Genomic DNA, 130,042 nt, shown 5'->3' on the forward strand with positions numbered 1-130,042 from the left:
GTTCTCCACTCCTCTACGCCTGCAGGTCTCCACTCCTCTACACCTGCGGGCTCCACTCCTCTACACCCGCAGGGCTCCACTTCTCTACACCTGCAGGTCTCCACTCCTCTACACCTGCAGGGCTCCACTTCTCTACACTGTAGGGCTCCACTCCTCTACACCTGCAGGGCTCCACTCCTCTACACCTGCGGGCTCCACTCCTATACGCCTGCAGGGCTCCACTCCTCTACGCTTGCAAGGCTCCACACCTCTACGCATGCGGGCTCCACTCCTCTATGCCTGCAGGGCTCCACTCCTCTACAGCTGCGGACTCCACTCCTCTATGCCTGCGGGCTCCACTCCTCTACGCCTGCAGGGCTCCACTCTACACCTGCGGGCTCCACTCCTCTACACTTGCAAGGCTCCACACCTCTACGCATGCGGGCTCCACTCCTCTACACCTGCAGGGCTCCACTTCTCTACACTGCAGGGCTCCACTCCTATACGCCTGCAGGCTCCACTCCTCCACGCCTGCGGACTCCACTCCTCTACACCTGCAGGGCTCCACTCCTCTACACCTGCGTGCTCCACTTCACTACACCTGTAGGGCTCCACTCCTCTACACCTGCGTGCTCCACTCCACTACAACTGAGGGCTCCACTCCTCTACGCCTGCATTTCTCCACTCCTCTACGCCTGCAGGTCTCCACTCCTCTACATTTGCAAGACTCCAGACCTCTACGCCTGCGGGCTCCACTCCTCTACGCCTGCAGGGCTCCACTCCTCTACACCTGCGGGCTCCACTCCTCTACACCTGCGGGCTCCACTCCTCTACACCTGCGGGCTCCACTCCTCTACACCTGCAGGGCTCCACTTCTCTACACTGCAGGGCTCCACTCCTATACGCCTGCAGGCTCCACTCCTCTATGCCTGCAGGGCTCCACTCCTCTACAACTGCGGACTCCACTCCTCTATGCCTGCGGGCTCCACTCCTCTACGCCTGCAGGGCTCCACTCTACACCTGCGGGCTCCACTCCTCTACACTTGCAAGGCTCCACACCTCTATGCATGCGGGCTCCACTCCTCCACGCCTAGGGACTCCAGTCCTGTACACCTGCGGGCTCCACTCCTCTACGCCTGCAGGGCTCCACTCTACACCTGCGGGCTCCACTCCTCTACACTTGCAAGGCTCCACACCTCTACACATGCGGGCTCCACTCCTCCACGCCTAATGACTCCACTCCTGTACACCTGCAGGGCTCCACTCCTCTACACCTGCGTGCTCCACTGCACTACACCTGTAGGATTCCACTCCTCTACACCTGCGTGCTCCACTCCACTACACCTGCGGGCTCCACTCCTCTATGCCTGCGGGCTCCACTCCTCTACACTTGCAAGGCTCCACACCTCTACGCCTGCGGGCTCCACTCCTCTACGCCTGCAGGGCTCCACTCCTCTACACCTGCAGGTCTACACTCCTCTACACCTGCAGTTCTCCACTCCTCTACGCCTGCAGGTCTCCACTCCTCTACACCTGCGGGCTCCACTCCTCTACACCCGCAGGGCTCCACTTCTCTACACCTGCAGGTCTCCACTCCTCTACACCTGCAGGGCTCCACTTCTCTACACTGTAGGGCTCCACTCCTCTACACCTGCAGGGCTCCACTCCTCTACACCTGCGGGCTCCACTCCTATACGCCTGCAGGGCTCCACTCCTCTACGCTTGCAAGGCTCCACACCTCTACGCATGCGGGCTCCACTCCTCTATGCCTGCAGGGCTCCACTCCTCTACAGCTGCGGACTCCACTCCTCTATGCCTGCGGGCTCCACTCCTCTACGCCTGCAGGGCTCCACTCTACACCTGCGGGCTCCACTCCTCTACACTTGCAAGGCTCCACACCTCTACGCATGCGGGCTCCACTCCTCTATGCCTGTGGGCTCCACTCCTCTACACTTGCAAGGCTCCACGCCTCTACGCCTGCGGGCTCCACTCCTCTACACCTGCGGGCTCCACTCCTCTACACCTGCGGGCTCCACTCCTCTACACCTGCGGGCTCCACTCCTCTACACCTGCGGGCTCCACTCCTCTGCGCCTGCAGGGCTCCACTCCTCTGCACTGCAGGGCTCCACTCCTCTACACCTGCAGGGCTCCACTCCTCTACACCTGCGGGCTCCACTCCTATACGCCTGCAGGGCTCCACTCCTCTACACCAGCGGGCTCCACTCCTCTACACTTGCAAGGCTCCACTCCTCTACACCTGCGGACTCCACTCCTCTATGCCTGCGGGCTCCACTCCTCTACGTCTGCAGGGCTCCACTCTACACCTGCGGGCTCCACTCCTCTACACTTGCAAGGCTCCACACCTCTACGCATGCAGGCTCCACTCCTCCACGCCTAGGGACTCCACTCCTGTACACCTGCAGGGCTCCACTCCTCTACACCTGCGTGCTCCACTCCACTACACCTGTAGGACTCCACTCCTCTACACCTGCGTGCTCCACTCCACTACACCTGCGGGCTCCACTCCTCTATGCCTGCGGGCTCCACTCCTCTACGCCTGCAGGAGTCCACTCCTCTACACCTGCAGGTCTACACTCCTCTACACCTGCAGTTCTCCACTCCTCTACGCCTGCAGGACTCCACTCCTCTACACCTGCAGGGCTCCACTCCTCTACACCTGCGTGCTCCACTGCACTACACCTGTAGGATTCCACTCCTCTACACCTGCGTGCTCCACTCCACTACACCTGCGGGCTCCACTCCTCTATGCCTGCGGGCTCCACTCCTCTACACTTGCAAGGCTCCACACCTCTACGCCTGCGGGCTCCACTCCTCTACGCCTGCAGGGCTCCACTCCTCTACACCTGCAGGTCTACACTCCTCTACACCTGCAGTTCTCCACTCCTCTACGCCTGCAGGTCTCCACTCCTCTACACCTGCGGGCTCCACTCCTCTACACCCGCAGGGCTCCACTTCTCTACACCTGCAGGTCTCCACTCCTCTACACCTGCAGGGCTCCACTTCTCTACACTGTAGGGCTCCACTCCTCTACACCTGCAGGGCTCCACTCCTCTACACCTGCGGGCTCCACTCCTATACGCCTGCAGGGCTCCACTCCTCTACGCTTGCAAGGCTCCACACCTCTACGCATGCGGGCTCCACTCCTCTATGCCTGCAGGGCTCCACTCCTCTACAGCTGCGGACTCCACTCCTCTATGCCTGCGGGCTCCACTCCTCTACGCCTGCAGGGCTCCACTCTACACCTGCGGGCTCCACTCCTCTACACTTGCAAGGCTCCACACCTCTACGCATGCGGGCTCCACTCCTCTATGCCTGTGGGCTCCACTCCTCTACACTTGCAAGGCTCCACGCCTCTACGCCTGCGGGCTCCACTCCTCTACACCTGCGGGCTCCACTCCTCTACACCTGCGGGCTCCACTCCTCTACACCTGCGGGCTCCACTCCTCTACACCTGCGGGCTCCACTCCTATGCGCCTGCAGGGCTCCACTTCTCTACACTGCAGGGCTCCACTCCTCTACACCTGCAGGGCTCCACTCCTCTACACCTGCGGGCTCCACTCCTATACGCCTGCAGGGCTCCACTCCTCTACACCAGCGGGCTCCACTCCTCTACACTTGCAAGGCTCCACTCCTCTACACCTGCGGACTCCACTCCTCTATGCCTGCGGGCTCCACTCCTCTACGTCTGCAGGGCTCCACTCTACACCTGCGGGCTCCACTCCTCTACACTTGCAAGGCTCCACACCTCTACGCATGCAGGCTCCACTCCTCCACGCCTAGGGACTCCACTCCTGTACACCTGCAGGGCTCCACTCCTCTACACCTGCGTGCTCCACTCCACTACACCTGTAGGACTCCACTCCTCTACACCTGCGTGCTCCACTCCACTACACCTGCGGGCTCCACTCCTCTATGCCTGCGGGCTCCACTCCTCTACGCCTGCAGGAGTCCACTCCTCTACACCTGCAGGTCTACACTCCTCTACACCTGCAGTTCTCCACTCCTCTACGCCTGCAGGTCTCCACTCCTCTACATCTGCGGGCTCCACTCCTCTACACCTGCGGGCTCCACTCCTCTACACCTGCAGGGCTCCACTCCTCTACACCTGCGGGCTCCACTCCTCTACGCCTGCAGGGCTCCACTCTACACCAGCGGGCTCCACTCCTCTATGCCTGCGGGCTCCACTCCTCTACGCCTGCAGGGCTCCACTCTACACCTGCGGGCTCCACTCCTCTACACTTGCAAGGCTCCACACCTCTACGCATGCGGGCTCCACTCCTCCACGCCTAGGGACTCCACTCCTGTACACCAGCAGGGCTCCACTCCTCTACACCTGCGTGCTCCACTCCACTACACCTGTAGGACTCCACTCCTCTACACTTGCGGGCTCCACTCCTCTATGCCTGCGGGCTCCACTCCTCTACACCTGCAGTTCTCCACTCCTCTACGCTTGCAGGTCTCCACTCCTCTACATCTGCGGGCTCCACTCCCCTACACCTGCGGGCTCCACTCCTCTACACCTGCAGGGCTCCACTCCTCTACACCTGCGGGCTCCACTCCTATACGCCTGCAGGGCTCCACTCCTCTACGCCTGCCGGGCTCCACTCTAAACCAGCGGGCTCCACTCCTCTACACTTGCAAGGATCCACACCTCTACGCCTGCAGGGCTCCACTCCTCTACACCTGCAGACTCCACTCCTCTATGCCTGCGGGCTCCACTCCTCTACGCCTGCAGGGCTCCACTCTACACCTGCGGGCTCCACTCCTCTACACTTGCAAGGCTCCACACCTCTACGCATGCGGGCTCCACTCCTCCACGCCTAGGGACTCCACTCCTGTACACCAGCAGGGCTCCACTTCTCTACACCTGCGTGCTCCACTCCACTACACCTGTAGGACTCCACTCCTCTACACCTGCGTGCTCCACTCCACTACACCTGCGGGCTCCACTCCTCTATGCCTGCGGGCTCCACTCCTCTACGCCTGCAGGAGTCCACTCCTCTACACCTGCAGGTCTACACTCCTCTACACCTGCAGTTCTCCACTCCTCTACGCCTGCAGGTCTCCACTCCTCTACATCTGCGGGCTCCACTCCTCTACACCTGCGGGCTCCACTCCTCTACACCTGCAGGGCTCCACTCCTCTACACCTGCGGGCTCCACTCCTATACGCCTGCAGGGCTCCACTCCTCTACGCCTGCAGGGCTCCACTCTACACCAGCGGGCTCCACTCCTCTATGCCTGCGGGCTCCACTCCTCTACGCCTGCAGGGCTCCACTCTACACCTGCGGGCTCCACTCCTCTACACTTGCAAGGCTCCACACCTCTACGCATGCGGGCTCCACTCCTCCACGCCTAGGGACTCCACTCCTGTACACCAGCAGGGCTCCACTCCTCTACACCTGCGTGCTCCACTCCACTACACCTGTAGGACTCCACTCCTCTACACCTGCGTGCTCCACTCCACTACACCTGCGGGCTCCACTCCTCTATGCCTGCGGGCTCCACTCCTCTACACCTGCAGTTCTCCACTCCTCTACGCTTGCAGGTCTCCACTCCTCTACATCTGCGGGCTCCACTCCTCTACACCTGCGGGCTCCACTCCTCTACACCTGCAGGGCTCCACTTCTCTACACCTGCGGGCTCCACTCCTATACGCCTGCAGGGCTCCAGTCCTCTACGCCTGCAGGGCTCCACTCTAAACCAGCGGGCTCCACTCCTCTACACTTGCAAGGATCCACACCTCTACGCCTGCGGGCTCCACTCCTCTATGCCTGCAGGGCTCCACTCCTCTACACCTGCAGACTCCACTCCTCTATGCCTGCGGGCTCCACTCCTCTACGCCTGCAGGGCTCCACTCTACACCTGCGGGCTCCACTCCTCTACACTTGCAAGGCTCCACTCCTCTACGCATGCGGGCTCCACTCCTCCACGCCTAGGGACTCCACTCCTGTACACCAGCAGGGCTCCACTTCTCTACACCTGCGTGCTCCACTCCACTACACCTGTAGGACTCCACTCCTCTACACCTGCGTGCTCCACTCCACTACACCTGCGGGCTCCACTCCTCTATGCCTGCGGGCTCCACTCCTCTACACTTGCAAGGCTCCACACCTCTACTCCTGCAGGCTCCACTCCTCTATGCCTGCAGGGCTCCACTCCTCTACGCCTGCAGGTCTACACTCCTCTACACCTGCAGTTCTCCACTCCTCTACGCCTGCAGGTCTCCACTCCTCTACACCTGCAGGGCTCCACTCCTCTACGCCTGCAGGGCTCCACTCCTCTACACCAGCGGGCTCCACTCCTCTACACTTGCAAGGCTCCACTCCTCTACACCTGCGGACTCCACTCCTCTACACCTGCGGGCTCCACTCCTATACGCCTGCAGGGCTCCACTCTACACCAGCGGGCTCCACTCCTCTACACTTGCAAGGCTCCACACCTCTACGCCTGCGGGCTCCACTCCTCTATGCCTGCAGGGCTCCACTCCTCTACACCTGCAGACTCCACTCCTCTATGCCTGCGGGCTCCACTCCTCTACGCCTGCAGGGCTCCACTCTACACCTGCGGGCTCCACTCCTCTACACTTGCAAGGCTCCACACCTCTACGCATGCGGGCTCCACTCCTCTACACCTGCGGGCTCCACTCCTCTACACCTGCGGGCTCCACTCCTATGCGCCTGCAGGGCTCCACTTCTCTACACTGCAGGGCTCCACTCCTCTACACCTGCAGGGCTCCACTCCTCTACACCTGCGGGCTCCACTCCTATACGCCTGCAGGGCTCCACTCCTCTACACCAGCGGGCTCCACTCCTCTACACTTGCAAGGCTCCACTCCTCTACACCTGCGGACTCCACTCCTCTATGCCTGCGGGCTCCACTCCTCTACGTCTGCAGGGCTCCACTCTACACCTGCGGGCTCCACTCCTCTACACTTGCAAGGCTCCACACCTCTACGCATGCAGGCTCCACTCCTCCACGCCTAGGGACTCCACTCCTGTACACCTGCAGGGCTCCACTCCTCTACACCTGCGTGCTCCACTCCACTACACCTGTAGGACTCCACTCCTCTACACCTGCGTGCTCCACTCCACTACACCTGCGGGCTCCACTCCTCTATGCCTGCGGGCTCCACTCCTCTACGCCTGCAGGAGTCCACTCCTCTACACCTGCAGGTCTACACTCCTCTACACCTGCAGTTCTCCACTCCTCTACGCCTGCAGGTCTCCAATCCTCTACATCTGCGGGCTCCACTCCTCTACACCTGCGGGCTCCACTCCTCTACACCTGCAGGGCTCCACTCCTCTACACCTGCGTGCTCCACTCCTATACGCCTGCAGGGCTCCACTCCTCTACGCCTGCAGGGCTCCACTCTACACCAGCGGGCTCCACTCCTCTATGCCTGCGGGCTCCACTCCTCTACGCCTGCAGGGCTCCACTCTACACCTGCGGGCTCCACTCCTCTACACTTGCAAGGCTCCACACCTCTACGCATGCGGGCTCCACTCCTCCACGCCTAGGGACTCCACTCCTGTACACCAGCAGGGCTCCACTCCTCTACACCTGCGTGCTCCACTCCACTACACCTGTAGGACTCCACTCCTCTACACCTGCGTGCTCCACTCCACTACACCTGCGGGCTCCACTCCTCTATGCCTGCGGGCTCCACTCCTCTACACCTGCAGTTCTCCACTCCTCTACGCTTGCAGGTCTCCACTCCTCTACATCTGCGGGCTCCAGTCCTCTACACCTGCGGGCTCCACTCCTCTACACCTGCAGGGCTCCACTCCTCTACACCTGCGGGCTCCACTCCTATACGCCTGCAGGGCTCCACTCCTCTACGCCTGCAGGGCTCCACTCTAAACCAGCGGGCTCCACTCCTCTACACTTGCAAGGATCCACACCTCTACGCCTGCGGGCTCCACTCCTCTATGCCTGCAGGGCTCCACTCCTCTACACCTGCAGACTCCACTCCTCTATGCCTGCGGGCTCCACTCCTCTACGCCTGCAGGGCTCCACTCTACACCTGCGGGCTCCACTCCTCTACACTTGCAAGGCTCCACACCTCTACGCATGCGGGCTCCACTCCTCCACGCCTAGGGACTCCACTCCTGTACACCAGCAGGGCTCCACTTCTCTACACCTGCGTGCTCCACTCCACTACACCTGTAGGACTCCACTCCTCTACACCTGCGTGCTCCACTCCACTACACCTGCGGGCTCCACTCCTCTATGCCTGCGGGCTCCACTCCTCTACACTTGCAAGGCTCCACACCTCTACTCCTGCAGGCTCCACTCCTCTACGCCTGCAGGGCTCCACTCCTCTACGCCTGCAGGTCTACACTCCTCTACACCTGCAGTTCTCCACTCCTCTACGCCTGCAGGTCTCCACTCCTCTACACCTGCAGGGCTCCACTCCTCTACGCCTGCAGGGCTCCACTCCTCTACACCAGCGGGCTCCACTCCTCTACACTTGCAAGGCTCCACTCCTCTACACCTGCGGACTCCACTCCTCTACACCTGCGGGCTCCACTCTTATACGCCTGCAGGGCTCCACTCTACACCAGCGGGCTCCACTCCTCTACACTTGCAAGGCTCCACACCTCTACGCCTGCGGGCTCCACTCCTCTATGCCTGCAGGGCTCCACTCCTCTACACCTGCAGACTCCACTCCTCTATGCCTGCGGGCTCCACTCCTCTACACCTGCAGGGCTCCACTCTACACCTGCGGGCTCCACTCCTCTACACTTGCAAGGCTCCACACCTCTACGCATGCGGGCTCCACTCCTCCACGCCTAGGGACTCCACTCCTGTACACCAGCAGGGCTCCACTCCTCTATACCTGCGTGCTCCACTCCACTACACCTGTAGGACTCCACTCCTCTACACCTGCGTGCTCCACTCCACTACACCTGCGGGCTCCACTCCTCTATGCCTGCGGGCTCCACTCCTCTACACTTGCAAGGCTCCACACCTCTACGCCTGCGGGCTCCACTCCTCTACGCCTGCAGGGCTCCACTCCTCTACGCCTGCAGGTCTACACTCCTCTACACCTGCAGTTCTCCACTCCTCTACGCCTGCAGGTCTCCACTCCTCTACACCTGCAGGGCTCCACTCCTCTACGCCTGCAGGGCTCCACTCCCCTACACTTGCAAGGCTCCACACCTCTACGCCTGCGGGATCCACTCCTCTACGCCTGGCTGGCTCCACTCCTCTACGCCTGCAGGTCTCCACTCCTCTACACCTGCGGGCTCCACTCCTCTACACCTGCGGGCTCCACTCCTCTATGCCTGCAGGGCTCCACTCCTCTACACCTGTGGGCTCCACTCCTCTACACCTGCGGGCTCCATTCCTCTACCCCTGCAGTTCTCCACTCTACACCTGCAGGGCTCCACTCCTCTACGCCTGCAGTTCTTCACTCTACACCTGCAGTTCTCCACTCTACACCTGCAGTTCTCCACTCTACGCCTGCAGTTCTCCACTCTACACCTGCAGTTCTCCACTCTACGCCTGCAGTTCTCCACTCTACACCTGCAGTTCTCCCCTCTACACCTGCAGTTCTCCACTCTACGCCTGCAGTTCTCCACTCTACACCTGCAGTTCTCCCCTCTACGCCTGCAGTTCTCCACTCTACACCTGCAGTTCTCCCCTCTACGTCTGCAGTTCTCCACTCTACACCTGCGGGCTCCACTCCTCTACGCCTGCAGTTCTCCACTCCTCTACCCCTGCAGGGCTCCACTCCTCTACGTATGCAGTTCTCCACTCTACACTTGCAAGGCTCCACTCCTCTACCCCTGCAGGGCTCCACTCCTCTACGCCTGCAGTTCTCCACTCTACACCTGCAGGGCTCCACTCCTCTACACCTGCAGTTCTCCACTCTACACCTGCAGGGCTCCACTCCTCTACACCTGCAGTTCTCCACTCTACACCTGCAGGGCTCCACTCCTCTACACCTGCAGCTCTCCACTCTACACCTGCAGGGCTCCACTCCTCTACACCTGCAGTTCTCCACTCTACACATGCAGGGCTCCACTCCTCTATACCTGCAGCTCTCCACTCTACACCTGCAGTTCTCCACTTCGCAATATAACGGTAGCAGGAGGAAGAAATCCCAAGGTGAACCAGGTACACAGGTAGACTGGATGGGGAAACCTATTCTGACTATGGACAATCGTCTCTCTGTCGAGTAACATAATAGCCTTGCGGTGTTGCCAAGTTGGCCGTCCTTCAAAGGGAGAACTAGATTAACTTTGATTGGAAGTTTCCTCCTCCCTAAGGTATCAGCAATGCAGCATAGAGATGGATGCAGCCATGCTGTAGATTTAATGTCCTTTCAGATTTGGCTCGCTGCAGAGTGTCGTGACAGAGCAGCCATTTTGTTAGTTTGACAAAGCCTTGCTCGCTGGCACACAACGTGGATGTGTTACAGTTGGCAAGGACATGGGGAATGAAATACAGTCAGGCACTGCAAGACTTTCTCCAAATTATTTTCTAAATCTATACAGAACACCACCAGAAAAACACTTATGCAGAGACATTTTAATCTCGGACAGAGATTTGAGCATTCATCAACACAATAAAGTTACAGTAAGAGTCTAAGGTTTGGACACACCTACTAATTCAAGGGGTTTTCTTTATTTTTACTATTTTCTACAGTGTATGAAAAATAACACATACGGAATCATGCAGTAAACAAAAAAGTGTATAATATATAAAAAATATATGATATATTTGACATTCTTCAAAGTAGCCACCCTTTGCCTTGATGACAGCTTAGCACGTATATAACATGTATTTAATATGATAAATAAATAAAAAGTTAAATCACGTTCTTTTGAAATATTAATAATATGATCAAATAGAACACCAATGTTATTCGGAGACTAATTTTACATGGCTTAAAGGTGATGTTACAAACACAGTTAGTCAACCTATGACTAACATACATAATCATTGCTAGACTAAAGTAACTAGGTCCTCATAAAAACATGGAAAATACATTTGACCTCAGATGCCCATGAGTAAATTCTGTAGCCACCTGCCTGACAGTGGTGCTGTTGATGCAGCAAGTACAGTATGACAGGCATATAAGCAACACTACCTAATCTCCAGTGTGTGTGTGTGTGTGTGTGCGTGCGTGCGTGCGTGCGTGCGTGCGTGCGTGCGTGCGTGCGTGCGTGCGTGTGTGTGTGCGTGTGTGCGTCTATACAGAGGTGGGAGTTCTCAGGTACAGTATGGAGGGTGTATGACAGGGAGGTTGGATTGGATGCATGCCCCTGAGGTGTTACTGTGTTTTCTTACTCTACAGGAGCTGGGGTAAGATACCAGTCCCACCGCTCCCTGGTCGCATCAGACACACCGCTGCTGGGGATCTCCTAGGGCTCCCTACCTACCTTAGTATCACAATATCCCACTGACTAAGGATGGGAAAGGGGAGCAGAACACAGTAGGGTGACCCCCCTACATCCACACCACAGTAAGTGTGTGCATGTGTATGTGTGTGTGTGTGTGTGTGTGTGTGTGTGTGTGTGTGTGTGTGTGTGTGTGTGTGTGTGTGTGTGTGTGTGTGTGTGTGTGTGTGTGTGTGTGTGTGTGTGTGTGTGTGTGTGTGTGTGTGTGCGCGTGTGTGCGCGTGCGTGCATGTCTGGGTGTCCGTAATGGACACTCTGGTTTCATAAGGGGTGTAAGATTACCAAATCAGAGGCTTTATTAGAGCCCAAGGCTGTCCGATCTCCTGATTGTGGTGCTGGATGAGCAGAGAGGGAGGGAGAGAGAACAGGGGAGCGCAGTTACCTGGGGAGGAGAGAGAGAGAGCTGTCAGAGGAACTTCTGCAGGCTTAGAACTGCGGACGCTGGTGAGTGCTCCGGACATCTGGACACAGTTATCTTCAAACTTGTTGATGGTGTGTGTGTCTGTTTATATGTGGTGTTGATGGGGAAGGAGTTAATAACTGTGATTTGATATGGTTACACTTTTATTGTGATCTTTAAACTGTGTCCGTTTTACACCTGATGCAGAAATTATTTGAGAAAGTTCAGCTATTTTGCTAGTTTACCATGATTAAATAACTGCATTTGTGGCCTTGAAGCTTGTTGAGAGCAGAAACCTTCAAATTCTCATCAAGGATTGAATGGTGTTTGATTAAACCTTCGAATTTCTGTTCTTTTGGTTCTAGTGAACATTTGGTGTTTTTGGGAAAACTCATTAAACTGCATCCGAGATTAAGGCTGGCTGGACCCCCATAATCCATACAGAAAGACTCGCACACATACTAATGCACAAACACACATGAATGCACACACATAAACACACACATGCACACACGCTCATGTCAATAGGGAATATCTGACATGTCTCCAGTCTGAGCTTTCACATTTTCATTATTTTCTCTAACACAAGCTCTTCACCTCTCTCTCTTACTCTCTGATCCCTCTTCAACAAAGTGAAAACAGCTTGTCTGAACAATAGGAAATGAACTTAAAAATATAGTTAAAACTTTGCCATAGGCAATCCATGTTACAGCACGCAGGTTGATGTTTATAGGGATGAGTTTTGTCCTTGAGGCAGAACTGAGTGTTTCCGCTAGATGGGCCAGCTTTCAAGTCAAATTTGGTAACATTGTAAAAATTACAATATAAAAATGTATGTATTAGCTTTTTGGTCTTAATATATGGTTAGGGTTAGGCATTAGGGTTAGCAGTGTGGTTAAGGTTAGGGTTAAGGTTAAGGTTAGGGTTAGATTTTATGACTGATTTTATGACTGTGGCTGTGCCAGCTAGTGAGCACTCTGCAACATTGCCTCCAGAACAAGATGTATGAAGAAAAACACAAACCTGAGTACAGCACAGACCACACATAAATAGATAGCTTTTTTTAACAATAACATGAACCTTCAAGTTGGTAGATTCACACCAACTTTAGCAAACACTCATGGAGTGTACATTTCAGGCCAACTCTATGACCCCTAAGAATAGTCAATAGATGTATTTTTGTTGCACATATCCACCTTCCTCCTTGGTCCATACACAGTGGAAATGATATGACCTCAAATGTCATTAAGATCAATGTGATATCAAGTGCGGTTTTCACCTGCTGCCAAAGCCTGCAGTGGTATCTGTCAGGGAGCCAGTAGTTTCTCTCTGCGTGTGCATGGCCCTGGATGTCAAGTGGAGACAGCGGTCACAGTTTAAAAGCGTACGTCAGCGTATGGTTGGTTACCGGTCTAACAAAGGGTCTTCACAAGCTGCTTTTCTTCAATGTTTGATATGAAAAATTCCATAATGGAAAAATCTAAACCATGTAACGACATTACAAGATGTACCATCCAGGTGTAACTCTGACCAAGATAAATTTAGTTTGAGTAATTTATTACTGAAGTGCAATGGAGTTCTGGTCCATTATCGCAGACTGAGCTGTCAGGTTATGATACACATCCATACCCACACATGCTGTCAACTGATTTGTGCAGTTAAACTACTTAACCCCCCCACACACACATACCTCGCGGGCAAAAATTTACTGGCCCCTACTTGATTAGCAGAGAGAAAATGCTTAGTTTTAAAGTTAATTTCCTGCAATTCTAAACATTTTGCCATGGGGCACAGATAAAACACTGCACCTTTAAAGCAGGTTTTCTGCAATTCTATACATGTCACAGACGTGAGGAGAGATGGACCAAGGCGCAGCGTGATTGGAGTTCCACATCTTTATTTTAATGAAACTTTAAACAAAACAATAACAAGCAACGAAACGTGACTTATGTGGTGCAATAAGCACAAACAAACAATATCCCACAAATATGATCCCAAATTAGAGACAATGATTACCAGCTGCCTCTAACTGGGAACCATACAAAACACCAACATAGAAATAGGAAAGCTAGAACACCCCCCTATTCACGCTCTGACACAAACACCATAGAGAACCGAGGCTCTGGCTATGGAGCTGGGTTGGACACCGCGCCCGGACTGGGCACCGGCACAGAGGAAGGCTCCTGCCATGGAGCGGGACTGGACACCGTGTCCGGACTGGACACCGACGACAAGGAAGGCTCAGGCCTTGGAGCTGGACTGGACCCCATGCCTGGACTGGGCATCGGTGCAGAGGAAGGCTCCTGCCATGGAGAGGGACTGGACGCCGTGCCTGGACTGGGCATCGGCGCAGAGGAAGGCTCTGGCCTTGGAGCAGGACTGGGGAGTTGCACTGGAGGCCTGATGCGTGGAGCCGGCACAGGTGGCACTGGACTGGTGACACGCACTTCAGGGAGGGTGCGGGGAGCTGGCACAGGACGTACCGGACTGGAGAGGCACACTGGAGGCCAGATGCGCGGAGCCGGCACAGACTTCACCAGATTGCTGACAGGCTCTTCAGGTCGAATTTTGAGCAGATCACACCTGCACAACATCTCTTTCCTCTCTCTCTCCCAACTTCTCCATCACCTCCTTGACGGTCTCTGGCTCTTCAGGGCGAGTGCGAGGACCTGGCACAGATGGCACCGGACTGATGACCCGCTCTTCGGCACGCCTGCGCTGCAGCATACTCCTCGCTAACTCTTCTCTCCGGTATCCCTCATTGCACTCCATCGACTCCCATTTGGGGTCTGGCACTCTCCGCTGCTCACCCGGCCACCCTTCCTTCCCCCCCCAAAAAAAATCTTGGGGTTTCTGTGGCCGCGGCCCCTGGCGTCGTTGCTGTCCTTCCTGAGTCCTCTGCGACTCCCGCCTAGGAAAGGTCTCGCATCCACTTATTATCTCTTCCCAGGTCCAACTCACTTTTCCCTCCGTTGTACGCGGCTTGGTCCTTTCGTGGTGGGATATTCTGTCATAGACGTGAGGAGAGACGGACCAAGGCGCAGCGTGATTGGAGTTCCACATCTTTATTTTAATGAAACTTTAAACAAAACAATAAACACGCAACGAAATGTGACTTACGTGGTGCAATAAACACAAACAATATCCCACAAACACAGGTGGGAAAAATGGCTACCTAAATATGATCCCCAATTAGAGGCAACCAGCTGTCTCTAATTGGGAACCATACAAAACACCAACATAGAAATAGGAAAACTAGAACACCCCCCTAGTCACACTGTGACCTATACACCATAGAGAACTGAGGGCTCTCTATGGTCAGGGCATGACAATACATTTTGCCATGGGGCACAGATAAAATACTGCACCTTTAAAGCAAGTTTTCTGCAATTCTATACATTTTGCCATGAGGCACAGATAAAATACTGTACCTTTAAAGCAAGTTTTCTGCAATTCTTTACATTTTGCCATGGGGCGGAGAGATGCATGCGGCACTCCAGTTGCCCATCCCTGATATAGAGAGATGTCTTGTTTACATTCACAAAGAGGCGGGAGATGGGAACTAACCCTACCTCTTCTTTTATCTTAATTTTCAGATTACGAGGAGCTGACATCTGAATCAGAACATCCTTTTGAATACACCTGTTGAATACACCTGTCTCAATGTTCTACAGGACTAAGAAGACCGTGGCTGGATCTTCAGGCTGGTTGTGGCATCACCCCAGTCCCATCGCACTGAGCCAGGCTGAGGAACACAGGAGTGCCCTGGCAAAGGGACAGTGATGGAGGTGCCACTGGTTAACTTTGAGAACATGGATGATATCGGCATCAACATGGGCGTCCCCGGTGATTCGGGGTACCCCACTTCACCCACTTCAGAGGCAGCGCCTGATCAGAACCCTGTCACCAATCGTGTGATGTCACCAAATCCATCACAGCACCATGTGCACCAGACCAGGCCAGAGGGGTTTTCTCCCTCTACAACGCCTATACTGACTACTAAAGACCCGTCTAGCTGCAACAGTCTGCTGTCCAACTTCAAACTCCTGATGAACAGTGAAGGCTCGCCGACCGACAGTGTCTTCAGTAAGCTGGTTCAGGAGTGCTGTGATAACGAAGAAGACCTGTTTGGGGAGAAACTGGGAGTGGAGGATGGGGATCCGAAAGTGGTCATCAATATTTCAGGCATGATGTTCGAGACACAACTCAAAACTTTATCGCAGTTCCCAGACTCCCTCCTGGGAGACCCCATGAAAAGGATGGAATACTTTGACCCGATGAAGAACGAGTACTTTTTCGACCGGAACCGTCCCAGCTTTGATGGGATCTTGTACTTCTATCAGTCTGGGGGCAAAGTCCGAAGACCAGCCAACGTCCCCTTAGAGATTTTCGCAAGAGAGATAGTTTTCTATGAGTTAGGAAGAGAAGCTATGGAACAGTTCCGGGAAATTGAGGGGTTCATAACAGAACCTGAGCCGCTGTTGCCCACCAACGAGGTCCACAAGCAGTTCTGGCTCCTGTTTGAGTATCCGGAGAGTTCCAGTGCAGCTAGGTCAGTGGCCCTGGTGTCTGTCTTCGTTATTGTCATCTCTATCTTCATTTTCTGCCTGGAGACTCTGCCAGAGTTCCGTGACGACGTAGACTTTATCACCACCTTTTCCCTGGGGGTCAATGGAACCCAGGAGGGTCCTCCTATAGTCCAAAAAGACTTATTCGCCTATTTCACAGACCCCTTTTTCATTGTGGAAACCATCTGCATAATTTGGTTCTGCTTTGAGCTTGGCGTACGCTTTGTGGTCTGCCCCAGCAAAAGTGACTTCTTCCACAACATTATGAACACCATTGACATTGTCTCTATAATACCCTATTTCGTAACCATGGCTACAGAGCTGTACACCACGCCAGATGAAGACATCAACTCCAGCCAAAACATGTCACTGGCCATCTTACGCATCATCCGTCTAGTGCGAGTCTTCCGGATCTTTAAGCTGTCGCGACACTCCAAGGGACTGCAGATCCTGGGCCAGACCCTGAAGGCTAGTATGAGGGAGCTGGGTCTGTTGATCTTCTTCCTCTTTATTGGAGTCATACTGTTCTCCAGTGCCATCTACTTTGCTGAGGTGGACGAGCCCCACACACAGTTTGTCAGTATCCCTGACGGGTTCTGGTGGGCTGTGGTGACAATGACCACTGTGGGATACGGGGACATGTGCCCTACTACTTTGGGAGGCAAAATGGTGGGGACTCTCTGTGCCATTTCCGGCGTGTTGACCATTGCCTTACCCGTCCCTGTTATCGTCTCCAACTTTAACTATTTCTACCACCGGGAGACAGAGCAAGCAGAGAAACAAGTGATTGACGATGCAGCAGAAGCAGCTCAGAAAATAACCGACGCAAATAAGTATGAGTATGGTAGCACACCCTCTCTTAACATTAACACAATCAATGGTAGCTTGCAGAATGACAAGAATGGTATGTAATGGGTTTATCATTTAAGGGATTATAACCAAGGACATGACAAACATGTAACATATACCAAAATGCACTGATATTATTTTTGTCTCAGTATTTTATACTCTAATCATTGCAGTGTTGGTCCACGTAGTAGGCTATACTATACATCTCTTTCACAATATTCAAAATAAGGAAGTAATATTGGTTATCAGCCTGACTGATCAGCATGTGGATGTGTCAAAGTGTAATTAAGATCAAATGAACACAGTTACAGCATATTACATTTACAGTTGGCTCTGGACAGACCTTGTGCACGTAGTGTGATTATAAGCACTTAAATCCTAAGCAGATGTATTTGGCAACTTGTTTCCTTTCAAATCATCTTATAAATAATACAAATATTAATTACACTTTGAACTGCATTACTGTACATTGTCAAAGACTGAAGTATGAAAAACACCCTTGGATCCGAGCTCATGTTAAAACTCATTTTCATGGTGTGCTTTGCGACATTCATCAGCCTGCCATATTCAGCAGTCTCTATATAGATCTTGGCATGATCTCCAAGGACTGTCTGGAAGAGCACTTCTGGAAGGTGACATGGGTACACCATTGAGTGCACAATATGCTGTCAGAAAATCCATCAGTTGTGGACACCGCAGTAGTTTTATCACACCATCTATCTAATAATGCAGTCGTTTTATCACACCATCTATCTAATAATGCAGTCGTTTTATCACACCATCTATCTAATAATGCAGTCGTTTTATCACACAATCTATCTAATAATGCAGTCATTTTATCACGCTTTCTATCTAATAATGCAGTCATTTTATCACACCATCTATCTAATAATGCAGTCATTTTATCACACCATCTATCTAATAATGCAGTAATTTTATCACACCATCTATCTAATAATGCAGTTATTTATCACACCATCTATCTAATAATGCAGTCGTTTTATCACACCATCTATCTAATAATGCAGTCGTTTTATCACACCATCTATCTAATAATGCAGTTATTTATCACACCATCTATCTAATAATGCAGTAATTTTATCACACCATCTATCTAATAATGCAGTCGTTTTATCACATCATCTATCTAATAATGCAGTCGTTTTATCACGCTTTCTATCTAATAATGCAGTCGTTTTATCACACCATCTATCTAATAATGCAGTCGTTTTATCACACCATCTATCTAATAATGCAGTCGTTTTATCCCACCATCTATCTAATAATGCAGTCGTTTTATCACACCATCTATCCAATACTAACTACCTAGTTTAGCAGGTTAGCTACGTTGCTTATGACTTCAATCTGTATGCCTTACAGTACTGTAGTAAAAAAATAACTAAATCATGGCATGTTATGATATCAGGTCAAAATGTCATAATATTTAGACCAAACCCTAACCCTAACCTATATACACCTTCATCTTAACCTTTCTATGTATTTCAGTAAAATAATCCCATCAAACTGTTACTTGTATGCAAAAAAAAAGGAACAGTAGTTGCATGTTAAGCTCACACAACGTATTACATCATATGAACATGTGTTGATTCGCGCAATAGCATCAAGAACACGCTTATTGATAGAAAGCAATCAAAAGAGGTAAGGGCAAAGTGGCACACCTCTTTGTACCGTTATTGATTGAAGCGTTATTCCAACATTTAGCTGTCGGTGGCCTTGCATGGTATACAGTAGTGTGCCGAAACAATGAAACACTGGTATCATGTATCAATACATGTAGGGCAGATACTTCTAGTGACTCTCACATTTCTCTCGTACTGTAGTTCTTTTAATTCCTTTCCATGTATTTGATATGGACATAACTCAATTGGATTTAGGAATTTTTTGATAAACGTTTAGTTAATGCCATCAATGAATTAACAAATGAACTATTACATTAACACACTTTAGGTATAGTTTATACTATGATATGTATTTATAAATAAACCCATATGCATGCTACACTTCAAATATGAACATTTATATTATCAGCGGTTATACAAACAATGACCATGCAGAAATGGCATTGGATATATTGAGTTGCTCAACACTGCAATGAACTGTTTCTTGAAAGAGTTCCCACATATGCTGAGCACTTGTTGGCTGCTTTTCCTTCACTCTGCGGTCCAACTCATCCCAAACCATCTCAACTGGGTTGAGGTCGGGTGATTGTGGAGGCCAGGTCATCTGATGCAGCAATCCATCACTGTTCTTCTTGGTCAAATAGCCCTTACAAAGCCTGGAGGTGTGTTGTGTCATTGTCCTGTTGAAAAACAAATGATAGTCCCACTAAGCGCAAATCAGATGGGATGGCGTATCAATGCAGAATGCTGTGGTAGCAATGCAGGTTAAGTGTGCCTTGCAAAGCACTCCCACACAATCACACCTCCTCCTCTATGCTTCATGTGGGTACCACACATTTGGAGATCATTCAGTCACTTACTCTGTGTCTCACAAAGACACGGTGGTTGGAACCAAAAATCTCAAATTTGGACTCATAGACCAAAGGACAGATTTCCACAGGTCTAATGTCCATTGCTTATGTTTCTTGGCCCAAGCAAGTCTCTTATTATTTTTGGTGTCCATTAGTACTGGTTTATTTCAAGCAATTCGGCCATGAAGGCCTGATGCACACAGTCTCATCTGAAGAGTTGATGTTGAGATGTGAAGAAATACATTTCACAAATTAACTTTAAAGAAGGCACACATGTTTATTTAAATGCATTCCAGGTGACTACCTCATGAAGCTGGTTGAGAGAATGCCAAGAGTGTGCAAAGCTGTCATCAAGGCAAAAGGTGACTACTTTGAAGAATTTGTTTAACACTTTTTTGGTTACTACATGATTCCATATGTGTTATTTCATAGTTTTGATGTCTTCGCTCTTATTCTACAATGTAAAACCATTGAATGAATAGGTGTGTCAAAACTTTGATTACGAAAACAGCAATACTTGCCTTCCTGAAACAAGTTGGCAATAATATTGATGACTCCGAGGAGGCCGGTGGGAGGCGATATAGGAGGCTGGGCTCATTGTAATGGCTGGAATGGAATAAGTGGAACGGTATCAAATATATGGAATCCACATGTTTGATACCGTTTCATATATTCCATTCCAGCTATTACAATGAGTTCTTCCTCCTATAGGTCCTCCCACCAGTCTCCACTGTGATGATTATGATATCAGTCAGTTGATGTGTATTATAAACTGGGTGGTTCGAGCCTTGAATGCTGATTGGCTGGCTGCCGTGGTATATTGGGTTTTATAAACTGGGTGGTCCGAGACCTGAATGCTGATTGGCTGACAGCCGTGGTATATCAGACCGTATACCACAGGTGACAAAACATGTATTTTTACTGCTCTAATTACATTGGTAACCAGTTTATAATAGCATTAAGGTTTCTCGGGGGTTTGTGATATATGGCCAATATAACACGGCTAAGGGCTGTGTCCAGGCAGTCCGCGTAAGAACAGTCCTTAGTCGTGGTATATTGGCCATAGACCACACCCCCTCGGGCCTCATTGGTTAATAAAGCACTTTACAAAAGTATGCACAACACTTATTCTCTAGAGATTGATTATGTACAAGTAATCAAATCAAATCAAATGTTATTGGTCACATACAAATATTTACCAGACGGTATTGCGGGTGTAACGAAATGCTTGTGTTCCTAGTTCCAACAGTGCAGTAATATCTAACAATTCACAGCAATACACACAAATCTAAAAGTAAAATAATGGAATGAGTAGTGTGCAATATACAGTACATTTAATGACATATGTTCTAAGTTGTATTTATGGTTTAATGAGTGCCTTTAATTAAACATCTACCCTACTTCCCTACGTTGAGTGTTTTCCATTTGGATTTGTAGCCATTGACAGAGAAATACAGGTATCTGACAAAATAATGGAAAAACAGGTGCGTCACACAGGTGTGGTTCGTGAATTAATTAAGCAATCAAAATCCCATCAAGCTTAGGGTACCGCATAAAAATGCTGGGCAGGCCATTATTTTGGTCACCATCCACAGCGCACTAGTGGTTACTGAATGGTTTGATGAGCATGAGAACAAGGTAAACCATATGCCGTGGCCGTCTTAGTCACCAGATCTCAATCCAATTGAACACTTATGGGAGATTCTGAAGTGATGCTTGAGACTGCGTTTTCCACCACCATAAACAAACACCAAATGTTAAAGAATGTTGAAGAATGGTGTCGCATCCCTCCAATGGAGATCCAGAAACGTGTTGCATCTATGCCAATGGAGATCCAGAAACGTGTTGCATCTATGCCAATGGAGATCCAGAAACGTGTTGCATCTATGCCAATGGAGATCCAGAAACGTGTTGCATCTATGCCAATGGAGATCCAGAAACGTGTTGCATCTATGCCAATGGAGATCCAGAAACGTGTTGCATCTATGCCAATGGAGATCCAGAAACGTGTTGCATCTATGCCAATGGAGATCCAGAAACGTGTTGCATCTATGCCAATGGAGATCCAGAAACGTGTTGCATCTATGCCAATGGAGATCCAGAAACGTGTTGCATCTATGCCAATGGAGATCCAGAAACGTGTTGCATCTATGCCAGTGCCCATTGAAACTGTACTGGCTCATGGTGGCCACATGCCCTATTCAGACACTTGATGTTGGTGTTTCCATTATTTTGGTAGTTACCTGTACAACCAATTCACATCCACATATAGAATGTTAAATAAAACAAAAATATAAACTGACCGAGTGATGTAGGTAGAGGCATCATGCCTATTGTAACTCAGGGTGGCAACAATATGTAACACATGCACCGAATGAATGCAAATATACTGAATATAACTTGGCCATTAAAAAAGTCTGATGCATGAGGTCACTGGCTGTAGGCCTATACCTCTACAGACCTATACCTCTACAGACCTGTAGGCCTAATCCTCTACTGAACTGTAGGCCTATACCTCTACAGACCTGTAGGCCTAATTCTCTACAGACCTATACCTCTACAGACCTGTAGGCCTAATCCTCTACTGAACTGTAGGCCTATACCTCTACAGACCTGTAGGCCTAATTCTCTACAGACCTATACCTCTACAGACCTGTAGGCCTAATCCTCTACTGACCTGTAGGCCTATACCTCTACAGACCTATACCTCTACAGACCTGTAGGCCTAATCCTCTACTGACCTGTAGGCCTATACCTCTACAGACTAGTAAACGTAATCCTCTACAGACCTGTAGGCCTATACCTCTACAGACCTGTAGGCCTATACCTCTACAGACTAGTAGGGCTATACCTCTGCAGACTAGTAGGCCTATACCTCTACAGACCTGTAGACCTAATCCTCTACAGACCTGTAGGCCTATACCTCTACAGACCTGTAGGCCTATACCTCTACAGACCTGTAGGCCTATACCTCTACAGACCTGTAGGCCTATACCTCTACAGACCAGTAGGGCTATACCTCTACAGACCTGTAGGCCTATACCTCTACAGACCTGTAGACCTAATCCTCTACAGACCTGTAGGCCTATACCTCTGCAGACTAGTAGGCCTATACCTCTACAGACCTGTAGGCCTATACCTCTACAGACCTGAAGACCTATACCTCTTCTGACCTGTAGGCCTATACCTCTACAGACCTGTAGACCTATACCTCTACAGACCTGTAGGCCTATACCTCTACAGACCTGAAGGCCTATACCTCTTCTGACCTGTAGGCCTATACCTCTACAGACCTGTAGGCTTATAGCTCTGCAGACTAGTAGGCCTATACCTCTACAGACCTGTAGACCTATACCTCTACAGACCTGTAGGCCTATACCTCTACAGACCTGTAGGCCTATACCTCTGCAGACTAGTAGGCCTATACCTCTACAGACCTGTAGGCCTATACCTCTGCAGACTAGTAGGCCTATACCTCTACAGATCTGTAGACCTATACCTCTACAGACCTGTAGGCCTATACCTCTACAGACCTGAAGGCTTATACCTCTGCAGACTAGTAGGCCTATACCTCTACAGACCTGTAGGCCTATACCTCTACAGACCTGTAGGCTTATACCTCTGCAGACTAGTAGGCCTATACCTCTACAGATCTGTAGACCTATACCTCTACAGACCTGTAGACCTATACCTCTACAGACCAGCAGAGACCTTAGGTGGTGAGAGGCGGAGTAGTCAGAATGTGACACTGTGCCTGTTTTCTTGTTAACACTTTTGTGTTTAACTGTTATCAACGCCTTCTCACTGCACTGTAGACTCAATGCTGCAGTCAGTCAGCATGATGACGGTCTTTCTCTCACTCTCTAACCCTCTCGCAACAACACAGAGCTCCCTCGTGTGATTGCCTGAGGATGTGTCATGTCACAGGAGGATGGATTCTTTTTATATCTAATAGATGGCAGAAAGAGTGAATGCCAAGTGCTTGTTTCCTCAAACGCTGTGTTTGAAATCAAAAGAGTGAGTGGGATGGGGATTGTTTGAAGATGGGGGTTGTGTATATAAAGGGCCGTATCAATTCATGTAAAAACGTAAATTAGCTTTTAAAAAGATCAGAGATGGTTATTTTTTTAATCCCTGTCGGCTGTGATAAAGTATGAAATACTCCAGAGATATGAAATGGAGGAGAGATTGCCCGCATGTCTTAGAACGGACAGAAATATCAATGGTATTCACCTTATAACAATATTTCTACACGCTAGATGTACAATATGCTGTTATGAGCTTGACAATGCCTTTTGCCACAATAGCTTCAAAAGCACTGCATTAAATATTTAAAACAAATTAATATTTTATAAGATGATCTGATCTCTGCTTCCTAGGCTAAGAGCAGAGTGTTTCAGTTATAAAACACAGGGCACATTATAGATTCTGTAGGTGTGATACACAGCATAAATAACGGATTGATTGCGTGTCTGTGTTTTCTGTGTTGCTGAGATTTGATTATACTGACGGCTGTCAATTTATTACCAGTTCAATTCATGTGACTTGCTGCTTGATTTTGGTCATTGTCATGTTGGTCAGTATGAGTGCGGTCTGTTGGGGTCTGTGATCAGATGTCTGTAGTTTCTGCCTAGCCAAGTGGCCTGCCCTAGCGCCCCACTGATCACTGATGATGGCTAGTGGTATCTCCAACTCACTGAGCAGCCTGAGTGTATTCTGTCATTAAACAGACCGGTTGTAGGCACAAGGTCGAACACAAAGTGAAGCAGCATTTATTATTCATCAGGCAGTCCAAAAAGAGATCAAATGCATCCTGCCTTGATACCGCTCACAACACCAAGAAATCCATTGAAACGTCCAACAAATGGCCGACGCTATGACACCGTACACCATAATGAACCGCGATAATGGTTCTATAATTATCACAGTTTTACTCATTTCTACAAATAGTAAAATGCTGTTGCGATGTTTTATTAATTTCGGTGGACGGTGCTGTGCCAGAGCACAGAGAGTGAATCTCATATCAAAGTGACCGGGTTACTGTTTTGTCAGCAGACACGCAATAAGCCAATTATAGAGCTGCTCAGCTAGCAGCTTGTATCGTCTGGAGGACAGAGTCCCTGGTGTTGAAGGAAAGGCTGGCTGTAAGTCTCCTCTCCTCTCTCTGTCTCAACTACCTTGATTATCTCCTCTGAATGTAACATACTGGAGGACAGAGTCCCTGGTGTTGAAGGAAAGGCTAGGGGAAAGGCTGGCTGTAAGTCTCCTCTCCTCTCCTCTCTCTGTCTCAACTACCTTGATTATCTCCTCTGAATGTAACATACTGGAGGACAGAGTCCCTGGTGTTGAAGGAAAGGCTAGGGGAAAGGCTGGCTGTAAGTCTCCTCTCCTCTCTCTGTCTCAACTACCTTGATTATCTCCTCTGAATGTAACATACTGGAGGACAGAGTCCCTGGTGTTGAAGGAAAGGCTAGGGGAAAGGCTGGCTGTAAGTCTCCTCTCTTCTCTCTCTCTCAACTACCTTGATTATCTCCTCTGAATGTAACATACTGGAGGACAGAGTCCCTGGTGTTGAAGGAAAGGCTAGGGGAAAGGCTGGCTGTAAGTCTCCTCTCCTCTCTCTGTCTCAACTACCTTGATTATCTCCTCTGAATGTAACATACTGGAGGACAGAGTCCCTGGTGTTGAAGGAAAGGCTAGGGGAAAGGCTGGCTGTAAGTCTCCTCTCCTCTCTCTGTCTCAACTACCTTGATTATCTCCTCTGAATGTAACATACTGGAGGGAAAGAGTGGCATCAGCCTTGAGCGTACCCTTCCCGTGACTTTGACAACTGTCTGATAATATGAAGGAGAAACACAGCTTGCCTAATTGTGAGTGACAGGACAATCTTTATGGATTAAGAGTTTGATAAAAATTCAGGCGTCATGATTCGCTATTGTTTGGGCATTGATTGCATGTCTCTGACTTTGCTGACCAAGAACATTCTGACCCGGGTTTAACATTACTTTTATGCCTCCTTTATTGATTGACTGACAATTTATGATGACTTTGCAAAAGACACAACATTACTCCCTTTAGAATATAATTTGGCCATCCGTTTCATCAAGGCAAACCTATTACAGCAGATAAATGTTTGGACTAGGAGCTCTACAGGATAAGATGATCTTTGACCTTGAGGTTAGCTAGCGTAAAGTGCCTTTTTGCCCTTAGCCTGTGCCATTTGATAAGGAGTATGGCATGAACAACCTGACACTTGGATGATGAGACATGTGAAGAGCGAGCAGGAAAAGAGGACAAAAACAAGCTGACATAATACATAAAGACCTTTCTAAAGACCTTGCCCTGTACCCTGTCTCATAGAAATGTCATCTCACGATTTCAGCTTTGCACCATCTGACAAACATGTTGGAAGGGGTAGTAGTTTATGGAGAAGAGGAGAAAGGAGAGAGGAAGGGAGGGAGAGGAGAGAAGAGAGAGGAGGGGAGATGAAATGAGAGAGGGGAGAGAGGAGAGATGAAGAGAGGGCAGAGGAGAGAGAGAGGGGAGAGGAAAGGAGAGAGGGAGGAGAGGGTGGAGAGGAGGAGGGTGGCAAGAAGACATGTATCTGGCTGGTGGCTGGTGTGTCTGGGAGAGGAGAGGAGAAGAGATAAGATGACATGAGATGACATGAGATGAGAGGAGAGGAGAGGAGAGGAGAGGAGAATGGGGTGGCTAGAAGACGAGGTGAAAAGCAGCGTGAATCAGCAGGTAATCCCTTGTTTTCTGGTATGAGGGTTTTTGCGTGGATGGCGGTCATGGAGGCCAGCCCCCAGTCGTGCTGAACCTGCTGGCAGAGCCAACCCCCGTAGGCAGGGGTTGTGCTGGCTCGGTTGAGCACGCCCGCATTTGCCCAGGAAGCCTGGAGGTTGGCTCGATGGGGCATGGCCCGGGGTTGAGCTGGTCTGCCATTGCACAGGACGCCTGGTTGGGTGAGATGATTGGGAAGAGGACGGGGTAGTGACGGGTCAGGGGTAGTGACTGTTGGTCAGGTAAAGATACAAAGGAGGGAAGGTGGATGCAGTTTAAATACTAAAAGGTGAGCTTATGGCTAATGGTCATTGTATTCAGGTGTGCAAGGTGGCTTTGTCCTGGCTCTGCGACCATATATGGAGTACCTTCTAAGAGGATAGGTTACAGTATATATGGGGCGGCAGGTAGCCTAGTGTTTAGAGCATTGAACTAGCAACTGAAACGTTGCAAGATCGGATCCCTGAGCTGACAAGGTAAACATCTGTCATTCTACCCCTGAACAAGGCAGTTAACCCACTGTTCCTAGGCTGTCACTGAAAATAAGAATTTGATTTTTAACTGACATGCCTAGTTAAATAAAGATTAAATATTTTTGCCCTATTACAGGGGCTGAGTCACTGGCCTACTGGTGCTCTTCCATGCTGTCACTTGAGTGGGTTGAGTCACTGACGTGATGTCCCCCCCAGATTGTGCCGTGACGGATATCTTTGTGGGCTATACTCGGCCCTCTCGTGGTGTGGGGAGGGGTTATATCCTGCCTGTTTGGCCTTGTCCGGGGGTATTGTTGGATGGGGCCACAGTGTCTCCCAACCCCTAATGTCTCAGCATCCAGTATATATGCTGCAGTAGTTTATGTGTCGGGGGGCTAGGGTCAGTCTGTTATATCTGCAGTATTTCTCCTGTCTTATCCGGTGTCCTGTGTGAATTTAAGTATGCTCTCTCTAATTCTCACTCTAATTTTCTCTCTTTCTCTCTTTTTCTTTCTTTCTTTCTTTCTTTCTTTCTTTCTTTCTTTCTTTCTTTCTTTCTCTTTCTCTCTCTCGGAGGACCTGAGCTCTAGGACCATGCCTCAGGACTACCTGGCATGATGACTCCTTGCTGTCCCCAGTCCACCTGGCATGATGACTCCTTGCTGTCCCCAGTCCACCTGGCCGCGCTGCTGCTCCAGTTTCAACTGTTCTGACCTGTTCACCGGACGTGCTACCTGTCCCAGACCTGCTATTTTCAACTCTCTAGAGACAGCGGGTACGGCAAAGATACTCTAAATGATCAGCTATGAAAAGCAGACTAACATTTACTCCTGAGGTGCTGACCTGTTGCTCCCTCGACAAACAGTGTGATTATTATTATTTGACCCTGCTGGTCATCAATGAATATTTGAACATATTGGCCTTGTTCTGTTATAATCTTCACCTGGCACAGCCAGAAGAGGACTGGACACCCCTCATAGCCTGGTTCCTCTCTAGGTTTCTTCCTAGGTTCTTAGGTATCTAGGGAGTTTTTCCTAGCCACCATGCTTCTACACCTGCATTGCTTGCTGTTTGGAGTTTTAGGCTGGGTTTCTGTACAGCACTTTGTGACATCAGCTGATGTAAGGAGGGCTTTATAAATAAATTTGATTTGAATTTGATTTAGTACAAATAAAGAAAAACCCTTGAATGAGTAGGTGTGTTCAAACTTTTGACTGGCACTGTATATGTATATATACTGTGTCAATAGGTTTGTGTAAACTGCTGACCTGGACACTTGCATGTAATCAGAGCACAAACAAATGAGCCAGTGAATGTCCTTGGCTGCTATTCTAGCCAGTTAAATTCACCAAACGTTGGGAATTTTGAGAAAACTGACACCCTGCTAATTTATAATACATGCACACACCAGACAGACGCATCACTGTTAGAAAATCCAGAGCAAATTGTAGCTCTTACCTTATGCATTAATTCAGTCTGCTCCCTTCTCCGTCAAATACATTTTCTTCTAATCATTATAATTTTGGACACCGATTTGGCCAATTATTGTTATTTTTTTTTACAGCTTTATTTAACTAGACAAGTCAGTTAAGAACACATTCTTATTTCCAATGACGGCCTAGGAACGGTGGGTCAACTGCCTTGTTCAGGGGCAGAAGTGAATAAACAAAAACATTTTGGAAGGAACGCATGCTGTCATCACGAGACTGTTTAAATAGAGTGTTGGTTCACAGCATGACGGTTAACGTCACTGCCCTGGGATTTGAAAGTCCTGGGTTCGCCTACTGAAGGGGACATTTTGAATATAACACCCCCCTCCCCTTTCCTGACACACACACACACACACACCGGCCCACACACGCACACAAGGTTTGTGCTTATTTTCATCCATTAGGTGTCTCTTAAAGAGCCTTTGGGTTTGTTGGGCATCATTGAATGACAAGGGACAGGGAGTATGACGTGTACTAGTGCACACGTCGTGCTACTACGAAGGAAAGAACGGTGGAGGCCAGCTCTCAAACTCTCAAAGAAGATGTTGTTGCCTGCATCCGTCAGATGCAAGCCATCCCTACGATACAAATGCACACGATAATTTGCACAGGTTGTAAACGTTTCTCTGTCATGTATACATGTGGGAATGTGGGCTCTTTTACTGGAGTTGGACAGCTGTGGACAGCATTACTAAGAACATGTGTAGCTAAAGGATTTAAGAGACTAATCATTGTCAGATTTGTTCTTAAAAGTGTTTTGTACTTGTCTAATGACTTTTGTTTCTCAGCAGTTCGTCATTTGTCACAGTATTTTTTAATGTATCTGTTATTTTACCAGGTAAGTTGACTGAGAACACATTCTCATTTGCAGCAACAACCTGGGGAAGAATGAGCCAATTGTAAACTGGGGATTATTAGGTGACCGTGATGGTTTGAGGGCCAGATTGGGATTTAGCCAGGACACTGGGGTTAACACCACTACTCTTACAATAAGTGTCATTGTATCTTTAATGACCTCAGAGAGTCAGGACAACCGTTTAACATCCCATCTGAAAGACAGCACCCTACACAGTGCAGTGTCCCCAATTACTGCCATGGGGAATTGGGATATTTTTTTAGACCGGAGGAAAGAGTGCCTCCTACTGGCCCTCCAACACCACTTCCAGCAGCATCTGGTCTCCCATCCAGGAACTGACCAGAACCAACCCTGCTTAGCTTCAGAAGCAAGCCAGCAATGGTATGAAGGGTGGTATGCTGCTGTCATTTGTATCAGGAGGTACCTAAATATCTCTTCACGAGTCACAGGGCTATGCAGTTTTTTTTGTTCAAGCCCAGTACTACTGTACCACACCTGATTCTACTACTCAGCTGTTCATCAAGACCTCAGCTGTTCATAAAGACCTCAGCTGTTCATAAAGACCTCAGCTGTTCATCAAGACCTCAGCTGTTCATCAAGACCTCAGCTGTTCATAAAGACCTCAGCTGTTCATAAAGACCTCAGCTGTTCATAAAGACCTCAGCTGTTCATAAAGACCTCAACTGTTCGTAAAGACCTCAGCTGTTCATCAAGACCTCAGCTGTTCATAAAGACCTCAGCTGTTCATCAAGACCTCAGCTTTTCATAAAGACCTCAGCTGTTCATAAAGACCTCAGCTGTTCATCAAGACCTCAGCTGTTCATAAAGACCTCAGCTGTTCATCAAGACCTCAGCTGTTTATCAAGACCTCAGCTTTTCATCAAGACGTCAGCTGTTCATGGATACCTTAAATAGTAGAATCAGGTGATGTAGCATTGGGCTTGAACAAGAAAGCCTGCATAACCCTGTAACTCTTCAATAGCAATTATGGCCATCCCTGAATTGTATGTACAAAGTGTACTACAGTATGTCTGATGAATGTACGCTTGATTGTAAATTGTATATTTTGCACTAACTCACTATTGTTTACAGGTAGTACAACACCTTTCTTCAGTGAACTTTAAGGTACATTTTAATGTAAATAGTTAATGAGTACACATTAATTATTTTGTGCATTTTCTAAGAGCTTTCTCGATTGGCTTAAATGTCTTTCTGTTTTTTTGCTTCCCTCTGGAAAATCAGCTGCTAATAACTACATTATTTATTTTGCAATTCTTCATTGTTGTGTAAGTTTACTTTACTTTTATTGCTGTGTTTTGCTGTGTTATAATGTTGTATAATAATGTTGTATAATCACCTTCCAGTGTAAAAACCATGAAAATGAAAAACAGAAAACTATGTTTTAAGTGAGAAGAAGGCATTGGTCTGAAGCCGAAAAAGAAAGGAAATTCACGAGCACCATAATGCTTACTTCCCCCATGCTCTACCAACGTTTTCCAGCACACTGCTTTATACCTACTACAAAAGCTACGTATGTTGATCTATTGCGCTAACAAATCTAATCTAATCAAATCAAATTTATTTATATAGCCCTTTGTACATCAGCTGATATCTCAAAGTGCTGTACAGAAACCCAGCCTAAAACCCCAAACAGCAAGCAATGCAGGTGTAGAAGCACGGTGGCTAGGAAAAACTCCCTAGAAAGGCCAAAACCTAGGAAGAAACCTAGAGAGGAACCAGGCTATGTGGGGTGGCCAGTCCTCTTCTGGCTGTGCCGGGTGGAGATTATAACAGAACATGGCCAACAATGTGTATGCAGGTTGCTTAGGATTCAAACCTTCTCAAACAGCCTGGACTTTGGACTTTACAGTGTCCTGCTATTAAAATAATGTATATACACCAAGTGTACAAAACATTAGGTATACCTTCGTATTATTGAGTTGTAGGAATCATAGTTTTGAGAGAAATCTTATTCTATGTCACAGAGTGCTACTGCAAAAAACTTGGTAATATTCATTATTTCCAGTTTTTAAACTCCACACTTTTATGGAGAGTTTGAAATTGGGATCCTTTTCTCACTACAAGGGCAAATCTTTTCTCATAAAATTCACCTAAATGTTATTTTGAGCACAAATAATGCAACAAAATGTTAAATAATTACTAGGAAAAGAAAGTTTCCTTGCAGGACAAAGATGAAAAATGATAAAACATGACATTTTATTTATCGGACGGCTTTAAGGACATTTCACATTAACAGTAGGTCTACATGAGAACAAGACATTTCACATGAACAGTAGGTCTACATGAGAACAAGACATTTCACATTAACAGTAGGTCTACATGAGAACAAGACATTTCACATTAACAGTAGGTCTACATGAGAACAAGACATTTCACATTAACAGTAGGTCTACATGAGAACAAGACATTTCACATTAACAGTAGGTCTACATGAGAACAAGACATTTCACATTAACAGTAGGTGTACATGAGAACAAGACATTTCACATTAACAGTAGGTCTACATGAGAACAAGACATTTCACATTAACAGTAGGTCTACATGAGAACAAGACATTTCACATTAACAGTAGGTCTACATGAGAACAAGACATTTCACATTAACAGTAGGTCTACATGAGAACAAGACATTTCACATTAACAGTAGGTCTACATGAGAACAAGACATTTCACATGAACAGTAGGTCTACATGAGAACAAGACATTTCACATGAACAGTAGGTCTACATGAGAACAAGACATTTCACATTAACAGTAGGTCTACATGAGAACAAGACATTTCACATTAACAGTAGGTCTACATGAGAACAAGACATTTCACATTAACAGTAGGTCTACATGAGAACAAGACATTTCACATTAACAGTAGGTCTACATGAGAACAAGACATTTCACATTAACAGTAGGTCTACATGAGAACAAGACATTTCACATTAACAGTAGGTCTACATGAGAACAAGACATTTCACATTAACAGTAGGTCTACATGAGAACAAGACATTTCACATTAACAGTAGGTCTACATGAGAACAAGACATTTCACATTAACAGTAGGTCTACATGAGAACAAGACATTTCACATTAACAGTAGGTCTACATGAGAACAAGACATTTCACATTAACAGTAGGTCTACATGAGAACAAGACATTTCACATTAACAGTAGGTCTACATGAGAACAAGACATTTCACATTAACAGTAGGTCTACATGAGAACAAGTACAGCACATACAATCATAAAATCATTTGAATCAATCAAAGTAATATTTAAATCAAAAGATCAAAAGATCAGGACAGATAAAAGAAGATTGAGGGGTTGAGTAGAGGATACAAACCCGGTCAGGGTAAGGGTTTAGGTTTGGGGGGTATGGTTGGGAATAGGATACAAACCCGTTTTAGGGTAAGGTTTTAGGTTTAGGGTTGTGGTTGGGAATAGGATATGGACCCGGTTTAGAGTAAGGGTTTAGGGGGTATGGTTGGGAATAGGATATGGACTCGGTTTAGGGTAAGGGTTTAGGTTTAGGGGTCATGGTTGGGAATAGGATATGGACCCGGTTTAGGGTAAAGGTTTAGGGGGTATGGTTAGGAATAGGATATGGACCCGGTTTAGGGTAAGGTTTAGGGGTCATGGTTGGGAATAGGATATGGACCCGGTTTAGGGTAAAGGTTTAGGGGGTATGGTTGGGAATAGGATATGGACCCGGTTTAGGGTAAAGGTTTAGGGGGTATGGTTGGGAATAGGATATGGACCCGGTTTAGGGTAAGGGTTTAGGGGTCATGGTTGGGAATCAAATATGGACCCGGTTTAGGGTAAAGGTTTAGGGAGTGGGTTGGGGGGGACACATAGGGATTCATAGGTATACTGAGAATGCTCAGAAGGGGGAGTAGGACAGAGTCAATCATAAAACACAGGTTATAGGCATCCTTGAAGAGGTGTGTTTCATTAATAAATATTTAAATTATTTTTATTTGACCCCCTTTTTCTCTCCATTGCGATCTTGTCCCCAACGGGCTTGGGAGAGGCAAAGGTCGCATCCTCCGAAACATGACCCACCAAACCGAGCTACTTAACACCTGCCCGCTTAACCAAAGTCAGACTGCAGGTGCCCGGCTTGCCACAAGAAGTCACTAGAGCGCAATGAGCCAAGTAAAGCCCTCCCCGGGAAAACACTTCCCTAACCCAGACAACGATGGGACAATTGTGCGCAGTTCTATTGGACTCCCGGTCATGGCCTTGGATTGAACCCGGGACTGTAGGGATGCCTCAAGCACTGCAATGCAGTGCTAAGACCACTGCGCCACTCGGGAGGCCCTAAGAGATGTGTTTTTAGTAGATTTTGTTTGCATGTTGTATGTGTGGGGGGAGTGCATTCCAGAGCCTCGGTACAGAGCAGTTGAAGGCCCGGACACCCATGGTGGAGAAGCGGAATGGGGGGAGACAAGGAGACCTGCAGAGGAGCGTGACCTATGTCTTGTTGCTGTTAAGTTTCAGGGGGTTCATGCTCATCCAGCTCCGGATGTCTTGGAGACAGCTGATGAGGGAGGGGAGTGGTGGGTTTGGTGGAGAGGTATAGCTGGGTGTCATTTGCATAGCAGTGGAAGTGAACTTTGTGATGTAACGTGATCTTTCCCAGGGGTGCAGTGTGAGTGTGGAGTGAGGGTATCCAGGGAGGAGGAAAGTCAGTCATTATAGTGAGAAACAGGGTCAGGAGGGGACTGGGAATCAGGACTGGGGTATGCATTAAATCAGGCTGAGGTCAGGACTGGGGTATGTTTTAATCAGGCTGAGGTCAGGACTGGGGTATGCATTAATCAGGCTGAGGTCAGGACTGGGGTATGCATTAAATCAGGCTGAGGTCAGGACTGGGGTATGTTTTAATCAGGCTGAGGTCAGGACTGGGGTATGCATTATTCAGGCTGAGGTCAGGACTGGGGTATGCATTAATCAGGCTGAGGTCAGGACTGGGGTATGCATTAATCAGGCTGAGGTCAGGACTGGGGTATGTTTTAATCAGGCTGAGGTCAGGACTGGGGTATGTTTTAATCAGGCTGAGGTCAGGACTGGGGTATGTTTTAATCAGGCTGAGGTCAGGACTGGGGTATGTATTCGTCAGGCTGAGGTCAGGACTGGGGTATGTTTTAATCAGGCTGAGGTCAGGACTGGGGTATGTTTTAATCAGGCTGAGGTCAGATTCTTGGGCTTGGTGACAGACAGGTGAACACATCCTGCATCTTGGTGGGTGTGGCAGAGTCTTGGGCTTGGTGACAGACAGGTGAACACATCCTGCATCTTGGTGGGTGTGGCAGATTCTTGGGCTTGGTGACAGACAGGTGAACACATCCTGCATCTTGGTGGGTGTGGCAGATTCTTGGGCTAGGTGACAGACAGGTGAACACATCCTGCATCTTGGTGGGTGTGGCAGAGTCTTGGGCCTGGTGACAGACAGGTGAACACATCCTGCATCTTGGTGGGTGTGGCAGAGTCTTGGGCTTGGTGACAGACAGGTGAACACATCCTACATCTTGGTGGGTGTGGCAGAGTCTTGGGCTTGGTGACAGACAGGTGAACACATCCTGCATCTTGGTGGGTGTGGCAGAGTCTTGGGCCTGGTGACAGACAGGTGAACACATCCTACATCTTGGTGGGTGTGGCAGATTCTTGGGCTTGGTGACAGACAGGTGAACACATCCTGCATCTTGGTGGGTGTGGCAGAGTCTTGGGCTTGGTGACAGACAGGTGAACACATCCTGCATCTTGGTGGGTGTGGCAGAGTCTTGGGCCTGGTGACAGACAGGTGAACACATCCTGCATCTTGGTGGGTGTGGCAGAGTCTTGGGCTTGGTGACAGACAGGTGAACACATCCTACATCTTGGTGGGTGTGGCAGAGTCTTGGGCCTGGTGACAGACAGGTGAACACATCCTGCATCTTGGTGGGTGTGGCAGAGTCTTGGGCCTGGTGACAGACAGGTGAACACATCCTACATCTTGGTGGGTGTGGCAGAGTCTTGGGCTTGGTGACAGACAGGTGAACACATCCTGCATCTTGGTGGGTGTGGCAGAGTCTTGGGCTTGGTGACAGACAGGTGAACACATCCTACATCTTGGTGCGTGTGGCAGAGTCTTGGGCTTGGTGACAGACAGGTGAACACATCCTGCATCTTGGTGGGTGTGGCAGAGTCTTGGGCTTGGTGACAGACAGGTGAACACATCCTGCATCTTGGTGGGTGTGGCAGAGTCTTGGGCTTGGTAACAGACAGGTGAACACATCCTACATCTTGGTGGGTGTGGCAGAGTCTTGGGCCTGGTGACAGACAGTGAGTAGGTGCAGCGAAATTAGTAAATTGGTCAATTAGGAATTGGTAAATTAGCTTTTATTGTCTGATGAAATTCTGAAAGAGATCAGTGTGTTTTTTCCACTATCTGATCATGGCAGGGAGTTGTTCAATGACAGGCATGCTGTCACGTTCTGACCTTAGTTCCTTTGTTATGTCTTTGTTTTTGTTTGGTCAGGGCGTGAGTTGGGGTGGGTAGTCTATGTTCGTTTTTCTATGTTGCGTTTATGTGTTTGTCCTGGTATGGTTCTCAATCAGAGGCAGGTGTCGTTCGTTGTCTCTGATTGAGAATCATACTTAGGTAGCCTGTTTTCCCACTATGATTTGTGGGTGATTATTTTCTGTTCATTGTTTTTTCAATTCACCGTACAGAACTGTTGGTTTGTCGTATCTTTGTTCAGTGTTCAGTTATTTTATCAAAAACATGGACACTTACCACGCTGCACATTGGTCCGATATTTCCTACTCCTCCTCAGACGAGTAGGACGGCAATCGTTACACATGTACTTGTTTAAAATATATCACCTGACGGTTTAATTTCAGAATGACAAATAATTATGTTTTTTTTTTACTAAGTGCTATACAGTATACCTGCCTCACTCTTCGAAAAAATAAGTAGTACTGCTAGGTTTTACACAGTCAAATGTAACAAATGACAACATTTTTTATTCAAGAACTGTACAAATTATACATTTCTGACGTCAATAAATAAAAAATAAAACATAAAAATCGATACAGTAATACGAGATCTGTATGTAAAACTTTTAGATTGGACATTTGAATAATTTACCAGATGCTCTTATCCAGTGCGACTTACAATAAGTGCATTCATCTTAAGACACTAAGTGAGACAATCATATATCACAGTCAAATGTACAGTATACAAACATTCCATTCGAGCAAAAACAATGGATATACAGTATAGTGTTTTGTAAAAAAATACTTTTCATACACACAAAATCTATGAATAAAAAATCTATAATTTCAAATGAAAAAACACAAATGTGATAAATTGGTAGACATAGCATTTTGGAAATGAACTCTTCAAGTTATGCTCATGTCAAGTCCTGTAAATGATGCAATGAAATACCTTCCTGATTCCTGCTCCACGAAACTCAACCCTGGTTTCTGTATTACACAGAAAAAGATGAGATCAGATGTGGGCAGTCTGAATGACCTGGGTAAGTTTATGGAAATTGTACACTGATACCAGGGTCTCTTGTGTTGACTTATGTCCCACTAAATGTTATTGTTTAGTGTTTAGTTGCGAAAATACTAGAAAACAGTTGTGTGTTATTAAATATTCCAAATATATATACCTATGTCAGGATAATGTGTGTGGAGGGAAATATTTTAATGTGTTTTAGACAATTCAAATAGAAGTCTATATTTGTCCTCTTAAGGATCTGACCCTTTTTTTTTATTGCCTAAAATGACATACCCAAATGTAACTGCCTGTAGCTCAGAGAGGACTGTCTCTCTGTTTAACTGCCTGTAGCTCAGAGAGGACTGTCTCTCTGTCTAACTGCCTGTAGCTCAGAGAGAACTGTCTCTCTGTCTAACTGCCTGTAGCTCAGAGAGGACTGTCTCTCTGTCTAACTGCCTGTAGCTCAGAGAGGACTGTCTCACTGTCTAACTGCCTGTAGCTCAGAGAGGACTGTCTCTCTGTCTAACTGCCTGTAGCTCAGAGAGGACTGTCTCTCTGTCTAACTGCCTCTCTGTAGCTCAGCTCAGAGGACTGTCTCTCTGTCTAACTGCCTGTAGCTCAGAGAGGACTGTCTCTCTGTCTAACTGCCTGTAGCTCAGAGAGGACTGTCTCTCTGTCTAACTGCCTGTAGCTCAGAGAGGACTGTCTCTCTGTTTAACTGCCTGTAGCTCGAGAGGACTGTCTCTCTGTCTAACTACCTGTAGCTCAGAGAGGACTGTCTCTCTGTCTAACTGCCTGTAGCTCAGAGAGGACTGTCTCTCTGTCTAACTGCCTGTAGCTCAGAGAGGACTGTCTCTCTGTCTAACTACCTGTAGCTCAGAGAGGACTGTCTCTCTGTCTAACTGCCTGTAGCTCAGAGAGGACTGTCTCTCTGTCTAACTGCCTGTAGCTCAGAGAGGACTGTCTCTCTGTCTAACTGCCTGTAGCTCAGAGAGGACTGTCTCTCTGTCTAACTACCTGTAGCTCAGAGAGGACTGTCTCTCTGTCTAACTACCTGTAGCTCAGAGAGGACTGTCTCTCTGTCTAACTGCCTGTAGCTCAGAGAGGACTGTCTCTCTGTCTAACTGCCTGTAGCTCAGAGAGGACTGTCTCTCTGTCTAACTGCCTGTAGCTCAGAGAGGACTGTCTCTCTGTCTAACTGCCTGTAGCTCAGAGAGGACTGTCTCACTGTCTAACTGCCTGTAGCTCAGAGAGGACTGTCTCTCTGTCTAACTGCCTGTAGCTCAGAGAGGACTGTCTCTCTGTCTAACTGCCTGTAGCTCAGAGAGGACTGTCTCTCTGTTTAACTGCCTGTAGCTCAGAGAGGACTGTCTCTCTGTTTAACTGCCTGTAGCTCAGAGAGGACTGTCTCACTGTCTAACTGCCTGTAGCTCAGTTAGATTTGGGTATGTCATTTTAGGTGAAAATGTTAAAAAGGGTCCGATCCTTAAGAGGACAAATATAGAAAAATATATAAGCAAGGATATGCATATTCTTGGTATCATTTGAAAGAAAAACACTTTGACATTTGTGGAAATGTGACATTAATGTAGGAGAATATAACACATTAGATCTGTAAATAATACAAACAAAAAAACAGGCATGTTCAATTATTTTATTTTTTCATCATCTTTGAAATGCAAGAGAAAGGCCATAATGTGGGAGTCTAGGCGAAATATAGATTTTGGCCACTAGATGGGAGCAGTGTGTATGCAAAGTTTCAGATTGATCCAGTGAAGCAAAGCAATAATGCGCAATATTTTTTTATCAAGTCTGCCCAAATGTGCCGAATTGGTCAATTGATACATTTTCAAGTACATAACTATGGAGAACATACAAAAATGATATGGTAATACAACATTTAAGTTTAAACACTCCCAGGAATGTCATACATGATGTATCATTAGCTTATACACTAACTTTCACACATCTAGATGGCCGGACGGGGTGGGGGTGGAGCCAGAGACAGCAGGGTTCCAAACTGTAGAAACCAGGTCCTTCATTTGAATATAAAAATTGATTTGATCAAACAAAACTATGCTACAATTTATCTCTGGGACCCTCAGGATGACAAATCAGAGCAAGATTACTGAATATAAGTACATTATTTACCTTCAGAGGTGAATGTATCAAATCAGTTGCCGTCATAAAAGTGTTTTGTTGTTGTGTACTTTCCTCAAACAATAGCATGGTATGTTTCATTATAATAGTTACTGTAAATTAGACAGTGCAGTTATATTAATAAGAATTGAAGCTTTCTGCTTTCTGTGAAATACATGACACGGTCAAACCAGTTTACATGATCTTTGACTGTGATGCCATGGGGAAGACCCACAGCCCTTTTCCTGATCTAGAATTCTCCACTATCAGACTTTGTTACTGCAAGCTGCTCAATAATGAGACTGACATGTAGGTCCTCGTTAATAATTCAGCAATGAGGAAGCCCTTTATAATTATTCTCAATCAGGTGATCTAATCTTCACAAGGTTGAGCCCTAACAATACAATGACTCTGCTATACACTATCTATCTATAGACACATTAGGGACTTTTTGGTTTCACTTTAGTTTCTCTATGACATGGTTTAAGTTAGCTGCCATGGGTTTGAGTGCGGCAGAAGCAGGTAATGACCTAAGAGATAAAGATTGATGACTGATTACAGAGTGGTGACTCTTCCTGCTACGCTGTGATGCGCTGTCCCCCCAGGTCAACGAATGCACCATGTGAGAGGAAACCTAAGTCAGACATTCACCTTTATTTAACCAGGTAGGCAAGTTGAGAACAAGTTCTCATTTACAATTGCGACCTGGCCAAGATAAAGCAAAGCAGTTCGACACATACAACGACACAGAGTTACACATGGAGTAAAACAAACATACAGTCAATAATACAGTATAAACAAGTCTATATACGATGTGAGCAAATGAGGTGAGATAAGGGAGGTAAAGGCAAAAAAGGCCATGGTGGCAAAGTAAATACAATATAGCAAGTAAAACACTGGAATGGTAGATTTGCAATGGAAGAATGTGCAAAGTAGAAATAAAAATAATGGGGTGCAAAGGAGCAAAATAAATAAATTAATTAAATACAGTAGGGAAAGAGGTAGTTGTTTGGGCTAAATTATAGGTGGGCTATGTACAGGTGCAGTAATCTGTGAGCTGCTCTGACAGTTGGTGCTTAAAGCTAGTGAGGGAGATAAGTGTTTCCAGTTTCAGAGAATCACATGCCTCACCTAATGTATTAAACATACCATAGAAAATAATGACATGCTCTAACCACTAGGCTACCCTGCCGCCCCGAGTATGAAGCGAGGGCCAGCCAACGAGAGCGTACAGGTCGCAATGGTGGGTAGTATATGGGGCTTTGGTGACAAAACGGATTGCACTGTGATAGACTGCATCCAATTTGTTGAGTAGGGTATTGGAGGCTATTTTGTAAATGACATCGCCAAAGTCGAGGATTGGTAGGATGGTCAGTTTTACAAGGGTATGTTTGGCAGCATGAGTGAAGGATGCTTTGTTGCGAAATAGGAAGCCAATTCTAGATTTAACTTTGGATTGGAGATGTTTGATATGGGTCTGGAAGGAGAGTTTACAGTCTAACCAGACACCTAAGTATTTGTAGTTGTCCACGTATTCTAAGTCAGAGCCGTCCAGAGTAGTGATGTTGGACAGGCGGGTAGGTGCATGTCGCAATCGGTTGAAGAGCATGCATTTAGTTTTACTTGTATTTAAGAGCAATTGGAGGCCACGGAAGGAGGGTTGTATGGCATTGAAGCTTGCCTGGAGGGTTGTTAACACAGTGTCCAAAGAAGGGCCAGAAGTATACAGAATGGTGTCGTCTGCGTAGAGGTGGATCAGAGACTCACCAGCAGCAAGAGCGACCTCATTGATGTATACAGAGAAGAGAGTCGGTCCAAGAATTGAACGCTGTGGCACCCCCATAGAGACTGCCAGAGGTCCGGACAGCAGACCCTCCGATTTGACACACTGAACTCTATCAGAGAAGTAGTTGGTGAACCAGGCGAGGCAATCATTTGAGAAAGCAAGGCTGTCGAGTCTGCGGATGAGGATGTGGTGATTGACAGAGTCGAAAGCCTTGGCCAGATCAATGAATACGGCTGCACAGTAATGTTTCTTATCGATGGCGGTTAAGATATCGTTTAGGACCTTGAGCGTGGCTGAGGTGCACCCATGACCAGCTCTGAAACCAGATTGCATAGCAGAGAAGGTATGGTGAGATTCGAAATGGTCGGTAATCTGTTTGTTGACTTGGCTTTCGAAGACCTTAGAAAGGCATGGTAGGATAGATATAGGTCTGTAGCAGTTTGGGTCAAGAGTGTGTCCCCCTTTGAAGAGGGGGATGACCGCAGCTGCTTTCCAATCTTTGGGAATCTCAGACGACACGAATGAGAGGTTGAATAGGCTAGTAATAGGGGTGGCAAAAATTTCGGCAGATCATTTTAGAAAGAAAGGGTCCAGATTGTCTAGCCCGGCTTATTTGTAGGGGTCCAGATTTTGCAGATTTTGTCCTGCTTAAGGGCCATAAAAAAATGAAGCAGGACACCTGGAGTATCAACCTGGATCAAATGAAGTTGAATTTAAACACAAGATAAGGCTCCCAAACATAGACAGCTATCAAGCTGCTGAAGTGGTTCAGCAACAAATCTCTTAATTTAATCATAAATGTATCATATATAGTACAAAAATCTATTTGCCCCAATCAAGTTAACAAATTATTATCAGTGTAGTCTTACATTACAAAAAATTAAAGTACGATCATTTAACTTGTATGGTTGATATCGGATTAAGAAAATACCAGTGCCCTTTCTGCTGCGCCTCCCAGAATGAATAGTGTTTGTGAATCATTCATCTGTCACACTTTCTTCTTGGGAACAAATTATGTCTAAGTTTTTTGTTTATAACCTCATTTACTCTAATTCTGGAGTGCATCATATGAAGGCCAACCTGTCACATTGGAGAACATACAATAATATACCACATTCAAGGTCCTTACTGAAATGACCATTCATCTTCAAGCAAACCAGCATAAAGGTGGTTATAATCCATTGGACAGTTGGTGTGTTTTGCACAAATGTTGCGTTGACTATCAATCTATGTGATCACATAGACATCACAATGATGAACTCTCTTATTGTGTTTCACGGTATTTGAGGTGACAACCACTGGCAGTACAGTGTTGCCTAAGGGTTCAACTCTAGTAAGTCGAAGTGGATGCTGGTCGACTCTTCCTGGGACGGTGAATTGGATCACATAAGAGAACGCTCGTTGATCAGATAAACATATACTATGTGAAACAGATATGATGCGTTGTCATGTAGAAAAAGGAATAATGTCAGCTCTACAAGTTGGTGTGTTTTGCACAAATGTTTCTTTGACTATCAACCTATGTGATCACAAAGCCATCACAATGATAATGCCATGCCCTGATCTATTTCACCTGTCCTTGTGCTTGTCTCCACCCCCCTCCAGGTGTCGCCCATCTTCCCAATTATCCCCTGTGTATTTATACCTGTGTTCACTGTCTGTTTGTTTGTTGCCAGTTCATCTTGTTCGTTCTTGCTTACCAGCGGTTTTCCTAACTGCGCCTATCATTTCCTAGCGTCTATTTGCTAGTCCTCCCAGTTTTGACCTCTGCCTGCCCCTGAGTCTGCCTGCTGTCCTGTACCTTTGCCTTACCCTGGATTTTTTTGACCACTGCCTGCCTTGACCTGTCTTAGCCTGCCCCTGTCTCTACAATAAACATTGTTCCTTTGACAGTCTGCATCTGGGTCTTACCTTGATCGCTGAGAGATAAACTCTCTTATTGTGTTTCACAGTGTTTGGGGTGACATTCTTTGGCGTTGAAGCATCACTGGATAACTAGTTGATTTTAGTAAGTAGATAATACATAGTCTATTGTGGAATGTAAATATCATATTGATTTGATCAAATTCCACACCAAATTTTTAACACTGAGGATGTACCATTATTTTTAGAAAGGTACAATAAATTAAATCCTCCCTAAATGCAATTCAATTATGAGAGAGCCCTTCATAATTCTCTCATAGTTTCATGATCTGACTGTTGGTCAAACATCAGGGATCAGTATAATGGCCTGTTGTAGAGGCTGACCAACAGAGGGTGAACAACACTAATGCCACTCTGTATGCCACTGTAACTGAATGAGTTTCCAGTTGGTATTTCAGGAGAGAAATAACTGAACATCCTTCACATGAGCCAGCTGTTCACTACTAGCTCTGTAATCCTTCTGTAAGGTCAGCCTGGGTGCAAAATGTAATGAGTCTGAGTACAGAATAGAATAGAATATAAAAGTAGAGAATAGAAGACAAGAGAATAGAATGGAATACAATAGAATGGAATATAATAGAATACAATAGAATGGAATATAATAGAATAGCAGAGAATATAATGGAATATAAGAGAATACAATGGAATACAATAAAATAGAATACAAGAGAATATAATGGAATATACGAGAATACAATGGAATACAATAAAATAGAATACAAGAGAATAGAATGGAATATAAGAGAATACAATGGAATACAATAGAATGGAATATAATAGAATAGCAGAGAATATAATGGAATATAAGAGAATACAATAGAATGGAATATAATAGAATAGCAGAGAATATAATGGAATATAAGAGAAAACAATGGAATACAATAAAATAGAATACAAGAGAATATAATGGAATATAAGAGAATACAATGGAATACAATAAAATAGAATACAAGAGAATATAATGGAATATAAGAGAATACAATGGAATACAATAAAATAGAATACAAGATAATATAATGGAATATAAGAGAATACAATGGAATACAATAAAATAGAATACAAGAGAATAGAATGGAATATAAAAAAGTGGAATAGAACAGAACAGTTGCGTCACTACAGACCCTGGTTCGTTCCCAGGCTGTGTCACAACCGGCCGTGATCAGGAGTCCCATAGGGCGGTGAACAATTGTCCCAGCCTTGTCTGAGTTAGGGGAGGGTTTGGCCGGGGGGGTAGGCTGGTTGAATTTGATCTTAACAGACTTGCCTAGTTAAATAAAAAAGTCCATCTCTAGGGAGATGGAAATTCACAGTAATGTGTCATCCACAAACATCAAGTTGTCTATAAAACAAACCTATTGGTTTTAGTGCATTACATAAAAGGAGACCAGCAAAACTGAAACGTCACTCATATGTAAATCATGGATTTGGAGGGGAAACAAATGCTTGATTTGCAAACTTTTTTTTCCTCTCACAAACTTTTCTTTTTTTCTTTTTCCAGGAACAGTATATACATTGAAAATCAGAAGAGAGTGGGTGTCAGCAGGTACTATTGAGAGGCTTTACACACCCTCCCCAGTGTTCACACAGAATGTTAATAAGGCATAGTGATTCAGCAGCCACACTCATTATGCAGGTCATGATCATGCCATTTAAACCACAGTGATAAGAAGAGGAAAGATGGAATAGCATGTGTACATTGTTCAGTTTGTGTGCAAGCACTTTGTGAAAATTCATGAGGATGCTGCAGTTGGGAAGCTATAAAAAGCTTCATGAATAAATGTGATTGATTGAGGCTTGTATTTTTCCATTGTATGGTGTACAGTGTGTGTAGTCTACTGATTGTTTATGTATTGTGATGGTGTGCTAAGTGCTATGGTGTTAACAGGAAATATAATTGTGCTCCTGGGTAAAAATGTTATTTTGGGCGACATTTGGTCAGAAATGTTGCAGATGGGAGGATAAAGTCCCTAGTGAGACACCATGGGAGAATGGAGAAACACATCGCAAGAGGAAATGGTAGAATGATGATTTACTGGGAAATATGAGTTTATCTGTGGCTGTCTGAAGGTTGGAATTAATGAGTGTTGAAATAAATACATACGATGTAGGCTATGTGTGCCATCCAATAGTGTAAATCCAGATAACCCTGACCCTAACCCCACCCTAACCCCACCCTAACCCTAGTGAGTAGCCTGCATTGCATTACATTACATGATGCACTGAGAATTCAACAGAATCCTTTTTTGTATGAGTTAGTATTCTGCCAGCTTAATCTAAATTCTGGTCATATGACTACAGTGTGTGTGGCTGACATTGACTGGAGCAAATAGATTAACAGGCTTTGAACACGACCAAAGCCAGCGGGTCATTAAAAATGAAAAATCGCAGCCATAACAGTAACAGTCAAAAATAATTTTCAGATCAAATGAACCCAAGTGTAAATGAATCAGAACCAGTGCATTAACGTGACCGCCGTCCCTTTTCGTATCTCTACTCCTCACATTCATCTCTGGTCACAATCATGAGCTGTGGTCGATTTCATGATTAATGCGATACACCTTTATGATGGAATAAGATTACACTTCAAATAATGTAGCCTTGAATATGAGGAGTGCAGTGTAGACTTTCAATGGAGAAGTGTATGCCACTGCAGCCTAATGGCTGTATAACCTAATGAAATATAACCATATACTGTAGCCTAGTTGTGTCTTGATCACTTCTCTTGAATCGTACAGTGTAGTCATAACACTTGTCAGTGAATGGCTCAGACACCATCCTCTTTTTAGGAATTGTTCAAACTTCCATTTCAGAGAATATAGGTCACTTTAGGATGGTGTAAAGACTTAAAGCCCATGGTTCCTAAAAGGAGCAAAGTCCGTCGATGAATGTTCTCTGTCTCTCTCCGTTCAGGGAAGGTTTTTCCAGGTCAAAGGTCACACCAGTTGGGGCCACTCTCAGTCATATCTGCCTGGAAGTCTCTCCTCCTCCTCCACTTCCTCTCCTTCTCACCCCCCCCCCCCCCTCCCCTCCTCCATCCTTTCCAAGGTTGCACAATCAAATCTAAATATAATAGACTTGGTAACACAACACTGCTTGGGAACATGCAGAATGACCCTGAGTCCAGGTTGGAACATGTAGCATCATGCCACCACAAAGACCTGCCCCAAAAAGAGCACACTCAATGATATATCATGTATTTTTGTGTTTCTCCAGACATAAAGGTTATGGTAATATATTATCAGCTGAACCGAAAGTCCAAATGCCCCACAAAGTAGTTCCTCACATTTCCCCTGCAGTCAATAAATGTTCTTATCAGTAGGCTACCGGTATGACTACAGAGGTCAAAAAATGGTGATGGCAGCCTTTATTGCTGCCTTTGCCAGTAATAAACGTTGATTTGACTGTGCCCAGTGTGTATGGTCAATCATAAAACAAGAGGGTGAGGATTCTGTTTTTGTTTCTAGTCGCATATGCCACCTGCATTATTATACAGGCCATATGAATGTTATTTTGTTGATGGGGAAGTGTTATTTTAATCAAATCAAATGTATTAGTCACATACACAATTAACAGCAGGTATAAATGGTGCAGTGAAATGCGTATGCGTTAGCTCTCTCAACAATGCAGGACATAAATCCTTCATCAGTAATAACAAAGATGAAGTAAAAAAATAAAATAAGAAGTAGTGGAAGTAGCAGAAGAGGTAGTATGCATAGTAATAATGGACTGGATTTACAATGGATTTACATATTTAAAGTGGGTAGTAGAATCAATAGTATATATTAGAACAGCAGCATCGACTGTGTGTGTGTGTGTGTGTGTGTGTGTGTGTGTGTGTGTGTGTGTTTGAGTTTATGGGTGTTTGTGTTTCAGGTTAACTAAAACCAATACCGTAATTTCCCCTTGTGGCACGAGCAGGACAACACCGAAACCGTAAACAAGCCCTAAAGTACCGTTGAGGAGAAATCATATGACGCATTGACTGTAGGCTTCTCCTTACCTGCTTCACTTCACCCCCGCGCGCTGCACGAAGGGTGGTGATAGGCTGTTGGTAAAGGAGGAGGCGTAAACCAACGCGTCATTACATATCCTGAACCAGGTTTTTGTTGAAGAGGTCATTTTTGGGTAGGATATCTCACCTAGTCAACACGTCGAAATCAACACATTTATCGGGAAGGGAACAGCAAGACAGTTAGTGAAAAAGTGAGTAGCCTACTGTATGATATCCTATTATATTTCATGTTGTCGACTGACGTATTCACATGGGAAATTGAAGTGGTAATGGTAGGCTACTGTTAATGTTCAGGAAGAACTAAGATCAGCATTGGGTGAAATACCACGACCAGAGAGAACTGTTAGGCAATTTTTTGGGCACCCAATGCTGTGTTTTAATCGTTCAGAAAATGTAAACGAAAACTTTACTTTAGGCTATATTACAAGTGAAACCAGAACAACATATCCAATACAATTGTGACATATCATAATGTTGAAAGAAATACATCTTTACGGTCATTTAAAAAATGTATCTAATTTTGGCATTATCTATTGTAGATTTCTATCATGGAGGTTGCAGAAAAGAAGATGCCCAAACAGGCCCAGCTGCTCTCTCTTGGCCGCAAGGACACCAGTCACCTCTTGGAAGTGTATGTGAAGCGCAGCATCAGTTTAAGTGACGGGACATGTGAGGACCAGAGGTCACCAACAAAGCCTCGGAAGTGGGTGACACTGTCAGAGAAACGCAGAAGAGTCCACCGGCATTCTATTGACTCCTTGGTCACCTTAGGGTCCAGCAAACTTGACGATGGCGATGCCACCAGCACACCACCCGACGAGGGCTTTGTTATACCAAATGTGGCTCCTGTAGAAATCCCAGGGCCTGCTGATATTCCTGAGATTGATGCGTCTACTGAACTGGAGAATAAGTCTAAAGAGGGAAAGAAGAGGACCAAAAGGCCCTCTCTCTGGAAAAGTTTTCTGGGTTTCTTCTCGAAGAAGGGGGGTGACCAGAAAGATGAGCATGAGTCTGGTACAGAGACTGGTGGACAGTCGCAAGGAAACAAATCCATAAAAAAGCAATGGCGCTCCATGAGGAGACCTCTGAGAAAAATAAAGAGTGACAGCTTCAGAGGGTCTGTGAGGAGATCATCGGCTCGGAACAGGGCCAACACTACAGAAATAACTGGAGTTGAATGTAGGTTTGAGCGGGCATGGCACCCAAACATTTCACACAGTACTGTTTTTCTTGTTATGGTCCTTTTGTTCAAACAGGATTTTGTGGATAATCTTAGTTTAACTGTGTTTTGGGAAATTGGGCCCTAGTTGGTTGTCCTGTTTTTAGAGAGTTAGTTGATAGCCCTGTTATTAGTTGGTAGCCCTGTTATTAGTTGGTAGTCCAGTTGTTAGAAAGTTAGTTGGTAGTCCTGTTATTAGAGAGTTATTGCATGAAAAAAACACTATGTTACTTGTTACTCTCTACAGCGGTTGTGAGTGTGGTGCTTACAGACTCGTACTATGAGAAAGTGTCAGAAGAGCTGGAGAAGATTGTGTCTGAGGAGAAAGAGACAGACACAGCTTCTACAGATGGTAAGTAGCCTATCATCATGCAATGTTCTCATGTGTATTGATGTCTTATCTAATCATAATAGAAATTGCACATTCAATAGCATCCCAATCATTCTATATATAAAGCTGTAAAGGCCACAGCACATCACACATCTGTTACAACTGTGTAGACTTCTATTGACCCTTTCTATCCATTTCTTACAGAGGACGTCATCAAAAGGATCATTGTTCTGATGAAGCAGCAAGGAGACGTCATTGATAACAAGGTTTGTGTTCATAAACTACAACAAAAAAATAATGTATGTGAGAAACTTAATACAAAGTCTATCTTTGACACTCAATGCTTCTTTCACATCCAGGATAGCTTGCTATAGCCTGGGTACCAGTCTGTTTGTGCTAACATTCCACCCCTTGTACACAGTATCCTATGCCAAACAGGTTTGGTAAATGGCACAGAGTACAAGGAGTGGAATGTTACCACAAAACTGGTCTGGATTTCAGGTTAAACTTGCTATTTCCTCATGGATAATAATATATTATTCTATGGTCACTCATGAAAGTATGTCCTGCTCTCTCCATAGCTGAAGGAGAACCCCAGCCTGAGCGCATTCTTCCAGAAGCTGTCCTACAGTACCTTCCAGCAGTTGGCTGATACGTACGTGGAGACAGAGACCCCTACAGGCCAGAGCCGCCAGACACCACACACTGTTGGGCCCGGGCCCGTCAACGCCCCGGAGCTGGTCAAGCTGGCCTTCACTCTGGACTTCACAGCCAGGGTGGCCTGTCTCTCCAGACAATCCACAGGACACATCATGGGCCTGGGCAACCGCTACTTAGAGGACCGCTTCACCCAGACACCAGAGGCAAGAGTCAATCCCTGTTTTATCTTTTAATTCAAATGCATGTAATTATGTGTAAATCACAGGAGGCTGGTGGCACTTTATTTGGGGAGAATGGGCTCGCGGTAATGACTGGAGTGGAATGGTATCAAATGCATCAAACACATGGTTTCCAGGTGTTTGATGCCATTCCATTTGCTCCGTTCCAGACGTTATTATGAGCCGTTCTCCCCTCAGCAGCCTCATGTGGTATAAACTAAAATAGAAGGGATTATGACACAGGAACACACAAGTTAAAAGCTGTGTTGTACCGTTTAACCACAGTGCTGTTAGCAGGTGAATCAAGGAAGATCACACATGTTTCTAATGGTATTTATGTTGCTTCGCAGGTTAATCCAGATCAGACGCTGCATCACCAGGATGGTCCTAATCGTTGATGCACCACCACATGCAAATGAGACCAACTAGTGCAGGGGAAAGTAAACATACTCAGTACTGTAATAACACATCAAGTGTTCCATGGGAAACAAATAAAACCCAGAGGCAGGTCACCTAGGGAACACCACTTATGGTAGTCCTTGTACCAGTAAATTTACACTAGGTCATCTAAATAACTACCATGTGTACAGGTTAGTAAGTAAAATATATCCACTTCTTACCACTTGTGGTGCAGTCTGTATTTACTTATCTGAATTAGTGATAGTAAGTACTATGTAGCCTACTGTAACTGCATGTACAGGTTCATTGGTTATTTCCCCACAGCAGGGTATCTTAATCCTGGTTCTGTGAACTCAAAAGGGTGCACATTTTTGGTTTTGCCCTAGCAATACACACCTGATTCCACTAATCAAAGGTTTGATGATGAGTTGATTAGTGGCATGATGTGTGCAGTGCTAGGGTAAAAACTCAAATGTGCACCCCTTTTGAGTCCTCAGAACCAGGACTAAGAAACACGCCCCTACAGTAACCCTAGAGTAATGCATTGTTTCTGGGGATTCTACTCATGACACGTGACAAAATAAGAAAACCAAGCTATTGATCCAAACTATTTATGTAGCAATATTTCCAGATGGTAGAAATATATTTTCTCTAATACTGTGGTCCTGTGTGGCTCAGTTGTTAGTGCATGATGCTTGTAACACCAAGTGTCAGTTCCCACTGGAGACACCCATATGTGAAATGTAAACACGCATGACTGTAAGTCACTTTGGATAAAAGCCTCTGCTAAATGGTATATATTATTTCTGCAATATCAATGTTTTACAGATTTTTTAGAATGCACTTTACAAACCTTTATCTGTCTATGTAATAATGCAATGCAATGTCCTGCACTTTACACAACTTTATCTGGCTATGTAATAATGCAATGCAATGTCCTGCACTTTACAAACCTTTATCTGGCTATGTAATAATGCAATGCAATGTCCTGCACTTTACAAACCTTTATCTGGCTATGTAATAATGCAATGCAATGTCCTGCACTTTACAAACCTTTATCTGGCTATGTAATAATGCAATGCAATGTCCTGCACTTTACAAACCTTTATCTGGCTATGTAATAATGCAATGCAATGTCCTGCACTTTACATGAAAACCGCAGCATACTTCTGTTAACTTTTTTTATGAACTATTATTGTTATTGGCAGTGCAATCCTTTAGTTTCATCATTGTTTACCTGTTTTGCTTTCCAGTCTAAGGATGAACAACTGCTGATGAACAATATGACATGTATATAGATGTGTATGCTGGCATTCACACTATTTGTTACATGAATAAATTATGTTTTTGTTAAAAAGCACCACTTCTACTGATTGAAATGCATTATTTGATGGTACCATGGTTGATACAGTATCAACATTTGACTTTGGTTAGATAATGGCCAAACTGTCCTTCGATAGAGAGCTGAATTCTTGTAACTGCCAGAGCTTTGAGTAAGAAAGAGAAAGACACAGCCTTTTCATTTGTTAATTACTTTTATTTAAATGAACTAAGTTCCACTCAACCTCAGCAAAACAGTTGGTCAAGGTGAAAAGGCTTAACATTGTCTCAATCCAAAGGTATTACTAGTCAGCTTAACAAATTAATGGTGTTTATTAGGATCCTATCAAACACTGATAGTAACCAGATAGGAAAAAATGTCCTGCTTGCTATTTGCTGCCTTTCTTGTGCCCAAGGCTGTAAATTCCTACTGCCAGTGGGTGAATGGAGTTTTCCGTTCAAGATGATATTTTCATCTCTGCCGGGTAGCCCCCCACTCATAGGACTGCCACTCACTTGATGAACAATACCCACGATCAAATACCTGAACGTAATCTGATTAAACTAGTTGAGGTGTAATACATGTCCTGTGGACATTATTTACCTTTATTTAATCAGGGATTCACCATTGAGACCAGTGTCTCTTTCAAGCGCTGCATATACAATTTCATAAAATACATCTAATATAATATAAGTACTACTTTACCTGGAAGTCAGCTGATAAGGGACATGAGGGAATTATTTTGACTATGTGACGTGACTAAGAGGGACTCTACCCTAATCATCATTCCTTCCAGTCATTGTCAATCCTGGAGTGAGAATGGAAGTGCGTAGCAGAAAGAGAGCTTTTGTGCTTACTGCCTCATGCGGCACATGAGAGTCAACTTCACTAATCGGGTTCAACATACATTATACTTCAAAGTACAAACTAGTTGTGAATTGGATACAGGCAGACTTAGGTCTGCTATTCATTTGCTGAGAAAATCACATTCCCAACCATGTGACCCGATCAGGGAAAAACTCCTGACCCTAAAGTCAGCCAACATTAGTAGCCAGTATTGGCACACTCCACAGGAAGCCTGCGGAGGAGAGCTAACCCTTCCTCCACCTCATCCCCTCCCTGAGACATCCTCTCCTCCTCTTCCTCCACCCCCATGTGGGAGATGTGTGGGGAGGCCAGGGCCTCTTCCTTTATGCAGGGGCCATACTCCAGTGGCAGCAGCCTCTCGCTTTGGTGGAGTAGAGACTGGTGGTTGGGCTGATTGGGCTGGTTGTCCATCGCTAGTTCCAGGTTGAAGAGGAGGGAGAAGCCCAGGGGATCAAGGTGGCTCTCGGTTGGGGTGTTGGGGGTCTCGGTTGTGTAATGGGTGCTGGTGGTGGACAGCTGGAACCGCAGGACAGAGCGACGGCGCTGCTGTGGAGGAGGATCCTCTGCACTCTTAAACTGTGTATGTGTTTCTTTGGCAGATGCCAGAAAGCATAGGGGCCAGAATCTGATAAGATTGCAGGGCCACAACCTGACAGGATTGTAGGGCCACAACCTGATAGGATTGCAGGGCCACAACCTGATAGGATTGCAGGGCCACAACCTGGCAGGACCACCGGGCCAAAATCTGACAGGACCAGAGGGCCACAACCTAAAAGCATCACAAAACAGAGTGTAAGAGAGCACTGGCTGCACTAGCCTGACAGAAATTGTTATGGAAAAGTACTTGGTAGAAGAGAGATTAAAACAAACATGTCTAACAGACAGGAGCTACCCACCGGGCAATAGCAGATCAACATTCAATTTTGATTGATACATAATTGCCCACAGTTTAAAATGAACCACACGTAGCAACCCTGTAGTCAAGTTTGTTGATGTCAGGATTAACCTGATAAGAAATTCTATTGAAATATGATTCACCAACCACGTTGATTTCAGACAGTATGTTGAAATAACAAATGGTGACTCAAACAATTCTAACCTGATGGGGAGGCTCTTGCCAATAACACCATGGTGTTTGTGTGGCACATGATTTCCAGTAACTGGGATCGCTGACTTACAGCTGATATGATCTGACAGTCACGTCTCACCTGTGCATGAGGTTCTTCCTGGGGTGAGAGAGCTTTAGAAGGAATGGCACAGCCATTTCCACACCCGGCCACAGCCACTTCCCTGGGACTTGGCGGAGCCAACACAGCACCCTGGGGGATGTAAAGTCCATGTACACACAAGTTGAAGCAAAGAAAAACATACAGACACAAATGTACAAATGGTAATATGGTATGAACACAAGCATGACAGAACGAGCCATAGTTACAGTATGTAACCAAGGGGTAGACTGTACAGAATGTGGACTGTAAACACTATCAGTTCACAGCTATGTTTACCCTTAGAAATCGCTGGAAATGTCTATGAATTGTCTATGGAAGTTTACATAACTCTGCTTATTTTAATGGTGTTAGTCATAGTAACTATGCTATCATGTTTTGATTGATGGACATTTTATAGTCAGTGGGGTAACTTGACTTGTTTTCTTTGTTCTTTTGATAAATTCAATATGGTTGTTTGTATAGACGCTAGTATCGAGCATCACCTGTAGTTGACATGGAGAAAGATAGAGGCTGGCAGTATGTAGGGCAGCAGCAGGTAGGACAGCAGACGGGCTGGGAAGAATGAGTTGTTTACACCACATTTAGCCATGAGGTTGCACAGCAATGCTGAAACAGAAGACAAAACAAGCACAACCACAACTGTATCAAAAGGTTGGCTGGTTTCCATTAAAGTGTCGCTGATCAATTAATTACAAAGCTCTACTACACAAGCTTCCAACTTCCCTACTTTGTTGTTATAGTATAAAAAAACATTACATACCAAACCCGCTCACAGGGTTGGTTAACTCTTGAGGTTCCTCAGATCTCCCCCAAATTAGGTAAATCCTAAAGTACACTGCAATTAGATGCTCTGATGCTGCTTGGGCAATTTAAAATATTGATTTGGGTACTAATTTGAGGAATGTAGCTGTTTTTCTTGATTGTTTGTTTGTTGAGCTATATTTTATTTTGTTTTTGTCCTATCTGATTTTGATTTGATTTTGTCTATGAATTGTATGTGCAGGGCTCCCTTGCGAAAGAGACCCTGGTCTCAGTGGTGAATCTCTGTCAAATAAAACATAACATATAATGATATTTTAACAATCTTGGCTGTCAAAGGTGAAGGAACCATAAAACAAAACTTGAACATGAGAGATAAATGTTTTGTGTTTTACTATTGAGCAACGTTTATAATTGTCTCACCCATCTGGACATGGCTTCACGGTTAAGGGACAGCTGAAGTTGTGGCTAATTGCCCACTAACAACACATCAGTGGCATGACATGGTGATGTGGTGTCATGCATACCTCTCTGGACCCACGGTGGCAGGCTGAGATATACAGCCTTCTCTAGAGAGCTCAGGTTCCACCTCAGGTCCTCCAGGCCATGGGAATACTCCTCAGGCAACTCAGGATCCAGCTCTAAGTCCGTCAATACGTCCCCTTCTTTCTCCTCTTCCGTCTCTTTCTCCTCCTCTAGTGTTACCTCCTCTTCCTCCTCTTCTTTCAGGACAGGCTGCGAGTCGGTGTCACTCCCCAGAGAGGACTGGGAATGAACGTTTCTCATCCTTACTAGAGGGTGCTTCATATCTGCAACACATTATACTTTGGTTGAACTTTTGACTCTGGTCTAATTATACATTGTAATAACTACAGCTATCATCAGTCCACTATGAACCTCTTTACACAGAGCGATGAGGTCATTTGTCTTCAAGTCAAAGGGATCCCGTCCACAAAGCTCTTATAGTGTACAGTGTACCTAAACATTTCAAAGCAAACTAGTTAAGAAAAAACAAAAAAACAATTCACACTTTTGTGTCATGCATGCAGTTAAGGGTAACACTTGCCTCTGTTATTAGCATATTTCATTTTCCAGGGAGATAGATACAGGCACAAGGAGAGAAGTAGGAGCAGGGGAAAAGGGGTCGAGTTCCTCCCCCAACCAGCACAGTGTGGAGTGGACACTGGACAGGGATATTTGACCAGGCACTGTTTGGACTGCCAGACTATGCAATGTTGCAAGGTGAAACTATTTTTAGTGGACACCATGACTTGAAATTCCCTGGCAACAGTTTCATATTTATGTATTTATTTTTTAGCCTTTGAGTAGATATTCTGGAAAAAAATGTATTTGTAAGTGGTATTGTCTGTAAAGATGCCATTTTCAACCACCCGAGAGAAAATGTGTACTAAATTAAATATTGTAATCAATTTATCCACAAGATGTCACTGCTGTGTCATGAATTATTATACCCTGATGAAGACAGCTTGGCTGTCGAACGTTGGTATTAAAATTTTTGCATCTGAGTTTCTACTCCGCTAGCCAGCACCTCGTTTCTTTTTCTTCTAGATGAATGGCAGTAGACCATTTCTCGTCCCCCTTAGATATTGTTAAAGATGCCAAATACAGCAAAATATAATACAGGTGGAATACAGGAGTCAGATGGGGACTTGATCTGCATGGAGCTGTATGCAGCACACTAAGCAGAGTTAGAGTAGTTTTGGTTGTGTTTCAGATTGTTGTGCCCCCCACCTCCCCTCAGACGATCACGCAGGTGAAGCCGGATGTGGAAGTTCTGGGCTGGCGTGGTTCCACATGGTCTGTGTGTAAACCGACTTGGGAAGCAGTTTATGGTAGAGAAATTAACATTAAATTATCTGGCACGAGCTCAGGTGGACATTCCTGCAGTCAGCATGCCAATTGCACACTCCCTCAAAACTTAAGACCACTGTGGCATTTGTTTGTGTGACAAAACGGCACATTTTAAAGTGGTCTTGTATTGTCCCCAGCACAAGGTGCACCTGTGCAATGATCATATTGTTTAATCAGCTTCCAGGTGTAGCATCTTGGCAAAAGAGAAATGCTCACTAACAGATGTAAACTAATTTGTGCACAGAATGAGAAATAAGCTTTTGTGCATATGGAAAAGGCCTGGGATTCTTTATTGCAGCTTCTTGCATTTATATTTTTGTTCAGTGTATATTCATCCAAATACTTGACACCTTCAAATGGGGGGGGGGGGACTATATATATTTTACCTTTAACTAGACATGTCAGTTAAGAACAAATTCTGATTTTCAATGACGGCCTAGGAACAGTGGGTTAACGACGGGCATAACGACAGATTTTTACCTTGTCAGCTTTGATCTTGCAAACTTCTGGTTACTAGTCCAACGCTCTAACCACTAGGCTACCTGCCGCCCCCATATACACGTAAAGTGCTTTCATTTCCAAATGCTGAAACAGAGGTATGACAATACCCTCAAATATAACGTGACATTCTGTTCTGTCACCTCAAACATTTGATCTCGATTCCAAAATGCTGGAGTATAGAGTCAAATTAAAAGGTTTAGCTTCACCGTCCAAATAAACACGCAGTTGAGACTACCTCAAAAAGCACACACACAATAGTCGTTACAATTACCTCAAGTATTGTTGATTCTAAACTTCACCGTATCTAAAACATAAATCCCATGCTATTCTGTGAACAAAAGGGAGGTAAGAAAAACAATGTAAGCATACCAGGGGTTTACTGTTCTTCATATCTTATAATCCAACAAGGTTTCTTTTTTTGTTGTTGCATAGATCGACACATTAATCCCAACAGAGCCACTGCACGCAAAATACATTCTCCCATATAAAAATAATGTGGTCGCTGCCAAAAGGAACACTACTGTTCTGCCAGACTTCAGGTTTGGCGCCGGCCAAGGTCAATATCTCAGTGAGCTACACAATATGTTTGTGTCATTGTAACATTCACTTTCCCCCCCTTTAACGGTCCTACAAAATTGAACGTTAATGATAAACATGTAAACAAAAAAAGACAAGTGGCTTTCTTCTAACCATTTCCATTTTATTATTGGTTTTTCAACCTCTAACGGAAGGAAGCTTAATCAAAGAGTCCAAATCCCATGTCATCATCAGATCCCTCTTCAGATTCCTCTTTCTCCTCCTTTTTCTCTTCCGCTACAAAGACACAAACATATGTTAGTTTCATATTTGGGAGCCTATCCCCAAAACACATGGACCATTTCCAAAAATACATATATATAATCAAAGCGCATTTAAAATATCAAGCGTTTTCCTTGAAATGTGTCTTCATGAAATTAATTTCAAATAAACGTGTTTCAGTCTGTTGAAATGAATGACTCCCTACTATGATGGCTTACCAGCAGTAGGAGAAACACCAGCTGCAGCAGACCCAGCAGCAGCAGGAGCCGCCACAGCACCACCTGCTGGCACGGAGGCCAATTTAGAGAGACCTGCAAAGAGCAACAGAGTAATTCATTGACAGGTCCTTTAGATTGTACAGTGACTGGTAATTTGACAACATTTGCACCGATATGCAATCTACAGACCAAAGTCTGATTCACACGATGGTGCCAAACCAAGCTGTACTGGAATTTGGGGTATTTTATTAGGATCCCCATTAGCTGTTGCAAAAGCAGCCGCTACTCTTCCTGGGGTCCACACAAACATGACATAATACAGAACAGCCAACAGTACCGTTTGGGTTGGCCATATAGTGTAAATGTGGCATAATTGTGTATGTATTCATGAGATAAAACAAAGACATAAGGACAATGCCTCACCAGAGTTCATGACTTCATTGATATCTTTTCCATTCAATTCCTTGACAACCTGTGGAGACAAATCCAGGTTCTTATTGTCACCAGTTACTATGTAAACCAAGGCCTCTGTCCTGCAATAGTGTCAAAAGTACACAAAAGTAACTCAGTTCATCTTCTCAAAATACAAGACAGCATCACCCCAAATGGAGGCATACCTTGTCTAGGCGCTCATCTTCGGCCTCGATTCCTACACTCCCCAAAATGGTCTTGATATCTTTGGAGGAGGGGCTGGTGTTGCCACCGAGCACAGCCAGGAGGTAAGCGGACACGTAACGCATTCTGCAAGCAGGAGGATGGAGGAGAAAGAAAATATAACTGTTATATTGGCCTACTTGAAATGCATTCTGGATATTCATACTGGATCGATCCAGGTCTATATCAGGATAGGAGTAGCCAAATTAGTTAACGACTATAATTATTTCATATATATATATATTTTTTTTTACATGTGTCATTTCATTAAAATTACCTCAACTTCAATTATTGTGTATTCTGAACTTTACCGTGTCTAAAACAGAAATCCCATGCTGTTCTGTGAACAAAGGGGAGCTAAGAAAAAAACATACATGCTATTTACTGTTCTTGATATCTTATAATCCAAAAAGGTTTATTTTTTTGCATAGATCGACAAATTAATCCCAACAGCGTCACTACACGCAAAAATGTAATTTTCCCATATCAAGAGGAACACTACTGTTCTGCCAGACTTCAGGTTTGGCGCAGGCCAAGGTCAATATCTCAGTGAGCTACACAATGTGTTTGTGTCATTGTAACATTCACTTTCCCCCCTTTAACGGTCCTACAAATTTGAAAGTTAATGATAAAATAATGGACATAAAAAAAATTTAAAAATTGAGACAAGTGGCTTCTGACTATTTATTTTCTAGTGATCGATGACAACCGAGCTCACTGCCCAGACTTACATTATTACAAAGAGGAGATTGTCCTGATTAAAAAATGGTATCCAACATGAAAAAAATGTAAATGCACACATTGTGAGATATTTTGCAAAATAGACATACATACCCCTATTTTCTTAACCAGTTCACCATTTATCTACTACCATTAACCATCTTAGTGGTTAAGAGCGTTGGCCAGTAACCGAAAGGTGGCTAGTTTGAATCCCCGAACAGACTTGGTTAATCTGTCAATGTACTCTTGAGCAAGGCACTTAACCTTTGTCACTAAAGACCAAAATGCAAACTAGGCCTTTATGTGAAAGCGTGGCAATGATTTATTAACTTTTCATTATTCACAGGCAGGCAGGCAGATAGACTCCTCTGATGGCAGGCAGCACACTCTTTTGAGGGCTACCGGATTTATTATATTTTTTAAAAAGCACATTTTTAATGTCTGTGTTTATTTAAGGGGGTGTTACTTTTGCAGATGTCACCCATCTAAATAAAGTTTTATATATCTAAATGTATAGTGTTTATGTCCGTTTCATTGCTATGGTTTAAATAACTAATGTTTTAAGTGATAAAATTAACTAGAAAATGTTATATTTTGCAATTCTGAGTAATTACTAGTTTGGTAAGGATATACAATTTATTCATTACTAGCGCAATTACTAAATAATTCCAATAGATGTCAGCATAAGACCACAAAAGAAATTTCAGAAGATTGGTTCTCCCTCACAGGAAAACTCCTGCGCGTGCATTTTTCTGTCTCTTTCCACACTTCTAACACAAGAGGAAGGACTGAACATGCATTTAACAGATTACTGTGAAGTAATATAATGACGATTCATGTTATTACTACTTGTTTTTATGCTCATGTTCTGAAAATATACTTCATTACTATAACTTTTATCAATAAGACTGAAAATTAATTCAGTCACCTCTGGTCAACAAAACATATTTTCCCTAGTACATTCATTGTCAAATTCATCAACCAGCACTGCCCCAGCAATTCAACAAAGTCCTGCCAAAAGCTTGTGCCCTAGGCAGCAGCGAGCACTCGGACTTCTCTCGCAATCGAGGGGCATGTTGAGGTAATGCAACCACAAGGGTTGCATGATGTAATTTATTGACGAGCTGGAAGAAACACTTGTCTTCTCACTCATAATATGATACACTAACAGAGCTTTTTATAATACATGTCTACTAGGGTTGAAGTATGTGCACCCGTCTAGTGATTATTTGGCCAGGGTTCAATACCTGCTGTAGTCTATTTTTTTCTCCCCCAAAAGCAACACAGACCTAATATGAGATAAATAGCAACCTGTAAACTAATGAGTGGCCATTTTAGAAAATCATGGAACATAGTCTTTGGTTGCATGCTATTTTATGTCAATTATATTGCTGCTACAGCCTATAATTGATGATTCGTGGTCTTAATGTTGCCATCTATTGGAAATATTTAGCAATTAAAAGTTATTAATTCACATAAAGACATTGATGAAGTAACTGAGAAATAGTGTATTTTTCTTATTAATTCCTGAGATCAGTCTCAAACCTGCCCCACCTATCCCAGACAATTGCTGGACTTTCACATATAGGTTACTAAGTCACACAGTTCAAACCACATTTGAAAAATAAAATGAGGCTCGATTATCAAGTGTTCTGCCTTGCAATAAGAAATTTCATAAAATAGCAAAATGCTTGCATTGGTTTTGATTAAAAACATCACTAAAAATGCTTTTTAGTACAATTTATTTTTTTTACCTTTATTTAACCAGGCAAGTAAGTTAAGAACAAATTCTTATTTTCAATGACGGCCTAGGAACAGCGGGTTAACTGCCTGTTCAGGGGCAGAACGACAGATTTGTACCTTGTCAGCTCGGGGGGTTTGAACTTGCAACCTTCCGGTTACTAGTCCAACGCTCTAACCACTAGGCTACCCTGCCGCCCCTTTTTTACAAAAATATATTTTTAAAGGTGTTATAGGCTACCATACCCAATAATTAGGGTTAAGGTTAAAGGCTAAAATTGGTTATATGTAGGGTTAAGGCTAAAATAGGTTCTATCTAGGGTTAGGGTTTAGGCTAAAATAGGTTCTATCTAGGGTTAGGGTTTAGGCTAAAATAGGTTCTATCTAGGGTTAGGGTTTAGGCTAAAATAGGTTCTATCTAGGGTTAGGGTTAAGGCTAAAATAGGTTCTATCTAGGGTTAGGGTTAAGGCTAAAATAGGTTCTATCTAGGGTTAGGGTTAAGGCTAAAATAGGTTCTATCTAGGGTTAGGGTTAAGGCTAAAATAGGTTCTATCTAGGGTTAGGGTTAAGGCTAAAATAGGTTCTATCTAGGGTTAGGGTTAAGGCTAAAATAGGTTCTATCTAGGGTTAGGGTTAAGGCTAAAATAGGTTATATCTAGGGTTAGGGTTTCAGGCTAAAATAGAAGAATAACCTATGAGGTTTAACGACGGCTGGCATCCAATTCATTGCATTACCGCCACCTACTAGACACAACTCCCTTATACTTTACTTGAAAAAGAAAAGTGTACTAAATAAATACCCTAACATCTAACACTATACTCACAAACTTCAAAAGTATATAAAATAAAACACCCCTCTATGCCACTAATTAACCATTTATTCCTACCTCATGCCATCACCACTTAATGTATTCGGCACATACGCTCGTACAGGATAACACTTACATCCTAAATTCACTTTGTCAGGCAAAGACAACTTCAAAACTCAAAAGAACAATGACTTGTTTCCCCTCTCACCACCTTGTCTGCGTAGCATCAAACATCACACACGGGAATCTTTGACCTCAACATTTATATATACCGCACCCCAGTTATCACTCCCTTAATTAGTGCCTTTTTCTTGAGAACGAAGTAAAACGAATGGGGGTACATGAAGTGTTGAGCACATTCTTCCTCTGCCCAACAGAAACAATCAATTATCACTCGACCACTTCTGGTTACCCTCACCAATTCCACATGACCAAACTCTTTTTTCACCCAGCCGTGAAACCACAAATGGATCAGCCTAAAGGCAATAGTCCACTCTGTCCATAAACTTCGCTCCTGTCACTCTTCATCCTGATCCTCGGTGCATACCTCAGTCTCTGGTGACGTTACCGCACCTACCACCGCCAATACTTCACCCTCATTCACTTCCATTTCTCCTCCTGTCTTCAGCTCCCTATGCTTACACTTTCTACCATCTCCCCTTTTCCCACCATTTTTATCAGACTCAAGCTCACCCTCAGACCTCTTCTCCCTCTCCTTTTCCCCCTCTGTTTGTCTCTGCATTGCTTTCCACATGCAAATAATTAACACAAAGCATTACCCCATTGGAGACCTTCCTGTTTGTCTCACCTGTGCAGGAATGTAGGTACATCGGATAATGACTAGAGCTAAAAATAGATTATACCTAGGGTTAGAGGTTAAGGCAAAAAACTATTTTATAGCTCTTTTGCTCCTCCCTGTGGACATAATCTGAGGTAGCAACAGCGTCAGATCTCCAAATCAATGAGCTAGACCTATCCATTTGGTTAGGTCCTAAAATAATGCCCTAAAATAAGATATGTTTTTTCGATTACTTCAAAACTATGGCAAACCGTTTGGACAGATGGTAATATTATGAAACTGGGCTACACTGCGGATGTAATTAACCAGTTATGACACAAAAAAAAACGTTAATTTCATATGTCCAGTCTAGCACAGGCCACGGTCAATATCTCCGTGGCCTACACACTGCGTTTGTGTCATTGTAATTCACTCTCCCCCTCCCATTTAACAGTCCTACAACATTGAACGTTATAATAATAAAATGAACTTATAAAAAAAAGTTTAAAAGACAACACGGACTTTATTGTGCCCATTTCCATGTAATTATTGGTGCTCATGCAATGGTGTCATGTTAGTTAGCTAGCAAACGCTGACATTAGCTTCTATAAAGCTAGCAAAACTTGCACGCGCCTTTTTTTGCTAACGTGGAACATATGTTGTACAGAATGGATTCTGATCATATACTAGCACATCAAAACATCTTAACATAATACTGACGCCGTTTTGATGGACTAACACTTATTAAATAGTTTAACTTACTTTAAGTCTGTACAGACACGAAACGTCGATCACGCTGAATCTTCCGGAAGAGAAAGAGGGTCGAACCGGAAGATAGAGGAATTTGTAGTGCCCAGATATGATTGGTCCATCATCACGCCTCGTCCAAAAAAAATCAGCTTGGACGAGTGCACTGGACCTCGGGCTAGGAGGTCGAAGTTTCGAGACTTGCTCTCTTCTGTTTCATTACAGTAAAAATACATTACCACCGTAGATAGTTTTAGGATCTTTCAATTTCTTCGCGACATAGCTAGGACTAAAACATGTTTTTATGAACATGATTTTCAGCAGTAGCACATTTTGTCCAGCAATAAGTCAAGCCATGACGAAATTAAATTATTATTTGGAATGTGTGATTCAGACTAGGGGTAGGCTAGTTTCGTATGAAACCAAAGAATATCTATTAGATTGACAAGATAATCGAGTGACCACCCTAACAATGGAAATACATGTATTTAAAGATGGAAGACAGGTGGTCGAAAGCCAGAGCAGATGGGACCATTCTAGCGAATGAGAGGTCAGATTTACGTTTGTGACCGACAGGCGTACTCAGATATAAAGTAGGTTGTTTTTTTTGCTGAAATGCCACGTGTGCCAAGTTATATCAGTGAATACGTAACAGCCTAACCATTATGAAACGTGTATTCAATCAAATAAGCCTATGTAGCAATTACATTTTTTTGTTGTTGAACAAATTCGACCCTTTTCATTGATCCTCATAAAAAAAATCCTCAATTCCTAGTCTTATTTTCATGAACAGTTATTGGGTAGGGTAAACCCTCTCCCTTCACCTCTTCCTCTCTGGTGAAACTGGCACTGGTACACATCCAGAATACTCCATCTCTGGTATGGGCAACCTATATCATGGAACCAAAAAAGAGTCTATCAAACATAAACCACGCCACAGAATAATAACCAATTATGAATACACACAGTTTAGTTTATTGAATAATTGACAATCTTGGACTTCAGATTACATCTGGTTGATTTCGCACAATCAGAAACAAACAAAAACAAGAATTCCAAACAGACAAAACAATCTATCACATTTCAAATATTTCTGTCAAAGCAAAGTAGCCTACTGATAAATAATAATCTCTGGTGTGGTGATCCTCGGGTGATCATGAGGATGTGTTAGGCATCTTTGTCGTTGTCATACTGTCCAATTGGCCTACAGTTCAATCATCTCCTTCCCTTCCTCCTGGGTGAACAGGTATGTGGCAAAGTCGAACAAAAACACCTTAATCTTATGCCAGTTTGACACCCACCATGTTTTGTTAATAAACTCCTCAAACAGCAGAAAGAGGGAGAAGATGACAGATGTGATGAGGAAGACAAGAAAGCAGCGGTAAGTATAGTAGGTCATCTTCTCCTGGCAGGTCTTCTGATCCCAGGGCACGGCGTGGCGGGCCTCGACATAGCGGATTAAGTGTAGCAAGGCATCATCGTCCTCCCCGGTCATCCCCCCCAAGGCCTGTAGCAAGGCAGCCTCCTCCTCGGTTACCCGAGGCTTCTCGGCCACCATCTCCCTCTCATCTTCAGTAACCCCGTCTCCCTGTACCATCTCTCTTAAGAATTCGTGTATTGGGAGATTTTATGAATCACGTCACCCTAGTTCAGGATTTCAGGTTTTTGAGATATCAATGGTCAGAAAACTGAAGAACAATGAAAGATGGAGAGAAATGCAGACCGTCTGGTGATTATAGTTTTACAGCACCAATGCTGCTTGAGTGTCCTTCCTAAAATTGGTATCCAGTCTGTCGATCAGCACTCTCAGATCTCTGATAGTTTAGCTTCCATTGTCACCTCTTCTGTTGTTGTCTGTCTTATTTTTTGTTTATCCTTTGAATGGTTATTTTTCAACTAGAATCAATAATGATCTCACCCATGCACCCTGTCTTGTTTTCTCTGTCAGAGCTCAAGCGTCTCCAGGGACAGTTTGTGTTGGACAGGCTGTAGGGCAGAAATTTCTAGGCTGATTAGTGAGGTCAGGACAACTCACTAAGAAGATACAAGAGATTAAAAACAGTGGTGTAGTGGAGGGTAAACGGAAGTAAATGTATTTTATCCACTTTCTTTTTTGCTTGACAGTTTACCCACCTTTTGCGGAATAATTATTAAAAGTATAGGCAGCATTATTTTTTTATTTTATTTTTTTACCGCAACCAGTGATCAGAGTTTACCACTACATCACTGATTAAGAGACTTTTCAGATTGAAAAGAGTTGAAGTAGAGGCAACGCTACGAGATTTCAATTCCCATAAAATGTACATTGATGATGCACTATGCAGAAATCGCTCCGCCATTTTCAGGTTGCTAAAATTCTAATAGTTTGATTAATTCCAGTTTGTGACAAAACAAGCAAGTATAGTGTAGAGAATCATTGTACCAGCTAAACCACTGTGAAATATATTTTCCATAACCAAAAATATTGTATTTTCAACTGTTTGAAGCTGCTTTACAAAACCGAAAGTAAAAGACGCAAAAACGAAACTTAAGACAGGGAAGCATAAAAATTGTACACCTAGAACAGATCTGCCTCTTCTTATTGCAGCTTTAACTTTTACATGATCAAAGGAATGTCACATCCCGAGAGAGAGTTGGGGGTTTCATGACACTCATGTTTGCTCCACAGCTCAAATTTATTGTAAATATCCCAGTATAGCCACTAGTCAGTAAGCATGCTTTTAACAAACTTCAACTATTGAAAGCAACATTCCATCATATAGCACTCTTGAATGAATAATGCCACCAGACCACATTACACCCTTGAATAATGCAACAATTCAAAACCATGTTGGACAGTTAAGAGTTTTTCTTCTTGTCCATACACTCATTACATTTTAGCTTCAAGAAAATAGCACAGATACTGCTAGCTAGCTACCCACTAGGCACAGACATTAGATAAACGTTTAGTTTTGATTTACATTTGGTTGAGTTTTCAACTAATGTGAATTCAATATGAAATCAACCATTTTTTTACCATTTCATTGGATTTAGGTTCAAAGTTGGGTTAAAAAAAAATAAGGAATGCCTTTAAGTTGATGACCTTTTGCAAATCCAATAAGTTTTCCACATTGATTCAATGCCATCACATTGAATTTTGGGTTAAGGTGACGTAGAAACAACTTTGATTCAACCATTTTTTCCCCCAGTGGGTAGCTAGCTAAGAACATGTTTCATCAAGTAACGTTAGCCTATATATATATAAAAAATAACAAATACCCCTCTCATACGAATTATAAAAGTGCCGTAGTCCTACCTTACAACTTTAGCTTATCAAAGTTAAGAACAAACCAAGCTTCATTTTTATCAATATCATGCAAATCATTACATGTGGTAAAAGGAAAGTGTGACTGAAAACATAGGTAATTCACTGGAGAGTCGATCAACTGCTTGCTGGCCAAATGTATATTATTTGTTCACAATCACCTCTCGCCCAAGAAAAAAAATCAGCTCCGACGAGATGCTCCTGACAAATGAAATGTCGGTATGTATGAATACATTATCATCATATTGGTTCAAGGATCTTTCCATTTTTTCAGGATTGTTTTTAAATGAACGTGATATGCAGCAACAACACATTTCGTCCAGCAATAATTCAAGCTATGATGAAATTAAATTATCCTTTGGAATTTGCGATTCAGGTTAGGGATAGGCGAATTTGAGTGAAACTCCTTGCTTTTGAGAATCTATGGTAGCGTAAAACGCTCTAATCCACACACTCAGCAGTTTACAATCCTTCTGTTTGTTGTGGGAGAGCATGTGACCCAAGGTGAGAGAGAGAGAGAGAATTTGAGCCTTATGCAAATTTCAATTGGTTATAGTTGAAAAAGTATAAATGGTATCAAAAAGCTGAATACTATCACCCTATTGTGTCAGTCCGGTCAGCACATTTTAAAGTTTGAATGGCGTTTCTAGCTAAAACGGTTGAAAACGACTTACGGTCCAAACTTTTACCATGTCAAACTATGACCATTGTAATGCATTGTGATTAGTGCAACTACTTTTGTAGTGTGAAAAGTATTAGTAGTATCAAAACGTTTTTTTTCAAGCAAGTTGTTTTGGTGTTGGTAGATTTGATGGTGTTGGTGCTACAGGTGGTAACGGAATAATAATACATTTTGTTGAAATGATGTGGAAACAACATTGATTCAACCAGTGTGTGTCCTGTGGGAAGTATGAGCAAGCACACCAAATTATTAATGTAGACAGTTGACTTTATTGAATAATTAACCATTTTGGAGTTCAGACAATGGTTCTGATTATATCTAGTTGATGTCCTTGCACACATTCATTAACAAATAAAAACAAAATATTTGTGTCAAAACTAAATAGCCTACTGACTGACAGGTAATAATTTCAGGTGTGGTGATCCTCAGGTGATCATGAGGATGTGTTCGGCATATCTGTCAATGTCATACTGTCCTATAGGCCTACAGTTCAATCATGTCCTCCCCTTCCTCCTGGGCGAACAGGTATGTGGCAAAATTGAACAAAAACGCCTTAATCTTATGCCCGTTTGACACCCACCATGCTTTGTACATAGCCTCCCCAAACAGCACAGACAGGAAGATGATGACGAAGATGAGAAAGCAGCGGTCAGTGTAGTAGGTAATCTTTTCCCTGCGGGTCTTCTGGTCCCAGGGCAGGGCTTGGCGGGCCTCGGCATAGCGGCTAAAGTGTAGCAAGGCATCCTCCTCCTCAGCCGTCTCCCTCTCATGTTCAGTAACTCCGTCTCCTTGTGCCATCTCTTCAAGACTTCCTCTATTGGGCGATTCTATATATCCCTTCACCCTAAACCCTCTAGTTCAGGATTTCAACGTTCACAAAACTAACAAATAATTAGAGATGGAGAGAAATGCAGAGAGTGGTGATTATAGTTTAACAGCATCCATTCTGCTTGTGTGTCCCTCGTGAAGATTGGTATCCAGTCTGTCGATTAGCACTCTTGGATCTCTGGTAACTTAGCTTCCATTGTCAACTCCTCCTCCTGTTGTTGTCTCTGTTTTCTGAATCGACGAGAAACAGTCTTGATGTCTCCTGTGTGTTATTCTGTCTGGTTTTCTCCCTGTGTTAGACTGGCTGAAGGGAAGAAAGTGCCAGGCTGATTAGTTAAGTCAGGACACTTCACTAAGAAGATATAGGGGATTAAGCCACACTCAGCAGTTTACAATCCTGTTTGACCCAAGGTAACAGATTGTAAAAGAGAGAGAGGGGGAGGGGAGAGGGAGAGCGAAAGAGAGATAATTAAAATGGAAATTGGCTTTTGTCAATCAAGTCAGTGTCCTCTTATACAGACAGTTAGCATGATTGATAGGAGCACAATCCCTCTTGTATCAGTGTCACCTCTCCAATGTCCTGTCATGCAGTCTTTCAGCTGGGTAGACTGTCCATTTCTAACAGCTCCTTCTAACAGATCCATGCAGGACCTGAGCCACACAAGGCTGCGGGGCCAGACGGATTACCAGGACGTGTGCTCTGGGCATGTGCTGACCAACTGGCAGGTGTCTTCACTGACATTTTCAACATGTCCCCGATTGAGTCTGTAATACCAATGTTTCAAGCAGACCACCATAGTTCCTGTGCCCAAGAACACAAAGGCAACCTGTCTAAATGACTACAGACCTGTAGCACTCACGTCCGTAGCCACGAAGTGCTTTGAAACGTAGGTAATGGCTCACATCAACACCATTTTCCCAGAAAACCTAGACCCACTCAATTTGCATACCGCCCAAACAGATCCACAGATGATGCAATCTCTTTTCCCACCTGGACAAAAGGAACACCTATGTGAGAATGCTATTCATTGACTACAGCTCAGCGTTCAACACCAGAGTACCCTCAAAGCTCATCACTAAGCTAAGGAACCTGGGACTAAACACCTCCCTCTGCAACTGGATCCTGGAATTCCTGACGGGCCGCCCCCAGGTGGTGAGGGTAGGTAAGCAACACATCTGCCACGCTGATCCTCAACACTGGTGCTCCCAAGGGGTGCTTGCTCAGTCCCCTCCTGTACTCCCTGTTCACCCACGACTGCATGGCCAGGCACGAATCCAATATTCATTAAGTTTGCAGACGACACAACAGTGGTAGGCCTGATCACCGACAACGACGAGACAGCCTATAGGGAGGAGGTCAGAGACCTGGCCGGGTGGTGACAGAATAACAACCTATCCCTCAACGTAACCAAGACTAAGGAGATTATTGTGGACTACAGGAAAAGGAGCACCGGGTACGTCCCCATTCTCATCGACAGGGCTGTAGTGGAGCAGGTTGAGAGCTTCCAATTCCTTGGTGTCCACATCAACAACAAACTAGATTGGTCCAAACACACCAAGACAGTCGTGAAGAGGGCACGACAAAGCCTTTTCCCCCTCAGGAAACTAAAAAGATTTGGCATGGGTCCTGAGATCCTCAAAAGGTTCTACAGCTGCAACATCGAGAGCATCCTGACCGGTTGCATCACTGCCTGGTACGGCAATTTCTCGACCTCCGTCCGCAAGGCACTTCAGAGGGTAGTGTGTACGGCCCAGTACATCACTGGGGCAAAGCTGCCTGTCATCCAGGACCTCTACACCAGGTGGTGTCAGAGGAAGGCCCTAAAAATTGTTAAAGACCCCAGCCACCTCAGTCAGACTGTTCTCTCTACCGCATAACAAGCGGTACCGGAGTGCCAAGTCTAGGACAAAAAGGCCTCTCAACGGTTTTTACCCCCAAGCAATAAGACTCCTGAACAGGTAACCAAATGGTTACCCGGACTATTTGCATTGTGTGTGTCCCCAACCCCTCTTTTACGCTGCTGCTACTCTCTGTTTATCTTATATGCATAGTCACTTTAACTATACATTCATGTACATACTACCTCAATTGGCCAGACCAACCAGTGCTCCCGCACATTGGCTAACCAGGCTATCTGCATTGTGTCCAACCCGCCAACCCTTCTTTTTACGCTACTGCTACTCTGTTCATCATGTATGCAGTCACTTTAACCACACCTACATGTACATACTACCTCAATAAGCCTGACCAATCAGTGTTTGTATATAGCCTTGCTACTCTTATTTTCAAATATCTTTTGTTGTTTTATTTATTTACTTACCTACACACACACACACCTTTTTTTCGCACTATTGGTTAGAGCCTGTAAGTAAGCATTTCACTGTAAGGTCAACACCTGTTGTATTCGGGGCGCACGTGACAAATAAACTTTGATTTGATTTGATCTCTTCATATGAGCCCACCACGTCACCCACTGGGCACAGACGTCATTTCAACATCTATTCCACGTTGGTTCAATTTAATTTTGTTGGACTGACATGGAAACAATGTTGATTTAACCAGTGTGTGCCCAGTGGCAACTCTCTGAATCCTTAAGAGTCTATTGACCCGTCTAAGTAACATAATACAATTAATTACTACTAAAACAGGACCCAGGTGATAAGTATAAAGATCCAGTCCATATAAAAAACTGGAGGCCTCTTATTCTTCAACTTTGTAATGCGAAAATCCTTGCAAAATGCATAGCACATAGAATAAAAAAGGTTTTACCAGATATTGTTCATCCTGATCAGACAGGTTTTTTACAGGGACAATATATTGGAGATAATATACGAAAATTACTCGAAGCAATTGAACATTATGAAACATCAAAAGATACCAGGCCTGGTCTTCATAATAGATATTGAAAAGGTGTTTGATAAAGTCTGACTAGAATTTATATATAATTGCCTGGATTACTATAATTTCAGTGAATTTCTTATACAATGGGTTAAAGTTATGTACAGCAACCCCAGATGTAAAATAGTGAATAATGGTTACTTATCAGAAAGTATTAGCATTTAAGTGGAGTAAAACAAGGCTGTCCGTTGTCTCCATATCTATTTATTATGGCCATTGAAATGCTAGTTATTAAAATTAGATCCAACAAGAACATCAAGGGGTTAGAAATCAAGGGGATAAAAACAAAAGTGTCAATGTATGCCGATGACTCAAGTTTTTTCTTAAGTCTGCACAATCTCATTGAAGATCTCGATCACTTTTCTAGCCTCTCTGGACTAAAACCTAATTATTACAAGTGTACCATATTACGTATTGGATTGTTAAAAAAATAGTGTTTACACTACCTTGTAGTTTACCAATAAAATGGGCGGATGGTGAAGTAGACACACTTGGTATTCACATATCAAAAAATATAAATTAACTTACCACAATCAATTTCAATAGAAAGTTTGCAAAAATAGAAAAGATTCTGCAACCATGGAGAGGTAAATACTTGTCTATTTATGGAGCAATCACAATGATTAACTCTTTGGTCCTATCACAGTTTACTTACTTACTTAATAGCGGTGCTGCCTACTCCAGACGACTCGTTTTTTAAAAATCATATGAGCAAAAAATATTGAATTTTATTTGGAATGCTAAGACATACAAAATTAAGCGTACCTATTTACATAATGAATAAGAGTTTGAGGGGCTAAAATGATTAAATATTAAAGCTTTAAACCTCTCACTAAAAGCTTCACTCATACATAAATTATACTTAAACCCAAAATGGTTCTCCAGTAGATTATTAAGAAAGGCTTATGTTCAAAAATTCCTTTTTGCCTTTATACAGATTACAACTACTAATTTCCGACTAATTGAAAATGAAATTTTGTTTAAAGTATCGCCCTTTCTCAAACATGCTATACAAAGCTGGTTACAATTTCAGTTTGATCCTCCATAAAATATTGGCATTTCATATTGGTTTCATCTGACCATATGACATTCTCCCAATCTTCTTCTGGATCATGCAAATGCTCTCTAGCAAACTTCAGACGGGCCTGGACATGTACTGGCTTAAGCAGGGGGACATGTCTGGCACTGCAGGATTTGAGTCCCTGGCAGCGTAGTGTGTTACTGATGGTAGGCTTTGTTACTTTGGTCCCAGCTCTCTGCAGGTCATTCACTAGATCCCCCCGTGTGGTTCTGGGATTTTTGCTCACCGTTCTTGTGATAATTTTCCCCCACGGGGTGAGATCTTGAGTGGAGCCCCAGATCGAGGGAGATTATCAGTGGTCTTGTATGTCTTCCATTTCCTAATAATTGCTCCCACAGTTGATTTCTTCAAACCAAGCTGCTTACCTATTGCAGATTCAGTCTTCCCAGCCTGGTGCAGGTCTACAATTTAGTTTTTGGTGTCCTTTGACAGCTCTTTGGTCTTGGCCATAGTGGAGTTTGGAGTGTGACTGTTTGAGGTTGTGGACAGGTGTCTTTTATACTGATAACAAGTTCAAACAAGTGCCATTAATACAGGTAACGAGTGGAGGACAGAGGAGCCTCTTAAAGAAGAAGTTACAGGTCTGTGAGAGCCAGAAATCTTGCTTGTTTGTAGGTGACCAAATACTTATTTTCCACCATAATTTGCAAATAAATTAATAAAAAATCCTACAATGTGATTTTCTGGATTTTTTTTCTCATTTTGTCTGTCATAGTTGAAGTGTACCTATGATGAAAATGAGAGGCCTCTGTCATCTTTTTAAGTGGGAGAACTTGCACAATTGGTGGCTGACTAAATACTTTTTTTGCCCCACTGTACAATGCCGGATTAAGTAATACGACATGCTATTCTATAAAATAATTTCTCCGTAATTGATATTACCTGATTGAGCTAATCGTGTAAATGTAATTAACTAGAGAGTCGGGACACCACAAAATAATATTCATAGAGCTGTTATCTTCCAAATAAACTCTTAAAGACCTAGTGATATTTTACATCAATAGCAGTCAATATTAATCGTCATCTTAATTCAGTCTGCACCAACCCTGGCTAACAAGTTGAATCAGCAATACAAAATTGGGTTAAATGTTTTATTTACTAAATACCTAACTAATCAACAAAGAATTACACATACACATATTTAAATCATAACTTGATTACAAATTACGTCATAAAGGAAAACGTCCCTACGGGCGGAAGAGATATGACAGCTTGTTACACAAAAGAAAAGGGGCTGGGTTTGAGTGAAAGAGCGGGAAGACTGAGGAACAAAGGGCGAAGCTGTACTATCGTAAATACAGTATCTTATGCATTCTAAATTACCGCCCATTTGGAAAAGGAAAATGCACTAAATATTTACTCTGAGCTGCGCTTCGGTAGGTTGGTGGTAGATGGAAGGCCGTGTTGTCCAACCGAGTCCTTTGTCCTTTGAAGAATGTCTCTGGTTGTCAATTGGATACGTTGTAGTAACGTCGTTGTGTGATAGACGGGATACTCTGCCTGTTCCTTCCTAACCCTCGTTTGCAGCGGCTGTTGCTAACTGTTGGCTGTTGCAGCGGCTAGGAGGTATCACTTCTGTAGTGAATAAGAGTTCAAAGTTCATACCATTCGCAACCAAAGCTCACGCTGATGTTGGCTTCCTTCTGTAGTTATTATCTGAACCATTCTGACATCGGACCGTCGTCCTCACGTCCTCGGAACAGGAGATTATATTGTCGTCAAGGGCTTATATAGGAAGGGAGAGGAGGGTGTGTTTGAAAAGTTTTACAGCCCTTGTCCCTTCACAGGGGCGGGCCACTGATTGAGCAGAGCCCTATCTTATGAAAACCTAAATCTCACATTTTAGAAGCTAAAATCACATTTCATCCCATCACAAATAATTTCATATTCAAACATTTAAATTGAACAACAATTCCATGTGAATCCGATAACTCTGATGTGTAGACTTTCCACTGTAGAGTTTGTCAATTTATCATTGATGAGAATATCTCAGATATTGAGAGAATATCTCACCGAACTGACATCATATTCATTAAGTACCACCGCATATGTTCAATTGGTCGGATTACCAGAATATAGTTCATTTCCCCCCACCTTCTGATGTTCCCAGAATCTCTATGTTAACCAAGGGTTTTGCAAATGTAACATCAGTAGGGTAGAGAGAGGAAAAAGGGGGAAAGAGGTATTTTTGACTGTCATAAACCACACCCAGGCCAACGTCATGACACAAGGCATATTGGCATATGAGAGAGACATACAGCGAGGCATAAAGTAATCACAGGTGTTGATTTGTTGAGCTAACTAAGACAACAACGGGTGAAACAACAACAGCTAATCAGCTAAAACAACAACTGGTAAAATGGCGATGAATGGGCAGAGAGGGTCGATGAACTACACACAGAGCCTGAGTTCGCGGCTGGGGCCAATAGATAAACAAACAAAAAAATAAACAGACAAAAAAAATATACAGAATGGAGTACCGTGACTAATGGACAGTCCAGCGGGCATCAGCTATGTAGCCAAGTGATCATAGGGTCCACGGGTCAGCAATAGATGGAACAGGGAAGCCGCGGAGCCGTCTGCTCCGACGTCCGACGGAGGCCGGTTGAAGGCACAGCGGATGGAGTATTCGTTGGCAGAACTGTCGTGGTGGTGCGGCGGGGAGCCGTGTCGACTAAGGATCCAAGCCAGATGGCGAAAGAGGTATTGCAGTTGTAGTAATTTAGGTTTATATCCGGGAGATGCGCCTGACTCACGGCTAACTGGTGCTAGCTTCGGGGCAGGGGCGTTAGCCACTATAGCCACTCGGTAGCAGAGGTGATCCGGTGCCATGTTCCAGAGCTTACGGCAAGGATCCGGTGGAGTAGTGTGTTCTAGCCGTGTTTGGGTGGAGTCCGGGTGAACAACTGAGTAGGCCGGGAGGTGGGCCTCAGGGATAGTTTCGGTACTGGGTAACTCGGTGGGTGCTAGCTAGCTGTGAAGATCAGGAGAATGGTCCAGGGATTACGGCAGGAATCCGGCGTTATAGTGGAGAGACAGTCCGTTACTGGTAGGCTGGCGAGTATTATCCAAGCTAAAAAAAAGGGCTGGTACCTGTGGAGAAGGTAAAGGCCGCTAGCAATGGCTAACAATGACTAAATAGCTTGTAGCTAATTAGCTGATTAGCTTCTGATGGCTAGGTGGTTCTTGCTATAAGGTTTAAAAAATAATAGCGGTTCCGTATCACATTGGGTGAGGCAGGTTACCGGAAGGTATAATTGACCTAAAATGGAGAAGAGATTAAAATTGAAATATATACAAAAAAATACAAATGTACACGAGAGGATGAACAAAACACGTCTGCACTGCAAAAATCACTGAAGCTGGAAATTCATATCTCCCTCACTAGCTTTAAGCACCAGCTTTCAGAGCAGCTCCCAGACCACTGCACCTGTACATAGCCCATCTACCCTGGGGTGGCAGGGTAGCCTAGTGGTTAGAGCTAAAAAGGTAGGCAAGTCAGTTAAGAACAAATTTGTTTTTTCAATGACAGCCTAGGAACAGTGGGTTAACTGCCTGTTCAGGGGCAGAACGACAGATTTGTACCTTGTCAGCTCGGGGATTTGAACTTGCAACCTTCCAGTTACTAGTCCAACGCTCTAACCACTAGGCTACCTACCGCCCCTATACTTTTTTCAACTGTATTATTTACTGTATGTTTGTTTATTCCATGTGTAACTGTTGTTGTATGTGTAAAACTGCTTTGCTTTATTCTTGGCCAGGTCGCAGTTGTAAATGAGAACTTGTTCTCAACTAGCCAGCCTGGTAAAATGAAGGTGAAATACATGTTTTTTTTTAAAGCCAATTTAAATACTAGTTTCTATTGTAAATTGATCAAACTCGGTCATGTTTCTATTGAAAGTAGTATGTGTGGAGAAATACACTTGAATGTAGTATATATGGAGAAATGCGCTTGAATGTAGTATGTGTGGAGAAACACACTTGAATGTACTATGTGTGGAGGAATACCAAAAACCAAAATCTATTCAGCCACCAATTATTCTGTTCATACATAACATATTTAAGAAAAAAAAAATGTGTTAAATTTATAGGCATTATTTCAATATAATGCAAACCTCTGTGGCAGCAATTCTATCACCTCTGTGAGAACCGAAGCTGGAGATGAGAAGCCGGTACAGAGAGTTGAACATTTAATGTAGCACAGACATTGAACGGGACAGGAACAGCGTCAGAACCGTGTAAGACAAAGACATACGACAATTAATGCAGAATCGGGGAACAGAGCTGGGGAACAGACAGATATAGGGGAGGTAATAATACAGTGATTGAGTCCAGGTGAGTGCAATGAATCGCTGATGCGCGTTACGAGGGAAGCAAATATGTGTCTTGATGGTGGCAGGAGTGCATAATGTAGGGCAGCCTGGCGCTAACCCTAACCCATCTTGCCCATTATCCCCTGGGTATTTATACCTGTGTTTTCTGTCTGTCTGTGCCAGTTAGTCTTGTTTTGTCAAGTCAAGCAGCGTGTTACACCGTGCTCCTGCTTTTTCCTTTTCTCTCTAACCCTAACCCTGCCCAAGGGGCAGGCAAGAGAATGGTCATGGACAGGCAAAATATCATAACCAGATCAGAATCCAGGAGTTAGAGTGGCAGGCAGGCTCGAGGTCAAGGCAGGCAGTACGGTCAGGCAGACGGGTACAGAGTCCAGAACAGGCAAGGCTCAAAACCGGGAGGATTAGAAAAAGGAGAAAAGGTAAAGCAGGAAAACGGGGAAAAAACGCCGGTAGACGAACTGGCACAGAGCGACAAGAAACACAGAGATAAATACACGGGGGAAAACAAGCGACACCTGGAGGGGGTGGAAACCATAACGAGGACAGGTGAAGCAGATCAGGGTGTGACACATTGAGTCCCCCCATGTTCCTGTTTTGGGATTGTCTTGGCTCCAAAAACACAACGTTATTGACTGGACCACAAGTTCAATCCTGGGTTGGAGTCTGCCATTCCCGTTGCCTCAAAGCGGTGTAGCTTTACCCGAGACTGCCTCCTCAGGGCTTAAGTCAAGCCACGGATTTCTCTGCAGTCCCCACAGAGTACCATGACCTCCTGGAGGTCTTCAGCATGGCACGGGCTACTTCTGTTCCCCCGCATTGTCCCTATGATTGTGCCATTGACCTTCTTCCAGGCACCATACTGCCTCGTGGTCGGCTATATTTGTAATCTGTACAGGCTTCTATCTTTTCACTGTCAATTAGGTTAGTATTGTGGAGTAACTACAATGTTGTTGATCCATCCTCAATCTTCTCCCATCACAGCCATTAAACGCTTTAACTGTTTTAAAGTCACCATTGGCCTCATGGTGAAATCCCTGAGTGGTTTCCTTCCTCTCTGGCAACAGAGTTAGGAAGGACGCCTGTATCTTTGTAATGACTGTGTGTATTGATACACCATCCAAAGTGTAAATTAATAACTTCACCATGCTCAAAGGGATATTCCATGTCTGTTTAAAAATATCTATATTTTATCCATTTACAAATAGGTTCCTTTCTTTGCGTGACATTTTAAATCCTCCCTGGTCTTTGAGGTTGAATCTATGTTTGAAATGCACTGTTCGGCTGAGGAACTTTGCAGATAATTGTATGTGGGGTACAGAGATGAGGTAGTCATTCAAAAATCACGTTAAACACTATTATTGCACACAGAGCAAGTCCATGCAACTTATTATGTGACTTGTTAAGCACATTGTTTACACCTGAACTTATTTAGGCCATAACAAAAGGGTTGAATACATATTGACTGAAGACATTTAAGCGTTTCATTTGTAATGAGTTAGTAAACATTTCAAAAAACATAATTTCACTTTGACATTATGGGGTATTGTGTGTAGGCTAGTGACAAAAAAAACTCTCAATTTAGTACATTTTAAATTCTGGCTTCAACACAACAAAATGTGGAAAAAGTAAAGGGGTGTGAAGTCAGTGGAGTGTAAGCTAACATATAGAATTGTTTTAAGATGGTCATACCATGGATCATTTAGCTATTTGATTTTTGAATTTTAGGAGCCCTTTAGGTATAAAAAAAGATATATATCAAAAAGATTTTGATAAAATATTGAATTTGGCCATTACTACTATAGCCCATAGAAACAACACATTCATTATTGGCAAAAAAAGACAGTCAAAAAATAAATCATAAGGAATAAGGTTTTGAAGTGTCCTATATAGTGTCCTATATATAGGATATATAAAAAAAGCTCAGGAATTTTTTTTATATATATATTTACACATATTTAACCCTTTTTTGGGGGTATGTATAAAACTACCTCCATACTTACATTACTTTTAAATTTAAAAAAAAAACCGGTACCAACTTCAGACCAAATCCTAACCCGGACAACGCTGGGACAATTGTGCAGCTGTGATTGGGACGCCGGGTTGTGATGCAACCTGGAATCGAACCAGGGTATGTAGTGTTCCCTCTAGCACAGAGATGCATTGCATCTCTCGGGAGCCCACCAATCAGGACCTAATATAGTCATATATTAGTTACATAATAATTTAACACGTTCATACATTTTTTATGTAGTTATTACACATTGATTACACTATCACTTGTATTTCATATGTCACAACGATTAATAGATACGTATGCTATGACGCTGGTAAAGTTTTACCTCGCGCACCTGCCCTTCCTTCCCCAAGCTCTCGGCACTGCTGGTAAAAAAAGAAGAAGCTAGCTAGCTGATGGATGCAAACAATGTTCTTCCCCAAAAACATAGCAAAACGATATAATCTGATTCAGTAGTTATAGTTAGTTAGCTAGCTATCTAGCTAGGTGTCATCATCTAAAATAACCCCCATTTATAAGATAGTTCTTATTTGATTAAATCGGACCCATCTATGTGAAGCTAGCCACAATAGTGGAATTTGCGGTTAGCCTTCAAAATAAAGGTGTCATTTATATTTACTATGTATCCCCATTAGCTGCTACTCTTCCCGGGGTCCAGCAAAATCAAGGCAGTAATACAAATAACATTATTTGACGTGTCAAATAAAAAAATTTTTAAATCCCAGCCCCAGCCCCCGTCCCCAAAAGCCTTTGGCCTTTTGGTAGGCCGTCATTGTAAATAAGAATGTGTTCTTAACTAACTTGCCTAGTGTAACCGAGTAGACTGATAAACCATTTCATTGTTCCAGATTCCAACCTTGTTAATAAACATTATCTAGTCTAAATATGGCATGATTCCACCAATTGTAACTTTCTGAGTCACTTTCAAATATACACCTTTACTTTGAAGGCGAACTGAACATTCCACTTTGTGTGGCTAATCATTATTTTTGCTGGCTTCACAACATATAACCGGGTCAGGTTGAGCCTCACCAGCCAAATGAAGCTAGCTGGCTGCTTCTAACGTTAGCTCTGTGCAACAGGGCCACGTAGCGGCAAGCTAGTTATTTTCATGAACTGAAGTTAAATGTCAATAGGCGAACAACAGGTGGCTAACTAGCTTAATGCTTACGCACAAGGATTCCTAAATCACTGCTAAGAATATTGAAAATTACTGCCGTTTTTACTGGTCATTGTTTTCAGGCTGGTTGCATTAGTGCTAACGTCAGTTATCTACCGCCGAAGTTCTAACATCTGTATCAAAGATATTTGCCTTTTTTTTTATCCCGCTCGTTTGATCCTGATCTTATTTCAGATGTTCACACAGACGTTTTCCCATTCGCTCGAACAAATGTGCCTCTTTACCAACGCCGTGTCCGGCGTGTGCTTGTTTGCATACTTTTTTTTGTAGTTTTGACAGTGCTTCTGATCGTAATTGTGGCGCTTGGCTTGCACGTGCAAATTCAGCATACACAACATTCTATAATAGAATTGTGTTATTTGACGTGTCAAATGAAAAGCTTATTTAACGCGACAAATAGTGTTATTTTGACGTGTATATTTTTTGACATGCAAATACCCAAACGGCATTACATAATTGCTTCCTCATTGGGGTTTTAGGCTGGGCTTCTGTATAATCACTTTGTGACATCTGATGTAAAAAGGGCTTTAGAAATAATTGTGACAACGTTTGACATGTCCATGGCTCAGACATAATGCATTTTATAGTAGGCCTATGTTAACAATGCATTTCCATATTGAAGCCATGAAATTACTTAGAACAATGTGGACTGCATACAAATTCAACATATTTAGAAAATGTGTTTCCTCATGCTATTTAACAAACTAGGCTATAACGGACTAACATTCTTATTAGAGTTGATGACAACGCAATTCATGAAATACTATAAATACACAATTTGAAGCAATCACATATTTAGCCATGGAGCACGTTCAAACCTACAGCGCTACAGCCAGCACTACGATTTAACATTGCATTAGGTTAGTTAAAATAGAGCCCTCTGCGTGGTAAAGTTGTCAGTTGTTTTCAGACTGTTCAGAACGCTACCTGGTAAAAGTAAATAGCATACAGCCGGTGTAATTCGACTCACTTGGTGGGAATCTTGACCCGGAGGTAGCGGTCGATGACAAAGACCATTAGGGACAGGATGGAGCCCTGGGTGATGATGAGGAGCAGGCAGGAGAAGAAGAGGCAGGTGTAGAACTGAGTCTTCAGCCCCAGACTGATCACTACAGCCAGGGGAATGACCAGGGCTCCCACAGCGATGTCGGCCACCGCCAGAGTCACGATGAAGCAGAACGTGGTGTCCCTCAGGGCCCGGTTTGTACAGACCACCAGCACCACTAACACGTTGCCCAGCACAGAGGCCAGGGCTATGGCTGTCTCCATGGAGATGTACATCATGTCCACATGCTCCTGTGGCTTGACACCGGGAGAGGAAGACATTTTAATAGTCCCCAGTTTTCCCCTTGCCTTTCCTCAGATTAAAAATAGTTTAAGAAGTAGTTAAATGTTCTTCTTCAGTTGGTCCTTTGCATTCAGCTAATTTCATTGTGTCCTCTTCCATTCTGTGTGTTCCCTTTAAGCTGCTGCTGGTGAGAGAAGCGTGGGTGGTGACTGACCTGGCATTGACTCACTGAGTGGGCCCTATGTCGACTGCTCCACACTGACCGGCTGATCTCCTGCTTCTCTCCTTCTCTTAGAGGCGAGGGGCCTCGTTCTCCTCCCATCACTCCTCTGGAACAGTAGGGAGCTTCTCACACATGCCATATGGGCGCGCATGTGTGTGTGTGGGTGCGCATGTGCTATGTGTGTGGGTTTTTGTATGTGATAATCTGTGTGTGCATACATGTGGGTGAGAGGGGAGCTGTGACAGGTCTGGCAGGTGGGTCTCATAAAACATACATTTGGGATATTTTTTAACATTGCCACTCAAGATAACAGGGTGTCAAATGACAATGTGAGCGACCTAGGTGCCATTTTAACATTTTAGTACTCTTTCTGTCACCTGAGATGCACTGCAGACAGGACCTTGACACTTACCCAAGAGGATTTGTGAGAAACTAACATTCTGCCCCCCCCCCCCATGCTTTTGTGCTAACCAAAACCAACTTCATCCTCTCAAATGGCTTTGCATGAATGACTGGACTGCACGCTGTGTCCAGATGAGCTGTATGTGATGTGATATGTGTTTACTTACTGAATAACAGAGAATCTGTAGAAATAGAACCGTACATCGCCTATAGATAATCGTTGTATCCAGCCTTTTTGCCTTTAGCCTTGTTCATAAAGGTGAATTAATGAATTAATCACAGTCTCCTTAATCACAAAGCATCAATAAATAAAATACATGGGAGTAATTGGAATTATGTAATGTGCAAGTTATTCAGTTGCAATCCGTAATTTAATTTCATACACCAGCTAAATAACTTGTGTGAAATATGGTACGTTTTGAATGGTACATCAGTGCATTCAGTTATGTAACTCTATAGCGACAGGAAGAGGATTGTGATTTTATCACATTTATATGCTCATGAATACATTTTAGCACACATTTTCTTCCTTTTACCATTTTGAAACATCATTATAATTTTCTGTGATTTTTTTTTTACTTCACTCTGGCCACCAGTTGCACATTCATTCCCGTTCTGTACCTTCTTTCCATCAATTTAATCATTCTGGACCAGATCTTTGCTAAAATAGTCATGGAACCATGCAAAAAAAGGGACACAATTTAAACACTGACATATTGAAATATCATATACACTGAAATGAATTGAATTCAAGTGGCATTGCATCATTTTGATGACTGCCAGCAAGCCAAGCCGAAAATGTTTAATTATCCTAAAACACTGTTTTCTCTTGCTTGGTTTTAATAAGGCAATGTTAATGTCTAAGTCTGAAAGTGTTGTCAGCCACTATAAAGGATCTCTGTGATGGCCCTTGTCAATCCATTAAGGAGAGAAGAAGTTTCAACATCTGCCCGGAAACATTTTATATTCTCTCTTTTTTGGAGGAAACTGATGAATCAAGACTTTCTTTGGGGACATTGCCTCCTACCTCGGACCGTGCTCTGTGCATTAGCTTGTTGGTGAGCAGACACAACAGTAACTCACTTTTATTGGAGATGGTATCACCTTCCCCATGTTCTTTACGTCATCTGAGTCCCAGTCAGCTTTGTGTGCGTGTCTCTGATAGAGCGAGAATCATAACATAGCAACAGTGAGCTTTGATGTACGGGTTGGTAAAGGTATGGCGACAAGCTTTTTATTGTGTGTCAATAAACCTTTAGAAGAGCCGTTTCAGGCCAATGAGCACATTTTTGTCAAATGGACTATTGATCAACCAACCTGTAGTCTACCAGTAGAGTAGCTCAGTTTGTAGACCATGCCACTTGCAACATCAGGATTGTGGGTTCAACTCCTGGTGGGACCACCGATATGAAAAATGTATGCACACACAGTTGCTTTGGATAAAATAGTCTGCTAAATGGTATATTATCTACAGTAGACCTTTAGATGAAGTGGGGGAACAGGTGCTCAAAGTGAAAACATTCCAACTGCCTCTCTAGCCAAAATATTTCATGTTTATTTCTCTATTTGCTTTCTGAAACAACACATTCACTCATCACACATTGTAAGCAAGCTAGTGCCAGTGACTCCTAAGCCTAGAAAACTATTTGAGATAATTGCCATCAGGAAAAGTGGCTATCAGCTGAACAAAGCTAATGATAACGTAAATATGCTAGCTAGCTAGCGATGCTGTCGAAACAAGTAAATACGCTAGCTGGTGTCGTGTCTCTGACTATGATTAAATTATATGATGCTATTTTATCAAATCGATTACCTAAGGTTTAATTGATTATGTGATTGAATTAAACCATGGAAAAGACATTCAACTCAATCGTAGCCTCCTACCAGTATTCAAGTCTCCCCACCCGGTGCCCGCAGCCAGTGGTCACTGCATGCAAGTCAGACGAGTTCGCTCTCAAAATAAAATGAGACTCAAAGTAAAATGTAAAAGGAAATCATACAATTAAAAACATCTACCGAGCTGCGAGTTCATATTTTAATAGGAGGGCAAAAGGACAGGTGCTCTCGGGTGCTGGTTGAGCCCTATCTGTCCGCTAGAGTTTTGACTTCTGGGTGCGTTTTGCAACAGAAACCCACTGGTCAGTGAATACACCTCTGAGACTGTAGCCAACACTGTGAATAGCAGTAATGAATTAGTACAGTACCATGCAGAGGTTCGCCAGGTCAGGTTCCTCAGGTGATTATGTGGCTGTGGTGAAGAGATCCCATTACCTGTAAGCAACTGAGTGTAATGTTCTCCACATACTCATCAAACTTCCTATTGGAGTTAAAGGATGCCTCCAACAACCATTAGCGCTTAATACAGCTCTGAAGCTACAGTACACAATGCTAGCTATCCCATTATGACTGCTGTAATGCACATCGATACAGAGAAGAGGGTCGTAGACTGGATTAATGTGTTCCAATGGTAAAATGTGAAAAACAGTGAGTCAACATATATAATATTGTATTTCTGTTCAGGGGGAAGCCAGCAATAAAACAATGGAATTGAAAACGTAATACCAGTAGGATTTCAGAAGGCTAGAAGGAGCATGAGCTCCACTGCATTATCATCCACACAACTTCTGTGGAAGATTCTATTGTTTTCTCATCATAGCTTAATGAGGGGCCTATGTTTTGACACATCGAGCCCTTTAACTTTACATCTAGTTTTTTTTTGCTTCTTCTCTTTTTAAGGAATGAAAAAAACTGCTTCAGTCCTAACGTAAAACCTGCTTTAGGCCCATGGGGTTTACAGATGATTTTATTATATTTTTTTTACTCACTTAGCAGACACTCTTATCCAGAGTGACTAACAGGAGCAATTAGGATTAATCCGTTTGTGTACCTGTTTCGTCTCTTGTAGTCCTTGCTGTGTTTATAACAATGTTTGTTTGCTTCGGTTGCTCACAGGTGTAGCATAATCATTTGTTCACTCTTTTGTTGCTGATTTTCCTGTGCTGCAGGAAATGCAGATGAGCTTTGTGATTTACATAAATTCACGGAAAATCCGCACTAACACACGGTCATATTAAAAGTATTGCATATTTCATGTAGGCTGATTTTGGACAGCTAATAGCCTAACCATCGCACACACAACATTATGTACTAAACGTTCAAATCCCATTGCTGAAGGATTATTTTGTTGCAACAATGCTGGTCAAATTAAGATTCTACATCTGTATCTGATTTCTGGATGTCATAGCTGAGTAGAAGGATAAATCAGCAATATGTCAGTGCAATCCGGGATCCTTGGGACATCCCTACCTCATTGAAGTTGACATTTAAAATGGTTAAAGTAAGGCTTGAGATTAGGGTTAGGGTTAGGGTTTAGGGTAGGGATGTCCCAAGGAACTCGGATAGCACTGACAAATATGTCCTATAGGAGCAGTGTAAATATTGAGGCGCTTGTGACTCCCCCAGATATTGTGGGTAGAAACTTTTGGCATCTGTACAGGAACATGGTGAAATATTACTCAACAATGACCCAGATCCCTGGCCACTATCACTCAACTCAATATAACCATTTATTGCTGAAGCAGACAAATCATTGAATGAGATTGCACATTTCTTTCCTATATATTTTTTTGTGATAACTGCCAAATAGTGCATGTAATTTCCATTTCTGGGCAACATTATCATACAGAAGAAAAATATAAAAAATTCAGCACATTCAAGAAACACGAGTCTTTAAACAGGAAATCGATACGAGTAAAATGAAACCTGTAAGAGCCCACTTACTTGACTTCCTTGCAACTTCCTCTGTCTATTTTTATCCCTCAGTTTTTTTTCAACAAATGCCAAATATTAAAATATGCCAATGTATAACACCCTGGCAGTAGTTTCCCTTATTATACAGGTTCTAAGGTCTTGATGCACTTTGCCAAAGAAAAAAAAGCTAAGCGACTATCACTTCTATTGTCTTCCTACACTATCAACATGCTTGTACCTTCAACTGTGTCAATTTTCATAACACTGATAGCATTTCCATCAATATTTCTATCTGCACTGTTAGGGTTGCTGCTGATAATGTTTTCACTGGTCTGGTTGCTCTGAGAGCCCTGACTGTCACCTCGACACACAAAGACATTCCTCCAGATCCTCAGGTACGCTTCCTGGATCTTGCGGATCTTGAAGGCATAAACGATCGGGTTGACAGCTGAATTGCCATGGGAGAGGAGGATGCCCATGTAGAAGGCCTGTTGGGGTATGTTTGATGGGTTACCAAAGTAGGCAACACAGTTCATGATGTCCAGTGGGAGCCAGCAAAAGGCGAAGAGCAACAGGACCAGAGTCAGGGATCGGGCCAGGCACCTTTCCTTTGTGAAGTAGATGTGGGACTGGGTACTGCTCCCCGTCTTCTCTCTCAGGTTCTTTTGTATGATACAGAAGATGTAGCAGTATAGGACAGCCATGACAAGCAACGGAGTGAGGGTGCAGAGGAAGAAGAAAAAGTAAACCAGGTATGACATGGGAATCACAGCCAGGAAACGGCAGATGATGGTGGTTGAGTTCCCTGAGTGAGACAAGGTGTCACGGTTGTACCACCCAAGCATGGGTGGGAAGCTCAACATGAAGGCAACAAACCAACATATTGCCACCACCACCCAAGATCTCCTCTCTGTTACTGTCCTCTTGTACCTGTTGAAGCAGAGAATCTGTTCATCTGACATGACAACCATTTTTTAAAGCTGTGTGTATGTACTGTATATGCATGCAAGCTCACCTGAGAGGGATGAAGACGCGTAGGAATCTGTCCACAGAGATGGCTAGCAGAGACATGACCGAAGACATTGTCAACATGATGACCACACAGCTTATGAAGAGACATACATTGAACGAGGTGCACACCCGTCCATCCACCAGCACAGCTAGCGGCACAGCCACAGAACCTACAAGGAAGTCAGCTGCAGCCAGAGAGACCAAAAAACAGAAGGTGGGCTGCCGGAGGTTGCTGCTCGACCACACTGCCCAGATCACCAGGACATTTCCCAGACAGCAGGCAACAGCGATCAGCACCTCCAGCACTGTGTAGACAACGTCTCCTCCAGGCATCCTGTCAACCGTCCAATGGAAGTTTAATATGGGCAATTACTGTACTTAACACTAAATGTGCTCTATTCTATACCTCTGGAGACTTTCCTTTTCCTGTAGGCTCGAGGATGTTCACTTAGCTATTGAAAAGGTTTATTGAAATGTCACAGCCCCCACTTGCCTGCTAGATTGGTGATAAGTGTTGTTGTGGTATCTCACTTCTCCTACACTGCTAGAAGGAGGGGACTGTGTAGAAAAGAGTTTGTTAAACTCAGTTGAATCCTTATCTTGAACATTTGGCAATAAGAGGCAAGGTGACGCAATCTTAAAATTTATGTTGGCTGCAAAAAAATGTTTAGCTGTAGTTGTGTTGTACAGATATCCTGTAGCTTTAGAGGAAGGATGCTCAAAATAGATAATGGTATACATGTCACAATGTGGAAAGTGACAGGTGTTATGTCTGGGATAAGTAGACACAGTAAAGGCAGAGGCAGACTACAAAAAGGTCAGTTTCAACATGTATTTTAAGGCATGGTTTTCAATCATCATCGTTTCAGTAATCAAGTTCAATCCCCATTTTTAACACTGTCCCACAATTCATTTCAAAAGTTTCACTTCCGTAATATTTTATTTTTGCTTTTAACTTAGAAAACCATGCTACTTCAAAATCCAGCCTGGTCTCATAGACTAGACGTAACATAGCAAATGGATATCCAATATATTATGCTTGGTATGGTAACATAAGACAGAGGGTTACTTAAGGCAAAAACTAAATGAGGGTGGTTGGTCGGGGTCGGCGTATAACGCAAACATCTAGCAAGCCAAAGGTTGTGTGTTTGAATCTCATCACAAACAACTTTAGCATTTTATCAACTACAACTACTTAGCATGTTAGCAAACCCTTACCCTAAACCTTTTAACTAACCCTTCTCCTAACTCTACTCTTAACCCATGACCCTAACCCCTAGCCAAACAAAACAAGGGGCATAGGAAGTGGCAGGCATTTATTTGCTCTAAATCTCCATTGTAACAGATCTGTATATAATGACTAGGTGCTCATGTCTCAACCCTAACAATTGGAGTCTTTGTCCTAAAGCCAGGAAGGCAGACATTTACATTTACATTTAAGTCATTTAGCAGACGCTCTTATCCAGAGCGACTTACAAATTCAGACGACAAGCTTAGGTCCAAAATAAGCCCATGGAAACACATTGGCCTTATTTTGGACAGATAAAAGCTCTCGCTTCGCCTCTTCCTCTCTGATTGTAACTCAAACAAATTTCCATTAGCCATGTGGGCTCACCAATGCCATCACATACTCTGGCAAACTTGGGATCTACCATGATTCCGGATTGCATTCACTTCCTGTGGGCTGTCAGCATAGCCGCAAGAAGTAGGGGTGCTGAGGGTGCTGCTGCACCTCCTGAAAAATCAAGATAAAAAATATAAATATAAATATATATATACCTGTACTAGTCCTATATTAGAGGACTGTTATAGCGATCTGTAACTTTGCCCCCCCCACAACAAAACAGTTGAGATGACAACCAGGGCTCTCAGAGCAACCAGACCACTGTGAACAAAACATGTATCACCCTTAATCCTAACACTGTGAGTGAGTCATAGTTAATGATTTGTTGAAGGATAATTACAAAATGACATTTTGGTTTTCCTTACCCTGTAAGCAGTCTATAAACAATGTATGCCAGCAATCCATGTTTTGCTTTCGTTTACCTGGGGTGCGTTCATGTTGCTTGACAATTTGTACTGAACAACACTTTTCTCCAAAATGTTCCACACTGTCCTTCGATAGCCTTTGAGGTACGTTTGCTCCGATTTGGTGGGTGTGGCCTGACCAATATGGATGTAACCATTTGAAATCGCAGAACTCGTGCAAAACTCGTGCAGCACATCATACGGTAATCGCCCTCTGGGCAATCATAATCACAGCATTTTTCAACTGGAAGTTCAATACAGTACAATTTCTGTTGAATTGAACATTGCACACCATTTGGTCACACTGACCACACCCCTGGCCACTGTTTCCAAATGCTAACTTTGGTACCGATATTATAATTTTTTGAGCTTCATGTCCAAATCATCCCAAAGTATCTCAAATGTATTGTGTTCCTCAATAAAATTACTTATAGATCATTTGGACATGAATCACAAAAAACGCTAATATCGGAATTTTGGTGAACTATCCCTATAACCTAACCCTTGTTCTAAAACCTAACCTCACACAAATGAACTGGTCCATCGTATTCTAGCCTACAGCTCTCTGGATATAAGATTGTAGTACTCTATTCTTCATTACCCTCTCTAGGTTGACCTGGCATAGCCAATACAGGCCCTAAATCATTCTAATGTGGTAGAAAGGTTTATTGTATTATACTGTATAAAGAAGAGCTATTGCCATTGTATTTCAGCAAAGGCTTTCCTAGTGATTGTGAGTGAGGGTCTGTTTGTTTGTTTGTTTGAGAACGCATGGTCTACCCCAAGGCCCTATTTGAAGTAGGCCCATTTCACTTTGGCAATTGATGTGGAACATCACTTTATGTTCCCTGTACTCCCTGTACTTTATATACATGTTTATTATAGCTGTTTTTACATTTTATTTGCAATGTATAACAATGTAATGAAATGGGTAAAGTACACGTTAGCTAGTCATTGTGAGTGAGGGTCTGTTTGTTTGTTTGAGAATGCATGGTCTACCCCAAGGCCCTATTTGAGGTAGGCCCATTTCACTTTGGCAATTGATGTGGAACAGCACTTATTGTTCCCTGTACTCCCTGTACTTTATATACATGTTTATTATAGCTGTTTTTACATTTTATTTGCAATATATAAAGATGTAATGAAATGGGTAAAGTACACGTTAGCTAGTCATTGTGAGTGAGGGTCTGTTTGAGAACGCATGGTCTACCCCAAGGCCCTATTTGAGGCAGGCCCACATCAATGGCCAAAGTGAAATGGAACAGCACTTTATGTTCCCTGGACTCCCTGTACTCTATATGTATGTGTATTATAGCTGTTGATACAGGGCTCATTTGTGAAACTATTCTAACTGAACATTTTCTTTCACAGTGGCACTGACTCCGACTGGGAGCCCCCAGTGCCAAGGTGTCCATCCCCCTCTGAAGCTGGTTCATCCAGCTGTACCCCTGCTGTCTCTGGCTCCACACCTCCCGGGCCATCTAGAGGTGTGAAGGCACTGACAAAGAAGAGGAAGAGGGGAAGTGTGCCACCCACAAACAGAGGGACAGAAGGGCGTTGGCACACCGTCCTAGAAGATGATGTGGAGCCACCCCAACCAACTTTTAGGCCGAAAAGGAAGCCAGGACCTCAGGTGAACCCGACCGCAACATACACCCCCCTTCAGCTTTTTCAACTGTTTTTCACACCATCTGTTGTAGATTCGCTCGTGTCCAACACAAATAAGAATGGGAAGAAGAAACAAGCAGGCAAAAAGGTAGCATGGAAGCCCATATCCATGTCAGATCTTTTCTGCTACCTTTCACTGGTCGTCTACATGGGGCTGGTGAAGCTGAAAAGCCTGAAGGACTACTGGAAAACGTCATCTCTGTACCAACTGCCTTTCCCCATGACTGTTATGTCCTGCAAAAGGTTTCTGATTATTTCACAGGCGCTTCATATCAGTGACCCAAAGGTTGATGAAGAGAATGAGAAGAAGAGAGGCATAGCAACGTTTGATAGACTGTGCAAGATCAAACCGCTCTACCACAGCATTGTTGAGGCCTGCAAGACGTACTTTCAGCCAGCCCAGAACGTGTCAATCGATGAGAGGATGGTAGCCTCAAAGGCAAGAATTGGCCTCAAACAATACACGAGAAACAAACCAACCAAGTGGGGTTACAAGCTGTTTGTGTTGGCTGATTCTGTATGTGCCTACACATGCAATTTCTTTGTCTACGAGGGGAAGAACAGTTTTGCTACCGGTAAGGGACTTAGCTATGACTCTGTAATGGAGTTATTGGATTTTCAACTACTAGGGAAGGGCTACAAACTGTTTGTGGATAACTTCTACACAAGCCCTGCCCTGTTTGCAGACCTAAGGAAGCTAGATGTGTGGGCTTGTGGCACCATTCGTACCAACAGGGTGGGCTTTCCAAAGACGAAGGTGAACGACATGCCTAAGCGGGCTGAGCGGGGGAGCATGCGATGGATCCGTGAAGATGGCCTGCTTTTTGTAAAGTGGATGGATACCAGAGAGGTGGTGATGTGCTCCACTATCCACAAGTCCTTCAGTGGGGATCATGTTGTCAGGCGTGTGAAGGATGGTGCCGGGGCATGGACCTCCAAAAATGTCCCCATTCCAACTGCAGTAAAGGACTACAACAAGAGCATGGGAGGTGTGGACCTGTCGGACGCGCTAATAGGCTACTACAATGTTCTCCACAAGACAATGAAATGGTACAAGACCTTCCTCTATCATTTCATCGACATTGCTGTGGTGAATGCATTCATCCTACACAAGGAAATGGCTAACAGCTGTGGAAAGCCCTTCCTCTCACAGAAAGCCTTCAGAGAGCAGCTCATCAAGGAGCTTGCTGGCTACAGCACCACTGCACCAAGCCCTGTCCCTTCTGCTCCTGCCACAAGTGTTCATCTGCCCAAATATATTTGTTCAGGCATGGATGTGCCTAAGGGCCAAAAGGGCACAGCATGGAGGCGTTGCTGTGTTGTTTGCAAGATGAAGTCTCCCATCACATGCACCACATGCTCAGTGACCCTCTGCTTTACATCAGAGAGAGACTGCTATGGCATCTGGCATCAGCAGCAGAATATTGTCTAGAGTTTTGGCAATGTTGGTGGGGTTATATGGCAAAGTGGGTGGGGGCTAGGGTCAGTATGTTATATCTGGAGTACTTTTCCTGTCTTATCCGGTGTCTTGTGTGAATTTAAGTCTGCTCTCTTTCTCTCCTTCTTTCTCTCGGTGGACTTGAACCCCCGGGACCATGCTTCAGGACTACCTGACATGATGACTCCTTGCTGTCCCCAGTCCACCTGGCCTTGCCGCTGTTCCAGTTTCAACTGTTCTGCCTGCGGCTATGGAACCCTAAACTGTTAATTTTTACTCTTGAGGTGCTGTCCTGTTGCACACTCTACAACCACTGTGATCTCCACCCGGCACAGCCAGAAGAGGACTGGCCACCCCACATAGCCTGGTTCCTCTAGGTTTCTTCCTAGGTTTTTGCCTTTCTAGGGAGTTTTTCCTAGCCACCGTGCTTCTACACCTGCATAGCTTGCTGTTTGGGGTTTTAGGCTGGGGCTATATAAATAGATTTGATAGAGGACTGAGGGTCCTCCAAATATTGAAAGTGTGTAAATAGTTACCCATGTTACTTTGTAAATGTATATATATTTTTTTTTCTCAAATAGTTTTTTTATTTTTATATTTTATTTTTACATATATTTTTCTCAATTTTTGTGGGGGGGTGTGTTAGAATACCATTTTGGTATTTTGTATATAGTTATTTGTTTCAAAATGTATACTTTCACCAATTTGGCCACTTGGGTACATTTGGGCTACTTGTGTGGGACAGCTGGGTGACTTCATGATAAATGTTATGTAGCACACTCATTTTGGAAGTTACCATTCTGAAACTTTGCACAAGTACTGTTGCCCTCTTGTATTTTCCACTGAAATTGTCCCCATCATCTTATCTGAATGTTTGTTTTATCTTGTTCATTTTGAAGATGATACAAAAATAAATTGAAAAAACGTAAGGTTTTTTTCATTGTTTTATCTAAACCAGATCTATTGTGTGTTATTCTCCTACATTCAATTCACATTTACACAAACTGCAGAGTGTTTTCTTTCAAATGGTACCAAGAATATGCATATACTTGGTTCTGTGCCTGAGCTACAGGCTGTTAGATTTGGGTATGTCTTCAGGCGGAAATTGCACAAAGTAGGGGGGTAGTTCTAAGAGGTTATTAACCACATTGGCATTATGGTAGCATTTTGCATGTTGAGAATGAAACTGAAGGCGAACATGATGAGAAGTAGGACAATGATGCAGGAAAGAAGAGTATTTAAAGGAATAGTTCACCTAAATTGGTTTCCTTATCCTGTAAGCAATCTATGGACAAGGTAAGACAACAATCCATGCTTTGGTATTGTCTAGCTGTCCACTGTCTTAAAACACTACATTATTAGCATTTGTGTCCAAAAACCACTGCATGTCAATAACCCCGAAATTTAAATGTTGTGGATTTATATCCAGATCATCCTAAAGTGTCTAAAAGTTACTTTAACATGATTTTGACATGAAATGTGAAAAATGCTACCTATCCAATTCTATGGAATATTACCAAAGTAAATCATACAATTAAAAAAATCTACTGAGCTGCGAGTTCATATTTTAATAATAGGGGAAAAGGACAGGTGCTGGTTGAGCCCTATCTAACCCTATTACAGGGGCTGAGTCACTGGCTTACTGGGGCTCTCTCATGCCGTCCCTGGATGGGGTGCGCCACCTGAGTGGGTTGATTCACTGATGTGGTCGTCCTGTCTGGGTTGGCGCGCCCCCTTGGGTTGTGCCATGGCGGAGGTCTTTGTGGGCTATACTCAGCCTTGTCTCAGGATGGTAAGTTGGTGGTTGAAGATATCCCTCTAGTGGTGTGGGGGCTCTGCTTTGACAAAGTGGGTGGGGTTATATCCTTCCTGTTTGGCCCTGTCCGGGGGTGTCCTCAGATGGGGCCACAGTGTCTCCTGACCCCTCCTGTCTCAGCCTCCAGTATTTATGCTGCAGTAATTTATGTGTCGAGGGGCTAGGGTCAGTTTGTTATATCTGGAGTACTTCTCCTGTCCTATTCGGTGTCCTGTGTGAATCTAAGTGTGCGTTCTCTAATTCTCTCCTTCTCTTTTTCTTTCTCTCTCTCGGAGGACCTGAACCCTAGGACCATGCCCCAGGACTACCTGACATGATGACTCCTTGCTGTCCCCAGTCCACCTGGCCGTGCTGCTGCTCCGGTTTCAACTGACCTGAGCCCTAGGAGCATGCCCCAGGACTACCTGACATGATGACTCCTTGCTGTCCCCAGTCCACCTGGCCGTGCTGCTGCTCCAGTTTCAACTGTTCTGCCTTATTATTATTCGACCATGCTGGTCATTTATGAACATTTTAACATCTTGGCCATGTTCTGTTATAATCTCCACCCGGCACAGCCAGAAGAGGACTGGCCACCCCACATAGCCTGGTTCCTCTCTAGGTTTCTTCCTAGGTTTTGGCCTTTCTAGGGAGTTTTTCCTAGCCACCGTGCTTCTACACCTGCATTGCTTGCTGTTTGGGGTTTTAGGCTGGGTTTCTGTACAGCACTTTGAGATATCAGCTGATGTACGAAGGGCTATATAAATATATTTGATTTGATTTGATTTGATCTGCCTGTCATGAGAATTTTCAATCCCAATGATGATAACTAAACAATTATTTAAGCTTTGACCAATCCCCAAGGTTTGTAAGACCCTGGGTATAATAATAATAATTAGGCAAAGACTCAGCTTCTGCAAAAGGTTCGTAAGCTTTATTCAGAGAGCGCTCTAAAGTCAACCAAAACAGCCTTTATAACCCCCTCTTCGCACACACAGACACACAGACACACACACACACACACACACACACACACACACACACACACACACACACACACACACACACACACACACACACACACACACACACACACACACACACACACACACACACACACTTATTACTTTTCTACCGGCCTTGGCAGTTTCTTGCCGTTCTTTTCCTCCCCAGATAAGAGGGACTGTCACGAATATTACCGAAGGTGACTCCCCTTCTTGTTCGGGTGGCGCTCGGCGGTCGTCGTCACCGGTCTACTAGCTATCACCGATCCTTTGTTCTGTGTTCCTTTGGTTTTGTCTGATTGGTATCACCTGTTTCTTGTTTGGTTGTTAGGGTGGGGTTATATAAGTTTGTTCAGCCCGCTTCTGTTTCGTGCGGGCTTGTTCGTCTGTTTTGTGTTAGAGTGATTATGTTTGCATTTTTCGGGTTTCGCGCTGTCCGTTATTATTTCTGATGATTTTGTTTTCCTACTTTTGTTCATGTTATTTTTCCTGGACATTAAAGCGTGTTTTTCCCACATCCTTTTGCTCTCTGCGCCTGACTCCACACCTCTTCACTCATTCATCGTAACAGGGACCTTGGAAGGAACCTCTTTCCTGTTGTCCTTTGTTCTCTCAACTCTCACACCACTACACAGCATCACAATGGTCTAGTCACACGTATTATGAAATTATGACTACTAACACATTTCATACAATTCTATGATTTCAGGGTGGAATCCTTTAGTCATTACTTTAAACATATAAATTCACTTATCACTGTCTGCTAGAGTTTTCACCCCTGGGTACGTTTTGCAACAGAAACCTACACCTCTGAGACTGTAGCCAACACTGTGAATAGCAGTAATGAATTAGTACAGCTTCACAGAAACATGGCTCACTCGAGAGACGCTAACGGAATCGGTGCAGCCTGCTGGTTTCTTCACGCATCGCGCCGACAGAAACAACCATCTTTCTGGTAAGAAGATGGGCGGGGGGGTATGCCTTATGATTAACGAGACGTGGTGTGATCACAACAACATACAGGAACTCAAGTCCTTCTGTTCACCTGACTTAGAATTCCTCACAATCAAATGTGGACCGCATTATCTACCAAGGGAATTCTCTTCGATTATAATCACAGCCGTATATGTTCCCCCCCAAGCAGACACATCGATGGCCCTGAACAAACTTTATTGGACTCTTTGCAAACTGGAAACCACATATCCTGAGGCTGCATTCATTGTAGCTGGGGATTTTAACAAGGCTAATCTGAAAACAAGACTCCCTAAATTGTATCAGCATATCGATTGCGCAACCAGGGCTGGTAAAACCTTGGATCATTGCTATTCTAACTTCCGCGACGGATATAAGGCCCTCCCCCGCCCTCCTTTCGGAAAAGCTGACCACGACTCCATTTTGTTGCTCCCTGCCTACAGACAGAAACTAAAACAAGAAGCTCCCGCGCTCAGGTCTGTTCAACGCTGGTCCAACCAATCTGATTCCACGCTTCAAGACTGCTTCGATCACATGGACTGGGATATGTTCCGCATTGCTTCCAACAACAACATTGACGATTACGCTGATTCGGTGAGCAAGTTCATTAGAAAGTGCATTGACGATGTCGTTCCCATAGCAACGATTAAAACATTCCCAAACCAGAAACCGTGGATTGATGGCAGCATTCGCGTGAAACTGAAAGCGCGAACCACTGCTTTTAACCAGGGCAAGGTGACCGGAAACATGACCAAATACAAACAGTGTAGCTATTCCCTCCGCAAGGCAATCAAACAAGCTAAGCGTCAGTATAGAGACAAAGTAGAGTCACAATTCAACGGCTCAGACACAAGAGGTATGTGGCAGGGTCTACAGTCAATCACGGATTACAAAAAGAAAACCAGCCCTGTAACGGACCAGGATGACTTCCTCCCAGACAGACTAAATGACTTTTTTGCCCGCTTTGAGGACAATACAGTGCCACTGACACAGCCCGCAACCAAAACCTGCGGGCTCTCCTTCACTGCAGCCGACGTGAGTAAAACATTTAAATGTGTTAACCCTCGAAAGGCTGCAGGCCCAGACGGCATCCTGTGCCGCATCCTCAGAGCATGCGCAGACCAGCTGGCTGGTGTGTTTACGGACATATTCAATCAATCCTTATCCCAGTCTGCTGTTCCCACATGCTTCAAGAGGGTCACCATTGTCCCTGTTCCCAAGAAAGCTAAGGTAACTGAGCTAATCAACTACCGCCCCGTAGCACTCACTTCCGTCATCATGAAGTGCTTTGAGAGACTAGTCAAGGACCATATCACCTCCACCCTACCTGACACCCTAGACCCACTCCAATTTGCTTACCGCCCAAATAGGTCCACAGACGACGCAATCTCAACCACACTGCACACTGTCCTAACCCATCTGGACAAGAGGAATACCTATGTGAGAATGCTGTTCATCGACTACAGCTCAGCATTTAACGCCATAGTACCCTCCAAACTCGTCATCAACCCTGGGTCTCGACCTCGTCCTGTGCAACTGGGTACTGGACTTCCTGACGGGCCGCCCCCAGGTGTTGAGGGTAGGTAACAACATCCTCACCCCACTGATCCTCAACACTGGGGCCCCACAAGGGTGCTTTCTGAGCCCTCTCCTCTACTCCCTCTTCACCCGTGACTGCGTGGCCATGCACGCCTTCAACTCAATCATCAAGTTTGTGGACAAAACTACAGTGGTAGGCTTGATTACCAACAACGACGAGACGGCCTACAGGGAGGAGGGGAGGGCCCTCGGAGTGTGGTGTCAGGAAAATAACCTCACACTCAATGTCAACAAAACAAAGGAGATGATTGTGGACTTCAGGAAACAGCAGAGGGAGCACCCCCCTATCCACATCGATGGGACAGTAGTGGAGAGGGTAGTAAGTTTTAAGTTCCTCGGCGTACACATCACGGACAAAATGATTTGGTCCACCCACACAGACAGTGTCGTGAAGAAGGCGCAGCAGCGCCTCTTCAACCTCAGGAGGCTGAAGAAATTCGGCTTGTCACCAAAAGCACTCACAAACTTCTACACATGCATAATCGAGAGCATCCTGTCGGGCTGTATCACCGCCTGGTACGGCAACTGCTCCGCCCACAACCGTAAGGCTCTCCAGAGGGTAGTGAGGTCTGCATAACGCATCACTGGGGGCAAACTACATGCCCTCCAGGACACCTACACCACCCGATGTCATAGGAAGGCCATAAAGATCATCAAGGACAACAACCACCCGAGCCACTGCCTGTTCACACAGGCACTGTCTGTTTAGATTAACTGTCTTCAAAGTAATGACTCGGGACGTCGGGTTTGATATGAAAGCTTCTTTTAGTAATAATACTTGTTCACGTTGCATTTAACAACTTTAGATTCTACAGAGCAATGCAGGTAAGATGCTAACGGAAAATCAGCTTAATCACCTTGCACCTGCACATAACTGGCGTGTTATCTCTCTCATTCCTGTCGCAAGGCATTCTGGAACTTGCAGTCAAAAGCGTAATTCAATACTAACCAATACATTTCCATATGTAAATACCTTTAAAGAAATATCTTTAGATACAGCTCCATGAATTAACTTAAACATTAACTTTGTAACACATTAAAGTTACAACAGCTATCATCCAGAAGGCGAGGTCAGTACAGGTGCATCAAAGCAGGGACCGAGAGACTGAAAAACAGCTTCTATCTCAAGGCCATCAGACTATTAAACAGCCACCGTTCTGTACCATCACTCATTCATATATCTTTATGTACATATTCTTTATCCCTTTACACTTGTGTGTATAAGGTAGTAGTTTTGGAATTGTTAGGTTATATTACTCGTTGGTTATTACTGCATTGTCGGAACTAGAAGCACAAGCATTTCGCTACACTCGCATTAACATCTGCTAACCATGTGTATGTGACAAATACATTTGATTTGATTTTACCATGCAGAGGTTCGCCAGGTCAGGTTCCTCAGGGGATTATGTGGCTGTGGTGAAGAGATCCCATTACCGGTAACTAACTGAGTTTAATGTTCTCCACATACTCACCAAACTGTAGGATGCCTCCAACAACCCATTAGTTCTTAGTACAGATCTGTAGCTACAGTACACAATGCTAGCTATCCCATTATGACTGCTGTAATGCACATCGATACAGAGAAGAGGGTCGTAGACTGGATTCATGTGTTCCAATGGTCAAATGTGAAAAACAGTGAGTCAACATATATAATATTGTATTTTTGTTCTGAGGGAGCCAGCAATAAAACAATGGAATTGAAAACGTAATACTAATAGGATTTTAGAAGACTAGAAGCAGCACGATCTCTACTGCATTATCATCCACACAACTTCTGTGGAAGATTCTATTGTTTTCGCGTCATAGCTTAATAAGGGGTCTATGTTTTGACACAATGATCCCTTTAATTTAACATCTATTTTTCTTCTTCTCTTTTTAAAGAACGAAAAATCCTGCTTTAATTACAATGAAAAAACCTGCTTCAGTCCAACGAAGAAAACCTGCTTCTTTCCAATGAAAAAAACTTGCTTCAGTCCAATGAAAAAAACCCGCTTTAGTCCCATTTAGTCCCATGGGGTTTACAGATGATGTTATTATATTTTTGACTAATTTAGCAGACACTCTTATCATTTATTGCTGAAGCAGACAAATCATTGAATGAGATTGCAATTTTTATTTCCTTGTTTCATATGCCCAATCCACATTTACATTTTCAGATTAGACATCTACATATTAATTGGAAACTTCCATATAAATCATGTTATTTCCATTTCTGGCCACTTGATCATACAGAAAAAAAACATTTAAAATTCAGTACATTCAAGAAAGGAGAGTCTTTAAACAGGAAATCGATGAGTAAAATGAACCCGAAAAATGTCCCTCTTACTTCACATCTTTGCAACCTTCTCTGTGTATTTATTAACCCTCAGTTTTTTTCAGGTTCTTAGGTCTTGATGCACTTTGCCAAAGATAAAAAGCTAAACGACAATCATTTTTGTTGTCTTCCTACACCATTAACATTCTGCACCTTCAACTGTGCCGATTTTCACAACACTGATAGCATCTGCATCAGTATTTCTGGTCGCACTGTCAGGGTTGCTGCTAATATTTTTTTCAGTGGTGTGGTTGCTCTAAGAGCCCTGCCTGTCACCTCGACACACAAAGACCTTCCTCCATATCCTCAGGTACGCTTCCTGGATCTTGTGGATCCTGAAGGCATAAACGATCGGGTTGACAGCTGAATTGCCATGGGAGAGGAGGATGCCCACGTAGAAGGCCTGTTGGGGTATGTCTGATGGGTTACCAAAGTAGGCAACACAGTTCATGATGTCCAGAGGGAGCCAGCAAAAGGCGAAGAGCACCAGGACCAGAGTCAGGGATCGGGCCAGGCTCCTCTCCTTCCTGAAGTAGGTGTGGGACTGGGCACCGCTCCCCACCTTCTCTCTCATTTTCTTCTGGATGCTACAGAAGATGTAGCAGTATAGGACAGCCATGACAAGCAACGGAGTGAGGGTGCAGAGGAGGAATGCAAAGTAAACCAGGTATGACATGGGAATCACAGTCAGGAAACGGCAGATGATGGTGGTTGAGTTCCCTGAGTGAGACAAGGTGTCATGGTTGTACCACCCAAGCATGGGTGGGAAGCTCAACATGAAGGCAACAAACCAACATATTGCCACCACCACCCAAGATCTCCTCTCTGTTACTGTCCTCTTGTACCTGTTGAAGCAGAGAATCTGTTCATCTGACATGACAACCATTTTTTAAAGCTGAGTGTATGTACTGTATATGCATGCAAGCTCACCTGAGAGGGATGAAGACGCGTAGGAATCTGTCCACAGAGATGGCTAGCAGAGACATGACCGAAGACATTGTCAACATGATGACCACACAGCTTATGAAGAGACATACATTGAACGAGGTGCACACCCGTCCATCCACCAGCACAGCTAGCGGCACAGCCACAGAACCTACAAGGAAGTCAGCTGCAGCCAGAGAGACCAAAAAACAGAAGGTGGGCTGCCGGAGGTTGCTGCTCGACCACACTGCCCAGATCACCAGGACATTTCCCAGACAGCAGGCAACAGCGATCAGCACCGCCAGCACTGTGTAGACAACGTCTCCTCCAGGCATCCTGTCAACCGTCCAATGGAAGTTTAATATGGGCAATTACTGTACTTAACACTAAATGTGCTCTATTCTGTACCTCTGGAGATTTGCCAGCACGTTTCTTGTTCCTTTAGGCTTGAGGATGTTCACTTGGTCATTGAAAAGGTTTATTGAAATGTCACAGCCCCCACATGCCTGCTATAGGTTGGTGATAAGTGTTGTTGTGGTTTCGCACTTCTCCTACACTGCTAGTAGGAGGAGACTGTGTATTAAAGAGTTTCAATATACCATAAATAGACTTGTTGTAAATCTGAAAAAACTACAATGCAACCACAGCTAAACCATTTCTGTTCCTCTCAGGTGAAGCCTTATCTTACATAAACATTTGGTAATACGAGGCAAGGTGTTGACATCTTCAAATCTGAGAGATGGTACAGGACTTTTTTTATGTTGGCTGCAGAAACATGTTCAGATGTGGTTGTGTGGTACACATTTCCTGTAGCTTTAGAGGAAGGATGCTCAAAGATACACTTGCTTCTGTGAATGGTATACATGTCACAATGTGGAAAGTGACAGGTGTTATGTCTGGGATAAGTAGACACAGTAAAGGCAGAGGCAGACAACAAAAAGGTCAGTTTCAACATGTATTTTAAGGCATGGTTTTCAATCATCATCGTTTCAGTAATCAAGTTCAATCCCCATTTTTAACACTGTCCCACAATTCATTTCAAAAGTTTCACTTCCGTAATAATTTATTTTTGCTTTTATCTTAGAAAACCATGCTACTTCAAAATCCAGCCTGGTCTCATTGACTAGACGTAACATAGTAAACGTAAATCCGGGACACTCAAATTACTATGATATATTATGTTTGGTATGGTTACATAAGACAGAGGGTTACTTAAGGCTAAAACTAAATGAGGGTGGCTGGTCGGGTTGGGCATATAACGCGAACGTCTAGCAAGCCAAAAGTTGCTTGTTTGAATCTCATCACAGACAACTTTAGCATTTTAACTAACCCTTCCCCTAACCATAACCCTTTAATCTAACTCCTAACCTTAACCAGTGGCGACCCGTCATTCAGGGCAGGTTTTGCCTCTATTTTGTTCCTGTTTTGCATGATATTTTGGCATGATTATGTGTCACATATCTGTTTTCAAACAATGTAAAAAACATATTGACTTAATTAAGCTGCATACAAACATGGTCTCTTTTTTGCTTTCTTTTGTAAGGCAGCTCCAAAATGTAGGTGTTTCAGTCTAGCTGTGCTTTCTATGGTTGTGGGGCAGCCAGCAGATAATACGGAGCTTAGGGGTTAGTAATGTTCTCTGGTTGTTCCGTGATTGGCTCAGTGTTATGTCACTCATGGGGACACTACGTTACCACAAAAATGACAGGTAGAGCTCAAAAATTCAAGCCCCTGGGTGCAGCCATAGATTTACATTAGAAGTGCCCATTAGAAGTGCCCATCCAAGAAGGTTATTGGCCACAGATAAAATTACGTCAAATCACATTATATCAACTGCAGCATTGATTGGACAGAGAATGTCAACATCATACTTTCAAAATCTTAGCTAGAAAGCTGTCATCATCATGCATCAAGTCGACAATCTACTGGCAAATCCTTTTCAATCCTTGTCATAGGAAGAGAAATTATAGATAAAATGTATCGGTGCTCTTCGGCCATTGGACATAAACATTACACAACAAGTTGGATATCGCAAATTCAACAATGAGTGTTTTGGAAGGAATCAGTGGCTAACTGCAAGTTTTGCAAAGCAATCACTAGCCTGCTGGTCAGTGGAGTGGGTGTGTGGTCCAAGTCTGGGTTTAAGGGTCTCTTTTCAAAGCTTAAAAGGATAAACATTCATTCGCAACCCACCATGGGCCAGAAAAGGTTGAATACATTGGCCATGATATAAATCCAGCATGACTTCAGTGAGTACAAGACAACTGGCAACTCGGGATAAAACTAGCTCAGACTGGGAAAATACGTTTTGAACGGTCATCCAACTTGGAATTCTGGCCTCTTTCTAGACCTGAAGATAACTGACGTCATGAATCAAGCTTGTTTTTTTCCTTGTTCCCAGTTGTCATGAAAGCATCATAAATCCAGAGAATGCCAGACTTTGATGACAAAGTTTGATGACAAAATGTTCTCAGAAGAACTGCTGCGTCACCTTACTGTTCAAGTGAGCACAGTACAACAAGGTGAGTCCAAAAATGTATTTTATGCTCCTGCATAAATTCTGTAATATAACAGGGAGATAGGTATACTGTAGATAAGAAAGAAATACTAAGTGTATGTTGTGTAGTAAGCCATTAGTAGCCCATGTGCCTTCATAACTTAGCCTACTGTTCTGACTTGGTGGTGCACATGTAGCCTATAGTTTTAGAGAAATGTAATTATTGAATATTGTAAGAGCTTTCATTGGCTGCTTATATGCCCCCTTTATTTATCCTACGGTTCTAACTTGGTGTATAGGGAGAATACTGTAAGAACGGCCCATGTTCTGAATTATGTCGCTGTATATTTCAAAAGTGCTGAACAAATAGTTATATTGACAATGTCCGTCCTAGCTCGCTCATCAATGTCTTACGCGAAATTAGTGATTGCCTCTCATGCGCTCGTCGTCATCCCCTTATGCCATTGTTTGTAAATCTCAATTGTCAGTAAAACCACAATTGTTTAAGCAAGTCAGCCACATCAGCTATATTTTTAAAAAGGCAGTATATGAGGCTGAATGAACTGTTTCGCTGCCAGACTGCTTCACTGATAGCCAGGTGTAGAGATGGAAAGGATTCACTCCGTGGTGCTGAAAAGAAAGCTATTGGGACAGCTTTATGTAGACCCTAACAGTTTGTGGGTAACGTTTCTAGTGTTGTGTTGTGTAGTGGTTTTGCTGGTATGCATTAAACAAAACAAAAAATGGGGGGTTTGCCCCACCAAGATTTACATGCTAAAATCGCCACTGACCTTAACCCCTAAACCTAACCCCTAGCCAAACAAAACAGGGGACATAGGAAGTGGCATGTGTCCATTTTCTCTAAATCTCCATTGTAACAGTTCTGTATATAATGACAAGGTGCTCGAGTCTCCACCCTAACAATTGGAGTCTTTGTCCTAAAGCCAGGAAGGCAGGCTACAAAATAAGCCCACAGAAACGCATTGGGCTTATTTTGGACAGATAAAAGCTCTCGCTTCCCCCTCTTCCTTTCTGGTTGTGACTTAAACAAATCTCCATCAGCCATGTAGGCTCACCAAAGCCATCATATGTTCGGGCAAACTTGGGCTCCACCATAATTCCGGATTGCATTCTCTTCCTGTGGGCGGCCAGCATAGCCGTGAAAAGTAGTAACTTCTGACTTCAACTGTATATATTTGTTTTATTAAAAACATTTATTCCGAATTTTCAGGGATGCTGCAGGTGCATACACCTGAGGAAAATACATTTAAACTCAGTTTTTCACAATTCCTGACATTTAATCCTGGTAAAAATTCCCTATCTTAGGTAAATTAGGATCACCACTTTATTTTAAGAATGTGAAATGTCAGAATAATAGTAGAGAGAATGATTTATTTCAGTTTTTATTTATTTCATCACATTCCCAGTGGATCAGAAGTTTACATACACCCAATTAGTATTTGGTAGCATTGCCTTTAAATTGTTTAACTTGGGTCAAACGCGATGGGTAGCCTTCCACAAGCTTCCCACAACAAGTTGGGTGAATTTTAGTTGGGTGTTATTTGGCTTGCAAGCCTCCCCCTTTTTCCTACAAACATAGTTTGCTAACCATGTGTATGTGACAAATAAATGTTGATTTGATTTGATTTGACATACACTAATTGGGTGTCTTTAAACAATGGTCATTATGGCCAAACAGTTCTATTTTTGTTTCATCAGACCAGAGGACATTTCTCCATAAAGTACAATCTTTGTCCCCATGTGCAGTTGCAAACAATAGTCCGGCTTTTTTATGGCAGTTTTGGAGCAGTGGATCCTTTTTTATTTTTCCATTATTTTACCAGGTAAGTTGACTGAGAACACATTCTCATTTGCAGCAACAACCTGGGGTATAGTTACAGGGGAGAGGAGGGGGGTGAATGAGCCAATTGTAAACTGGGGATTATTAGGTGACCAGGATGGTTTTAGGGTCAGATTGGGAATTATGCCAGGACACCAGGGTTAACACCCCTACAATAAGTGTCATGGGATCTTTAATGACCTCAGAGAGTCAGGAAACCCGTTTAACATCCCATCCGAAAGACAGCACCCTACACAGGGCAGTGTCCCCAATCACTGCCCTGGGGCATTGGGATATTTTTTTAGACCAGAGGAAAGAGTGCCTCCAACTGGCCCTCCAACACCACTTCCAGTAGCATCTGGTCTCCCATCCAGGAACTGACCAGGAAGTAAGCCAGCAGTGGTATGCAGTGGGTTATGCTGCTGGCCATTCCTTGATGAGAGGCCTTTCAGGTTATGCCGATATAGGACTCGTTTTACTGTGGATATATATACTTTTGTACCTGTTTCCTCCAGCATCTTCACAAGGTCCTTTACTGTTGTTCTGGGATTGATTTGCACTTTTCGCACCAAAGTACATTAATCTCCAGGAGACAGTTCGCATCTCCTTCCTGTATGACGGCTGCGTGGTACCATGCGAACTATTGTTCATACAGATGAATGTGGTACCTTCAGGCATTTGGAAATTGCTCCCAAGGATGAACCAGACTTATGGAGGTTTACATTTTTTTTCATACATCCACAGGTACACCTCCAATTGACTCAAATTATGTCAATTAGCCTATCAAAAGCTTCTAAAGCCATGACATCATTTTCTGGAACTTTCCAAGCGGTTTAAAGGCACAGTCAACTTAGTGTATGTAAACTTCTGATCCACTTGAATTGTGAAACAGTGAATTGTAAGTGAAATAATCTGTCTGTAAACAATTGTTGGAAAAATAATTTGTGTCATGCACAAAGTAGATGTCCTAACCATCTTGCCAAAACTATAGTTTGTTAACAAGACATTTGTGAAGTGGTTGAAAACCAAGTTTTAATGACTTCCAATTCAACTGTATATGTATAGAAATAAAGGATACACAAAGATGCCATTTGTTTTATTAAAAATTACAGAAAAGTATTACATTTTAGATTTGTTTATATTTACATGATTTCATTAGAATATTTCAAAATAGATTATTTTAGGATGCACAACCATTTAAAATGTGGTTCATTTAAATATTTGTCAATGTGCATATCGTTTAATCCTTTTGCATTTGTTGAAAAGGAAACGGAAGATAAGCATGAAGTTGCAGGGGGTTGTAACTTTTTCAGTGAGCAAATGTACATACTCGACAGTCTGGTCCAAGAAACATTGCTGTAAAATCCTCAGGATTATAGTTCAGTGGATTACAGTAGAATATTACACTTTCATCAGAATGGCTGACAGGATGTCTGGAGGAGAGGTGGCCTACACAGTGCTGGAGGTGCTGATCGCTGTTGCCTGCTGTCTGGGCAATGTGCTAGTGATCTGGGCAGTGTGGTTGAGCAGCTCTCTACGGCAGCCCACATTCTGCTTTTTGGTTTCTCTGGCTGTGGCAGACTTCCTTGTAGGTGCTGTGGCTGTGCCAGCGGCTATACTGGTAGATGGAAGAGTGCAGATCTCATTCAATGTCTGTCTCTTCATAAGCTGTGTGGAAATTTGGTTGACATTGGCCTCTGTACTGTTTCTACTAGCCATCTCTGTGGACCGATATCTACGAGTCTTCATCCCTCTCAGGTGAGCTGTCTTCTGACCTAAATACTGTAAATAGTCTGTAATTATTGGGACATTAAAGCATTTTTTCTTCTTTTGTTTGAAATCAAACAATGACGTCAAAGTGCAGACTGTCAGCATTCATTTGAGGGTATTTTCATGAACCGTCTAGAAATTACATCCCTTTTGTACATAGTCCCCATTTTAGGGAACTAAAAGTATTGGGACACATTCACTTATTTGTGTAATAAAGTAGTACAAATTTGTTGGATGCATTTGCTGTTTGTTTTGGTTTTGTTTCAGATTATTTTGTGCCCAATAGAAATGAATGGTAGATAATGTATTGTGTCATTTTCAAGTTACTTTTATTGTAAATAAGAATAGAATATGTTTCTAAGTACTTATACATTAATGTGGACACTACCATGATTACAATAATCCTGAATAAATCGTGAATAATGTTGAGTGAGAAAGTTAGACGCACAAATATCATACACCCAGGGTATTCTAACCTCTCACACAGTTGCAATTTTAGCATGTAAATCTTGGTGGGGAATTTTTTAAATAAAAGTGGGATACATGCCCACAAAGCCACTACACAACACAACACTAAACAACAAATGAAATGCATGTTAACAATGACAAACGGTGCCCACAAACTGTTAAGGCCTCATTTTACTGTCTTTAAAAAAAACATAGCTGATTTGGTTGACAAATGTGGTTTCTAATGACTATTGAGATGTACAAACTATAGCATAAGGGCACAACAAGAGGATAAGCGGCAATCCATCATTTCGATTAATGCTCTGTAACATTCTCGCTCATCATTATTCACAATTCATTCAGGGTGATCTGTGATCATGGTTGCATTCACATTAACATATAACTGTTTAGAAACATATTCTATTCTTAATTACAATGAAAGTGACTCCAAAAAGACACAATACATTGTAAGGGAATTTTAATGTTTGTGCCTTTCTGATAATTAAGTTCTGTGTTCTATTCATGTACTGTTCTGTGTTCATGCAAGTGACTGATTAAAAAAACATGTATTTCACCTTCATTTAACCAGGTAGGATAGTTGAGTACAAGTTCTCATTTACAACTACGACCTGGTCAAGATAAAGCATAGCAATTCGACACATACAACACAGAATTAGACATGGAATAAACAAAACATAGTCAATAATACAGTAGAACAAAAGAAAACAAAAAGTCTATATACAGTGAGTGCAAATGAGGTAAGATAACGGAGTTGAGGCAATAAATTGTCCATGGTGGCGAAGTAATTACAATATAGCAATTAAAACACTGGAATGGTAGATGTGCAGAAGATGTGCAACTAGAATGTGCAAGTAGAGATACTGGGGTGCAAAGGAGCAAGATAAATAAATAAATACAGTATGGGGATGAGGTAGTTGGATGGGCTATTTACAGATGGGCTCGCAGTGATCTGTGAGCTGCTCTGACAGCTGGTTCTTAAAGCTAGTGAGGGAGATATGTGTTTCCAGCTTCAGTGATTTTTGCAGTTCGTTCCAGTCATTGGCAGCAGAGAACTGGAAGGAAAGGCAGCCAAAGGAGGAATTGGCTTTGGGGGTGACTAGTGAGATATACCTGCTGGAGCGCGTGCTACGGGTGGGTGCTGCTATGGTGACCAGTGAGCTGAGATAAGGTGGGGCTTTACCTAGCACACACTTGTAGATAACCTGTAGCCAGTGGGTTTGGCGACGAGAATGAAGCGAGGGCCAACCAAAGAGAGAGTACAGGTCGCAATGGTGGGTAGTGTATGGGGCTTGGTGACAAAACGGATGGCACCGGGATAGACTGCATCCAGTTTGTTGAGTAGAGTGTTGGAGGCTATTTTATAGATGACATCACCGAAGTCGAGGTTCGGTAGGATGGTCAGTTTTACGAGGGTATGTTTGGCAGCAGCGTGAGTGAAGGATACTTTGTTGCGATATAGGAAGCCAATTCTAGATTTAATTTTGGATTGGAGATGCTTAAGGTGAGTCTGGAAGGAGAGTTTACAGTCTAACCAGACACCTAGGTATTTGTATTTGTCCACGTATTCTAAGTCAGAGCCGTCCAGAGTAGTGATGCTGGACGGGCGAGCAGGTGTGGGCAGTGATCGGTTGAATAGCATGCATTTCATTTTGCTTGCGTTTAAGAGCAGTTGGAGGCCACGGAATGGGAGTTGTATGGCATTGAAGCTCGTCTGGAGGTTAGTTAACACAGTGTCCAAAGAGGGGCCAGAAGTATACAGAATGGTGTCGTCTGCGTAGAGGTGTTTCAGAGAATCACCAACAGCAAGAGCAAAATCATTGATGTATACAGAGAAGAGAGTCGGCCTGAGGATTGAACCCTGTGGCACCCCCATAGAGACTGCCAGAGGTCCGGACAACAGGCCCTCCGATATGACACACTGAACTCTATCAGAGAAGTAGTTGGTGAACCAGGCGAGGCAATCATTTGAGAAACCAAGGCTGTCGAGTCTGCCAATAAGAATGTGGTGATTGACAGAGTCGAAAGCCTTGGCTGCACAGTAATGTCTCTTATCGATGGTGGTTATGATGTTGTTTAGGACCTTGAGTGTGGCTGAGGTGCACCCATGACCAGCTCTGAAACCAAATGGCATAGCGGAAAAGGTACGGTGGGATTCGAAATGGTCGGTAATCTGCTTGTTAACTTGGCTTTCGAAGACCTTAGAAAGGATGATAGATATAGGTCTGTAGCAGTTTGGTTCTAGAGTGTCTCCCCCTTTGAAGAGGGGGATGACTGACCGCGACAGCTTTCCAATCTTTTGGAATCTCAGACGATACGAAAGAGAGGTTGAACAGGCTAGTAATAGGTGTTGCAACAATTTTGGAAAGAGAGGGTCCAGATTGTCTAGCCCGGCTGATTTGTAGGGGTCCAGATTTTGCAGCTCTTTCAGAACATCAGCTATCTGGATTTGTGTAAAGGAGAATTGGTGGGGGCTTTGGCGGGTTACTGTGGAGGGTGCTGGGCAGTTGACCGGGGTAGGGGTAGCCTGGTGGAAAGCATGGCAAGCCATAGAGAAATGCTTATTGAAATTCTCAACTATAGTGGATTTATAGTGGATTTATTATCCATGGACTTTACAGTGTCCCAGTTAGTACTACAGGATGCAAATTTCTATTTGAAAAAGCTAGCCTTAGCTTTCCTAACTGCCTGTGTATATTTGTTCCTAACTTCCCTGAAAAGTTGCATACCACAGGGGCTGTTCGATGCTAATGCAGAACGACATAGGATGTTTTTGTGCTGGTCAAGGGCAGACAGGTCTGGAGTGAACCAATGACTATATCTATTCCTAGTTCTACATTTTCTGAATGGGGCATGCTTATTTAAGATGGTGAGGAAAGCACTTTTAAAGAATTTGCCAGGCATCATCTACTGACGGGATGAGGTCAATGTCATTCCAGGATACCCCGGCCAGGTCGATTCAAGATTAGAAAGGCCTGCTCGCAGAAGTGTTTTAGGGAGCGTTTGACAGTGATGAGGGGTGGTCGTTTGGTCGCAGACCCATTACGGACGCAGGCAATGAGGCAGTGATCACTGAGATCTTGATAGAAAACAGCAGAGGTGTATTTGGAGGGCGAGTTAGTTAGGTTGACATCTATGAGGGTGCCCGTGTTTACGGATTTCGAGTTGTACCTGGTAGGTTCATTGATAATTTGTGTGAGATTGAGGGCATCAAGCTTGAATTGTAGGATGGCCGGGGTGTTAAGCATGTCCCAGTTTAGGTCATTTTTGTTGGTTTTCCTAAGCCAGGAGTCAGACACAGCTAAGACATTCGGGTTAGCAGAGTGTGCTAAAAGCAGTGAGTAAGACAAATTTAGAGAGTAGGCTTCTAATTTCATGAATCCTTATCAGTATCTGCAATTTGGCAGTTCACCCAATATCTCAGTTTCAAGGTCTCAGCTTCGAGAGAAGAAGCCTCGTGAGGTGTTGGTCTGTCACATGTTAGGAACCAGTATTGGTCGGTCACATGAATGAAACAAAACGGTAATGATTAATTACTTATGCTAAATCATGCAAATATAACTTGTCTGTGTATAGCTGTATATAAGACAACTGCTGGGACTGCCCAAGGAGAGCTACGGTGCATTGAGTTGGTAAAGGATGAGTGTCCCTGTGTAAAAAATTCCACGACAACAGCATTTACCATTAATTTCTATTGGGCACAAAATAATCTGAAATACAACCAAATCAAACAGCAAATGCATCCAACAAATGTGTAAAGTCACAAGCTTGATTCAGTCACTTCGTTCTATAAATATGGATGAAAATACTTTCAAATTAAAGCTGATAATCTGCACTTTAACCAATAGTCATTGCCTGATTTTGAATCCCAACTTTTGGAGTATAGAGCCCGAAATAAGAAAATAATATTTACTGTCCCAATAATTACGGAGTGCTCTACATTTATCACCTGGCACATTCTCTCAAAGGATCTCCCCTTTGTAATCATGATTATGAAATAGGTGGGTGCATCAAGGTTGTCATGTCAGATGATCAGATTCTCTGCTTCAACAGGTACAAGAGGACAGTAACAGAGAGGAGATCTTGGGTGGTGGTGGCAATATGTTGGTTTGTTGCCTTCATGTTGAGCTTCCCACCCATGTTTGGGTGGTACAACCATGACACCTTGTCTCACTCAGGGAACTCAACCACCATCATTTGCCGTTTCCTGGCTGTGATTCCCATGTCATACATCGTATACTTCAATTTCTTCCTCTGCACCCTCACACCGTTGCTTATCATGGCTGTCCTGTACTGCTACATCTTCTGTACGATCCGGAAGAACCTGAAGGGGAGGACGGGGAGCGGTGCCCAGTCCCACACCTACTTCAGGAAGGAGAGGAGCCTGGCCCGATCCCTGACTCTGGTCCTGGTGCTCTTCGCCTTTTGCTGGCTCCCTCTGCACTTCATGAACTGTGTTGCCTACTTTGGTAACCCATCAAACATACCCCAACAGGCCTTCTACGTGGGCATCCTCCTCTCCCATGGCAATTCAGCTGTCAACCCGATCGTGTATGCCTTCAAGATCCACAAGATCCAGGAAGCGTACCTGAGGATATGGAGGAAGTTTGTGTGCCAAGGTGACAACCAGACCACTGAGAATAACACCAGCAGTAACCCTAGGGTAGCCAGAAATTACTGATGGAAGGGAGTTCATCATTGTGAGTGAGGGACAGTTAGTGACATGTATAGAGTGTGGTAAGAAGTTATAGTTCCAGGGTTTTATTCTCAAATTCTTTGATAAGAGTCATTGTAGGGATGCAAAGCAATTTAGAATGTGGTCTATATCTCATATTTGTCTTTATGTATTGTATTATCAGTATAATATAAGCATGTGTAGATCAGGTAGAGCTAATGTCAAACTATTTTACTTTAGCATTGCTCAACTGCGTTGGCATATCACAGCAAATTGCGTTTGTTGCAAATGAAACTGATGATGAAAATGGAAAGAGTAGTGGGTGTTTCATTTCATTGATGCATTTCCTTTGTCTGAATGCCATTTCCTCAATCCAAAAGTTTGTCGTTTCTATAATTGTTACCTTCTGTATGTATACAGTGCTTTCCCAGAATTGGAAGTAAGATGTACTATCTCAATGAAGGAGTACTTATCTAATGAACTTTTTTTATGATTATGGTTACTTTCAACACAAGCATACACAACGTTCTAACACAACTTTTCCCACAAGATTATGTTTCATGTATTTTGTGGTGGTAATGTACCATCAGGTGACACAGAAAGTATACAAATAGGTCTCCATCAAATTCTTTCTTTATCAAAATATACATTTTCTGAGATGAGGAAATCTTCTCTGAAGTTAAGTTTTTATTTCAAAATGGTTTGTAAAATACATACATTACATTTGTTGTAATATACAATTGTGGCAGCTAATGATTACATTGTGTCTATTGATTCATGTATATTAACTGGCAGTACATCTCTACAGTTCCGCTGGTCTTGTCTAAGTACACTAGATGGCAGTACGCAGTGGGATATGTATTACATTATTGCAATATGGCGTATAGCTATAGATGAACGCATTGTGATACAATGGCTGGATATACTCTATCAGACCTCCACTGACCTTCGTAACCATTGTGTATTTTTCCATTAGAGCTAAATACTTTCGGTTTGGTTCACATACTGTAAACTAGGTCATGTTTTAGTGTTCAAGTCATTGTTATACTAGTAGCATCGCAGCGGTAGATGTAGTTTCGTCCACGGTTGTGGTATGTCTATGCAAAACATTATAATCCACATGACATTATATACAAGAGAACGATTATTTATGTACAAGCTAAAGAGTAGAAGCCCTAAAAATAGGAGTAATCTAAGGTCTTGAATTCCTTCAAAATGCAGAGTAAAAGATAGAGGCCAGTTTCATAGTTTTATTTAACCTTTATTTTTTCATAGAACCTTGAATAATGTTGACTTGTAACAGTACTACAAGACTGAAAAAACATATTCAGGGCTTGATTTAGGTCTGGAGAACCAACCCTTATACAGTGGGACAAAAACGTATTTAGTCAGGTACCAATTGTGCAAGTTCTCCCACTTAAAAATATGAGAGAGGCCTGTAATTTTCATCATAGGTACACTTCAACTATGACCGACAAAATGAGAAAAAAAAACAGAAAATCACATTGTAGGATTTTTTATGATTTTATTTGCAAATTATGGTGGAAAATAAGTATTTGGTCAATAACAAAGTTTATCTCAATACTTTGTTATATACCCTTTGTTGGCAATGACAGAGGTCAAACATTTTCTGTAAGTCTTCACAAGGTTTTCACACACTGTTGCTGGTATTTTGACCCATTCCTCCATGCAGATCTCCTTTAGAGCAGTGATGTTTTGGGGCTGTTGCTGGGCAACATGGACTTTCAACTCCTTCCAAAGATTTTCTATGGGGTTGAGATCTGGAGACTGGCTAGGCCACTCCAGGACCTTGAAATGCTTCTTACGAAGCCACTCCTTCGTTGCCCGGGCGGTGTGTTTGGGATCATTGTCATGCTGAAAGACCCAGCCGCATTTCATCTTCAATGCCCTTGCTGATGGAAGGAGGTTTTCACTCAAAATCTCACGATACATGGCCCCATTCATTCTTTCCTTTACACGGATCAGTCGTCCTGGTCCCTTTGCAGAAAAACAGCCCCAAAGCATGATGTTTCCACCCCCATGCTTCACAGTAGGTATGGTGTTCTTTGGATGCAACTCAGCATTCTTTGTCCTCCAAACACGACGAGTTGAGTTTTTACCAAAAAGTTCTATTTTGGTTTCATTTGACCATATGACATTCTCCCAATCTTCTTCTGAATCATCCAAATGCTCTCTAGCAAACTTCAGACGGGCCTGGACATGAACTGGCTTAAGCAGGGGGACACGTCTGGCACTGCAGGATTTGAGTCCCTGGCGGCGTAGTGTGTTACTGATGGTAGGCTTTGTTACTTTGGTCCCAGCTCTCTGCAGGTCATTCACTAGGTCCCCCCGTGTGGTTCTGGGATTTTTGCTCACCATTCTTGGGATCATTTTGACCCCACGGGGTGAGATCTTGCGTGGAGCCCCAGATCGAGGGAGATTATCAGTGGTCTTGTATGTCTTCCATTTCCTAATATTTGCTCCCACAGTTGATTTCTTCAAACCAAGCTGCTTACCTATTGCAGATTCAGTCTTCCCAGCCTGGTGTAGTTCTACAATTTTGTTTCTGGTGTCCTTTGACAGCTCTTTGGTCTTGGCCATAGTGAAGTTTGGAGTGTGACTGTTTAAGGTTGTGGACAGGTGTCTTTTATACTGATAACAAGTTCAAACAGGTGCCATTAATACAGGTAACGAGTGGAGGACAGAGGAGCCTCTTAAAGAAGAAGTTACAGGTCTGTGAGAGCTAGAAATCTTGCTTGTTTGTAGGTGACCAAATACTTATTTTCCTCCATAATTTGCAAATAAATTCATAAAAATCCTACAATGTGTTTTCTGGATTTTATTTTCTAATTTTGTCTGTCATTGTTGAAGTGTACCTATGATGAAAATTACAGGCCTCTCTCATCTTTTTAAGTGGGAGAACTTGCATAATTGGTTGCTGACTAAATACTTTTTTGCCCCACTGTAGTTTAGATTATGTCAAACTCATGCATTCTCTATTAAGTTAATTTCATATTCTTTACTTCCTGCTCTGAGTCGTGAACATATGAGCAGAGGTGTAAAGTAACTCATTACAACTACTCTCGTTACTGTAATTGAGTATCTTTTCTGAGTACTTTTTTGTTGTTGTTGTATTTTCAGTAAAGTAACAGTACTTCTACTTGAGTAATATATTTCAGTACTCTTTCCACCCCTGGTGAGTGAGGGAAAAGATAGTTTGTGAGTGAGAGAGTGAGCGGGTGAGGGAAAGAGTATGAATGGATGAGTGAGTGAATGTCAGCCGGTCCCATGGATAAGTAAGATGTAACAGAGGGGTGAATGATGGATTGAAAGGGTGAAAGAATGAGACATGTTTATGTCTGGAATATGAAGTATATTGAAGTCTGCCAACTTTATTCTTTATGCACTTTATTTTGCATTGCTTAAAGTAACAGTACTCCTACTTGAGTAGGATATTTCAGTTCTCTTTCCACCCCTGCCTACGGGAACCTTCCGGTCGAATGTCTCTGGAGTCCTGCTGCTCCTTGGCCACTAGGTGACGCTAGAAAACTGTAATAAACACACCAGTGCTTCCTCTGTTGCTTTTCCACAGTAAGATTGCATACAATGCAGAGGAATTCAACAAGCAGTTTTCTGTGGAGTTCCTCATCGCTGCGGACGGTCATTGTGCCTCTCAAGGAAGGCAATAGACTGTATAGTTATCACCTGAATAGGATTCTATCCCTTCACAAACTATACAACCTACTACCTCACCTCGCCAGGACACACTCAACTAAGGCTGACGGATGAGGGGGGAATGTCATTCAAACACATACAGCGAGAGGCAACTACACAAACACACTCACCCTCAAACACAATAGGGCCATATCACAATTGGCCCCAATCGCTGTAAACCAAATAAAGATTTGGCTGGTCTGACAGAGGAAATGTTGCACATCCTCATGTTGTCCTGGAACATTCAGTGAAAGGATGTGATATGCTAATTGTTAACTACCCCACAGAACACAGACAGGCTGCAGGCAGGTGTCCAGGCTGGGGAGATGAATGGGACAGCCAGGGGAAAATGGTCTGGCTTCAGGGGTATTGACGATTGGTCTGTCTCCTTAGGAAAGACAGTAGATTGTATAGTTATGTCAGAGGGAGGACATATACCCCACAACTATTCAATCTACTACCTCAGTCTCAAGGACAGGTGCTCAATTTATCATCAACCCGGAGAGGAGGTCAGGACTTCTACTGGGAATCTGGGAGAAAAAGAGAAATAAAAAAAGAAAGAGAAAGAGAGAAAGAGAGAGAGAGAGAGAGAGAGAGAGAGAGAGAGAGAGAGAGAGAGAGAGAGAGAGAGAGAGAGAGAGAGCATTTGTATGTTTAGTGGTTGATCATTACTGTACATAATAAACAAATACACACACACCTTTGCATATTTGCATTCAAACAAATGGCCACACATAGACACACACACATTCAGACACACCACAGGACAGTAGATTTAACCAACTTGAATAATCAGGCACAAACAGAAACTCGGCACAAGTCCAGATTATTCAAATGACATCCCCCACTACGGACTGAAGAGTTAGTCTGGTAACAGTTTTATAGGGAATTACCTCCAAGGAGCAATTTTCTCTTTGATTTTGGCTCTGATGTTTAAACCTGGGCCTGGTTCAAATGCTTTGCTTTGTGTGAGCTGTGGAGCTGAACCCGAGGATTCATCAGTTCATATTAAGGCAATGACAGGTGTGTGTCTGTGTCACTGTGACAGTTATAGAGAACAGCAGGCATGTGATCTGATTGCTACGGAATCGCTAAAGGTAGCTTAGGTCAAAAGATGAACAAAATAATAACAAAAGAATGCAGTCGCTACGGAAAGTGTGTTAATTTGTGCGAGTCTAAAACGTAACTCACTGGCATTCAGAGAAGTTGGCATGTAATAAAGGAGAGCTGTGCCAGGAATTAGTGCCCATTTTCTTTAGAAACTTGGCTCTTTCCAGCCCTGCAACCTTACGGTAGCTTGCTGTTTAACAGGCAGAATTAAAAAGCTGAATTTTATCCCCCAGTTGCCTCCCTCTAGCGTGAACAAAGCTGTGTGGATAGCCTGAACAGAGCTGTGTGGTTAGCCTGAACAGAGCTGTGTGGATAGCGTGAACAGAGCTGTGTGGATAGCGTGTACAGAGCTGTGTGGATAGCCTGAACAGAGCTGTGTGGATAGCGTGAACAGAGCTGTGTGGATAGCGTGTACAGAGCTGTGTGGATAGCGTGTACAGAGCTGTGTGGATAGCATGAACAGAGCTGTGCTGATAGCCTGAACAGAGCTGTGTGGATAGCGTGAAAAGAGCTGTGTGGATATTGTGTACAGAACTGTGTGGATAGCCTGCAAGCAATGCAAAGAAGGAAGGGAACAGGATGAAAACAAAATAGTAGCGCTTTGGCCATTTTAGGGAGTTGCTTGGCACAAATGTGACAACATTTGTGGGGCAGAAACCTGTGAAACTCTCACACTGCTTCTTTCAATTCATTGGATTGGATCTCAGCTGGGTCTGACTGCTTTACTTGTAAAAGGTGACACTATTATGCACATCTGAGTGGATAAGATCAATGACATTTACAACTTTGCAGCGTCAATCATTTCGAAGAGATGAAGGTGAATGAAAACGGATCAAATTCCATTGTTTTTATGCTGACGTGGTATTTGATAGTGAACTACAAAGATGTTTCTATCATTTCTACCATAACAAGAGAGTCTCAAATGTCCCCCCTAAAACTATGTGGTTGTTTTTCTCAGTGTGGAAGCCATTTCCAGCTCTTTGAAAAAGAGCTCAGTGTTAGCTGTGCCAACTAGGGTTTGAAGTACCAGCTGGGCAGTGCAGCCCACGCCCCCAAGGGCCTTGCATCGGCTGGGTGGGTTGGGCCAGCTCAGGCAGTGTTACGGTAGATGATGGTCAAACCATGAAGAGGCCCCACCGCTTTGCATAAATTAGCATGTGAACCATAGCCTCTGAAAGGCACCAGGGCAGTTCATTAACATTCTGAATTTCTATTTGGCCTAATTAAGGCAGACAGTGATTGAAATGTTTTGGCAGGCTGCGAGGCAGTGTGTAGGAGTGCCAGGGACTGCTCTGTGGGGGAGAATGAGAAGGCAGTGGGGCAGGGATGGAGTGGAGGTCTTAATTGAGATGTTGAATTAATTAGACGCCAAATAAGAGCCTCTTCTGACTGGTCAGTGTACATAGACGGAACAGACCGAGGGGGACTGATTTCTATTGACAAAAATAAGTGATTAAAGGCTTAGGGTTGAATCCTAACTTGTGAGTCCATAACTTGTGCATCCTAACTTGATACATGAATGTGTTATGAAGTTTACCTTAGTTTGAGGTATTTCGTTCTTCAAGTTAGAGAAAAATAATTCAATTTCCAGGCTGTGAGTATACAATTATTTAGATGTCTTAATAAGGTCAAATAAGATATGCGTTTTGAAATGCGTTTTCAGTTGGATTTTGTTGGAGCAACTCCACATTTCTTTGTTGATGATTTTCTGGTTGTTTATGAATAATTAACAACACAGCCCGCAGACCGGAAGTTTAACAAAGGAAATAAGATAGTGGTCAATTTCAGAATGGTAAAATATCTTAAGAAAACAAGTGTAGCACATTGGTACATTGGTAACACTTGATCAAAGATAAGGTTGCAGTTATCATTTGTATAGTTTTGGTAGCAAGTTTAGTACGAAGAAGCTACACAACCTTTTGCATACCATTTTTCTATATGAAACCCATCCTCTGTTTGAAGTGCTGGTAGGCAGTAACTTCCCACTGAACAGTGCTTCATGAGGATGATGGGCCTCATAGTTCTGGGAGAAGTTTTTGTCAAGTTTTTGTCAAGCCTGAAGACTGGATACATGACAACAGGTGATGGAATTGACGGTGAGAATCCATAATATGATTGAGTATATTTATATTTGGAAGTGTTTTACCCGTATGACCGTATGACCGTATGTCCTAATTATATAAATACAGATCTGCATGCTTGGTAGATGTCAATATCATACAAGACAGTGAGTCATATTTGTGCACATAATATATAACCTAGACAAAAACAGGCACATTTAAACTTGGAGAAGAGATAATACTTACAAACATTAAAAAGTTTAAATCAGCAAAAAGCTGGATCCTTATTATCAACTGTTCAAATCCCAGGCTTCTCACTCACTGACTTCATTGGACAAAAGAAAATGGCTGCCGTGGTAAGTAAGAGAGAGGAGCTGTCTTCCTGTCACCTCTCCTGTACACTTTTTCTGACAAAGACATCCTCAGAAAATGCTGTTTCTGTGTTTCGCCTTATAGAAAGAAGCCCGGACAGAGTGAAACAACATCGCAATAACAAACTTGGTTCTAATGTTCCATACTGTGGATTAGCAGGATTACGAATCACTCGCGATTAGTATTTTGCCACGAGCACAATACAAAAAATATCTAACATGAGTTGGCAAAGGTCCACGGGGATCGGTAAAACTCTGGGCACGACCGAGAGGGAAGAGACTGGGGTAGAATCTTGTACGCTTCTCCCTTCAATATCCTGTGCCAAGAAATGGGCATTGTCTGTGTGCCAGGCTGAATCTCAATGAACCAAAAAGCAGTTGATGTAGTGGAGGGAGCATGGCGATGCTCGCCACTGACAGGGGAGGGGGAGGGGAATATTGGCACCGAAGCAATGGGAGTCAAAAACAAAGACGTGCATGTAACAATACCATAACTACTATGGCATCGAACCAGACTTACACTGTCGCAGCATCAGCTAGATCCTGTGCTCAACTTTTCAATTCTGAGAAATGTCCAGAGAGAGGGGTAGAGCTAATGCAGTAAAAGACTGATCCGGTCTGTGTGCTCCATCCGTTGAGACTATCTGTAACACATCCTGTTGATTTTCCCTCTCTCTCTCTCCATTTGCCAGGAATTTACAATGATCTTCTGCCTAATTCATGTAAACAGTTTTTCCCGCTTTACAATTAGAAACACTTTGTTCGCCTGCCACTTCAGTATGGTAATGATTGAAAAGGAAGTGGCTATTATCACGTTGAGTTCGCCCGTTTGCAAGCATCTACCTCTGTTAATGTTTTGAGCCCATTTTATTTAGAACAATACGCTATTTAGTGTCTGTTTCAAGACACATCCTATCAATTATGAACAATTTTTTCAAGCATGAAATCAATGGTGAAAAAAGCACGTCAATCATTTAGTATTCACATATATCTAACATGGAATTAGAAGAGATCAGTTGATCAATTCACCAGTAGGCAAACAGTGTATGACAGAGTTGATCTGACAATACTGCTTTCAAAAAATGATTTGCTTTAAATCAGTCAGCATTATTAAGCCAGTGTACTGTTTGAGTCAATCAGCATTTACTTCCAATCTTAAGTATGCATGTACATAACCAACCTCTGCAACAACAACAAAAATACCACCATATTGTTCAGTACAGTACTATGGACGTGGTGTGCCTTTCCTTTCCCATAGCCAAGTAGTCAACGTTCAGTGTCTTCCTCGTGTTCATGTTCCAACTCTCCAGTCTACCCTTTCTGCTAATACCAGACTCAGGCTCCACATCTTTTCTTCTCAGTTCAGTTTTCTATTGAGCCGAGTACAGGTGAGTTGAAAAATCCTCCAGCATAGATATACTATATATCCTATTGAGCCTAGTGTGGTACCTAAACACTATATGTCTAGACTAAAGCAAGTACACTTTTGTATAGTACAGTAGCCTACTTCTGTTCACTACATTGACAACGACAGAATTTATTCATCAAGTAAATCGGCTCGATCCTACGATAATGTCCTGGTTGCAAAAATAGCGGGCCCCAAACAGGAAGTATATCTGGTGTTGACCTTGTTTGACTCCATCCTGTGGTCTCTGGAGGCCTCAGTGTAGCGTGGCATAGCAACCCCTATTTGTTGGAGCACTAATAACATGCAGCAACTAACTGCACTAAATCATGAACAGACCTAGATGATTGATTAACATTTAATGGATACATCTTTCACTTTGTTCAATATTCATCCCCATAGATTTGTTTAAAAGAAAACAACGAATTTAATATCATACAGGCCTTATGAATATTGATACCACATTTGACAATTACGGTCTTATACTGAATTCAAGTTTATAAGCTGTTAGGGCCAAAAGGCTCCATAACAGCTTCTACCCCCAAGCTATAAGTGTCACGCCCTGACCTTAGAGAGCTTGTTTATGTCTCTATTTGTTTGGTCAGGGTGTGATTTGGGTGGGGATTCTATGTTCTTTATTTCTTTAGTTCTGGCCGAGTGTGGTTCCCAATCAGAGGCAGCTGTCTATCGTTGTCCCTGATTGGGGATCATACTTAGGCAGCCCTTTTTCCCACCTGTGATTGTGGGTAGTTGTCTATGTGTAGTGGTCTCCGAGCACTACGTAGCTTTACGTCGTTTGTTATTTCTTGTTTTGTTGGCGACATTATAAATAAACTAAAATGTCCGCTCACCACGCTGCGCCTTGGTCCATTCCTTTCGACGAGCGTGACAATAAGACTGCTGAACAATTAATCAACTGGCCACCGGACTATTTACATTTATCCCCCCTCACCAATTTGTTTTGTACTGCTGCTACTTGCTGTTTATTATCTATATATAGTCACTTCACCCCTACCTACATGTACAAATGACCTCAACTAACCTGCACCCTCGCACACTGACTCTGTACCAGTGCCCCATGTATATAGCCTCGTTATTGTTATGTTATTATGTTACTTTTTATTTTATTTGTCTTAACTCTTCTTGAACTGCACGGTAAGGTCTACACATTTTGTATTCGGCTCATATGACAAATACAGTTGGATTTGATTTAATTTGTTAGGATAACACCTATTGTTCTTTTTCAGAGCCAGGTTATATGGTCTACTCCTGTTTCCATCTAACAATACAATATGTTCACTTAAATCCAAAACTTTTCCCTCGATGTTGTAGCAGTTGGATACATCAGAGTTACATCAGAGTTACTTTCAATATTGTTATTTTTTTTACTTCTCATTGGCCTTCAAGTATTATCAAATCAGATTGTTTGAGTATGCTTATAGTTCCTGATGTAGGCAATGAGACTTTGTTCCTGGTAACCAGTGGGTCACTGTAACCGGGGGAGGAGACACAAATAACAGGGGATATGAATGGCCTGGCTTCCAAAAGAACACATCATCAAGTAACATGACAAGTTCATCTGAGGAGAACGCAACGAACAAGGGGAGGAGGAGCTCGTTTTCTGCCTCTTCCCCACCTTCCCTGCCCCCACCCCTTTTTTATATTTCTCTCTTCCTGTAGCTTTGGCTTTCTGTATGACATGCTCTCTCTCTTTCTCACACACACGCACAAACATGCACATACACACCATCAGACACAAACACACACATACACACCATCACACACAAACACACTTGCACACTAACCAAATAATAGACTGTAGGTAATATTCTAAAACTGGAGAGTGTAGGCCTTGAGAGTGTAGGCTTTGAGAGTGTAGGCCTTGAGAGTGTAGGCTTTGAGAGTGTAGGCCTTGGCTACATGAGCAATTTATTAATGCTGCACATTGTAGTAAGCGTACGTGTACTGACAAAATGGCGACTTTTGACGTCCCTTTGTTGAAAGTAGAGCTACTGTTAATGACCACGAGCCACTTCAACATCAATCCAGACCTTTTCTTCTTCTTCTATTAACGTGATCGTTTCTGCACGATCTTAATTGCGACATGCCAACAATAACAACTTAAAGCTACTTTGTGAGTGCAGAAATGCTGAAATTGAGACCCGGAAATCATACTATGCTCTACGAACCCCTTCATGCATCGAACATTGCTTGCATCAGAATGATCTGGTTCGTATTGGTTTCTGGACAGGTCTGTAGGTAACAGCAGTAACTAACCGACCGTTAGTTACCAAAGAAGTAGTCCTTATCAGCTCATTTAATGTTGTAAATTAGTTTGACATCTCTGTTTCACTTTTTAACACATTTGGTAGAGAGAGCTTTTGTGTTACACAGCCACCAGGGCTTTCTAAATTGTTCTATTTTTAGATGTGATGTAATAGTTAATGCAAAAACCTTAAGATCAGGCTCTCAATATTTTTTATATATCAAATCATCCAAAACATCAGCATATCGTAACTATTTGTGTGTGCAGACATACAGTATATACGTTACAGACACATTGTAAGTGACGTTGAATTTCAGAATATAATCAAAATAACAAAACTGTCCATAATACTAGAGCCAACTTGTTGACTTTATTATGTTCACTATAGAGCTGCTCTATTGTTGTGAGAGTCCTCTTCTTTTGATCATACCAATTGTATAGTGTTTGTATAGTATTGTATAGTGTACCAATTGTATAGTGTTTGTATAGTATTGTATAGTGTACCAATTGTAAAGTGTTTGTATAGTATTGTATAGTATACCAATTGTAAAGTTTTTGTATAGTGTTTCCTCCACAACAGACAATGCAGGAGACTGGTTGCCTATTTTTCACTATGTTTTAAACCTTATGGAATTGAATTCTGCGAGAAAGGGAAACCGCAGTGTAAATATGCCAAAGTCCTTTTTATGTCAAAGTACTTCCCTTTTAAACCTTCGAGAGGCAGCGCTGGTGCAGTTTGTTTCTTTTTAGGGCTACAGGATTTATGGCATAGTAGTGTGATTAGGCTTTCTTTTTCTCATAACGATGCATTAATTGTTATTGTTCACTAAAAGCCTGAAAGGCCAGAGCCAGCCATGAGACCACTAAGAGGCCTATGTCTTTATCCTCGGGTGACTGTTCTACCTAAAACGTCCTACACAAACAAAGCTGTCCATCACATTCAATATAAAAGAATGCATATCGTCCTGAACGGCTGCCTCATGCGCTAAACGTTTGACCCTGAAGTGAATAGCTATCACTGTATCACAGTGGGTTAACAAAGTGCAGAATATGCTCGTCGTCTAGCTAATTCTCTTTACCTTTACAAAAATCTGCTTAATTTCTACCGTTCAGTAATGGCAGAGATTAGGCGGCGGGGCGAGGCAGACACGTGTACAGGAGGAAGATTATGGTGTAAAAGAGGAAAAGATAAAAGATAAAAGATAGGAGTAAAGAGGAGGAATGGAAAAAAATGGAAAAAATAGAGTCGCAGGGCGCCGGCTAAGAAGCAGTATTAAACATGGAAATACCTGGAGGTAGATTTTGTAAAGGACAGAGCAGGGATCTCGGCAGACATGACCCGAGGGGAACAGGCCAAGTTGGTGGAGAAAAAAGGGTGGGAAGAAAAGAGAGGAGAGCGCGTTTCCACATCCCTCTCTTTCCCCTGTAGAATGAGGGAAAGGCTGAGCGGCGTGCTGGCGAGCAACCCCACTCGAATAGGGGTTGGGGCTTGAGAGCAGTCTCTGCCATGCCCTCCTCTCTCCCTGCTCTCCTCTCTCCCTGCCCTCTTCTCTCCCTGCTCTCCCCTCTCCCTGCCCTCCTCTATCCCTGCCCTCCTCTCTCCCTGCCCTTCTCTCTCCCCACCCTCTTCTCTCGCTGCCCTCCTCTCTCCCTGCCCTCCTATCTCCCTGTCCACTTTGGTCCAGCTGCAGAGAGAGAGAGATAGAGCGTGAGAGAAAGAGAGAGAGAGAGCACATGAGGTCACAACAGCCTGCTCAAAATCATATTTTGTCTTAGAACTGAAAGTGTTCGATTGCGTAAACTGAGCTCTTGAACTTTGAAATCCTCTCTAAAATAGTGTCTGTAAGGAACAATGAAACAAAGTCACCCCGCAAGGCCCTTAAACCCAGAGACTGACAGTCTATCATCATCAACACACCTCACAGTAACACACTGAGGCAGAGGGAGCAGGAAAAAACACATGAATGTGGAGATAGGTATCAGAATTAAATACTCACATCGGTTCTTGCACCCCAAAAAGCTTTGCCAGACTTATTATATCAAAACAAGTCAATGCTGGAGATCTCCGCTGCATTTGGGGAGAAGAAGAGGAGGAGTTAAAGACTGCAGAGCGTGCAGTGAAGCCTTTTGTCAGCAGTTGGCATCAGTCCCAGGTAGTACATGCCTCACGATTCCCATTTTCGGTAGTCATTACAGACTGTCTGTAGCTGTTCTGCACCTGCCCGTGTCTTTGTTTTGAATTGAAGCAACACTGAGGGTGAGGAAAACTTCTGGGAACAGACGGCAGTAGTAAAATAAATACAATGACAGAGTTCCGTGGGACTCCATGCCAAGAAAAATCTAAGTCACCAAAAGAATCCAGTGTCACTGTGCCAAAAAGTGTCTCCCCCTTCCTCCCCCGTATGTCCACCAGAGAGAGACATAGACACATACAGTATGTCAGATAAACAAGTGCTGCAGGCAAGAACTATAATCATGCTCTTCTTTTCTCAGGCATTATCCCGGGCAGCTTTCTCTGTGAGTCATCATGCTCTACTTTTCTCAGGCATTACCCAGGGCAGCTCTCTCTGTGACATCATCATGCTCTTCTTTTCTCAGGCATTATCTCGGGCAGCTCTCTCTGCAACATCATCATGCTCTTCTTTTCTCGGGCATTATCCCGGGCTGCTCTCTGTGATGTCATCATGCTCTTCTTTTCGCAGGCATTATCCCGGGCAGCTCTCTCTCTCTTTGACATCTTCTGCTCTTTTGTTATTTTCTCAGCTGATTTCTGTCCTTCAATGTATCTCAATCCTCATGCACACTGTGTTTTATGTTTTCTTGTATAGATTCCCCTTTTAATAAACCCTAACAATTATCTAGAAAGAAATAAGGTTGCCAAAACTTCAGGAGCGAGCGCAGAGAGGAACTGGAGAATACTCCCTTTACAAATCTTTCTCTGTGTCTCTCTCTTCCTGCTCACCAGCAGTGAGCTTGTAAAAGTTTCAGCTGCAATGGCCTGGGCCAGCCTCCGTTGGCAGCGGTTCAAAAGAGTGCTGCCTGCTTCTAAGTCTCTGTTAGGCAGCTCGGGCTGGCTCCCTGCTCTCTCTCTCTCACTCCACCCTCAATTGGGAAAGCTTCGGGGGCAGTGGCCACACTCAGGCATCCCTCTTATGGTATTGCCAGTTCAGGCAGTGCACAGTAACCAGCCATCTTTTTCAGTTTTATTAGGGCAAGGGTCAAAATCTCTCCAAGATTCTGACGATCACATACTGAACAGTAACAATAGGACTGTGTGCTCTGGTCTTTCATGTGTATGTATGCCCAGCAGAGAGTGAGAGAGAAAATGCAGGCTGTTCTCTAATGTAGCGCTACTTCCTGGATCCCTTGTCCTCCATTTCAGATGTGTGCCAGGCAAGACAGGCAGACAGGAAGGCAAGGCAAGACAGGCAGACAGGAAGGCAAGGCAGGCAAGGCAAGGCAAGGCAAGGCAAGGCAAGGCAAGGCAAGGCAAGGCAAGGCAAGGCAAGGCAAGGCAGACAGGAAGTCAAGGCAGGCAGGCAATATGACAAGCAGGCAAGGTATTTAAGGCAGGTAGGGCAGAGCAGGCAGGACAGGCTCTCGTGAGGTTCATGGCTATTTGCTCTATAGTTCACAGCAGGTTCTGAATGCCTCACCCGAATTACTGTATACAACTTTGGACTTGGCTAGTCCTGGGAGCCTCTGTCAAATATGTTCTTTCCTTTCATGTGAAGGATTTGAGTTATGATACTTCTGTTGAATTTAATATAATGAATAGATTATATTTGTCAATACAATCTTTTTAGAAATGTGTACAGCAATGTAAATGTTATTTTTAAAGGTTGAATAAAAAAACAATAAAAAAATCTCCATTTGATATGGAGAATCTTTCATTGTTATAAAATGGGTAGTATGATCAGAAAACAGTAACCGAACCACCCACCAACTAATGCACATAGCTCTCCTGTTCCACCGAGACCCGATCATTACAGTCTGTTTGCACAACTGTGCCTCTCCCACAGCCAGAGTCAGAGCAGGACACTGTCCTCAAGGCAAGATGTCACCCCAGGGCAGGGAAAGGCTGTATTGCATCATGGTTAAATTGAGAGTGACTGACTGATCTACAGATAATAATAAGTAGTTATTTATGATGCAAGGTGATTTGTAGATCGGTCAGTCTCGACTCGCCTTTAAAGCCGGCTGCAATGTGGAACACGCCCAAAGTCTCTCTGTGCCTGGCCCAGTACGGCCTGCTCTTCATTTCAGGAAGGTGTTTCCTCCACGACCCTTAAAAGATCTGATCGGACTGGATTTGTTAAAGCAACATGGCAGAAACTGGGTGGTGAAGCTATTGCTTAAACCTACCAAGTTGTCTCAGATTCATAAAAGGGGAGTAAAGGAGGACATAGGAGAGGGAACTTCTTGGAATGAAATGCAGCCTGGTGGCTCTGCAAACAGCCTCAACCCTAGCCCAGTTATCAGGAAACACGTTGACCCTTAACACAGCTAGCTGTCTGGCAAATGGAAGGTCAGATGTATTTCACATCTCTATGTAGGCTAGTGTTGTTACAAGAGGAAGGGGCAGCAGTAACATACTGTATCCTGTTTGTGTACAGTTGAAGCAGTGTGCTGGGGAAGAGAGAGATATGAGTCAATCCAGGGATTAAAACAAATGTGTCCGGATACATAAAATCAGTCAAATCTAAAATGTCATCTGTTCACCTACTGTCACTGAACAGAACTTGGTAAGTCTACAACAATTCATGGCAACTGAAAACGTCTTGTGATCCAATCAAAACCCATGTGTGCTGTGACTACTAAATGTATAGCTGTTAATAAAAAATGTTTTTGCATACAATTTACTTTGCAAATTCATCCTAATCATTTGATAATCCCTTGCAAACCACACTGTTTTCTAATCATAGGTGCTCCATATGCCATAAGGATGCTAATCGACTGTACACGTGAATATACAGTACAGTGCTGTGTGTGTGTGTGTGTGTGTGTGTGTGTGTGTGTGTGTGTGTGTGTGTGTGTGTGTGTGTGTGTGGATGTTGATGTGGAATCTATGAAGTTAATGGTCTCTGTAGCCCCAGAACACACACTCTCCACTGGGACCCTCCATTAGCTGCAGGTTTACCCACTCACGCACACACACGCACAGACACACAACCCTTGCTGGTGGTGAAATCCTCCTCTGGCACACGTTAGGGTTGCCCTCCCTCTTCGGGGAATCCTGGCTTTCCTCTCTCTTCTCCTTTTACTTGTACCAAGTATTTTTCAGACAAGGGTTTAGCAGTTTAAGGCAAAAGCAAAGTGTAACATTATCCAGTTTTTCTTATTTGGATATTTTTATTGTGTGGATTGGAAACACTTGAGAGGCTGGTGAGAAATGTAAAAAAGCCCTCGATTTTTTTCTTTATTAGATTATTAGACACAACACTGGATCGGCATCGGCCTGCTCTAGTAACCTTTTCCTAATGTTACCATTTGACTGTTGTGTCTTGTCTTTTTGCTGTGTAGAGTTTCCATGGTAACACCTGAGGGAGAACACTGGGGTTCCAACGAAGAGAGATGCGAGGCCGCTGTTACGGAGAACTATCGAAATGTGATTCTCAGGAAAATGTGACGTCCTGGAGTTAAGTCTAACCGTTTTGAATCGTATCTACAATTAGATGTCTCGACTGATAAACATGTGGTTGTTTATTTCAAACGAATAAAACAATTCTGAAAGGGGGGCCAAACCAACGCTACCGGATATTTCACTCAACAATCAAGAATACGGTTACTAGCAGTGGATGCTGCTGATAATGGCCAGAAAGGAGCTAATGGAATGGCATCAAACACATGAACACCATGTATTTGATACCATTCCACTAATTACGCTCCAGTCATTACCATGAATGAGTCAAAGGGCTTCCGAGTGGCGCAACAGTATAGGCACTGCATCTCAGTGCTAGAGGCTTCACTACAGACCCTGGTTCGATTCCAGGCTGTATCACAACTAGCCGTGATAGGGCAGCCCACAATTGGCCCAGCATTGTCTGGGTTAGGGTTTGGCCAGGGAAGGCTGTCATTGTAAATAAGAATTTGTTTTTAACTGACTTACGAAGATAAAAAATAAAAATAAAAATGAGCCTGTCCTCACCAACTAAGGTGCCACCAACCTCCTGTAGTTTCTACGTTTCTTTCTGTGAATAGAGTTCAGAGAGAAGGGCTTATCAGGTGATAGCAACCACACCTCTCCTCATAAACAGCATCGTGTTGGCCGGGATCTCTCTCTTGGACTCACGCCATGGCCTCAACTGTCTGAGTATACTGCTCTACAAAGGTATACTGCCCTATACCCTATATACGGATCAAAAAATGTTCACCAAATTCATAGTTACCGTTATTTGCCTTTGTAGGGCAGTATACACTAACTATGTTTTATGCTAGTATACAATACCGTTCAAAAGTTTGGGGTCACTTAGAAATGTCCTTGTTTTTAAAAGAAGAGCACATTTTTGGTCCATTAAAATAACATCAAATTGATCAGAAATACAGTGTAGACATTGTTAATGTTGTAAAGAACTATTGTAGCTGGAAACGGCTGATTTTTTAATGGAATATCTACATATGCTTACAGAGCTCCATTATCAGCAACCTTCACTCCTGTGTTCCAATGGCACGTTGTGTTTGCTAATCCAAGTTGATCATTTTAAAAGGCTAATTGATCATTAGAAAACCCTTTTGCAATGATGTTAGCACAGCTGAAACCTGTTGTTCTGATTAAAGAAGCAATAAATCTGTCCTCCTTTAGACTATTTGAGTATCTGGAGCATCACCATTTGTGGGTTCGATTACAGGCTCAAAATGGCCAGAAATTCTGAAAGTCGTCAGTTTATTCTTGTTCTGAGGGGTCTCGTGGCTGATTTGGAATCCAATGTACGGGAAACGCTCCATGCACAACGATCATAGATCAGGGATTCCTGTTGTGTATTATTATTCTATTATATTGCCCTGAGAGCCTGGTGCTGGTGGTTCTAGAACATGATGTTGTTTATAGTGAATAGTAAAGAGACCTCCTGCCATTGTCCCTGTCTTCAACTCTCCTCTGAACAGCAGTTCCTTCAGGCCCTGATTCATTCAGCCCACATCTTCCTGTTTCATCTTCATTGTTTGCCCTTCCTGAGATACAACATCTCTTTCTTTCTTTCTTTCTTTCTTTCTTTCTCTCGCTCTCTCTCTCTCTCTCTCTCTCTCTCTCTCTCTCTCTCTCTCTCTCTCTCTCTCTGTGTGTGTATGATTCACCTTTACAGTGCACAGGGTTCATGTCCTCAACCCAAAGATTGTATATAAATGGACAAAGTCATCGATCACGTGACACCATTCATACCAATGTGAGGACTCAATAGCACATTTGAACCCAAGGAAGTCAGTTAAGATGGTGTCTCATGGAGACATAAAATGCGCAGTTTGAGCTACTCCAGGAAATGACGTTTCAGGCTAGCTCAGTGCTGCCCCCTCTCATTAAATAACTTAAGTTGAAGGCCGACCTGGGTAGGCAGGCTGCCATTAGCAACTAAATTATCGTTATAATGTCTTCTGTGTGTGATTTTAAAATAATCAGTTCAAGGATATACATCTGGTGTATTATTATTATTAGAAGCAATTAGTGGTACCATGAATGCCTTGGATTTTTATTTATTTACACAAATATTTAGCACAAATATTTGCATCCTGTTTCTTTAATAAAACAATGCCTATAGTACAGTGGTTGGCCTTGAACTCCGTGGCTTCAATGAGAGGGACCAGTCGTTCTCCCCTTCCTCAACCACACTGCCTGCTGGTTCGGCCATAACTGGCAAACTGAAATATCACAATTTCCCCTGGAGCAGTACCTGGCTTTGTGTACTTAATAACATGCATGCCAGGTCACTGTTTGCGCAACCTTAAGAACGAGTCTCCTGTCCTGCCCTTTTATTTTTGAGCAGTGTATTTTGTGTTTTTATTTTGTTCTGTTTTGTTGTTACAGTTGTTGATGTGTCAGAATGTTGCTTTGACTAGGTTTTCTTGGTATGTCTTGCCTACTTATCATTATGGATGCGATGTTAACCCCCATCCTGTCATGAGTAATACATTCAGCACGAATATCAACAGTAGGCCTACAATACATGTCAAATTGCTGTGAACACACACACCATCCCCCCCATTCCCCCAGTTACAGTCAGCTAGGAGTACTGTCTCTTTAAGATCTTGAGCCCTCTCCCCAACACCCCTGAGGTCATTGGCCTTCCTTAGGCTGTCTGCCAAGTGCTGTGTTACTGTCAAGGGTTTAGAGAAATGGCAGCAAAGCCATTAGTCTAGACTCTTTTCAACAGGCAACAGGCTGGCCAGTGTGAGGGGCCAAACAGAGAGGAGAGAGGAGGGGACGGGAGGAGGGGGCTTTCATTGAATTTCCTGAATACTGATTTACTGTTGAAACACAGACAGGTGCAGTCTGCAGATTACATGTACAGTACATGTGTATACTGTAAAGGCTGTATAGTGTAAAGGCTGTATACTGTAAAGGCTGTATATGGTACAAGTGATACTATCATTACTACAGTATGACTGATGTTACTG

The 130,042-nt window shown here is 43.6% G+C and overlaps 9 protein-coding genes and 1 long non-coding RNA gene across 11 annotated transcripts; 4 read left to right on the forward strand and 6 right to left on the reverse strand.

The window, feature by feature from the left end:
- The first annotated feature begins 11,753 nt into the window (after positions 1-11,753).
- On the forward strand, positions 11,754-21,126 carry LOC115143485 (potassium voltage-gated channel subfamily A member 10-like). Of its 2 annotated transcripts, none has more exons than XM_029683953.2 (2): positions 11,754-11,854; positions 15,407-21,126. In XM_029683953.2, exon 2 carries the CDS (start codon positions 15,593-15,595, stop codon positions 17,288-17,290), a length of 1,698 nt encoding a protein of 565 aa, XP_029539813.1. In that variant the 5' UTR covers positions 11,754-11,854; positions 15,407-15,592; the 3' UTR covers positions 17,291-21,126. The 2 variants fall into 2 exon arrangements, with proteins under 2 accessions (XP_029539813.1, XP_029539814.1); XM_029683954.2 differs by having other exon boundaries at positions 15,485-21,126.
- A 25,622-nt stretch (positions 21,127-46,748) lies between these two features.
- On the forward strand, positions 46,749-50,870 carry LOC115143780 (uncharacterized). The gene is made up of 6 exons (XM_029684258.2): positions 46,749-46,874; positions 47,223-47,862; positions 48,150-48,254; positions 48,438-48,499; positions 48,815-49,096; positions 49,462-50,870. The coding sequence occupies exons 2-6, from the start codon at positions 47,232-47,234 to the stop codon at positions 49,507-49,509; spliced, it is 1,128 nt and encodes a 375-aa protein (XP_029540118.1). The 5' UTR covers positions 46,749-46,874; positions 47,223-47,231; the 3' UTR covers positions 49,510-50,870.
- A 156-nt stretch (positions 50,871-51,026) lies between these two features.
- LOC115143781 (uncharacterized) lies at positions 51,027-56,641 on the reverse strand. Its single transcript, XM_029684259.2, has 5 exons — positions 54,753-56,641; positions 54,214-54,495; positions 53,410-53,533; positions 52,907-53,017; positions 51,027-52,467 (listed from the first exon to the last, which is right to left on the reverse strand). The coding sequence occupies exons 1-5, from the start codon at positions 54,952-54,954 to the stop codon at positions 51,876-51,878; spliced, it is 1,311 nt and encodes a 436-aa protein (XP_029540119.1). The 5' UTR covers positions 54,955-56,641; the 3' UTR covers positions 51,027-51,875.
- Positions 56,642-56,738: 97 nt separating this feature from the next.
- LOC115143486 (large ribosomal subunit protein P2-like) lies at positions 56,739-62,649 on the reverse strand. The gene is made up of 5 exons (XM_029683955.2): positions 62,540-62,649; positions 57,693-57,816; positions 57,499-57,547; positions 57,076-57,168; positions 56,739-56,872 (listed from the first exon to the last, which is right to left on the reverse strand). The coding sequence occupies exons 2-5, from the start codon at positions 57,813-57,815 to the stop codon at positions 56,796-56,798; spliced, it is 342 nt and encodes a 113-aa protein (XP_029539815.1). The 5' UTR covers position 57,816; positions 62,540-62,649; the 3' UTR covers positions 56,739-56,795.
- A 4,107-nt stretch (positions 62,650-66,756) lies between these two features.
- LOC115143782 (uncharacterized) lies at positions 66,757-68,693 on the reverse strand. Its single transcript, XR_003865702.2, has 2 exons — positions 67,907-68,693; positions 66,757-67,642 (listed from the first exon to the last, which is right to left on the reverse strand). It is a non-coding gene; the product is annotated as an uncharacterized LOC115143782 (long non-coding RNA).
- An 11,119-nt stretch (positions 68,694-79,812) lies between these two features.
- On the reverse strand, positions 79,813-80,293 carry LOC115143783 (adenosine receptor A1-like). The gene has a single exon (XM_065002004.1). The coding sequence runs from the start codon at positions 80,170-80,172 to the stop codon at positions 79,813-79,815; it is 360 nt and encodes a 119-aa protein (XP_064858076.1). The 5' UTR covers positions 80,173-80,293.
- A 95-nt stretch (positions 80,294-80,388) lies between these two features.
- On the forward strand, positions 80,389-91,608 carry LOC135560256 (piggyBac transposable element-derived protein 4-like). The gene is made up of 2 exons (XM_065002003.1): positions 80,389-80,471; positions 88,920-91,608. Exon 2 carries the CDS (start codon positions 89,326-89,328, stop codon positions 90,646-90,648), a length of 1,323 nt encoding a protein of 440 aa, XP_064858075.1. The 5' UTR covers positions 80,389-80,471; positions 88,920-89,325; the 3' UTR covers positions 90,649-91,608.
- LOC115143785 (adenosine receptor A3-like) lies at positions 84,308-86,060 on the reverse strand. Its single transcript, XM_029684261.2, has 2 exons — positions 85,525-86,060; positions 84,308-85,439 (listed from the first exon to the last, which is right to left on the reverse strand). The coding sequence occupies exons 1-2, from the start codon at positions 85,851-85,853 to the stop codon at positions 84,725-84,727; spliced, it is 1,044 nt and encodes a 347-aa protein (XP_029540121.1). The 5' UTR covers positions 85,854-86,060; the 3' UTR covers positions 84,308-84,724.
- A 6,509-nt stretch (positions 91,609-98,117) lies between the features above and the next one.
- Positions 98,118-99,793, reverse strand: LOC115143786 (adenosine receptor A1-like). Its single transcript, XM_029684262.2, has 2 exons — positions 99,269-99,793; positions 98,118-99,183 (listed from the first exon to the last, which is right to left on the reverse strand). The coding sequence occupies exons 1-2, from the start codon at positions 99,595-99,597 to the stop codon at positions 98,595-98,597; spliced, it is 918 nt and encodes a 305-aa protein (XP_029540122.1). The 5' UTR covers positions 99,598-99,793; the 3' UTR covers positions 98,118-98,594.
- Positions 99,794-104,919: 5,126 nt separating this feature from the next.
- Positions 104,920-111,176, forward strand: LOC115143787 (adenosine receptor A1-like). Its single transcript, XM_029684264.2, has 2 exons — positions 104,920-105,357; positions 109,888-111,176. The coding sequence occupies exons 1-2, from the start codon at positions 105,017-105,019 to the stop codon at positions 110,513-110,515; spliced, it is 969 nt and encodes a 322-aa protein (XP_029540124.1). The 5' UTR covers positions 104,920-105,016; the 3' UTR covers positions 110,516-111,176.
- Positions 111,177-130,042: the final 18,866 nt, after the last annotated feature.

The sequence above is a fragment of the Oncorhynchus nerka genome, linkage group LG15 (assembly GCF_034236695.1).
Source record: "Oncorhynchus nerka isolate Pitt River linkage group LG15, Oner_Uvic_2.0, whole genome shotgun sequence".
In the NCBI taxonomy this organism is placed as follows: domain Eukaryota; kingdom Metazoa; phylum Chordata; class Actinopteri; order Salmoniformes; family Salmonidae; genus Oncorhynchus; species Oncorhynchus nerka.

Coding starts and splice junctions, on each gene's coding strand:
- LOC115143787 (XM_029684264.2), top strand. CDS start 105,017: ATGGCTGACAGGATGTCTGGAGGAGAGGTGGCCTACACAGTGCTGGAG. Junction 105,358..109,887: donor CGAGTCTTCATCCCTCTCAG/GTGAGCTGTCTT, acceptor CTGCTTCAACAG/GTACAAGAGGACAGTAACAG.
- LOC115143783 (XM_065002004.1), bottom strand. CDS start 80,172: ATGTCTTCCTCTCCCGGTGTCAAGCCACAGGAGCATGTGGACATGATG.
- LOC115143486 (XM_029683955.2), bottom strand. CDS start 57,815: ATGCGTTACGTGTCCGCTTACCTCCTGGCTGTGCTCGGTGGCAACACC. Junction 57,548..57,692: donor AAGATGAGCGCCTAGACAAG/GTATGCCTCCAT, acceptor TTGTCTCCACAG/GTTGTCAAGGAATTGAATGG. Junction 56,873..57,075: donor TGGTGTTTCTCCTACTGCTG/GTAAGCCATCAT, acceptor GTGTCTTTGTAG/CGGAAGAGAAAAAGGAGGAG.
- LOC115143780 (XM_029684258.2), top strand. CDS start 47,232: ATGGAGGTTGCAGAAAAGAAGATGCCCAAACAGGCCCAGCTGCTCTCT. Junction 47,863..48,149: donor AGAAATAACTGGAGTTGAAT/GTAGGTTTGAGC, acceptor TACTCTCTACAG/CGGTTGTGAGTGTGGTGCTT. Junction 49,097..49,461: donor GCTTCACCCAGACACCAGAG/GCAAGAGTCAAT, acceptor GTTGCTTCGCAG/GTTAATCCAGATCAGACGCT.
- LOC115143781 (XM_029684259.2), bottom strand. CDS start 54,954: ATGGTGTCCACTAAAAATAGTTTCACCTTGCAACATTGCATAGTCTGG. Junction 54,496..54,752: donor GAAATATGCTAATAACAGAG/GCAAGTGTTACC, acceptor AATGTGTTGCAG/ATATGAAGCACCCTCTAGTA. Junction 52,468..52,906: donor AGGAAGAACCTCATGCACAG/GTGAGACGTGAC, acceptor TGATGCTTTTAG/GTTGTGGCCCTCTGGTCCTG.
- LOC115143485 (XM_029683953.2), top strand. CDS start 15,593: ATGGAGGTGCCACTGGTTAACTTTGAGAACATGGATGATATCGGCATC.
- LOC115143785 (XM_029684261.2), bottom strand. CDS start 85,853: ATGCCTGGAGGAGACGTTGTCTACACAGTGCTGGAGGTGCTGATCGCT. Junction 85,440..85,524: donor CGCGTCTTCATCCCTCTCAG/GTGAGCTTGCAT, acceptor CTGCTTCAACAG/GTACAAGAGGACAGTAACAG.
- LOC135560256 (XM_065002003.1), top strand. CDS start 89,326: ATGTCAGATCTTTTCTGCTACCTTTCACTGGTCGTCTACATGGGGCTG.
- LOC115143786 (XM_029684262.2), bottom strand. CDS start 99,597: ATGCCTGGAGGAGACGTTGTCTACACAGTGCTGGCGGTGCTGATCGCT. Junction 99,184..99,268: donor CGCGTCTTCATCCCTCTCAG/GTGAGCTTGCAT, acceptor CTGCTTCAACAG/GTACAAGAGGACAGTAACAG.